This window comes from Rhipicephalus microplus, chromosome 9 (genome assembly GCF_043290135.1).
Source record: "Rhipicephalus microplus isolate Deutch F79 chromosome 9, USDA_Rmic, whole genome shotgun sequence".
Lineage (NCBI taxonomy): Eukaryota > Metazoa > Arthropoda > Arachnida > Ixodida > Ixodidae > Rhipicephalus > Rhipicephalus microplus.
The window spans coordinates 135,655,616-135,794,780 of record NC_134708.1 but is presented as its reverse complement, the minus strand read 5'-3'; the positions used below and the strand labels follow the sequence as shown (position 1 = coordinate 135,794,780).

The 139,165-nt window shown below is 53.3% G+C and overlaps 1 protein-coding gene across 1 annotated transcript; it reads left to right on the top strand.

Annotated features, from left to right (window-relative positions):
- The first annotated feature begins 41,725 nt into the window (after positions 1 to 41,725).
- LOC119183270 (uncharacterized) lies at positions 41,726 to 125,908 on the top strand. The gene is made up of 3 exons (XM_075874548.1): positions 41,726 to 41,780; positions 118,129 to 119,387; positions 125,894 to 125,908. Exons 1-3 carry the CDS (start codon positions 41,726 to 41,728, stop codon positions 125,906 to 125,908), a joined length of 1,329 nt encoding a protein of 442 aa, XP_075730663.1.
- The last annotated feature ends 13,257 nt before the right edge of the window (positions 125,909 to 139,165 follow it).

Below are 139,165 nucleotides of genomic sequence, written 5' to 3'. Positions count from 1 at the left end.
TGTTAACCGAAAAGTTGGAGGTTCGAGCCCTCCCGGGAGGGGTGTGTTGCTTTTTTCTTTGCGCTGATAGCTTTGAAGATATGTTCTGATGGTGGTGAGAGTGGAGCACGACTGTCTCTGTGGCGCAGTTGGCTAGTGCGATCAGCTGTTAACCGAACAGTTGGAGGTTCGAGCCCACCCGGTGGTGGTGCGGCGCTTTTTTTTCTTTGGGCTGATAGCTATGAAGATATGTTCTGATGGTGGTGAGAGTGGAGCAGGACTATCTCCGTGGCGCAATTGGCCAGCGCGATCGGCTTTTAACCGAAAACTTGGATGTTCGAGCCCACCCGGCGGTGGTGCGGCGCTTTTTTTTTCTTTGGGCTGATACCTTTGAAGATATGTTCTGATGGTGGTGAGAGTGGAGCAGAACTGTCTACGTGGCGCAATTGGCTAGCGCGATCGGCTGTTAACCGACAGGTTGCAATTTCGAGCCCTCCCGGGAGTGGTGTGTTGCTTTTTTCTTTGCGCTGATAGCTTTGAAGATATGTTCTGACGGTGGTGAGAGTGGAGCACGACTGTCTCCGTGGCGCAATTGGCTAGCGCGATCGGCTGTTAACCGAAAGGTTGGAGGTTCGAGCCCACCCGGTGGTGGTGCGGCGCTTTTTTTTCTTTGGGCTGATAGCTTTGAAGAAATGTTCTGACGGTGGTGACAGTGGAGCACGACTGTCACCGTGGGGCAATTGGCTAGCGCTATCGGCTGTTAACGGAAAGGTTGGAGGTTCGAGCCCACCCGGTGGTGGTGCGGCGCTTTTTTTTTTCTTTTGGGCTGATAGCTCTGAAGAAATGTTCTGACGGTGGTGAGAGTGGAGCAGGACTGTCTCCGTGGCGCAATTGGCTAGCGCGATCGGCTGTTAACCGAAAAGTTTGAGGTTCGAGCCCTCCCGGGCGGGGTGTGATGCTTTTTTCTTTGCGCTGATAGCTTTGAAGATATGTTCTGATGGTGGTGAGAGTGGAGCACGACTGTCTCCGTGGCACAATTGGCTAGTGCGATCGGCTGTTAACCGAACGGTTTGAGGTTCGAGCCCACCCGGTGGTGGTGCGGCGCTTTTTTTCTTTGGGCTGATAGCTTTGAAGATATGTTCTGATGGTGGTGAGAGTGGAGCAGGACTATCTCCGTGGCGCAATTGGCTAGCGCGATTGGCTTTTAACCGAAAACTTTGATGTTCGAGCCCACCCGGCGGTGGTGCGGCGCTTTTTTTTTCATTGGGCTGATAGCTTTGAAGATATGTTCTGATGGTTGTGAGAGCGGAACAGAACTGTCTCCGTGGCGCAATTGGCTAGCGCGATCGGCTGTTAACCGACAGCTTGGGGTTTCGAGCCCTTTCGGGAGTTGGGTGTTGCTTTTTTTTTGCGCTGATAGCTTTGAAGATATGTTCTGACGGTGGTGAGAGTGGAGCACGACTGTCTCCGTGGCGCAATTGGCTAGCGTGATCGGCTGTTAACCGAAAGGTTGGAGGTTCGAGCCCACCCGGTGGTGGTGCGGCGCTTTTTTTTCTTTGGGCTGATAGCTTTGAAGAAATGTTCTGACGGTGGTGAGAGTGGAGCACGAGTGTCTCCGTGGCGCAAATGGCTAGCGGCATCGGCTGTTAACCGAAAGGTTGGAGGTCCGAGCACACCCGGTGGTGGTGCGGCGCTTTTTTTTTCTTTGCGCTGATAGCTTTGAAGTTATGTTCTGACGGTGGTGAGAGTGGAGCACGACTGTCTGTGTGGCGCAATTGGCTAGCGCGATCGGCTGTTAACCGAAAGGTTGGAGGTTCGAGCACACCCGGTGGTGGTGCGGCGCTTTTTTTTTCTTTGGGCTGATAGCTTTGAAGAAATGTTCTGACGGTGGTGAGAGTGGAGCACGAGTGTCTCCGTGGCGCAAATGGCTAGCGGCATCAGCTGTTAACCGAAAGGTTAAAGGTTCGAGCACACCCGGTGGTGGAGCGGCGCTTTTTTTTTCTTTGCGCTGATAGCTTTGAAGATATGTTCTGAGGGTGGTGAGAGTGGAGCACGACTGTCTCCGTGGCGCAATTGGCTAGCGCGCTCGGCTGTTAACCGAAAGGTTGGAGGTTCGAGCCCACCCGGTGGTGGTGCGGCGCTTTTTGTTTCTTTGCGCTGATAGCTTTGAAGATATGTTCTCACGGTGGTGAGAGTGGAGCACGACTGTCTCCGTGGCGCAATTGGCTAGCGCGATCGGCTGTTAACCGAAAGGTTGGAGGTTCGAGCACACCCGGTGGTGGTGCGGCGCTTATTTTTCTTTGGGCTGATAGCTTTGAAGATATGTTCTGAGGGTGGTGAGAGTGGAGTACGACTGTCTCCCCGGCGCAATTGGCAAGCGCGATCAGCTGTTAACCGAAAGGTTGCAGTTTCGAGCCCACCCGGTGGTGGTGCGGCGCTTTTTTTCTTTGGGCTGATAGCTCTGAAGAAATGTTCTGACGGTGGTGAGAGTGGAGCACGACTGTCTCCGGGGCGCAATTGGCTAGCGCGATCGGCTGTTAGCCGAAAGGTTGGAGTTTTAAGCCCACCCGGTGGTGGTGCGGCGCTTGTTTTTCTTTGCGCTGATAGCTTTGAAGAAATGTTCTGAAGGTGGTGACAGTGGAGCACGACTGTCACTGTGGGGCAATTGGCTAGCGCTATCGGCTGTTAATGGAAAGGTTGGAGGTTCGAGCCCACCCGGTGGTGGTGAGGCGCTTTTTTTTTTCTTTGGGCTGATAGCTCTGAAGAAATGTTCTGATGGAGGTGAGAGTGGAGCAGGACTGTTTCCGTGGCGCAATTGGCTAGCGCGATCGGCTGTTAACCGAAAAGTTGGAGGTTCGAGCCCTCCCGGGAGGGGTGTGTTGCTTTTTTCTTTGCGCTGATAGCTTTGAAGATATGTTCTGATGGTGGTGAGAGTGGAGCACGACTGTCTCCGTGGCGCAATTGGCTAGTGCGATCGGCTGTTAACCGAACGGTTGGTGGTTCGAGCCCACCCGGTGGTGGTGCGGCGCTTTTTTTTTCTTTGGGCTGATAGCTATGAAGATATGTTCTGATGGTGGTGAGAGTGGAGCAGGACTATCTCCCTGGCGCAATTGGCTAGCGCGATCGACTTTTAACCGAAAACTTGGATGTTCGAGCCCACCCGGCGGTGGTGCGGCGCTTTTTTTTTTCTTTGGGCTGATAGCTTTGAAGATATGTTCTGATGGTGGTGAGAGTGGAGCAGAACTGTCTACGTGGCGCAATTGGCTGGCGCGATCGGCTGTTAACCGACAAGTTGGAATTTCGAGCCCTCCCGGGAGTGGTGTGTTGCTTTTTTCTTTGCGCTGATAGCTTTGAAGATATGTTCTGACGGTGGTGAGAGTGGAGCACGACTGTCTCCGTGGCGCAATTGGCTAGCGCGATTGGCTGTTAACCGAAAATTCGGAGGTTCGAGCCCACCCGGTGGTGGTGCGGTGCTTTTTTTTCTTTGGGCTGATAGCTTTGAAGATATGTTCTGATGGTGGCGAGAGTGGAGCAGGACTGTCTCCGTGGCGCAACTGGCTAGCGCGCTCGGCTGTTAACCGAAAGGTTGGAGTTTCGAGCCCACCCGGTGGTGGTGCGGCGCTTTTTTTCTTTGGGCTGATAGCTCTGAAGAAATGGTCTGACGGTGGTGAGAGTGGAGCAGTACTGTCTCTGTGGCGCCATTGGCTAGCGCGATTGGCTGTTAACCGAAAAGTTGGAGGTTCGAGCCCTCCCGGGAGGGGTGTGTTGCTTCTTTCTTTCCGCTGATAGCTTTGAAGATATGTTCTGATGGTGGTGAGAGTGGAGCAGAACTGTCTCCGTAGCGCAATTGGCTAGCGCGATCGGCTGTTAACCGAAAGGTTGGAGTTTCGAGCCCACCCGGTGGTGGTGCGGCGCTTTTTTTTCTTTGGGCTGATAGCTCTGAAGAAATGTTCTGACGGTGGTGAGAGTGGAGCACGACTGTCTCCGTGGCGCAAATGGCTAGCGGCATCGGCTCTTAACCGAAAGGTTGGAGGTTCGAGGCCACCCGATGGTGGTGCAGCGCTTTTTTTTCTGTGGGCTGATAGCTTTGAAGATATGTTCTGATGGTGGTGAGAGTGGAGCAGGACTGTCTCCGTGCCGCAATCGGCTAGCGCGATCGGCTGTTAACCGAAGAGTTGGAGGTTCGAGCCCACCCGGTGGTGGTGTGGCGCTTTTTTTTCTTAGCGCTGATAGCTTTGAAGATATGTTCTGATGGTGATGAGAGTGGAGCACGACTGTCTCCGTGGCGCAATTGGCAAGCGCAATCGGCTGATGACCGAAAGGTTGGAGGTTCGAGCCCTCCCGGGAGGGTTGTGTTGCTTTTTCTTTGCGCTGATAGCTTTGAAGATATGTTATGATGGCGGTGAGAGTGGAGCACGACTGTCTCCGTGGCGCAATTGGCTAGTGCGATCGGCTGTTAACCGAACGGTTGGAGGTTCGAGCCCACCCGGTGGTGGTGCGGCGCTTTTTTTTCTTTGGGCTGATAGCTATGAAGATATTTTCTGATGGTGGTGAGAGTGGAGCAGGACTATCTCCGTGGCGCAATTGGTTAGCGCGATCGGCTTTTAACCGAAAACTTGGATGTTCGAGCCCACCCAGCGGTGGTGCGGCGCTTTTTTTTTCTTTGGGCTGATAGCTTTGAAGATATGTTCTGATGGTGGTGAGAGTGGAGCAGAACTGTCTACGTGGCGCAATTGGCTAGCGCGATCGGCTGTTAACCGACAGGTTGGAATTTCGAGCCCTCCCGGGAGTGGTGTGTTGCTTTTTTCTTTGCGCTGATAGCTTTGAAGATATGTTCTGACGGTGGTGAGAGTGGAGCACGACTGTCTCCGTGGCGCAATTGGCTAGCGCGATCGGCTGTTAACCGAAAGGTTGGAGGTTCGAGCCCACCCGGTGGTGGTGCGGCGCTTTTTTTCCTTTGGGCTGATAGCTTTGAAGAAATGTTCTGACGGTGGTGACAGTGGAGCACGACTGTCACCGTGGGGCAATTGGCTAGCGCTATTGGCTGTTAACGGAAAGGTTGGAGGTTCGAGCCCACCCGGTGGTGGTGCGGCGCTTTTTTTTCTTTGGGCTGATAGCTCTGAAGAAATGTTCTGACGGTGGTGAGAGTGGAGCAGGACTGTCTCCGTGGCGCAATTGGCTAGCGCGATCGGCTGTTAACCGAAAACTTTGATGTTCGAGCCCACCCGGCGGTGGTGCGGCGCTTTTTTTTTCATTGGGCTGATAGCTTTGAAGATATGTTCTGATGGTTGTGAGAGCGGAACAGAACTGTCTCCGTGGCGCAATTGGCTAGCGCGATCGGCTGTTAACCGACAGCTTGGGGTTTCGAGCCCTCCCGGGAGTTGGGTGTTGCTTTTTTTTTGCGCTGATAGCTTTGAAGATATGTTCTGACGGTGGTGAGAGTGGAGCACGACTGTCTCCGTGGCGCAATTGGCTAGCGCGATCGGCTGTTAACCGAAAGGTTGGAGGTTCGAGCCCACCCGGTGGTGGTGCGGCGCTTTTTTTTCTTTGGGCTGATAGCTTTGAAGAAATGTTCTGACGGTGGTGAGAGTGGAGCACGAGTGTCTCCGTGGCGCAAATGGCTAGCGGCATCGGCTGTTAACCGAAAGGTTGGAGGTCCGAGCACACCCGGTGGTGGTGCGGCGCTTTTTTTTTCTTTGCGCTGATAGCTTTGAAGTTATGTTCTGACGGTGGTGAGAGTGGAGCACGACTGTCTGTGTGGCGCAATTGGCTAGCGCGATCGGCTGTTAACCGAAAGGTTGGAGGTTCGAGCACACCCGGTGGTGGTGCGGCGCTTTTTTTTTCTTTGGGCTGATAGCTTTGAAGAAATGTTCTGACGGTGGTGAGAGTGGAGCACGAGTGTCTCCGTGGCGCAAATGGCTAGCGGCATCGGCTGTTAACCGAAAGGTTAAAGGTTCGAGCACACCCGGTGGTGGAGCGGCGCTTTTTTTTTCTTTGCGCTGTTAGCTTTGAAGATATGTTCTGAGGGTGGTGAGAGTGGAGCACGACTGTCTCCGTGGCGCAATTGGCTAGCGCGCTCGGCTGTTAACCGAAAGGTTGGAGGTTCGAGCCCACCCGGTGGTGGTGCGGCGCTTTTTTTTTCTTTGCGCTGATAGCTTTGAAGATATGTTCTGACGGTGGTGAGAGTGGAGCACGACTGTCTCCGTGGCGCAATTGGCTAGCGCGATCGGCTGTTAACTGAAAGGTTGGAGGTTCGAGCACACCCGGTGGTGGTGCGGCGCTTTTTTTTCTTTGGGCTGATAGCTTTGAAGATATGTTCTGAGGGTGGTGAGAGTGGAGTACGACTGTCTCCGCGGCGCAATTGGCAAGCGCGATCAGCTGTTAACCGAAAGGTTGCAGTTTCGAGCCCACCCGGTGGTGGTGCGGCGCTTTTTTTCTTTGGGCTGATAGCTCTGAAGAAATGTTCTGACGGTGGTGAGAGTGGAGCACGACTGTCTCCGGGGCGCAATTGGCTAGCGCGATCGGCTGTTAACCGAAAGGTTGGAGTTTTAAGCCCACCCGGTGGTGGTGCGGCGCTTGTTTTTCTTTGCGCTGATAGCTTTGAAGAAATGTTCTGAAGGTGGTGACAGTGGAGCACGACTGTCACTGTGGGGCAATTGGCTAGCGCTATCGGCTGTTAATGGAAAGGTTGGAGGTTCGAGCCCACCCGGTGGTGGTGAGGCGCTTTTTTTTTCTTTGGGCTGATAGCTCTGAAGAAATGTTCTGATGGAGGTGAGAGTGGAGCAGGACTGTTTCCGTGGCGCAATTGGCTAGCGCGATCGGCTGTTAACCGAAAAGTTGGAGGTTCGAGCCCTCCCGGGAGGGGTGTGTTGCTTTTTTCTTTGCGCTGATAGCTTTGAAGATATGTTCTGATGGTGGTGTAAGTGAAGCACGACTGTCTCCGTGGCGCAATTGGCTAGTGCGATCGGCTGTTAACCGAACGGTTGGTGGTTCGAGCCCACCCGGTGGTGGTGCGGCGCTTTTTTTTTCTTTGGGCTGATAGCTATGAAGATATGTTGTGATGGTGGTGAGAGTGGAGCAGGACTATCTCCCTGGCGCAATTGGCTAGCGCGATCGGCTTTTAACCGAAAACTTGGATGTTCGAGCCCACCCGGTGGTGGTGCGGCGCTTTTTTTTTCTTTGGGCTGATAGCTTTGAAGATATGTTCTGATGGTGGTGAGAGTGGAGCAGAACTGTCTACGTGGCGCAATTGGATAGCGCGATCGGCTGTTAACCGACAAGTTGGAATTTCGAGCCCTCCCGGGAGTGGTGCGTTGCTTTTTTCTTTGCGCTGATAGCTTTGAAGATATGTTCTGACGGTGGTGAGAGTGGAGCACGACTGTCTCCGTGGCGCAATTGGCTAGCGCGATTGGCTGTTAACCGAAAATTCGGAGGTTCGAGCCCACCCGGTGGTGGTGCGGTGCTTTTTTTTCTTTGGGCTGATAGCTTTGAAGATATGTTCTGATGGTGGCGAGAGTGGAGCAGGACTGTCTCCGTGGCGCAACTGGCTAGCGCGCTCGGCTGTTAACCGAAAGGTTGGAGTTTCGAGCCCACCCGGTGGTGGTGCGGCGCTTTTTTTCTTTGGGCTGATAGCTCTGAAGAAATGGTCTGACGGTGGTGAGAGTGGAGCAGTACTGTCTCTGTGGCGCCATTGGCTAGCGCGATTGGCTGTTAACCGAAAAGTTGGAGGTTCGAGCCCTCCCGGGAGGGGTGTGTTGCTTCTTTCTTTCCGCTGATAGCTTTGAAGATATGTTCTGATGGTGGTGAGAGTGGAGCAGAACTGTCTCCGTAGCGCAATTCGCTAGCGCGATCGGCTGTTAACCGAAAGGTTGGAGTTTCGAGCCCACCCGGTGGTGGTGCGGCGCTTTTTTTTCTTTGGGCTGATAGCTTTGAAGATATGTTCTGATGGTGATCAAAGTGGGGCATGACTGTCTCCGTGGCGCCATTGGCTAGCGCGATCGCCTGTTAACCGCAAGGTTGGAGGTTCAAGCCCACCCGGTGGTGGCGCGGCGCTTTTTTTTCTTTGGGCTGATAGCTCTGAAGAAATGTTCTGACGGTGGTGAGAGTGGAGCACGACTGTCTCCGTGGCGCAAATGGCTAGCGGCATCGGCTCTTAACCGAAAGGTTGGAGGTTCGAGGCCACCCGATGGTGGTGCGGCGCTTTTTTTTTCTGTGGGCTGATAGCTTTGAAGATATGTTCTGATGGTGGTGAGAGTGGAGCAGGACTGTCTCCGTGCCGCAATCGGCTAGCGCGATCGGCTGTTAACCGAAAAGTTGGAGGTTCGAGCCCACCCGGTGGTGGTGTGGCGCTTTTTTTTCTTAGCGCTGATAGCTTTGAAGATATGTTCTGATGGTGATGAGAGTGGAGCACGACTGTCTCCGTGGCGCAATTGGCTAGCGCAATCGGCTGATAACCGAAAGGTTGGAGGTTCGAGCCCTCCCCGGAGGGTTGTGTTGCTTTTTCTTTGCGCTGATAGCTTTGAAGATATGTTATGATGGTGGTGAGAGTGGAGCACGACTGTCTCCGTGGCGCAATTGGCTAGTGCGATCGGCTGTTAACCGAACGGTTGGAGGTTCGAGCCCACCCGGTGGTGGTGCGGCGCTTTTTTTTCTTTGGGCTGATAGCTATGAAGATATTTTCTGATGGTGGTGAGAGTGGAGCAGGACTATCTCCGTGGCGCAATTGGCTAGCGCGATCGGCTTTTAACCGAAAACTTGGATGTTCGAGCCCACCCGGCGGTGGTGCGGCGCTTTTTTTTTCTTTGGGCTGATAGCTTTGAAGATATGTTCTGATGGTGGTGAGAGTGGAGCAGAACTGTCTACGTGGCGCAATTGGCTAGCGCGATCGGCTGTTAACCGACAAGTTGGAATTTCGAGCCCTCCCGGGAGTGGTGTGTTGAATTTTTCTTTGCGCTGATAGCTTTGAAGATATGTTCTGACGGTGGTGAGAGTGGAGCACGACTGTCTCCGTGGCGCAATTGGCTAGCGCGATCGGCTGTTAACCGAAAGGTTGGAGGTTCGAGCCCACCCGGTGGTGGTGCGGCGCTTTTTTTCCTTTGGGCTGATAGCTTTGAAGAAATGTTCTGACGGTGGTGACAGTGGAGCACGACTGTCACCGTGGGGCAATTGGCTAGCGCTATCGGCTGTTAACCGAACGGTTTGAGGTTCGAGCCCACCCGGTGGTGGTGCGGCGCTTTTTTTCTTTGGGCTGATAGCTTTGAAGATATGTTCTGATGGTGGTGAGAGTGGCGCAGGACTATCTCCGTGGCGCAATTGGCTAGCGCGATCGGCTTTTAACCGAAAACTTTGATGTTCGAGCCCACCCGGCGGTGGTGCGGCGCTTTTTTTTTCATTGGGCTGATAGCTTTGAAGATATGTTCTGATGGTTGTGAGAGTGGAGCACGACTGTCTCCGTGGCGCATTTGGCTAGCGCAATCGGCTGATAACCGAAAGGTTGGAGGTTCGAGCCCTCCCGGGAGGGTTGTGTTGCTTTTTCTTTGCGCTGATAGCTTTGAAGACATGTTATGATGGTGGTGAGAGTGGAGCACGACTGTCTCCGTGGCGCAATTGGCTAGTGCGATCGGCTGTTAACCGAACGGCTGGAGGTTCGAGCCCACCCGGTGGTGGTGCGGCGCTTTTTTTTCTTTGGGCTGATAGCTATGAAGATATTTTCTGATGGTGGTGAGAGTGGAGCAGGACTATCTCCGTGGCGCAATTGGCTAGCGCGATCGGCTTTTAACCGAAAACTTGGATGTTCGAGCCCACCCGGCGGTGGTGCGGCGCTTTTTTTTTCTTTGGGCTGATAGCTTTGAAGATATGTTCTGATGGTGGTGAGAGTGGAGCAGAACTGTCTACGTGGCGCAATTGGCTAGCGCGATCGGCTGTTAACCGACAGGTTGGAATTTCGAGCCCTCCCGGGAGTGGTGTGTTGCTTTTTTCTTTGCGCTGATAGCTTTGAAGATATGTTCTGACGGTGGTGAGAGTGGAGCACGACTGTCTCCGTGGCGCAATTGGCTAGCGCGATCGGCTGTTAACCGAAAGGTTGGAGGTTCGAGCCCACCCGGTGGTGGTGCGGCGCTTTTTTTCCTTTGGGCTGATAGCTTTGAAGAAATGTTCTGACGGTGATGACAGTGGAGCACGACTGTCACCGTGGGGCAATTGGCTAGCGCTATCGGCTGTTAACGGAAAGGTTGGAGGTTCGAGCCCACCCGGTGGTGGTGCGGCGCTTTTTTTTCTTTGGGCTGATAGCTCTGAAGAAATGTTCTGACGGTGGTGAGAGTCGAGCAGGACTGTCTCCGTGGCGCAATTGGCTAGCGCGATCGGCTGTTAACCGAAAAGTTGGAGGTTCGAGCCCTCCCGGGCGGGGTGTGATGCTTTTTTCTTTGCGCTGATAGCTTTGAAGATATGTTCTGATGGTGGTGAGAGTGGAGCACGACTGTCTCCGTGGCACAATTGGCTAGTGCGATCGGCTGTTAACCGAACGGTTTGAGGTTCGAGCCCACCCGGTGGTGGTGCGGCGCTTTTTTTCTTTGGGCTGATAGCTTTGAAGATATGTTCTGATGGTGGTGAGAGTGGAGCAGGACTATCTCCGTGGGGCAATTGGCTAGCGCGATCGGCTTTTAACCGAAAACTTTGATGTTCGAGCCCACCCGGCGGTGGTGCGGCGCTTTTTTTTTCATTGGGCTGATAGCTTTGAAGATATGTTCTGATGGTTGTGAGAGCGGAACAGAACTGTCTCCGTGGCGCAATTGGCTAGCGCGATCGGCTGTTAACCGACAGGTTGGGGTTTCGAGCCCTCCCGGGAGTTGGGTGTTGCTTTTTTTTTGCGCTGATAGATTTGAAGATATGTTCTGACGGTGGTGAGAGTGGAGCACGACTGTCTCCGTGGCGCAATTGGCTAGCGCGATCGGCTGTTAACCGAAAGGTTGGAGGTTCGAGCCCACCCGGTGGTGGTGCGGCGCTTTTTTTTCTTTGGGCTGATAGCTTTGAAGAAATGTTCTGACGGTGGTGAGAGTGGAGCACGAGTGTCTCCGTGGCGCAAATGGCTAGCGGCATCGGCTGTTAACCGAAAGGTTGGAGGTCCGAGCACACCCGGTGGTGGTGCGGCGCTTTTTTTTCTTTGCGCTGATAGCTTTGAAGTTATGTTCTGACGGTGGTGAGAGTGGAGCACGACTGTCTCTGTGGCGCAATTGGCTAGCGCGATCGGCTGTTAACCGAAAGGTTGGAGGTTCGAGCCCACCCGGTGGTGGTGCGGCGCTTTTTTTTCTTTGGGCTGATAGCTTTGAAGAAATGTTCTGACGGTGGTGAGAGTGGAGCACGAGTGTCTCCGTGGCGCAAATGGCTAGCGGCATCGGCTGTTAACCGAAAGGTTGGAGGTCCGAGCACACCCGGTGGTGGTGCGGCGCTTTTTTTTGTTTGCGCTTGTAGCTTTGAAGAAATGTTCTGACGGCGGTGAGAGTGGAGCACGAGTGTCTCCGTGGCGCAAATGGCTAGCGGCATCGGCTGTTAACCGAAAGGTTAAAGGTTCGAGCACACCCGGTGGTGGTGCGGCGCTTTTTTTTTCTTTGGGCTGATAGCTTTGAAGATATGTTCTGAGGGTGGTGAGAGTGGAGTACGACTGTCTCCGCAGCGCAATTGGCAAGCGCGATCAGCTGTTAACCGAAAGGTTGCAGTTTCGAGCCCACCCGGTGGTGGTGCGGCGCTTTTTTTCTTTGGGCTGATAGCTCTGAAGAAATGTTCTGACGGTGGTGAGAGTGGAGCACGACTGTCTCCGGGGCGCATTTGGCTAGCGCGATCGGCTGTTAACCGAAAGGTTGGAGTTTTAAGCCCACCCGGTGGTGGTGCGGCGCTTGTTTTTCTTTGCGCTGATAGCTTTGAAGAAATGTTCTGAAGGTGGTGACAGTGGAGCACGACTGTCACTGTGGGGCAATTGGCTAGCGCTATCGGCTGTTAATGGAAAGGTTGGAGGTTCGAGCCCACCCGGTGGTGGTGCGGCGCTTTTTTTTTCTTTGGGCTGATAGCTCTGAAGAAATGTTCTGACGGAGGTGAGAGTGGAGCAGGACTGTTTCCGTGGCGCAATTGGCTAGCGCGATCGGCTGTTAACCGAAAAGTTGGAGGTTCGAGCCCTCCCGGGAGGGGTGTGTTGCTTTTTTCTTTGCGCTGATAGCTTTGAAGATATGTTCTGATGGTGGTGAGAGTGGAGCACGACTGTCTCCGTGGCGCAATTGGCTAGTGCGATCGGCTGTTAACCGAACGGTTGGTGGTTCGAGCCCACCCGGTGGTGGTGCGGCGCTTTTTTTTCTTTAGGCTGATAGCTATGAAGATATGTTCTGATGGTGGTGAGAGTGGAGCAGGACTATCTCCGTGGCGCAATTGGCTAGCGCGATCGGCTTTTAACCGAAAACTTGGATGTTCGAGCCCACCCGGCGGTGGTGCGGCGCTTTTTTTTCTTTGGGCTGATAGCTTTGAAGATATGTTCTGATGGTGGTGAGAGTGGAGCAGAACTGTCTACGTGGCGCAATTGGCTAGCGCGATCGGCTGTTAACCGACAAGTTGGAATTTCGAGCCCTCCCGGGAGTGGTGTGTTGCTTTTTTCTTTGCGCTGATAGCTTTGAAGATATGTTCTGACGGTGGTGAGAGTGGAGCACGACTGTCTCCATGGCGCAATTGGCTAGCGCGATTGGCTGTTAACCGAAAAGTCGGAGGTTCGTGCCCACCCGGTGGTGGTGCGGTGCTTTTTTTTCTTTGGTCTGATAGCTTTGAAGATATGTTCTGATGGTGGCGAGAGTGGAGCAGGACTGTCTCCGTGGCGCAACTGGCTAGCGCGCTCGGCTGTTAACCGAAAGGTTGGAGTTTCGAGCCCACCCGGTGGTGGTGCGGCGCTTTTTTTCTTTGGGCTGATAGCTCTGAAGAAATGGTCTGACGGTGGTGAGAGTGGAGCAGGACTGTCTCTGTGGCGCCATTGGCTAGCGCGATTGGCTGTTAACCGAAAAGTTGGAGGTTCGAGCCCTCCCAGGAGGGGTGTGTTGCTTCTTTCTTTCCGCTGATAGCTTTGAAGATATGCTCTGATGGTGGTGAGAGTGGAGCAGAACTGTCTCCGTGGCGCAATTGGCTAGCGCGATCGGCTGTTAACCGAAAGGTTGGAGTTTCGAGCCCACCCGGTGGTGGTGCGGCGCTTTTTTTTTCTTTGGGCTGATAGCTTTGAAGATATGTTCTGATGGTGTTGAAAGTGGGGCACGACTGTCTCCGTGGCGCCATTGGCTAGCGCGATCGCCTGTTAACCGCAAGGTTGGAGGTTCAAGCCCACCCGGTGGAGGCGCGGCGCTTTTTTTTCTTTGGGCTGATAGCTCTGAAGAAATGTTCTGACGGTGGTGAGAGTGGAGCACGACTGTCTCCGTGGCGCAAATGGCTTGCGGCATCGGCTGTTAACCGAAAGGTTGGAGGTTCGAGGCCACCCGATGGTGGTGCGGCGCTTTTTTTTTCTGTGGGCTGATAACTTTGAAGATATGTTCTGATGGTGGTGAGAGTGGAGCAGGACACTCTCCGTGCCGCAATCGGCTAGCGCGATCGGCTGTTAACCGAAAAGTTGGAGGTTCGAGCCCACCCGGTGGTGGTGTGGCGCTTTTTTTTCTTTGGGCTGATAGCTTTGAAGATATGTTCTGATGGTGGTGAGAGTGGAGCAGAACTGTGTACGTGGCGCAATTGGCTAGCGCGATCGGCTGTTAACCGACAGGTTGGAATTTGGAGCCCTCCCGGGAGTGGTGTGTTGCTTTTTTCTTTGCGCTGATAGCTTTGAAGATATGTTCTGACGGTGGTGAGAGTGGAGCACGACTGTCTCCGTGGCGCAATTGGCTAGCGCGATCGGCTGTTAACCGAAAGGTTGGAGTTTCGAGCCCACCCGGTGGTGGTGCGGCGCTTTTTTTTCTTTGGGCTGATAGCTTTGAAGATATGTTCTGATGGTGGTGAAAGTGGGGCACGACTGTCTCCGTGGCGCCATTGGCTAGCGCGATCGGCTGTTAACCGCAAGGTTGGAGGTTCAAGCCCACCCGGTGGTGGCGCGGCGCTTTTTTTTCTTTGGGCTGATAGCTCTGAAGAAATGTTCTGACGGTGGGGAGAGTGGAGCACGACTGTCTCCGTGGCGCAAATGGCTAGCGGCATCGGCTCTTAACCGAAAGGTTGGAGGTTCGAGGCCACCCGATGGTGGTGCGGCGCTTTTTTTTTCTGTGGGCTGATAGCTTTGAAGATATGTTCTGATGGTGGTGAGAGTGGAGCAGGACTGTCTCCGTGCCGCAATCGGCTAGCGCGATCGGCTGTTAACCGAAAGGTTGGGGTTTCGAGCCCTCCCGGGAGTTGTGTGTTGCTTTTTTCTTTGCGCTGATAGCTTTGAAGATATGTTCTGACGGTGGTGAGAGTGGAGCACGACTGTCTCCGTGGCGCAATTGGCTAGCGCGATCGGCTGTTAACCGAAAGGTTGGAGGTTCGAGCCCACCCGGTGGTGGTGCGGCGCTTTTTTTTCTTTGGGCTGATAGCTTTCAAGAAATGTTCTGACGGTGGTGACAGTGGAGCACGACCCTCACCGTGGGGCTATTGGCTAGCGCTATCAGCTGTTAACGGAAAGGTTGGAGGTTCGAGCCCACCCGGTGGTGGTGCGGCGCTTTTTTTTCTTTGGGCTGATAGCTCTGAAGAAATGTTCTGACGGTGGTGAAAGTGGAGCAGGACTGTCTCCGGGGCGCAATTGGCTAGCGCGATCGGCTGTTAACCGAAAGGTTGGAGTTTCAAGCCCACCCGGTGGTGGTGCGGCGCTTTTTTTTCTTTGGGCTGATAGCTTTGAAGAAATGTTCTGACGGTGGTGACAGTGGAGCACGACTGTCACTGTGGGGCAATTGGCTAGCGCTATCGGCTGTTAATGGAAAGGTTGGAGGTTCGAGCCCACCCGGTGGTGGTGCGGCGCTTTTTTTTCTTTGGGCTGATAGCTCTGAAGAAATGTTCTGACGGTGGTAAGAGTGGAGCAGGACTGTCTCCGTGGCGCAATTGGCTAGCGCGATCAGCTGTTAACCGAAAAGCTGGAGGTTCGAGCCCTCCTGGGAGGGTTGTGTTGCTTTTTTCTTTGCGCTGATAGCTTTGAAGATATGTTCTGATGGTGGTGAGAGTAGAGCATGACTGTCTCCGTGGCGCAATTGGCTAGTGCGATCGGCTGTTAACCGAACGGTTGGAGGTTCGAGCCCACCCGGTGGTGGTGCGGCGCTTTTTTTTCTTTGGGCTGATAGCTTTAAAGATATGTTGTGATTGTGGTGAGAGTGGAGCAGGACTATCTCCGTGGCGCAATTGGCTAGCGCGATCGGCTTTTAACCGAAAACTTGGATGTTCAAGCCCACCCGGCGGTGGTGCGGCGCTTTTTTTTTCTTTGGGCTGATAGCTTTGAAGATATGTTCTGATGGTGGTGAGAGTGGAGCAGAACTGTCTACGTGGCGCAATTGGCTAGCGCGATCGGCTGTTAACCGACAGGTTGGAATTTTGAGCCCTCCCGGGAGTGGTGTGTTGCTTTTTTCTTTGCGCTAATAGCTTTGAAGATATGTTCTGACGGTGGTGAGAGTGGAGCACGACTGTCTCCGTGGCGCAATTGGCTAGCGCGATCGGCTGTTAACCGAAAGGTTGGAGGTTCGAGCCCACCCGGTGGTGGTGCGGCGCTTTTTTTTCTTTGGGCTGATAGCTTTCAAGAAATGTTCTGACGGTGGTGACAGTGGAGCACGACTCTCACCGTGGGGCAATTGGCTAGCGCTATCAGCTGTTAACGGAAAGGTTGGAGGTTCGAGCCCACCCAGTGGTGGTGCGGCGCTTTTTTTTCTTTGGGCTGATAGCTCTGAAGAAATGTTCTGACGGTGGTGAGAGTGGAGCAGGACTGTCTCCGTGGCGCATTTGGCTAGCACGATCGGCTGTTAACCGAAAAGTTGGAGGTTCGAGCCCTCCCGGGAGGGGTGTGATGCTTTTTTCTTTGCGCTGATAGCTTTGAAGATATTTTCTGACGGTGGCGAGAGCGTAGCAGGACAATCTCCGTGGCGCAATTGGCTAGCGCGATCGGCTTTTAACAGAAAACTTGGATGTTCGAGCCCACCCGGCGGTGGTGCGGCGCTTTTTTTTTCTTTGGGCTGATAGCTTTGAAGATATGTTCTGATGGTGGTGAGAGTGGAGCACGACTGTCTCCGGGGCGCAATTGGCTAGCGCGATCGGCTGTTAACCGAAAGGTTGGAGTTTCAAGCCCACCCGGTGGTGGTGCGGCGCTTTTTTTTCTTTGCGCTGATAGCTTTGAAGAAATGTTCTGAAGGTGGTGACAGTGGAGCACGACTGTCACTGTGGGGCAATTGGCTAGCGCTATCGGCTGTTAATGGAAAGGTTGGAGGTTCGAGCCCACCCGGTGGTGGTGCGGCGCTTTTTTTTTCTTTGGGCTGATAGCTCTGAAGAAATGTTCTGACGGAGGTGAGAGTGGAGCAGGACTGTTTCCGTGGCGCAATTGGCTAGCGCGATCGGCTGTTAACCGAAAAGTTGGAGGTTCGAGCCCTCCCGGGAGGGGTGTGTTGCTTTTTTCTTTGCGCTGATAGCTTTGAAGATATGTTCTGATGGTGGTGAGAGTGGAGCACGACTGTCTCCGTGGCGCAATTGGCTAGTGCGATCGGCTGTTAACCGAACGGTTGGTGGTTCGAGCCCACCCGGTGGTGGTGCGGCGCTTTTTTTTCTTTAACTGATAGCTATGAAGATATGTTCTGATGGTGGTGAGAGTGGAGCAGGACTATCTCCGTGGCGCAATTGGCTAGCGCGATCGGCTTTTAACCGAAAACTTGGATGTTCGAGCCCACCCGGCGGTGGTGCGGCGCTTTTTTTTCTTTGGGCTGATAGCTTTGAAGATATGTTCTGATGGTGGTGAGAGTGGAGCAGAACTGTCTACGTGGCGCAATTGGCTAGCGCGATCGGCTGTTAACCGACAAGTTGGAATTTCGAGCCCTCCCGGGAGTGGTGTGTTGCTTTTTTCTTTGCGCTGATAGCTTTGAAGATATGTTCTGACGGTGGTGAGAGTGGAGCACGACTGTCTCCATGGCGCAATTGGCTAGCGCGATTGGCTGTTAACCGAAAAGTCGGAGGTTCGTGCCCACCCGGTGGTGGTGCGGTGCTTTTTTTTCTTTGGTCTGATAGCTTTGAAGATATGTTCTGATGGTGGCGAGAGTGGAGCAGGACTGTCTCCGTGGCGCAACTGGCTAGCGCGCTCGGCTGTTAACCGAAAGGTTGGAGTTTCGAGCCCACCCGGTGGTGGTGCGGCGCTTTTTTTGTTTGGGCTGATAGCTCTGAAGAAATGGTTTGACGGTGGTGAGAGTGGAGCAAGACTGTCTCTGTGGCGCCATTGGCTAGCGCAATTGGCTGTTAACCGAAAAGTTGGAGGTTCGAGCCCTCCCAGGAGGGGTGTGTTGCTTCTTTCTTTCCGCTGATAGCTTTGAAGATATGCTCTGATGGTGGTGAGAGTGGAGCAGAACTGTCTCCGTGGCGCAATTGGCTAGCGCGATCGGCTGTTAACCGAAAGGTTGGAGTTTCGAGCCCACCCGGTGGTGGTGCGGCGCTTTTTTTTTCTTTGGGCTGATAGCTTTGAAGATATGTTCTGATGGTGTTGAAAGTGGGGCACGACTGTCTCCGTGGCGCCATTGGCTAGCGCGATCGCCTGTTAACCGCAAGGTTGGAGGTTCAAGCCCACCCGGTGGAGGCGCGGCGCTTTTTTTTCTTTGGGCTGATAGCTCTGAAGAAATGTTCTGACGGTGGTGAGAGTGGAGCACGACTGTCTCCGTGGCGCAAATGGCTTGCGGCATCGGCTGTTAACCGAAAGGTTGGAGGTTCGAGGCCACCCGATGGTGGTGCGGCGCTTTTTTTTTCTGTGGGCTGATAACTTTGAAGATATGTTCTGATGGTGGTCAGAGTGGAGCAGGACTGTCTCCGTGCCGCAATCGGCTAGCGCGATCGGCTGTTAACCGAAAAGTTGGAGGTTCGAGCCCACCCGGTGGTGGTGTGGCGCTTTTTTTTCTTTGGGCTGATAGCTTTGAAGATATGTTCTGATGGTGGTGAGAGTGGAGCAGAACTGTGTACGTGGCGCAATTGGCTAGCGCGATCGGCTGTTAACCGACAGGTTGGAATTTGGAGCCCTCCCGGGAGTGGTGTGTTGCTTTTTTCTTTGCGCTGATAGCTTTGAAGATATGTTCTGACGGTGGTGAGAGTGGAGCACGACTGTCTCCGTGGCGCAATTGGCTAGCGCGATCGGCTGTTAACCGAAAGGTTGGAGTTTCGAGCCCACCCGGTGGTGGTGCGGCGCTTTTTTTTCTTTGGGCTGATAGCTTTCAAGATATGTTCTGATGGTGGTGAAAGTGGGGCACGACTGTCTCCGTGGCGCCATTGGCTAGCGCGATCGGCTGTTAACCGCAAGGTTGGAGGTTCAAGCCCACCCGGTGGTGGCGCGGCGCTTTTTTTTCTTTGGGCTGATAGCTCTGAAGAAATGTTCTGACGGTGGGGAGAGTGGAGCACGACTGTCTCCGTGGCGCAAATGGCTAGCGGCATCGGCTCTTAACCGAAAGGTTGGAGGTTCGAGGCCACCCGATGGTGGTGCGGCGCTTTTTTTTTCTGTGGGCTGATAGCTTTGAAGATATGTTCTGATGGTGGTGAGAGTGGAGCAGGACTGTCTCCGTGCCGCAATCGGCTAGCGCGATCGGCTGTTAACCGAAAGGTTGGGGTTTCGAGCCCTCCCGGGAGTTGTGTGTTGCTTTTTTCTTTGCGCTGATAGCTTTGAAGATATGTTCTGACGGTGGTGAGAGTGGAGCACGACTGTCTCCGTGGCGCAATTGGCTAGCGCGATCGGCTGTTAACCGAAAGGTTGGAGGTTCGAGCCCACCCGGTGGTGGTGCGGCGCTTTTTTTTCTTTGGGCTGATAGCTTTCAAGAAATGTTCTGACGGTGGTGACAGTGGAGCACGACTCTCACCGTGGGGCTATTGGCTAGCGCTATCAGCTGTTAACGGAAAGGTTGGAGGTTCGAGCCCACCCGGTGGTGGTGCGGCGCTTTTTTTTCTTTGGGCTGATAGCTCTGAAGAAATGTTCTGACGGTGGTGAAAGTGGAGCAGGACTGTCTCCGGGGCGCAATTGGCTAGCGCGATCGGCTGTTAACCGAAAGGTTGGAGTTTCAAGCCCACCCGGTGGTGGTGCGGCGCTTTTTTTTCTTTGGGCTGATAGCTTTGAAGAAATGTTCTGACGGTGGTGACAGTGGAGCACGACTGTCACTGTGGGGCAATTGGCTAGCGCTATCGGCTGTTAATGGAAAGGTTGGAGGTTCGAGCCCACCCGGTGGTGGTGCGGCGCTTTTTTTTCTTTGGGCTGATACCTCTGAAGAAATGTTCTGACAGTGGTAAGAGTGGAGCAGGACTGTCTCCGTGGCGCAATTGGCTAGCGCGATCAGCTGTTAACCGAAAAGCTGGAGGTTCGAGCCCTCCTGGGAGGGTTGTGTTGCTTTTTTCTTTGCGCTGATAGCTTTGAAGATATGTTCTGATGGTGGTGAGAGTAGAGCATGACTGTCTCCGTGGCGCAATTGGCTAGTGCGATCGGCTGTTGACCGAACGGTTGGAGGTTCGAGCCCACCCGGTGGTGGTGCGGCGCTTTTTTTTCTTTGGGCTGATAGCTTTAAAGATATGTTGTGATTGTGGTGAGAGTGGAGCAGGACTATCTCCGTGGCGCAATTGGCTAGCGCGATCGGCTTTTAACCGAAAACTTGGATGTTCAAGCCCACCCGGCGGTGGTGCGGCGCTTTTTTTTTCTTTGGGCTGATAGCTTTGAAGATATGTTCTGATGGTGGTGAGAGTGGAGCAGAACTGTCTACGTGGCGCAATTGGCTAGCGCGATCGGCTGTTAACCGACAGGTTGGAATTTTGAGCCCTCCCGGGAGTGGTGTGTTGCTTTTTTCTTTGCGCTGATAGCTCTGAAGAAATGTTCTGACGGTGGTGAGAGTGGAGCACGAGTGTCTCCGTGGCGCAAATGGCTAGCGGCATCGGCTGTTAACCGAAAGGTTGGAGCTTCGAGCCCACCCGGTGGTGGTGTTGCGCTTTTTTTTCTTTGCGCTGATAGCTTTGAAGATATGTTCTGATGGTGGTGAGTGTGGAGCACGACTGTCTCCGTGGCGCAATCGGCTAGCGCAATCGGCTGTTAACCGAAAGGTTGGAGGTTCGAGCACACCCGGTGGTGGTGCGGTGCTTTATTTTCTTTGGGCTGATAGCTTTGAAGATATGTTCTGAGGGTGGTGAGAGTGGAGTACAACTGTCTCCGCGGCGCAATTGGCTAGCGCGATCAGCTGGAGTTTCGAGCCCACCCGGCGGTGGTGCGGCGCTTTTTTTTCTTTGGGCTGATAGCTTTGAAGATATGTTGTGATGGTGGTGAGAGTGGAGCAGAACTGTCTCCGGGGCGCAATTGGCTAGCGCGATCGGCTGTTAACCGAAAGGTTGGAGTTTCGAGCCCACCCGGTGGTGGTGCGGCGCTTTTTTTTCTTTGGGCTGATAGCTTTGAAGATATGTTCTGACGGTGGTGAGAGTGGAGCACGACTGTCTCCGTGGCGCAATCGGCTAGCGCAATCGGCTGTTAACCGAAAGGTTGGAGGTTCGAGCCCACCCGGTGGTGGTGTGTTGCTTTTTTCTTTGCGCTGATAGCTATGAAGATATGTTCTGATGGTGGTGAAAGTGGGGCACGACTGTCTCCGTGGCGCAATTGGCTAGCACGATCGGCTGTTAACCGAAAGGTTGGAGGTTCGAGCCCACCCGGTGGTGGTGCGGCGCTTTTTTTTCTTTGGGCTGATAGCTTTCAAGAAATGTTCTGACGGTGGTGACAGTGGAGCACGACTCTCACCGTGGGGCTATTGGCTAGCGCTATCAGCTGTTAACGGAAAGGTTGGAGGTTCGAGCCCACCCGGTGGTGGTGCGGCGCTTTTTTTTCTTTGGGCTGATAGCTCTGAAGAAATGTTCTGACGGTGGTGAAAGTGGAGCAGGACTGTCTCCGGGGCGCAATTGGCTAGCGCGATCGGCTGTTAACCGAAAGGTTGGAGTTTCAAGCCCACCCGGTGGTGGTGCGGCGCTTTTTTTTCTTTGGGCTGATAGCTTTGAAGAAATGTTCTGACGGTGGTGACAGTGGAGCACGACTGTCACTGTGGGGCAATTGGCTAGCGCTATCGGCTGTTAATGGAAAGGTTGGAGGTTCGAGCCCACCCGGTGGTGGTGCGGCGCTTTTTTTTCTTTGGGCTGATACCTCTGAAGAAATGTTCTGACAGTGGTAAGAGTGGAGCAGGACTGTCTCCGTGGCGCAATTGGCTAGCGCGATCAGCTGTTAACCGAAAAGCTGGAGGTTCGAGCCCTCCTGGGAGGGTTGTGTTGCTTTTTTCTTTGCGCTGATAGCTTTGAAGATATGTTCTGATGGTGGTGAGAGTAGAGCATGACTGTCTCCGTGGCGCAATTGGCTAGTGCGATCGGCTGTTGACCGAACGGTTGGAGGTTCGAGCCCACCCGGTGGTGGTGCGGCGCTTTTTTTTCTTTGGGCTGATAGCTTTAAAGATATGTTGTGATTGTGGTGAGAGTGGAGCAGGACTATCTCCGTGGCGCAATTGGCTAGCGCGATCGGCTTTTAACCGAAAACTTGGATGTTCAAGCCCACCCGGCGGTGGTGCGGCGCTTTTTTTTTCTTTGGGCTGATAGCTTTGAAGATATGTTCTGATGGTGGTGAGAGTGGAGCAGAACTGTCTACGTGGCGCAATTGGCTAGCGCGATCGGCTGTTAACCGACAGGTTGGAATTTTGAGCCCTCCCGGGAGTGGTGTGTTGCTTTTTTCTTTGCGCTGATAGCTCTGAAGAAATGTTCTGACGGTGGTGAGAGTGGAGCACGAGTGTCTCCGTGGCGCAAATGGCTAGCGGCATCGGCTGTTAACCGAAAGGTTGGAGCTTCGAGCCCACCCGGTGGTGGTGTTGCGCTTTTTTTTCTTTGCGCTGATAGCTTTGAAGATATGTTCTGATGGTGGTGAGTGTGGAGCACGACTGTCTCCGTGGCGCAATCGGCTAGCGCAATCGGCTGTTAACCGAAAGGTTGGAGGTTCGAGCACACCCGGTGGTGGTGCGGTGCTTTATTTTCTTTGGGCTGATAGCTTTGAAGATATGTTCTGAGGGTGGTGAGAGTGGAGTACAACTGTCTCCGCGGCGCAATTGGCTAGCGCGATCAGCTGGAGTTTCGAGCCCACCCGGCGGTGGTGCGGCGCTTTTTTTTCTTTGGGCTGATAGCTTTGAAGATATGTTGTGATGGTGGTGAGAGTGGAGCAGAACTGTCTCCGGGGCGCAATTGGCTAGCGCGATCGGCTGTTAACCGAAAGGTTGGAGTTTCGAGCCCACCCGGTGGTGGTGCGGCGCTTTTTTTTCTTTGGGCTGATAGCTTTGAAGATATGTTCTGACGGTGGTGAGAGTGGAGCACGACTGTCTCCGTGGCGCAATCGGCTAGCGCAATCGGCTGTTAACCGAAAGGTTGGAGGTTCGAGCCCACCCGGTGGTGGTGTGTTGCTTTTTTCTTTGCGCTGATAGCTATGAAGATATGTTCTGATGGTGGTGAAAGTGGGGCACGACTGTCTCCGTGGCGCAATTGGCTAGCACGATCGGCTGTTAACCGAAAGGTTGGAGGTTCGAGCCCACCCGGTGGTGGTGCGGCGCTTTTTTTTCTTTGGGCTGATAGCTTTGAAGAAATGTTCTGACGGTGGTGACAGTGAAGCACGACTCTCACCGTGGGGCAATTGGCTAGCGCTATCGGCTGTTGACGGAAAGGTTGGAGGTTCGAGCCCACCCGGTGGTGGTGCGGCGCTTTTTTTTCTTTGGGCTGATAGCTCTGAAGAAATATTCTGACGGTGGTGAGAGTGAAGCAGGACTGTCTCCGTGGCGCAATTGGCTAGCGCGATTGGCTGTTAACCGAAAAGTTGGAGGTTCGAGCCCCCCCCCCCCCGGGAGGGGTGTGATGCTTTTTTCTTTGCGCTGATAGCTTTGAAGATATGTTCTGATGGTGGTGAGAGTGGAGCGCGACTGTCTCCGTGGCGCAATTGGCTAGTGCGATCGGCTGTTAACCGAACGGTTGGAGGTTCGAGCCCACCCGGTGGTGGTGCGGCGCTTTTTTTTCTTTGGGCTGATAGCTTTGAAGATATGTTCTGATGGTGGTGAGAGTGGAGCAGGGCTATCTCCGTGGCGCAAATGGCTAGCGCGATCGGCTTTTAACCGAAAACTTGGATGTTCGAGCCCACCCGGCGGTGGTGCGGCGCTTTTTTTTTCTTTGGGCTGATAGCTTTGAAGACATGTTCTGATGGTGGTGAGGGTGGAGCAGAACTGTCTCCGTGGCGCAATTGGCTAGCGCGATCGGCTGTTAACCGAAAGGTTGGAGGTTCGAGCCCACTCGGTGGTGGTGCGGCGCATTTTTTTCTTTGGGCTGATAGCTCTGAAGAACTGTTCTGACGGTGGTGAGAGTGGAGCACGAGTGTCTCCGTGGCGCAAATGGCTAGCGGCATCGGCTCTTAACCGAAGGTTGGAGGTTCGAGCACACCCGGTGGTGGTGCGGCGCTTTTTTTTTCTTTGGGCTGATAGCTTTGAAGATATGTTCTGAGGGTGGTGAGAGTGGAGCACGACTGTCTCCTTGGCGCAAATGGCTAGCGGCATCGGCTCTTAACCGAAATGTTGGAGGTTCGAGCCCACCCGGTGGTGGTGCGGCGCTTTTTTTTCTTTGGGCTGATAGCTTTGAAAATATGTTCTGAGGGTGGTGAGAGTGGAGCACGACTGTCTCCGTGGCGCAATTGGCTAGCGCGATCAGCTGTTAGCCGAAAGGTTGGAGGTTCGAGCCCACCCGATGGTGGTGCGGCGCTTTTTTTTCTGTGGGCTGATAGCTTTGAAGATATGTTCTGATGGTGGTGAGAGTGGAGCAGGACTGTCTACGTGCCGAGATCGGCTAGCGCGATCGGCTTTTAACCGAAAAGTTGGAGGTTCGAGCCCAGCGGGTGGTGGTGTTGCGCTTTTTTTTCTATGCGCTGATAGCTTTGAAAATATGATCTGTTGGTGGTGAGAGTGGAGCACGACTGTCTCCGTGGCGCAATCGGCTAGCGCAATCGGCTGTTAACCGAAAGGTTGGAGGTTCGAGCCCAACAAGTGGTGGTGCGGCACTTTTTTTCTTTGGGCTGATAGCTTTGAAGATATGTTCTGACGGTGGTGAGAGTGGAGCACGACTGTCTCCGTGGCGCAATCGGCTAGCGCAATCGGCTGTTAACCGAAAGGTTGGAGGTTCGAGCCCACCCGGTGGTGGTGTGTTGCTTTTTTCTTTGCGCTGATAGCTATGAAGATATGTTCTGATGGTGGTGAAAGTGGGGCACGACTGTCTCCGTGGCGCAATTGGCTAGCACGATCGGCTGTTAACCGAAAGGTTGGAGGTTCGAGCCCACCCGGTGGTGGTGCGGCGCTTTTTTTTCTTTGGGCTGATAGCTTTGAAGAAATGTTCTGACGGTGGTGACAGTGGAGCACGACTCTCACCGTGGGGCAATTGGCTAGCGCTATCGGCTGTTGACGGAAAGGTTGGAGGTTCGAGCCCACCCGGTGGTGGTGCGGCGCTTTTTTTTCTTTGGGCTGATAGCTCTGAAGAAATATTCTGACGGTGGTGAGAGTGAAGCAGGACTGTCTCCGTGGCGCAATTGGCTAGCGCGATTGGCTGTTAACCGAAAAGTTGGAGGTTCGAGCCCCCCCCCGGGAGGGGTGTGACGCTTTTTTCTTTGCGCTGATAGCTTTGAAGATATGTTCTGATGGTGGTGAGAGTGGAGCGCGACTGTCTCCGTGGCGCAATTGGCTAGTGCGATCGGCTGTTAACCGAACGGTTGGAGGTTCGAGCCCACCCGGTGGTGGTGCGGCGCTTTTTTTTCTTTGGGCTGATAGCTTTGAAGATATGTTCTGATGGTGGTGAGAGTGGAGCAGGACTATCTCCGTGGCGCAAATGGCTAGCGCGATCGGCTTTTAACCGAAAACTTGGATGTTCGAGCCCACCCGGCGGTGGTGCGGCGCTTTTTTTTTCTTTGGGCTGATAGCTTTGAAGACATGTTCTGATGGTGGTGAGAGTGGAGCAGAACTGTCTCCGTGGCGCAATTGGCTAGCGCGATCGGCTGTTAACCGAAAGGTTGGAGGTTCGAGCCCCCCCCCCCCCCCGGGAGGGGTGTGATGCTTTTTTCTTTGCGCTGATAGCTTTGAAGATATGTTCTGACGGTGGTGAGAGTGGAGCACGACTGTCTCCGTGGCGCAATTGGCTAGCGCGATCGGCTGTTAACCGAAAGTTTGGAGGTTCGAGCCCACCCGGTGGTGGTGCGGCGCTTTTTTTTTCTTTGGGCTGATCGCTTTGAAGAAATGTTCTGACGGTGGTGACAGTGGAGCACGACTGTCACCGTGGGGCAATTGGCTAGCGCTAACGGCTGTTAACGGAAAGGTTGGAGGTTCGAGACCACCCGGTGGTGGTGCAGCGCTTTTTTTCTCTGGGCTGATAGCTCTGGAGAAATGTTCTGACGGTGGTGAGAGTGTAGCAGGACTGTCTCCGTGGCGCAATTGGCTAGCGCGATCGGCTGTTAACCGAAAAGTTGGAGGGTCGAGCCCTCCCGGGAGGGGTGTGTTGCTTTTTTCTTTGCGCTGATAGCTTTGAAGATATGTTCTGACGGTGATGAAAGTGGGGCACGACTGTCTCCGTGGCGCAATTGGCTAGCGCGATCGGCTGTTAACCGAAAGGTTGGAGGTTCGAGCCCACCCGTTGGTGGTGCGGCGCTTTTTTTTCTTTGGGCAGTGTTGCGACGCGGACCGATCCCGCCGATGCCACCGCTGTTGCGACGGCGGCCGATCCCACAGCTGCCAACACTGTTGCGACGCGCACCTCCGACGACGTTACGAAGGGCGCTACGAATCTCACCGCTGCAACCACTGTTTCGAAAGACGGCGACGCCAACACGGTCCCGAAGGCGCCACTGTTTCGAACTCCGCAGGGAAGGTCACCAGCCGTTTGGTAGCGTAGGTTTCTCAGCTCGCGACTGCTTCTGCGCAGAGCTGATAGACGAGCGGACGAGACGACGGTGAGTTAAACAAGGTTTATGTACAGCATATATACAGAGGAGTTACAAATTCGGCACTGGGGCCGACAGAGACTCGAAGAGCCGAGCTCTCCTCTCTAACACATAGGTCTGCTCTCAAACGGGTCCGCTCTGACACACATGTCAGCTTTCACCTAGGACCGCCCGATCGCGACGCGCCGCAGGGCTTCTTTTATATGCACCGGGTCCAACCAAAATGTCCAATTAGAAGCGCCGCTGGTCGTCAGGGCAGACTCCTCCAATGGGGTCGCCGCGCAATGCGTCAGACCCCCCGACATGAAGACGCCCGTTGTTTACTCGACGGGCTCGCTGGCAGGTGCGCTGACTCACTGCACGTGGGCGCCAGAGAGGCGCCGACAGAAAGGCGCCGTGGCGTGCTGACGCCGTTGAGTTGTTGATCGCGTCAGGCGGGCCCGCGGCTGGCCTTGACACAGATTGCCTTTTTCAGAGGCACGGCCGTTCGCTGTGGACTCGCAGGCATAACAGCACCCCCGCCGCCAGACAATGCGCCGAAAAGACGAGCTGCTTCCACGGGGCTCGGATGACAGGCGCGCTCGTTCGCCAGGTCCCTCCAGGTTCGCCTCCAGGGCCATGGGGAGAATGCAGCTCCAGACTCTGTTCCGGGAACACATCCCATTCTTGACGACGGATCCCAGCTCCACTGGCTTGTCGCCACAACTTGCTGACCAGCTTCGCTCGTCTCTGACGATCCTTGGTTTCAGCACTTGTCGATGGTTCTGCAACTTGCTAAGAACGGTTCGACAACAGACAACACACGACACAAGCAAGTGCCCTCGGTCACCCGACAGAACACCAGACAAACTATAGTACAACATATACCTAGCTAATTGTCTACATGAATTTCGTTCCCTCTACATCAAGAGGCACATGTGGGACACAAGACTCTTAAAATGGCAACTCAATTTCTTTTCCCACGTACAACAACGTAACGAATCAGAATACAACATAAAGTTGGCCCCTTGAGATCATCACTCTGAGCGAGAGCGCTCAGCCCAGGTCGTGATGAGGTCAAAATTTTGCCCCGAATCGCCAGCGAGAAACCGAAAGGTTGAGAAGGTAGTAGTTAGAACGCACTGCTCAATGCACCTGCATTAGCGTATAGAGTTCCCCTTTTTTTTAGCGCACATCGAAGTTGTGCTGCCGGAGTAACATGCTCCATCTCAGTAACCGGCCACTTTTAGGCGACGATACCTATGCGGTACCAAGAGCGGCTCACACTTGCGACGTTGCACAGGGGAACAACGATACGGCTTGCTACGGATTGACTCCTCACCGCTTAGCTCGATATCGTGTTCGATCACCCTCGTGTTTCCGGAGCGGTCCGAAAACACGTCTTCAAACACCAAAACAATCTTTCTCGGGTCCTCCTTTTGGACTTCACTTAACCTAGGCTCTAGGTTTATCTGCTCCCAGATTACCTCCGATTCCCTTTCGATTGCCTCACTAGAACTAAAAATTTCTGCTCCCTCTTCCTCTGAAGCATTCAACAGCTGATTTACGACTGCTTTCAAGTTGTAGATTTAGTCCGGCCGCCTTCCTAATTTCACTTGATAATTTGTATCGCAAGGCTTCGATAATACTTTGGCGGGCCCTTCCTAATCAACATCAAGCTTGTTCCTTTTGGACGGCTGCAGCAGCATTACCTGATCATCAACTTCAAAAGCGCGCTTCTTCACCGATTTCTCCTAGTGCTCCTTCGACAGAACTTGTGCCGCGTTTTTGTGGCTTTCCACTAGCGCTTCAATCGAGAGATCCTCACGCTGCTCTCGAATGAGCGTCTCTCGATCAACTCTCGGCAGCTCGCTCCAACTTTCCGCTACAGGCGAGAGCGTTGCAACCCTCTCGCTCCGACTCAATGGCACCATGTCGTCTCCCCCTACGCACACCTCGCCGGCCACTTCCGCGACGGGCCGCTCGCGTGACCGCTCACATGACTCATGCAGAAAATTTCCTTTCTGGGGTTCTGTCGACCCGCCGACAAGGTCACTTGAGAGTTCACTGCATTGAACCAGATCAAGCTTCTGCGAAAGCTTTCGCGCTTGCGATCGCGTGAGGGCCATGCACGCTAAGTTGGGGAAGAACGATTTGCCCTGCTCTTTGAGAAGCTGCTCTGAGTTGTTGGAGAAAAGATAAGGAAAACGATCGTTTAGCGCGGCAGGAACAGCCGCTTCGGTGCGAAGCTTACCAAACGGGCCTTCAATGACAACCGTAGCTGTTGGTAGGCAAGCACTCTGCTCCTCGGCGACTTGCCTGATCCACGCGCGTTCTCCTGTAAAGTCATCCGGAGACACCAATGAAGGATGGACAACGTCAATGGTTGCCGCTGAGTCTCTAAGTGCTCGGCACGTTTTCTCATTCCCCCTAATTTCTTGGAGATACGGCTCCAACAACCGCATGTTTTTTTCTGATTCTCGGATCGTTGCGAAGGCAAACGTTTCCTGGCAGTTTCTCGCGGTGTGTCCTTCCTTTTTGCAGTTGTAGCAGATTAGCGGCTTCCGTTTGTTTTCCGATTCAAATGCACGTGTGGTAGAAACCTGACTCGATTTCTCCGCTTCCGTTTGTCCTTCCCCTACAGTGTCCTTCGTAAGAGACGGGTCCTTCTTGAAATTACGGTGCGGAGCGGGTTTCCGTTGATCAGGTTTCCTTGAAAAGCCCTCTTTCCTTTCGTCCTTTTCCACGCGCACTGCCCTGCTATGCAACTTTCGGCGAGTATAATACTCCTGAGCTAACTCTGCTGCCTTGTTTAGCTGTACTTCACAAAGTCTGTCCTGCAGCCAAAGTTTGACATCCTCCTCGATGCAGCGGTAGAATTGCTCCATTGCAACGCATTCCACCACTTTATCGCGGTCGTCATAAACACCTTCGCCCTTGAGCCATTCAATAAATCGGCTTTAAGACGAAACGCGAAGTCAATGTGTGACTCATTCCCCTTTCTAGCATACCGGAACCTTTGCCTGAAAGCCTCGGGTGACAACTTATAACGTCTCAAGAGCACTTCCTTAACCTCGTCATAGCTCTCAAACGCTTCCCTCGACAAGCAAGTTACCGCGTCGGACACTTCGCCGGGAAGAAGAGCTAACAGGTTCCGCGCCCAAAGAGACCGCTCCAAAGCGTTTCGCTCACAGACGTGTTCAAACTTGACGAGATACTTCGCCATGTCCTCGCCTACTACGAACGGTGGCAGTTGGTCCCGCATTCTAAAACCGCTGACCTGAATCGTCGGAGAAGCTACGCTAGGCGCCTGCGAACACTGTAGGATTGCCAATTCTATTCGTTTCAACTCGAGGCGCTCCTGTCTCTCGGCCTCCTCGCGACGTTCGCGCCTTTCAGCTTCTTCACGTTCGCGAGCTTCGCGCCTTTCAGCTTCTTCGCGAGCTTCGCGCCTTTCAGCCTCCTCACGTTCGCGAGTTTCTCGCCCTTCAGCCTCCTCGCGGCGTGCTTTGATATCCACCCAGGCCTCATCGACTTCCTCAGCCGACACTCCCTCATGCTTCATGATCTCAAGGATCGCTTGCTTTCGTTTCGCACGGCCCAAAGTAATGCCGAGTTCCTCACAAATTTCGATGAGTTCCTTCACTTTAAGGTTCTCCATCGTTCACACTAGCCTCTTGCTGTTTGCCCCTGTTAAGAATCTACTTGCCGTACCCACTATAAGCCTACTAGCAAGACGCGCAAGCAATTTTTCACACTCCCGTGTTTACCCCCTCTGCATTAACTTTGGTTTCAAAGCGCTTCGACTTGGCTTGAAACGATCAAAGCTCACTTCAATGCTTCACACAGCCCTTCTCTAAACTGCTATAACCTGAGCTAGAGTAGTCTGGTGAACTGAGGGGAAAACATCAGGCACTCACCGCATCGATGTCGCTGACGCCGGCCGATCCCGCAGCTGCCAATCACTGTTGCGACGCGGACCGATCCCGCCGATGCCACCGCTGTTGCGACGGCGGCCGATCCCACAGCTGCCAACACTGTTGCGACGCGCACCTCCGACGACGTTACGAAGGGTGCTACGAATCTCACCGCTGCAACCACTGTTTCGAAAGACGGCGACGCCAACGCGGTCCCGAAGGCGCCACTGTTTCGAACTCCGCAGGGAAGGTCACCAGCCGTTTGGTAGCGTAGGTTTCTCAGCTCGCGACTGCTTCTGCGCAGAGCTGATAGACGAGCGGACGAGACGACGGTGAGTTAAAAAAGGTTTATGTACAGCATATATACAGAGGCGTTACGAATTCGGCACTGGGGCCGAAAGAGACTCGAAGAGCCGAGCTCTTCTCTCTAACACATAGGTCTGCTCTCAAACGGGTCCGCTCTGACACACATGTCAGCTTTCACCTAGGACCGCCCGATCGCGACGCGCCGCAGGGCTTCTTTTATATGCACCGGGTCCAACCAAAATGTCCAATTAGAAGCGCCGCTGGTCGTCAGGGCAGACTCCTCCAATGGGGTCGCCGCGCAATGCGTCAAACCCCCAGACATGAAGACGCCCGTTGTTTACTCGACGGTCTCGCTGGCACGTGCGCTGACTCACTGCACGTGGGCGCCAGAGAGGCGCCGACAAAAAGGCGCCGTGGCGTGCTGACGCCGTTGAGTTGTTGATCGCGTCAGGCGGGCTCGCGGCTGGCCTTGACACAGATTGCCTTTTTCAAAGGCACGGCCGTTCGCTGTGGACTCGCAGGCATAACAGCTGATAGCTTTGAAGATATGTTCTGATGGTGGTGAGAGTGGAGCAGGACTGTCTCCGTGGCGCAATTGGCTAGCGCGATCGGCTGTTAACCGAAAGCTTGGGGTTTCGAGCCCTCCCGGGAGTTATGTGTTGCGTTTTTCTTTGCGCTGATAGCTTTGAAGATATGTTCTGACGGTGATGAGAGTGGAGCACGACTGTCTCCGTGGCGCAATCGGCTAGCGCAATCGGCTGTTAACCGAAAGGTTGGAGGTTCGAGCCAACCCGGTGGTGGTGTGTTGCTTTTTTCTTTGCGCTGATAGCTTTGAAGATATGTTTTGATGGTGGTGAAACTGGGGCACGACTGTCTCCTTGGCGCAATTGGCTAGCGCGATCGGCTGTTAACCGAAAGGTTGGAGGTTCGAGCCCACTCGGTGGTGGTGCGGCGCATTTTTTTCTTTGGGCTGATAGCTCTGAAGAAATGTTCTGACGGTGGTGAGAGTGGAGCACGAGTGTCTCCTTGGCGCAAATGGCTAGCGGCATCGGCTGTTAACCGAAAAGTTGGAGCTTCGAGCCCACCCGGTGGTAGTGTTGCGCTTTTTTTTCTTTGCGCTGATAGCTTTGAAGATATGTTCTGATGGTGGTGAGAGTGGAGCACGACTGTCTCCGTGGCGCAATCGGCTGTTAACCGGAAGGTTGGAGGTTCGAGCACACCCGGTGGTGGTGCGGCGCTTTTTTTTCTTTGGGCTGATAGCTTTGAAGATATGTTCTGAGGGTGGTGAGGGTGGAGTACGACTGTCTCCACGGCGCAATTGGCTAGCGCGATCAGCTGGAGTTTCGAGCCCACCCGGCAGTGGTGCGGCGCTTTTTTTTCTTTGGGCTGATAGCTTTGAAGATATGTTCTGATGGTGGTGAGAGTGGAGCAGAACTGTCTCCGGGGCGCAATTGGCTAGCGCGATCGGCTGTTAACCGAAAGGTTGGAGTTTCGAGAACACCCGGTGGTGGTGCGGCGCTTTTTTTTTCTTTGGGCTGATAGCTTTGAAGTTATGTTCTGATGGTGGTGAGAGTGGAGCAGGATTGTCTCCGTGGCGCAATTAGCTAGCGCGATCGGCTGTTAACCGAAAGGATGGAGTTTCGAGCCTTCCCGGGAGTGGTGTGTTGCTTTTTTCTTTGCGCTGATAGCTTTGAAGATATGTTCTGATGGTGGTGAAAGTGGGGCACGACTGTCTCCGTGGCGCAATTGGCTAGCGCGATCGGCTGTTAACCGCAAGGTTGGAGGTTCAAGCCCACCCGGTGGTGGCGCGGCGCTTTTTTTTTCTTTGGGCTGATAGCTCTGAAGAAATGTTCTGACGGTGGTGAGAGTGGAGCACGACTGTCTCCGTGGCGCAATTGGCTAGCGCGATCGGCTGTTAACCGAAAGTTTGGAGGTTCGAGCCCACCCGGTGGTGGTGCGGCGCTTTTTTTTTCTTTGGGCTGATCGCTTTGAAGAAATGTTCTGACGGTGGTGACAGTAGAGCACGACTGTCACCGTGGGGCAATTGGCTAGCGCTAACGGCTGTTAACGGAAAGGTTGGAGGTTCGAGACCACCCGGTGGTGGTGCAGCGCTTTTTTTTCTCTGGGCTGATAGCTCTGGAGAAATGTTCTGACGGTGGTGAGAGTGTAGCAGGACTGTCTCCGTGGCGCAATTGGCTAGCGCGATCGGCTGTTAACCGAAATGTTGGAGGGTCGAGCCCTCCCGGGAGGGGTGTGTTGCTTTTTTCTTTGCGCTGATAGCTTTGAAGATATGTTCTGACGGTGATGAAAGTGGGGCACGACTGTCTCCGTGGCGCAATTGGCTAGCGCGATCGGCTGTTAACCGAAAGGTTGGAGGTTCGAGCCCACCCGTTGGTGGTGCGGCGCTTTTTTTTCTTTGGGCAGTGTTGCGACGCGGACCGATCCCGCCGATGCCACCGCTGTTGCGACGGCGGCCGATCCCACAGCTGCCAACACTGTTGCGACGCGCACCTCCGACGACGTTACGAAGGGCGCTACGAATCTCACCGCTGCAACCACTGTTTCGAAAGACGGCGACGCCAACACGGTCCCGAAGGCGCCACTGTTTCGAACTCCGCAGGGAAGGTCACCAGCCGTTTGGTAGCGTAGGTTTCTCAGCTCGCGACTGCTTCTGCGCAGAGCTGATAGACGAGCGGACGAGACGACGGTGAGTTAAACAAGGTTTATGTACAGCATATATACAGAGGAGTTACAAATTCGGCACTGGGGCCGACAGAGACTCGAAGAGCCGAGCTCTCCTCTCTAACACATAGGTCTGCTCTCAAACGGGTCCGCTCTGACACACATGTCAGCTTTCACCTAGGACCGCCCGATCGCGACGCGCCGCAGGGCTTCTTTTATATGCACCGGGTCCAACCAAAATGTCCAATTAGAAGCGCCGCTGGTCGTCAGGGCAGACTCCTCCAATGGGGTCGCCGCGCAATGCGTCAGACCCCCCGACATGAAGACGCCCGTTGTTTACTCGACGGGCTCGCTGGCAGGTGCGCTGACTCACTGCACGTGGGCGCCAGAGAGGCGCCGACAGAAAGGCGCCGTGGCGTGCTGACGCCGTTGAGTTGTTGATCGCGTCAGGCGGGCTCGCGGCTGGCCTTGACACAGATTGCCTTTTTCAGAGGCACGGCCGTTCGCTGTGGACTCGCAGGCATAACAGCACCCCCGCCGCCAGACAATGCGCCGAAAAGACGAGCTGCTTCCACGGGGCTCGGATGACAGGCGCGCTCGTTCGCCAGGTCCCTCCAGGTTCGCCTCCAGGGCCATGGGGAGAATGCAGCTCCAGACTCTGTTCCGGGAACACATCCCATTCTTGACGACGGATCCCAGCTCCACTGGCTTGTCGCCACAACTTGCTGACCAGCTTCGCTCGTCTCTGACGATCCTTGGTTTCAGCACTTGTCGATGGTTCTGCAACTTGCTAAGAACGGTTCGACAACAGACAACACACGACACAAGCAAGTGCCCTCGGTCACCCGACAGAACACCAGACAAAGTATAGTACAACATATACCTAGCTAATTGTCTACAGGAATTTCGTTCCCTCTACATCAAGAGGCACATGTGGGACACAAGACTCTTAAAATGGCAACTCAATTTCTTTTCCCACGTACAACAACGTAACGAATCAGAATACAACATAAAGTTGGCCCCTTGAGATCATCACTCTGAGCGAGAGCGCTCAGCCCAGGTCGTGATGAGGTCAAAATTTTGCCCCGAATCGCCAGCGAGAAACCGAAAGGTTGAGAAGGTAGTAGTTAGAACGCACTGCTCAATGCACCTGCATTAGCGTATAGAGTTCCCCTTTTTTTTAGCGCACGTCGAAGTTGTGCTGCCGGAGTAACATGCTCCATCTCAGTAACCGGCCACTTTTAGGCGACGATACCTATGCGGTACCAAGAGCGGCTCACACTTGCGACGTTGCACAGGGGAACAACGATACGGCTTGCTACGGATTGACTCCTCACCGCTTAGCTCGATATCGTGTTCGATCACCCTCGTGTTTCCGGGGCGGTCCGAAAACACGTCTTCAAACACCAAAACAATCTTTCTCGGGTCCTCCTTTTGGACTTCACTTAACCTAGGCTCTAGGTTTATCTGCTCCCAGATTACCTCCGATTCCCTTTCGATTGCCTCACTAGAACTAAAAATTTCTGCTCCCTCTTCCTCTGAAGCATTCAACAGCTGATTTACGACTGCTTTCAAGTTGTAGATTTAGTCCGGCCGCCTTCCTAATTTCACTTGATAATTTGTATCGCAAGGCTTCGATAATACTTTGGCGGGCCCTTCCTAATCAACATCAAGCTTGTTCCTTTTGGACGGCTGCAGCAGCATTACCTGATCATCAACTTCAAAAGCGCGCTTCTTCACCGATTTCTCCTAGTGCTCCTTCGACAGAACTTGTGCCGCGTTTTTGTGGCTTTCCACTAGCGCTTCAATCGAGAGATCCTCACGCTGCTCTCGAATGAGCGTCTCTCGATCAACTCTCGGCAGCTCGCTCCAACTTTCCGCTACAGGCGAGAGCGTTGCAACCCTCTCGCTCCGACTCAATGGCACCATGTCGTCTCCCCCTACGCACACCTCGCCGGCCACTTCCGCGACGGGCCGCTCGCGTGACCGCTCACATGACTCATGCAGAAAATTTCCTTTCTGGGGTTCTGTCGACCCGCCGACAAGGTCACTTGAGAGTTCACTGCATTGAACCAGATCAAGCTTCTGCGAAAGCTTTCGCGCTTGCGATCGCGTGAGGGCCATGCACGCTAAGTTGGGGAAGAACGATTTGCCCTGCTCTTTGAGAAGCTGCTCTGAGTTGTTGGAGAAAAGATAAGGAAAACGATCGTTTAGCGCGGCAGGAACAGCCGCTTCGGTGCGAAGCTTACCAAACGGGCCTTCAATGACAACCGTAGCTGTTGGTAGGCAAGCACTCTGCTCCTCGGCGACTTGCCTGATCCACGCGCGTTCTCCTGTAAAGTCATCCGGAGACACCAATGAAGGATGGACAACGTCAATGGTTGCCGCTGAGTCTCTAAGTGCTCGGCACGTTTTCTCATTCCCCCTAATTTCTTGGAGATACGGCTCCAACAACCGCATGTTTTTTTCTGATTCTCGGATCGTTGCGTAGGCAAACGTTTCCTGGCAGTTTCTCGCGGTGTGTCCTTCCTTTTTGCAGTTGTAGCAGATTAGCGGCTTCCGTTTGTTTTCCGATTCAAATGCCCGTGTGGTAGAAACCTGACTCGATTTCTCCGCTTCCGTTTGTCCTTCCCCTACAGTGTCCTTCGTAAGAGACGGGTCCTTCTTGAAATTACGGTGCGGAGCGGGTTTCCGTTGATCAGGTTTCCTTGAAAAGCCCTCTTTCCTTTCGTCCTTTTCCACGCGCACTGCCCTGCTATGCAACTTTCGGCGAGTATAATACTCCTGAGCTAACTCTGCTGCCTTGTTTAGCTGTACTTCACAAAGTCTGTCCTGCAGCCAAAGTTTGACATCCTCCTCGATGCAGCGGTAGAATTGCTCCATTGCAACGCATTCCACCACTTTATCGCGGTCGTCATAAACACCTTCGCCCTTGAGCCATTCAATAAATCGGCTTTAGGACGAAACGCGAAGTCAATGTGTGACTCATTCCCCTTTTTAGCATACCGGAACCTTTGCCTGAAAGCCTCGGGTGACAACTTATAACGTCTCAAGAGCACTTCCTTAACCTCGTCATAGCTCTCAAACGCTTCCCTCGACAAGCAAGTTACCGCGTCGGACACTTCGCCGGGAAGAAGAGCTAACAGGTTCCGCGCCCAAAGAGACCGCTCCAAAGCGTTTCGCTCACAGACGTGTTCAAACTTGACGAGATACTTCGCCATGTCCTCGCCTACTACGAACGGTGGCAGTTGGTCCCGCATTCTAAAACCGCTGACCTGAATCGTCGGAGAAGCTACGCTAGGCGCCTGCGAACACTGTAGGATTGCCAATTCTATTCGTTTCAACTCGAGGCGCTCCTGTCTCTCGGCCTCCTCGCGACGTTCGCGCCTTTCAGCTTCTTCACGTTCGCGAGCTTCGCGCCTTTCAGCTTCTTCGCGAGCTTCGCGCCTTTCAGCCTCCTCACGTTCGCGAGTTTCTCGCCCTTCAGCCTCCTCGCGGCGTGCTTTGATATCCACCCAGGCCTCATCGACTTCCTCAGCCGACACTCCCTCATGCTTCATGATCTCAAGGATCGCTTGCTTTTGTTTCGCACGGCCCAAAGTAATGCCGAGTTCCTCACAAATTTCGATGAGTTCCTTCACTTTAAGGTTCTCCATCGTTCACACTAGCCTCTTGCTGTTTGCCCCTGTTAAGAATCTACTTGCCGTACCCACTATAAGCCTACTAGCAAGACGCGCAAGCAATTTTTCACACTCCCGTGTCTACCCCCTCTGCATTAACTTTGGTTTCAAAGCGCTTCGACTTGGCTTGAAACGATCAAAGCTCACTTCAATGCTTCACACAGCCCTTCTCTAAACTGCTATAACCTCAGCTAGAGTAGTCTGTTGAACTGAGGGGAAAACATCAGGCACTCACCGCATCGATGTCGCTGACGCCGGCCGATCCCGCAGCTGCCAATCACTGTTGCGACGCGGACCGATCCCGCCGATGCCACCGCTGTTGCGACGGCGGCCGATCCCACAGCTGCCAACACTGTTGCGACGCGCACCTCCGACGACGTTACGAAGGGTGCTACGAATCTCACCGCTGCAACCACTGTTTCGAAAGACGGCGACGCCAACGCGGTCCCGAAGGCGCCACTGTTTCGAACTCCGCAGGGAAGGTCACCAGCCGTTTGGTAGCGTAGGTTTCTCAGCTCGCGACTGCTTCTGCGCAGAGCTGATAGACGAGCGGACGAGACGACGGTGAGTTAAAAAAGGTTTATGTACAGCATATATACAGAGGCGTTACGAATTCGGCACTGGGGCCGAAAGAGACTCGAAGAGCCGAGCTCTTCTCTCTAACACATAGGTCTGCTCTCAAACGGGTCCGCTCTGACACACATGTCAGCTTTCACCTAGGACCGCCCGATCGCGACGCGCCGCAGGGCTTCTTTTATATGCACCGGGTCCAACCAAAATGTCCAATTAGAAGCGCCGCTGGTCGTCAGGGCAGACTCCTCCAATGGGGTCGCCGCGCAATGCGTCAAACCCCCAGACATGAAGACGCCCGTTGTTTACTCGACGGTCTCGCTGGCACGTGCGCTGACTCACTGCACGTGGGCGCCAGAGAGGCGCCGACAAAAAGGCGCCGTGGCGTGCTGACGCCGTTAAGTTGTTGATCGCGTCAGGCGGGCTCGCGGCTGGCCTTGACACAGATTGCCTTTTTCAAAGGCACGGCCGTTCGCTGTGGACTCGCAGGCATAACAGCTGATAGCTTTGAAGATATGTTCTGATGGTGGTGAGAGTGGAGCAGGACTGTCTCCGTGGCGCAATTGGCTAGCGCGATCGGCTGTTAACCGAAAGCTTGGGGTTTCGAGCCCTCCCGGGAGTTATGTGTTGCGTTTTTCTTTGCGCTGATAGCTTTGAAGATATGTTCTGACGGTGATGAGAGTGGAGCACGACTGTCTCCGTGGCGCAATCGGCTAGCGCAATCGGCTGTTAACCGAAAGGTTGGAGGTTCGAGCCAACCCGGTGGTGGTGTGTTGCTTTTTTCTTTGCGCTGATAGCTTTGAAGATATGTTTTGATGGTGGTGAAACTGGGGCACGACTGTCTCCTTGGCGCAATTGGCTAGCGCGATCGGCTGTTAACCGAAAGGTTGGAGGTTCGAGCCCACTCGGTGGTGGTGCGGCGCATTTTTTTCTTTGGGCTGATAGCTCTGAAGAAATGTTCTGACGGTGGTGAGAGTGGAGCACGAGTGTCTCCTTGGCGCAAATGGCTAGCGGCATCGGCTGTTAACCGAAAAGTTGGAGCTTCGAGCCCACCCGGTGGTGGTGTTGCGCTTTTTTTTCTTTGCGCTGATAGCTTTGAAGATATGTTCTGATGGTGGTGAGAGTGGAGCACGACTGTCTCCGTGGCGCAATCGGCTGTTAACCGGAAGGTTGGAGGTTCGAGCACACCCGGTGGTGGTGCGGCGCTTTTTTTTCTTTGGGCTGATAGCTTTGAAGATATGTTCTGAGGGTGGTGAGAGTGGAGTACGACTGTCTCCACGGCGCAATTGGCTAGCGCGATCAGCTTGAGTTTCGAGCCCACCCGGCAGTGGTGCGGCGCTTTTTTTCTTTGGGCTGATAGCTTTGAAGATATGTTCTGATGGTGGTGAGAGTGGAGCAGAACTGTCTCCGGGGCGCAATTGGCTAGCGCGATCGGCTGTTAACCGAAAGGATGGAGTTTCGAGCCTTCCCGGGAGTGGTGTGTTGCTTTTTTCTTTGCGCTGATAGCTTTGAAGATATGTTCTGATGGTGGTGAAAGTGGGGCACGACTGTCTCCGTGGCGCAATTGGCTAGCGCGATCGGCTGTTAACCGCAAGGTTGGAGGTTCAAGCCCACCCGGTGGTGGCGCGGCGCTTTTTTTTTCTTTGGGCTGATAGCTCTGAAGAAATGTTCTGACGGTGGTGAGAGTGGAGCACGACTGTCTCCGTGGCGCAAATGGCTAGCGGCATCGGCTCTTAACCGAAAGGTTGGAGGTTCGAGCCCACCCGGTGGTGGTGCAGCGCTTTTTTTTCTCTGGTCTGATAGCTCTGGAGAAATGTTCTGACGGTGGTGAGAGTGTAGCAGGACTGTCTCCGTGGCGCAATTGGCTAGCGCGATCGGCTGTTAACCGAAAAGTTGGAGGGTCGAGCCCTCCCGGGAGGGGTGTGTTGCTTTTTTCTTTGCGCTGATAGCTTTGAAGATATGTTCTGACGGTGGTGAGAGTGGAGCAGGACTGTCTCCGTGGTGCAATTGGCTAGCGCGATCGGCTGTTAACCGAAAGGTTGCAGTTTCGAGCCCTCCCAGGAGTGGTGTGTTGCTTTTTTCTTTGCTCTGATAGCTTTGAAGATATGTTCTGATGGTGATGAAAGTGGGGCACGACTGTCTCCGTGGCGCAATTGGCTAGCGCGATCGGCTGTTAACCGAAAGGTTGGAGGTTCGAGCCCACCCGGTGGTGGTGCAGCGCTTTTTTTTCTTTGGGCAGTGTTGCGACGCGGACCGATCCCGCCGATGCCACCGCTGTTGCGACGGCGGCCGATCCCACAGCTGCCAACACTGTTGCGACGCGCACCTCCGACGACGTTACGAAGGGCGCTACGAATCTCACCGCTGCAACCACTGTTTCGAAAGACGGCGACGCCAACACGGTCCCGAAGGCGCCACTGTTTCAAACTCCGCAGGGAAGGTCACCAGCCGTTTGGTAGCGTAGGTTTCTCAGCTCGCGACTGCTTCTGCGCAGAGCTGATAGACGAGCGGACGAGACGACGGTGAGTTAAACAAGGTTTATGTACAGCATATATACAGAGGAGTTACAAATTCGGCACTGGGGCCGACAGAGACTCGAAGAGCCGAGCTCTCCTCTCTAACACATAGGTCTGCTCTCAAACGGGTCCGCTCTGACACACATGTCAGCTTTCACCTTGGACCGCCCGATCGCGACGCGACGCAGGGCTTCTTTTATATGCACCGGGTCCAACCAAAATGTCCAATTAGAAGCGCCGCTGGTCGTCAGGGCAGACTCCTCCAATGGGGTCGCCGCGCAATGCGTCAGACCCCCAGACATGAAGACGCCCGTTGTTTACTCGACGGGCTCGCGGGCAGGTGCGCTGACTCACTGCACGTGGGCGCCAGAGAGGTGCCGACAGAAAGGCGCCGTGGCGTACTGACGCCGTTGAGTTGTTGATCGCGTCAGGCGGGCTCGCGGCTGGCCTTGACACAGATTGCCTTTTTCAGAGGCACGGCCGTTCGCTGTGGACTCGCAGGCATAACAGCACCCCCGCCGCCAGACAATGCGCCGAAAAGACGAGCTGCTTCCACGGGGCTCGGATGACAGGCGCGCTCGTTCGCCAGGTCCCTCCAGGTTCGCCTCCAGGGCCATGGGGAGAATGCAGCTCCACACTCTGTTCCGGGAACTCATCCCATTCTTGACGACGGATCCCAGCTCCACTGGCTTGTCGCCACAACTTGCTGACCAGCTTCGCTCGTCTCTGACGATCCTTGGTTTCAGCACTTGTCGATGGTTCTGCAACTTGCTAAGAACGGTTCGACAACAGACAACACACGACACAAGCAAGTGCCCTCGGTCACCCGACAGAACACCAGACAAAGTATAGTACAACATATACCTAGCTAAGTGTCTACAGGAATTTCGTTCCCCCTACATCAAGAGGCACATGTGGGACACAAGACTCTTAAAATGGCAACTCAATTTCTTTTCCCACGTACAACAAAGTAACGAATCAGAATACAACATAAAGTTGGCCCCTTGAGATCATCACTCTGAGCGAGAGCGCTCAGCCCAGGTCGTGATGAGGTCAAAATTTTGCCCCGAATCGCCAGCGAGAAACCGAAAGGTTGAGAAGGTAGTAGTTAGAACGCACTGCTCAATGCACCTGCATTAGCGTATAGAGTTCCCCTTTTTTTTAGCGCACGTCGAAGTTGTGCTGCCGGAGTAACATGCTCCATCTCAGTAACCGGCCACTTTTAGGCGACGATACCTATGCGGTACCAAGAGCGGCTCACACTTGCGACGTTGCACAGGGGAACAACGATACGGCTTGCTACGGATTGACTCCTCACCGCTTAGCTCGATATCGTGTTCGATCACCCTCGTGTTTCCGGGGCGGTCCGAAAACACGTCTTCAAACACCAAAACAATCTTTCTCGGGTCCTCCTTTTGGACTTCACTTAACCTAGGCTCTAGGTTTATCTGCTCCCAGATTACCTCCGATTCCCTTTCGATTGCCTCACTAGAACTAAAAATTTCTGCTCCCTCTTCCTCTGAAGCATTCAACAGCTGATTTACGACTGCTTTCAAGTTGTAGATTTAGTCCGGCCGCCTTCCTAATTTCACTTGATAATTTGTATCGCAAGGCTTCGATAATACTTTGGCGGGCCCTTCCTAATCAACATCAAGCTTGTTCCTTTTGGACGGCTGCAGCAGCATTACCTGATCATCAACTTCAAAAGCGCGCTTCTTCACCGATTTCTCCTAGTGCTCCTTCGACAGAACTTGTGCCGCGTTTTTGTGGCTTTCCACTAGCGCTTCAATCGAGAGATCCTCACGCTGCTCTCGAATGAGCGTCTCTCGATCAACTCTCGGCAGCTCGCTCCAACTTTCCGCTACAGGCGAGAGCGTTGCAACCCTCTCGCTCCGACTCAATGGCACCATGTCGTCTCCCCCTACGCACACCTCGCCGGCCACTTCCGCGACGGGCCGCTCGCGTGACCGCTCACATGACTCATGCAGAAAATTTCCTTTCTGGGGTTCTGTCGACCCGCCGACAAGGTCACTTGAGAGTTCACTGCATTGAACCAGATCAAGCTTCTGCGAAAGCTTTCGCGCTTGCGATCGCGTGAGGGCCATGCACGCTAAGTTGGGGAAGAACGATTTGCCCTGCTCTTTGAGAAGCTGCTCTGAGTTGTTGGAGAAAAGATAAGGAAAACGATCGTTTAGCGCGGCAGGAACAGCCGCTTCGGTGCGAAGCTTACCAAACGGGCCTTCAATGACAACCGTAGCTGTTGGTAGGCAAGCACTCTGCTCCTCGGCGACTTGCCTGATCCACGCGCGTTCTCCTGTAAAGTCATCCGGAGACACCAATGAAGGATGGACAACGTCAATGGTTGCCGCTGAGTCTCTAAGTGCTCGGCACGTTTTCTCATTCCCCCTAATTTCTTGGAGATACGGCTCCAACAACCGCATGTTTTTTTCTGATTCTCGGATCGTTGCGAAGGCAAACGTTTCCTGGCAGTTTCTCGCGGTGTGTCCTTCCTTTTTGCAGTTGTAGCAGATTAGCGGCTTCCGTTTGTTTTCCGATTCAAATGCCCGTGTGGTAGAAACCTGACTCGATTTCTCCGCTTCCGTTTGTCCTTCCCCTACAGTGTCCTTCGTAAGAGACGGGTCCTTCTTGAAATTACGGTGCGGAGCGGGTTTCCGTTGATCAGGTTTCCTTGAAAAGCCCTCTTTCCTTTCGTCCTTTTCCACGCGCACTGCCCTGCTATGCAACTTTCGGCGAGTATAATACTCCTGAGCTAACTCTGCTGCCTTGTTTAGCTGTACTTCACAAAGTCTGTCCTGCAGCCAAAGTTTGACATCCTCCTCGATGCAGCGGTAGAATTGCTCCATTGCAACGCATTCCACCACTTTATCGCGGTCGTCATAAACACCTTCGCCCTTGAGCCATTCAATAAATCGGCTTTAGGACGAAACGCGAAGTCAATGTGTGACTCATTCCCCTTTTTAGCATACCGGAACCTTTGCCTGAAAGCCTCGGGTGACAACTTATAACGTCTCAAGAGCACTTCCTTAACCTCGTCATAGCTCTCAAACGCTTCCCTCGACAAGCAAGTTACCGCGTCGGACACTTCGCCGGGAAGAAGAGCTAACAGGTTCCGCGCCCAAAGAGACCGCTCCAAAGCGTTTCGCTCACAGACGTGTTCAAACTTGACGAGATACTTCGCCATGTCCTCGCCTACTACGAACGGTGGCAGTTGGTCCCGCATTCTAAAACCGCTGACCTGAATCGTCGGAGAAGCTACGCTAGGCGCCTGCGAACACTGTAGGATTGCCAATTCTATTCGTTTCAACTCGAGGCGCTCCTGTCTCTCGGCCTCCTCGCGACGTTCGCGCCTTTCAGCTTCTTCACGTTCGCGAGCTTCGCGCCTTTCAGCTTCTTCGCGAGCTTCGCGCCTTTCAGCCTCCTCACGTTCGCGAGTTTCTCGCCCTTCAGCCTCCTCGCGGCGTGCTTTGATATCCACCCAGGCCTCATCGACTTCCTCAGCCGACACTCCCTCATGCTTCATGATCTCAAGGATCGCTTGCTTTTGTTTCGCACGGCCCAAAGTAATGCCGAGTTCCTCACAAATTTCGATGAGTTCCTTCACTTTAAGGTTCTCCATCGTTCACACTAGCCTCTTGCTGTTTGCCCCTGTTAAGAATCTACTTGCCGTACCCACTATAAGCCTACTAGCAAGACGCGCAAGCAATTTTTCACACTCCCGTGTTTACCCCCTCTGCATTAACTTTGGTTTCAAAGCGCTTCGACTTGGCTTGAAACGATCAAAGCTCACTTCAATGCTTCACACAGCCCTTCTCTAAACTGCTATAACCTCAGCTAGAGTAGTCTGTTGAACTGAGGGGAAAACATCAGGCACTCACCGCATCGATGTCGCTGACGCCGGCCGATCCCGCAGCTGCCAATCACTGTTGCGACGCGGACCGATCCCGCCGATGCCACCGCTGTTGCGACGGCGGCCGATCCCACAGCTGCCAACACTGTTGCGACGCGCACCTCCGACGACGTTACGAAGGGTGCTACGAATCTCACCGCGGCAACCACTGTTTCGAAAGACGGCGACGCCAACGCGGTCCCGAAGGCGCCACTGTTTCGAACTCCGCAGGGAAGGTCACCAGCCGTTTGGTAGCGTAGGTTTCTCAGCTCGCGACTGCTTCTGCGCAGAGCTGATAGACGAGCGGACGAGACGACGGTGAGTTAAAAAAGGTTTATGTACAGCATATATACAGAGGCGTTACGAATTCGGCACTGGGGCCGAAAGAGACTCGAAGAGCCGAGCTCTTCTCTCTAACACATAGGTCTGCTCTCAAACGGGTCCGCTCTGACACACATGTCAGCTTTCACCTAGGACCGCCCGATCGCGACGCGCCGCAGGGCTTCTTTTATATGCACCGGGTCCAACCAAAATGTCCAATTAGAAGCGCCGCTGGTCGTCAGGGCAGACTCCTCCAATGGGGTCGCCGCGCAATGCGTCAAACCCCCAGACATGAAGACGCCCGTTGTTTACTCGACGGTCTCGCTGGCACGTGCGCTGACTCACTGCACGTGGGCGCCAGAGAGGCGCCGACAAAAAGGCGCCGTGGCGTGCTGACGCCGTTAAGTTGTTGATCGCGTCAGGCGGGCTCGCGGCTGGCCTTGACACAGATTGCCTTTTTCAAAGGCACGGCCGTTCGCTGTGGACTCGCAGGCATAACAGCTGATAGCTTTGAAGATATGTTCTGATGGTGGTGAGAGTGGAGCAGGACTGTCTCCGTGGCGCAATTGGCTAGCGCGATCGGCTGTTAACCGAAAGCTTGGGGTTTCGAGCCCTCCCGGGAGTTATGTGTTGCGTTTTTCTTTGCGCTGATAGCTTTGAAGATATGTTCTGACGGTGATGAGAGTGGAGCACGACTGTCTCCGTGGCGCAATCGGCTAGCGCAATCGGCTGTTAACCGAAAGGTTGGAGGTTCGAGCCAACCCGGTGGTGGTGTGTTGCTTTTTTCTTTGCGCTGATAGCTTTGAAGATATGTTTTGATGGTGGTGAAACTGGGGCACGACTGTCTCCTTGGCGCAATTGGCTAGCGCGATCGGCTGTTAACCGAAAGGTTGGAGGTTCGAGCCCACTCGGTGGTGGTGCGGCGCATTTTTTTCTTTGGGCTGATAGCTCTGAAGAAATGTTCTGACGGTGGTGAGAGTGGAGCACGAGTGTCTCCTTGGCGCAAATGGCTAGCGGCATCGGCTGTTAACCGAAAAGTTGGAGCTTCGAGCCCACCCGGTGGTGGTGTTGCGCTTTTTTTTCTTTGCGCTGATAGCTTTGAAGATATGTTCTGATGGTGGTGAGAGTGGAGCACGACTGTCTCCGTGGCGCAATCGGCTGTTAACCGGAAGGTTGGAGGTTCGAGCACACCCGGTGGTGGTGCGGCGCTTTTTTTTCTTTGGGCTGATAGCTTTGAAGATATGTTCTGAGGGTGGTGAGAGTGGAGTACGACTGTCTCCACGGCGCAATTGGCTAGCGCGATCAGCTGGAGTTTCGAGCCCACCCGGCAGTGGTGCGGCGCTTTTTTTTCTTTGGGCTGATAGCTTTGAAGATATGTTCTGATGGTGGTGAGAGTGGAGCAGAACTGTCTCCGGGGCGCAATTGGCTAGCGCGATCGGCTGTTAACCGAAAGGATGGAGTTTCGAGCCTTCCCGGGAGTGGTGTGTTGCTTTTTTCTTTGCGCTGATAGCTTTGAAGATATGTTCTGATGGTGGTGAAAGTGGGGCACGACTGTCTCCGTGGCGCAATTGGCTAGCGCGATCGGCTGTTAACCGCAAGGTTGGAGGTTCAAGCCCACCCGGTGGTGGCGCGGCGCTTTTTTTTTCTTTGGGCTGATAGCTCTGAAGAAATGTTCTGACGGTGGTGAGAGTGGAGCACGACTGTCTCCGTGGCGCAAATGGCTAGCGGCATCGGCTCTTAACCGAAAGGTTGGAGGTTCGAGCCCACCCGGTGGTGGTGCAGCGCTTTTTTTTCTCTGGTCTGATAGCTCTGGAGAAATGTTCTGACGGTGGTGAGAGTGTAGCAGGACTGTCTCCGTGGCGCAATTGGCTAGCGCGATCGGCTGTTAACCGAAAAGTTGGAGGGTCGAGCCCTCCCGGGAGGGGTGTGTTGCTTTTTTCTTTGCGCTGATAGCTTTGAAGATATGTTCTGACGGTGGTGAGAGTGGAGCAGGACTGTCTCCGTGGTGCAATTGGCTAGCGCGATCGGCTGTTAACCGAAAGGTTGCAGTTTCGAGCCCTCCCAGGAGTGGTGTGTTGCTTTTTTCTTTGCTCTGATAGCTTTGAAGATATGTTCTGATGGTGATGAAAGTGGGGCACGACTGTCTCCGTGGCGCAATTGGCTAGCGCGATCGGCTGTTAACCGAAAGGTTGGAGGTTCGAGCCCACCCGGTGGTGGTGCAGCGCTTTTTTTTCTTTGGGCAGTGTTGCGACGCGGACCGATCCCGCCGATGCCACCGCTGTTGCGACGGCGGCCGATCCCACAGCTGCCAACACTGTTGCGACGCGCACCTCCGACGACGTTACGAAGGGCGCTACGAATCTCACCGCTGCAACCACTGTTTCGAAAGACGGCGACGCCAACACGGTCCCGAAGGCGCCACTGTTTCAAACTCCGCAGGGAAGGTCACCAGCCGTTTGGTAGCGTAGGTTTCTCAGCTCGCGACTGCTTCTGCGCAGAGCTGATAGACGAGCGGACGAGACGACGGTGAGTTAAACAAGGTTTATGTACAGCATATATACAGAGGAGTTACAAATTCGGCACTGGGGCCGACAGAGACTCGAAGAGCCGAGCTCTCCTCTCTAACACATAGGTCTGCTCTCAAACGGGTCCGCTCTGACACACATGTCAGCTTTCACCTTGGACCGCCCGATCGCGACGCGACGCAGGGCTTCTTTTATATGCACCGGGTCCAACCAAAATGTCCAATTAGAAGCGCCGCTGGTCGTCAGGGCAGACTCCTCCAATGGGGTCGCCGCGCAATGCGTCAGACCCCCAGACATGAAGACGCCCGTTGTTTACTCGACGGGCTCGCGGGCAGGTGCGCTGACTCACTGCACGTGGGCGCCAGAGAGGTGCCGACAGAAAGGCGCCGTGGCGTACTGACGCCGTTGAGTTGTTGATCGCGTCAGGCGGGCTCGCGGCTGGCCTTGACACAGATTGCCTTTTTCAGAGGCACGGCCGTTCGCTGTGGACTCGCAGGCATAACAGCACCCCCGCCGCCAGACAATGCGCCGAAAAGACGAGCTGCTTCCACGGGGCTCGGATGACAGGCGCGCTCCTTCGCCAGGTCCCTCCAGGTTCGCCTCCAGGGCCATGGGGAGAATGCAGCTCCACACTCTGTTCCGGGAACTCATCCCATTCTTGACGACGGATCCCAGCTCCACTGGCTTGTCGCCACAACTTGCTGACCAGCTTCGCTCGTCTCTGACGATCCTTGGTTTCAGCACTTGTCGATGGTTCTGCAACTTGCTAAGAACGGTTCGACAACAGACAACACACGACACAAGCAAGTGCCCTCGGTCACCCGACAGAACACCAGACAAAGTATAGTACAACATATACCTAGCTAAGTGTCTACAGGAATTTCGTTCCCCCTACATCAAGAGGCACATGTGGGACACAAGACTCTTAAAATGGCAACTCAATTTCTTTTCCCACGTACAACAACGTAACGAATCAAAATACAACATAAAGTTGGCCCCTTGAGATCATCACTCTGAGCGAGCGCGCTCAGCCCAGGTCGTGATGAGGTCAAAATTTTGCCCCGAATCGCCAGCGAGAAACCGAAAGGTTGAGAAGGTAGTAGTTAGAACGCACTGCTCAATGCACCTGCATTAGCGTATAGCGTTCCCCCTTTTTTTTAGCGCACGTCGAAGTTGTGCTGCCGGAGTAACATGCTCCATCTCAGTAACCGGCCACTTTTAGGCGACGATACCTATGCGGTACCAAGAGCGGCTCACACTTGCGACGTTGCACAGGGGAACAACGATACGGCTTGCTACGGATTGACTCCTCACCGCTTAGCTCGATATCGTGTTCGATCACCCTCGTGTTTCCGGGGCGGTCCGAAAACACGTCTTCAAACACCAAAACAATCTTTCTCGGGTCCTCCTTTTGCACTTCACTTAACCTAGGCTCTAGGTTTATCTGCTCCCAGATTACCTCCGATTCCCTTTCGATTGCCTCACTAGAACTAAAAATTTCTGCTCCCTCTTCCTCTGAAGCATTCAACAGCTGATTTACGACTGCTTTCAAGTTGTAGATTTAGTCCGGCCGCCTTCCTAATTTCACTTGATAATTTGTATCGCAAGGCTTCGATAATACTTTGGCGGGCCCTTCCTAATCAACATCAAGCTTGTTCCTTTTGGACGGCTGCAGCAGCATTACCTGATCATCAACTTCAAAAGCGTGCTTCTTCACCGATTTCTCCTAGTGCTCCTTCGACAGAACTTGTGCCGCGTTTTTGTGGCTTTCCACTAGCGCTTCAATCGAGAGATCTTCACGCTGCTCTCGAATGAGCGTCTCTCGATCAACTCTCGGCAGCTCGCTCCAACTTTCCGCTACAGGCGAGAGCGTTGCAACCCTCTCGCTCCGACTCAATGGCGCCTTGTCGTCTCCCCCTACGCACACCTCGCCGGCCACTTCCGCGACGGGCCGCTCGCGTGACCGCTCACATGACTCATGCAGAAAATTTCCATTCTGGGGTTCTGTCGACCCGCCGACAAGGTCACTTGAGAGTTCACTGCATTGAACCAGATCAAGCTTCTGCGAAAGCTTTCGCGCTTGCGATCGCGTGAGGGCCATGCACGCTAAGTTGGGGAAGAACGATTTGCCCTGCTCTTTGAGAAGCTGCTCTGAGTTGTTGGAGAAAAGATAAGGAAAACGATCGTTTAGCGCGGCAGGAACAGCCGCTTCGGTGCGAAGCTTACCAAACGGGCCTTCAATGACAACCGTAGCTGTTGGTAGGCAAGCACTCTGCTCCTCGGCGACTTGCCTGATCCACGCGCGTTCTCCTGTAAAGTCATCCGGAGACACCAATGAAGGATGGACAACGTCAATGGTTGCCGCTTAGTCTCTAAGTGCTCGGCACGTTTTCTCATTCCCCCTAATTTCTTGGAGATACGGCTCCAACAACCGCATGTTTTTTTCTGATTCTCGGATCGTTGCGAAGGCAAACGTTTCCTGGCAGTTTCTCGCGGTGTGTCCTTCCTTTTTGCAGTTGTAGCAGATTAGCGGCTTCCGTTTGTTTTCCGATTGAAATGCCCGTGTGGTAGAAACCTGACTCGATTTCTCCGCTTCCGTTTGTCCTTCCCCTACAGTGTCCTTCGTAAGAGACGGGTCCTTCTTGAAATTACTGTGCGGAGCGGGTTTCCGTTGATCAGGTTTCCTTGAAAAGCCCTCTTTCCTTTCGTCCTTTTCCACGCGCACTGCCCTGCTATGCAACTTTCGGCGAGTATAATACTCCTGAGCTAACTCTGCTGCCTTGTTTAGCTGTACTTCACAAAGTCTGTCCTGCAGCCAAAGTTTGACATCCTCCTCGATGCAGCGGTAGAATTGCTCCATTGCAACGCATTCCACCACTTTATCGCGGTCGTCATAAACACCTTCGCCCTTGAGCCATTCAATAAATCGGCTTTAAGACGAAACGCGAAGTCAATGTGTGACTCATTCCCCTTTTTAGCATACCGGAACCTTTGCCTGAAAGCCTCGGGTGACAACTTATAACGTCTCAAGAGCACTTCCTTAACCTCGTCATAGCTCTCAAACGCTTCCCTCGACAAGCAAGTTACCGCGTCGGACACTTCGCCGGGAAGAAGAGCTAACAGGTTCCGCGCCCAAAGAGACCGCTCCAAAGCGTTTCGCTCACAGACGTGTTCAAACTTGACGAGATACTTCGCCATGTCCTCGCCTACTACGAACGGTGGCAGTTGGTCCCGCATTCTAAAACCGCTGACCTGAATCGTCGGTGAAGCTACGCTAGGCGCCTGCGAACACTGTAGGATTGCCAATTCTATTCGTTTCAACTCGAGGCGCTCCTGTCTCTCGGCCTCCTCGCGACGTTGGCGCCTTTCAGCTTCTTCACGTTCGCGAGCTTCGCGCCTTTCAGCTTCTTCGCGAGCTTCGCGCCTTTCAGCCTCCTCACGTTCGCGAGTTTCTCGCCCTTCAGCCTCCTCGCGGCGTGCTTTGATATCCACCCAGGCCTCATCGACTTCCTCAGCCGACACTCCCTCATGCTTCATGATCTCAAGGATCGCTTGCTTTCGTTTCGCACGGCCCAAAGTAATGCCGAGTTCCTCACAAATTTCGATGAGTTCCTTCACTTTAAGGTTCTCCATCGTTCACACTAGCCTCTTGCTGTTTGCCCCTGTTAAGAATCTACTTGCCGTACCCACTATAAGCCTACTAGCAAGACGCGCAAGCAATTTTTCACACTCCCGTGTTTACCCCCTCTGCATTAACTTTGGTTTCAAAGCGCTTCGACTTGGCTTGAAACGATCAAAGCTCACTTCAGTGCTTCACACAGCCCTTCTCTAAACTGCTATAACCTGAGCTAGAGTAGTCTGGTGAACTGAGGGGAAAACATCAGGCACTCACCGCATCGATGTCGCTGACGCCGGCCGATCCCGCAGCTGCCAATCACTGTTGCGACGCGGACCGATCCCGCCGATGTCACCGCTGTTGCAACGGCGGCCGATCCCACAGCTGCCAACACTGTTGCGACGCGCACCTCCGACGACGTTACGAAGGGTGCTACGAATCTCACCGCTGCAACCACTGTTTCGAAAGACGGCGACGCCAACACGGTCCCGAAGGCGCCACTGTTTCGAACTCCGCAGGGAAGGTCACCAGCCGTTTGGTAGCGTAGGTTTCTCAGCTCGCGACGGCTTCTGCGCAGAGCTGATAGACGAGCGGACGAAACGACGGTGAGTTAAAAAAAGTTTATGTACAGCATATATACAGAGGCGTTACGAATTCGGCACTGGGGCCGAAAGAGACCCGAAGAGCCGAACTCTTCTCTCTAACACATAGGTCTGCTCTCAAACGGGTCCGCTCTGACACACATGTCAGCTTTCACCTAGGACCGCCCGATCGCGACGCGCCGCAGGGCTTCTTTTATATGCACCGGGTCCAACCAAAATGTCCAATTAGAAGCGCCGCTGGTCGTCAGGGCAGACTCCTCCAATGGGGTCGCCGCGCAATGCGTCAAACCCCCAGACATGAAGACGCCCGTTGTTTACTCGACGGTCTCGCTGGCACGTGCGCTGACTCACTGCACGTGGGCGCCAGAGAGGCGCCGACAAAAAGGCGCCGTGGCGTGCTGACGCCGTTGAGTTGTTGATCGCGTCAGGCGGGCTCGCGGCTGGCCTTGACACAGATTGCCTTTTTCAAAGGCACGGCCGTTCGCTGTGGACTCGCAGGCATAACAGCTGATAGCTTTGAAGATATGTTCTGATGGTGGTGAGAGTGGAGCAGGACTGTCTCCGTGGCGCAATTGGCTAGCGCGATCGGCTGTTAACCGAAAGCTTGGGGTTTCGAGCCCTCCCGGGAGTTATGTGTTGCGTTTTTCTTCGCGCTGATAGCTTTGAAGATATGTTCTGACGGTGATGAGAGTGGAGCACGACTGTCTCCGTGGCGCAATCGGCTAGCGCAATCGGCTGTTAACCGAAAGGTTGGAGGTTCGAGCCAACCCGGTGGTGGTGTGTTGCTTTTTTCTTTGCGCTGATAGCTTTGAAGATATGTTTTGATGGTGGTGAAAGTGGGGCACGACTGTCTCCTTGGCGCAATTGGCTAGCGCGATCGGCTGTTAACCGAAAGGTTGGAGGTTCGAGCACACTCGGTGGTGGTGCGGCGCATTTTTTTCTTTGGGCTGATAGCTCTGAAGAAATGTTCTGACGGTGGTGAGAGTGGAGCACGAGTGTCTCCGTGGCGCAAATGGCTAGCGGCATCGGCTGTTAACCGAAAAAGTTGGAGCTTCGAGCTCACCCGGTGGTGGTGTTGCGCTTTTTTTTCTTTGCGCTGATAGCTTTGAAGATATGTTGTGATGGTGGTGAGAGTGGAGCACGACTGTCTCCGTGGCGCAATCGGCTGTTAACCGGAAGGTTGGAGGTTCGAGCACACCCGGTGGTGGTGCGGCGCTTTTTTTTCTTTGGGCTGATAGCTTTGAAGATATGTTCTGAGGGTGGTGAGAGTGGAGTACGACTGTCTCCACGGCGCAATTGGCTAGCGCGATCAGCTGGAGTTTCGAGCCCAACCGGCAGTGGTGCGGCGCTTTTTTTTCTTTGGGCTGATAGCTTTGAAGATATGTTCTGATGGTGGTGAGAGTGGAGCAGAACTGTCTCCGGGGCGCAATTGGCTAGCGCGATCGGCTGTTAACCGAAAGGTTGGAGTTTCGAGAACACCCGGTGGTGGTGCGGCGCTTTTTTTTTTTGGGCTGATAGCTTTGAAGTTATGTTCTGATGGTGGTGAGAGTGGAGCAGGATTGTCTCCGTGGCGCAATTAGCTAGCGCGATCGGCTGTTAACCGAAAGGATGGAGTTTCGAGCCTTCCCGGGAGTGGTGTGTTGCTTTTTTCTTTGCGCTGATAGCTTTGAAGATATGTTCTGATGGTGGTGAAAGTGGGCCACGACTGTCTCCGTGGCGCAATTGGCTAGCGCGATCGGCTGTTAACCGCAAGGTTGGAGGTTCAAGCCCACCCGGTGGTGGCGCGGCGCTTTTTTTTTCTTTGGGCTGATAGCTCTGAAGAAATGTTCTGACGGTGGTGAGAGTGGAGCACGACTGTCTCCGTGGCGCAAATGGCTAGCGGCATCGGCTCTTAACCGAAAGGTTGGAGGTTCGAGCCCACCCGGTGGTGGTGCGGCGCTTTTTTTTTCTTTGTGCTGATAGCTTTGAAGATATGTTCTGAGGGTGGTGAGAGTGGAGCAGGACTGTCTCCGTGGCGCAATCGGCTAGCGCGATCGGCTGTTAACCGAAAGGTTGGAGGTTCGAGCCCACTCGGTGGTGGTGCGGCGCATTTTTTTCTTTGGGCTGATAGCTCTGAAGAAATGTTCTGACGGTGGTGAGAGTGGAGCACGAGTGTCTCCGTGGCGCAAATGGCTAGCGGCATCGGCTGTTAACCGAAAAGTTGGAGCTTCGAGCCCACCCGGTGGTGGTGTAGCGCTTTTTTTTCTTTGCGCTGATAGCTTTGAAGATATGTTCTGATGGTGGTGAGACTGGAGCACGACTGTCTCCGTGGCGCAATCGGCTAGCGCAATCGGCTGTTAACCGAAAGGTTGGAGGTTCGAGCACACCCGGTGGTGGTGCGGCGCTTTTTTTTCTTTGGGCTGATAGCTTTGAAGATATGTTCTGAGGGTGGTGAGAGTGGAGTACGACTGTCTCCGCGGCGCAATTGGCTAGCGCGATCAGCTGGAGTTTCGAGCCCACCCGGCGTTGGTGCGGCGCTTTTTTTTCTTTGGGCTGATAGCTTTGAAGATATGTTGTGATGGTGGTGAGAGTGGAGCAGAACTGTCTCCGGGGCGCAATTGGCTTGCGCGATCGGCTGTTAACCGAAAGGTTGGAGTTTCGAGCCCACCCGGTGGTGGTGCGGCACTTTTTTTTCTTTGGGCTGATAGCTTTGAAGATATGTTCTGATGGTGGTGAAAGTGGGGCACGACTGTCTCCATGGCGCAATTGGCTAGCGCGATCGGCTGTTAACTGAAAGGTTGGAGGTTCGAGCCCACTCGGTGGTGGTGCGGCGCATTTTTTTCTTTGGGCTGATAGCTCTGAAGAAATGTTCTGACGGTGGGGAGGGTGGAGCACGAGTGTCTCCGTGGCGCAAATGGCTAGCGGCATCGGCTGTTAACCGAAAAGTTGGAGCTTCGAGCCCACCCGGTGGTGGTGTTGCGCTTTTTTTTCTTTGCGCTGATAGCTTTGAAGATATGTTCTGAGGGTGGTGAGAGTAGAGTACGACTGTCTCCTTGGCGCAATTGGCTAGCGCGATCGGCTGTTAACTGAAAGGTTGGAGGTTCGAGCCCACTCGGTGGTGGTGCGGCGCATTTTTTTCTTTGGGCTGATAGCTTTGAAGATATGTTCTGATGGTGGTGAAAGTGGGGCACGACTGTCTCCGTGGCGCAATTGGCTAGCGCGATCGGCTGTTAACCGCAAGGTTGGAGGTTCAAGCCCACCCGGTGGTGGCGCGGCGCTTTTTTTTTCTTTGGGCTGATAGCTCTGAAGAAATGTTCTGACGGTGGTGAGAGTGGAGCACGACTGTATCCGTGGCGCAAATGGCCAGCGGCATCGGCTCTTAACCGAAAGGTTGGAGGTTCGAGCCCACCCGGTGGTGGTGCGGCGCTTTTTTTTCTTTGGGCTGATATCTTTGAAGATATGTTCTGAGGGTGGTGAGAGTGGAGCAGGACTGTCTCTGTGCCGCAATCGGCTAGCGCGATCGGCTGTTAACCGAAAAGTTGGAGCTTCGAGCCCACCCGGTGGTGGTGTTGCGCTTTTTTTCTTTGCGCTGATAGCTTTGAAGATATGTTCTGATGGTGGTGAGAGTGAAGCACGACTGTCTCCGTGGCGCAAATGGCTAGCGGCATCGGCTCTTAACCGAAAGGTTGGAGGTTCGAGCCCACCCGGTGGTGGTGTGTTGCTTTTTTCTTTGCGCTGATAGCTTTGAAGATATGTTCTGATGGTGGTGAAAGTGGGGCACGACTGTCTCCTTGGCGCAATTGGCTAGCGCGATCGGCTGTTAACTGAAAGGTTGGAGGTTCGAGCCCACTCGATGGTGGTGCGGCGCATTTTTTTCTTTGGGCTGATAGCTCTGAAGAAATGTTCTGACGGTGGGGAGAGTGGAGCACGAGTGTCTCCGTGGCGCAAATGGCTAGCGGCATCGGCTGTTAACCGAAAAGTTGGAGCTTCGAGCCCACCCGGTGGTGGTGTTGCGCTTTTTTTTCTTTGCGCTGATAGCTTTGTAGATATGTTCTGAGGGTGGTGAGAGTGGAGTACGACTGTCTCCGCGGCGCAATTGGCTAGCGCGATCAGCTGGAGTTTCGAGCCCACCCGGCGGTGGTGCGGCGCTTTTTGTTCTTTGGGCTGATAGCTTTGAAGATATGTTCTGATGGTGGTGAGAATTGAGCAGAACTGTCTCCGGGGCGCAATTGGCTAGCGCGATCGGCTGTTAACCGAAAGGTTGGAGTTTCGAGCCCACCCGGTGGTGGTGCGGCGCTTTTTTTTCTTTGGGCTGATAGCTTTGAAGTTATGTTCTGATGGTGGTGAGAGTGGAGCAGGATTGTCTCCGTGGCGCAATTAGCTTGCGCGATCGGCTGTTAACCGAAAGGATGGAGTTTCGAGCCCTCCCGGGAGTGGTGTGTTGCTTTTTTCTTCGCGCTGATAGCTTTGAAGATATGTTCTGATGGTGGTGAAAGTGGGGCACGACTGTCTCCGTGGCGCAATTGGCTAGCGCGATCGGCTGTTAACCGCAACGTTGGAGGTTCAAGCCCACCCGGTGGTGGCGCGGCGCTTTTTTTTCTGTGGGCTGATAGCTCTGAAGAAATGTTCTGACGGTGGTGAGAGTGGAGCACGACTGTCTCCGTGGCGCAAATGGCTAGCGGCATCGGCTCTTAACCGAAAGGTTGGAGGTTCGAGCCCACCCGGTGATGGTGCGGCGCTTTTTTTTTCTTTGGGCTGATAGCTTTGAAGATATGTTCTGAGGGTGGTGAGAGTGGAGCAGGACTGTCTCCATGCCGCAATCGGCAAGCGCGATCGGCTGTTAACCGAAAAGTTGGAGCTTCGAGCCCACCCGGTGGTGGTGTTGCGCTTTTTTTCTTTGCGCTGATAGCTTTGAAGATATGTTCTGATGGTGGTGAGAGTGAAGCACGACTGTCTCCGTGGCGCAATCGGCTAGCGCAATCGGCTGTTAACCGAAAGGTTGGAGGTTCGAGCCCACCCGGTGGTGGTGCGGCGCTTTTTTTCTTTGGGCTGATAGCTTTGACGATATGTTCTACTGGTGGTGAGAGTGGAGCAGGACTGTCTCCGTGGCGCAATTGGCTAGTGCGATCGGCTGTTAACCGAAAGGTTGGGGTTTCGAGCCCTCCAGGGAGTTGTGTGTTGCTTTTTTCTTTGCGCTGATAGCTTTGAAGATGTGTTCTTACGGTGGTGAGTGTGGAGCACGACTGTCTCCGTGGCGCAATTGGCTAGCGCGATCGGCTGTTAACCGAAAGGTTGGAGGTTCGAGCCCACCCGGTGGTGGGGCGGCGCTTTTTTTTCTTTGGGCTGATAGCTTTGAAGAAATGTTCTGACGGTGGTGACAGTGGAGCACGACTGTCACCGTGGGGCAATTGGCTAGCGCTATCGGCTGTTAACGGAAAGGTTGGAGGTTCGAGCCCACCCGGTGGTGGTATAGCGCTTTTTTTTTCTTTCGGCTGATAGCTCTGGAGAAATGTTCTGACGGTGGTGAGAGTGTAGAAGGACTGTCTCCGTGGCGTAATTGGCTAGCGCGATCGGCTGTTAACCGAAAAGTTGGAGGTTCGAGCCCTCCCGGGAGGGGTGTGTTGCTTTTTTCTTTGCGCTGATAGCTTTGAAGATATGTTCTGACGGTGGTGAGAGTGGAGCAGGACTGTCTCCGTGGTGCAATTGGCTAGCGCGATCGGCTGTTAACCGAAAGGTTGGAGTTTCGAGCCCTCCCGGGAGTGGTGTGTTGCTTTTTTCTTTGCGCTGATAGCTTTGAAGATATGTTCTGATTGTAATGAAAGTGGGGCACGACTGTCTCCGTGGCGCAATTGGCTAGCGCGATCGGCTGTTAACCGAAAAGTTGGAGGTTCGAGCCCACCCGGTGGTGGTGCGGCGCTTTTTTTTCTTTGGGCTGATAGCTTTGAAGAAATGTTCTGACGGTGGTGAGAGTGGAGCACGACTGTCTCCGTGGCGCAAATGGCTAGCGGCATCGGCTCTTAACCGAAATGTTGGAGGTTCGAGCCCACCCGGTGGTGGTGCGGCGCTTTTTTTTTCTTTGGGCTGATAGCTTTGAAGATATGTTCTGAGGGTGGTGAGAGTGGAGCAGGACTGTCTCCGTGCCGCAATCGGCTAGCGCGATCGGCTGTTAACCGAAAAGTTGGAGCTTCGAGCCCACCCGGTGGTGGTGTTGCGCTTTTTTTCTTTGCGCTGATAGCTTTGAAGATATGTTCTGATGGTGGTGAGAGTGAAGCACGACTGTCTCCGTGGCGCAATCGGCTAGCGCGATCGGCTGTTAACCGAAAGGTTGGAGGTTCGAGCCCACTCGGTGGTGGTGCGGCGCATTTTTTTCTTTGGGCTGATAGCTCTGAAGAAATGTTCTGACGGTGGTGAGAGTGGAGCACGAGTGTCTCCGTGGCGCAAATGGCTAGCGGCATCGGCTGTTAACCGAAAAGTTGGAGCTTCGAGCCCACCCGGTGGTGGTGTTGCGCTTTTTTTTCTTTGCGCTGATAGCTTTGAAGATATGTTCTGATGGTGGTGAGAGTGGAGCACGACTGTCTCCGTGGCGCAATCGGCTAGCGCAATCGGCTGTTAACCGAAAGGTTGGAGGTTCGAGCACACCCGGTGGTGGTGCGGCGCTTTTTTTTTCTTTGGGCTGATAGCTTTGAAGATATGTTCTGAGGGTGGTGAGAGTGGAGTACGACTGTCTCCGCGGCGCAATTGGCTAGCGCGATCAGCTGGAGTTTTGAGCCCACCCGGCGGTGGTGCGGCGCTTTGTTTTCTTTGGGCTGATAGCTTTGAAGATATGTTGTGATGGTGGTGAGAGTGGAGCAGAACTGTCTCCGGGGCGCAATTGGCTAGCGCGATCGGCTGTTAACCGAAAGGTTGGAGTTTCGAGCCCACCCGGTGGTGGTGCGGCGCTTTTTTTTCTTTGGGCTGATAGCTTTGAAGATATGTTCTGATGGTGGTGAAAGTGGGGCACGACTGTCTCCTTGGCGCAATCGGCTAGCGCGATCGGCTGTTAACTGAAAGGTTGGAGGTTCGAGCCCACTCGGTGGTGGTGCGGCGCATTTTTTTCTTTGGCTGATAGCTCTGAAGAAATGTTCTGATGGTGGGGAGAGTGGAGCACGAGTGTCTCCGTGGCGCAAATGGCTAGCGGCATCGGCTGTTAACCGAAAAGTTGGAGCTTCGAGCCCACCCGGTGGTGGTGTTGCGCTTTTTTTTCTTTGCGCTGATAGCTTTGAAGATATGTTCTGAGGGTGGTGAGAGTGGAGTACGACTGTCTCCTTGGCGCAATTGGCTAGCGCGATCGGCTGTTAACTGAAAGGTTGGAGGTTCGAGCCCACTCGGTGGTGGTGCGGCACATTTTTTTCTTTGGGCTGATAGCTTTGAAGATATGTTCTGATGGTGGTGAAAGTGGGGCACGACTGTCTCCGTGGCGCAATTGGCTAGCGCGATCGGCTGTTAACCGCAAGGTTGGAGGTTCAAGCCCACCCGGTGGTGGCGCGGCGCTTTTTTTTTTCTTTGGGCTGATAGCTCTGAAGAAATGTTCTGACGGTGGTGAGAGTGGAGCACGACTGTCTCCGTGGCACAATCGGCTAGCGCGATCGGCTGTTAACCGAAAAGTTGGAGCTTCGAGCCCACCCGGTGGTGGTGTTGCGCTTTTTTTCTTTGCGCTGATAGCTTTGAAGATATGTTCTGATGGTGGTGAGAGTGAAGCACGACTGTCTCCGTGGCGCAAATGGCTAGCGGCATCGGCTCTTAACCGAAAGGTTGGAGGTTCGAGCCCACCCGGTGGTGGTGTGTTGCTTTTTTCTTTGCGCTGATAGCTTTGAAGATATGTTCTGATGGTGGTGAAAGTGGGGCACGACTGTCTCCTTGGCGCAATTGGCTAGCGCGATCGGCTGTTAACTGAAAGGTTGGAGGTTCGAGCCCACTCGGTGGTGGTGCGGCGCATTTTTTTCTTTGGGCTGATAGCTCTGAAGAAATGTTCTGACGGTGGGGAGAGTGGAGCACGAGTGTCTCCGTGGCGCAAATGGCTAGCGGCATCGGCTGTTAACCGAAAAGTTGGAGCTTCGAGCCCACCCGGTGGTGGTGTTGCGCTTTTTTTCTTTGCGCTGATAGCTTTGTAGATATGTTCTGAGGGTGGTGAGAGTGGAGTACGACTGTCTCCGCGGCGCAATTGGCTAGCGCGATCAGCTGGAGTTTCGAGCCCACCCGGCGGTGGTGCGGCGCTTTTTGTTCTTTGGGCTGATAGCTTTGAAGATATGTTCTGATGGTGGTGAGAATTGAGCAGAACTGTCTCCGGGGCGCAATTGGCTAGCGCGATCGGCTGTTAACCGAAAGGTTGGAGTTTCGAGCCCACCCGGTGGTGGTGCGGCGCTTTTTTTTCTTTGGGCTGATAGCTTTGAAGTTATGTTCTGATGGTGGTGAGAGTGGAGCAGGATTGTCTCCGTGGCGCAATTAGCTTGCGCAATCGGCTGTTAACCGAAAGGATGGAGTTTCGAGCCCTCCCGGGAGTGGTGTGTTGCTTTTTTCTTTGCGCTGATAGCTTTGAAGATATGTTCTGATGGTGGTGAAAGTGGGGCACGACTGTCTCCGTGGCGCAATTGGCTAGCGCGATCGGCTGTTAACCGCAACGTTGGAGGTTCAAGCCCACCCGGTGGTGGCGCGGCGCTTTTTTTTCTGTGGGCTGATAGCTCTGAAGAAATGTTCTGACGGTGGTGAGAGTGGAGCACGACTGTCTCCGTGGCGCAAATGGCTAGCGGCATCGGCTCTTAACCGAAAGGTTGGAGGTTCGAGCCCACCCGGTGATGGTGCGGCGCTTTTTTTTTCTTTGGGCTGATAGCTTTGAAGATATGTTCTGAGGGTGGTGAGAGTGGAGCAGGACTGTCTCCATGCCGCAATCGGCTAGCGCGATCGGCTGTTAACCGAAAAGTTGGAGCTTCGAGCCCACCCGGTGGTGGTGTTGCGCTTTTTTTCTTTGCGCTGATAGCTTTGAAGATATGTTCTGATGGTGGTGAGAGTGAAGCACGACTGTCTCCGTGGCGCAATCGGCTAGCGCGATCGGCTGTTAACCGAAAGGTTGGAGGTTCGACCCCACTCGGTGGTGGTGCGGCGCATTTTTTTCTTTGGGCTGATAGCTCTGAAGAAATGTTCTGACGGTGGTGAGAGTGGAGCACGAGTGTCTCCGTGGCGCAAATGGCTAGCGGCATCGGCTGTTAACCGAAAAGTTGGAGCTTCGAGCCCACCCGGTGGTGGTGTTGCGCTTTTTTTTCTTTGCGCTGATAGCTTTGAAGATATGTTCTGATGGTGGTGAGAGTGGAGCACGACTGTCTCCGTGGCGCAATCGGCTAGCGCAATCGGCTGTTAACCGAAAGGTTGGAGGTTCGAGCACACCCGGTGGTGGTGCGGCGCTTTTTTTTCTTTGGGCTGATAGCTTTGAAGATATGTTCTGAGGGTGGTGAGAGTGGAGTACGACTGTCTCCGCGGCGCAATTGGCTAGCGCGATCAGCTGGAGTTTCGAGCCCACCCGGCGGTGGTGCGGCGCTTTGTTTTCTTTGGGCTGATAGCTTTGAAGATATGTTGTGATGGTGGTGAGAGTGGAGCAGAACTGTCTCCGGGGCGCAATAGGCTAGCGCGATCGGCTGTTAACCGAAAGGTTGGAGTTTCGAGCCCACCCGGTGGTGGTGCGGCGCTTTTTTTTCTTTGGGCTGATAGCTTTGAAGATATGTTCTGATGGTGGTGAAAGTGGGGCACGACTGTCTCCTTGGCGCAATTGGCTAGCGCGATCGGCTGTTAACTGAAAGGTTGGAGGTTCGAGCCCACTCGGTGGTGGTGCGGCGCATTTTTTTCTTTGGGCTGATAGCTCTGAAGAAATGTTCTGATGGTGGGGAGAGTGGAGCACGAGTGTCTCCGTGGCGCAAATGGCTAGCGGCATCGGCTGTTAACCGAAAAGTTGGAGCTTCGAGCCCACCCGGTGGTGGTGTTGCGCTTTTTTTTCTTTGCGCTGATAGCTTTGAAGATATGTTCTGAGGGTGGTGAGAGTGGAGTACGACTGTCTCCTTGGCGCAATTGGCTAGCGCGATCGGCTGTTAACTGAAAGGTTGGAGGTTCGAGCCCACTCGGTGGTGGTGCGGCGCATTTTTTTCTTTGGGCTGATAGCTTTGAATATATGTTCTGATGGTGGTGAAAGTGGGGCACGACTGTCTCCGTGGCGCAATTGGCTAGCGCGATCGGCTGTTAACCGCAAGGTTGGAGGTTCAAGCCCACCCGGTGGTGGCGCGGCGCTTTTTTTTTCTTTGGGCTGATAGCTCTGAAGAAATGTTCTGACGGTGGTGAGAGTGGAGCACGACTGTCTCCGTGGCGCAAATGGCTAGCGGCATCGGCTGTTAACCGAAAAGTTGGAGCTTCGAGCCCACCCGGTGGTGGTGTTGCGCTTTTTTTCTTTGCGCTGATAGCTTTGTAGATATGTTCTGAGGGTGGTGAGAGTGGAGTACGACTGTCTCCGCGGCGCAATTGGCTAGCGCGATCAGCTGGAGTTTCGAGCCCACCGGCGGTGGTGCGGCGCTTTTTGTTCTTTGGGCTGATAGCTTTGAAGATATGTTCTGATGGTGGTGAGAATTGAGCAGAACTGTCTCCGGGGCGCAATTGGCTAGCGCGATCGGCTGTTAACCGAAAGGTTGGAGTTTCGAGCCCACCCGGTGGTGGTGCGGCGCTTTTTTTTCTTTGGGCTGATAGCTTTGAAGTTATGTTCTGATGGTGGTGAGAGTGAAGCACGACTGTCTCCGTGGCGCAATCGGCTAGCGCGATCGGCTGTTAACCGAAAGGTTGGAGGTTCGAGCCCACTCGGTGGTGGTGCGGCGCATTTTTTTCTTTGGGCTGATAGCTCTGAAGAAATGTTCTGACGGTGGTGAGAGTGGAGCACGAGTGTCTCCGTGGCGCAAATGGCTAGCGGCATCGGCTGTTAACCGAAAAGTTGGAGCTTCGAGCCCACCCGGTGGTGGTGTTGCGCTTTTTTTTCTTTGCGCTGATAGCTTTGAAGATATGTTCTGATGGTGGTGAGAGTGGAGCACGACTGTCTCCGTGGCGCAATCGGCTAGCGCAATCGGCTGTTAACCGAAAGGTTGGAGGTTCGAGCACACCCGGTGGTGGTGCGGCGCTTTTTTTTCTTTGGGCTGATAGCTTTGAAGATATGTTCTGAGGGTGGTGAGAGTGGAGTACGACTGTCTCCGCGGCGCAATTGGCTAGCGCGATCAGCTGGAGTTTCGAGCCCACCCGGCGGTGGTGCGGCGCTTTGTTTTCTTTGGGCTGATAGCTTTGAAGATATGTTGTGATGGTGGTGAGAGTGGAGCAGAACTGTCTCCGGGGCGCAATTGGCTAGCGCGATCGGCTGTTAACCGAAAGGTTGGAGTTTCGAGCCCACCCGGTGGTGGTGCGGCGCTTTTTTTTCTTTGGGCTGATAGCTTTGAAGATATGTTCTGATGGTGGTGAAAGTGGGGCACGACTGTCTCCTTGGCGCAATTGGCTAGCGCGATCGGCTGTTAACTGAAAGGTTGGAGGTTCGAGCCCACTCGGTGGTGGTGCGGCGCATTTTTTTCTTTGGGCTGATAGCTCTGAAGAAATGTTCTGATGGTGGGGAGAGTGGAGCACGAGTGTCTCCGTGGCGCAAATGGCTAGCGGCATCGGCTGTTAACCGAAAAGTTGGAGCTTCGAGCCCACCCGGTGGTGGTGTTGCGCTTTTTTTTCTTTGCGCTGATAGCTTTGAAGATATGTTCTGAGGGTGGTGAGAGTGGAGTACGACTGTCTCCTTGGCGCAATTGGCTAGCGCGATCGGCTGTTAACTGAAAGGTTGGAGGTTCGAGCCCACTCGGTGGTGGTGCGGCGCATTTTTTTCTTTGGGCTGATAGCTTTGAAGATATGTTCTGATGGTGGTGAAAGTGGGGCACGACTGTCTCCGTGGCGCAATTGGCTAGCGCGATCGGCTGTTAACCGCAAGGTTGGAGGTTCAAGCCCACCCGGTGGTGGCGCGGCGCTTTTTTTTTCTTTGGGCTGATAGCTCTGAAGAAATGTTCTGACGGTGGTGAGAGTGGAGCACGACTGTCTCCGTGGCACAATCGGCTAGCGCGATCGGCTGTTAATCGAAAAGTTGGAGCTTCGAGCCCACCCGGTGGTGGTGTTGCGCTTTTTTTCTTTGCGCTGATAGCTTTGAAGATATGTTCTGATGGTGGTGAGAGTGAAGCACGACTGTCTCCGTGGCGCAAATGGCTAGCGGCATCGGCTCTTAACCGAAAGGTTGGAGGTTCGAGCCCACCCGGTGGTGGTGTGTTGCTTTTTTCTTTGCGCTGATAGCTTTGAAGATATGTTCTGATGGTGGTGAAAGTGGGGCACGACTGTCTCCTTGGCGCAATTGGCTAGCGCGATCGGCTGTTAACTGAAAGGTTGGAGGTTCGAGCCCACTCGGTGGTGGTGCGGCGCATTTTTTTCTTTGGGCTGATAGCTCTGAAGAAATGTTCTGACGGTGGGGAGAGTGGAGCACGAGTGTCTCCGTGGCGCAAATGGCTAGCGGCATCGGCTGTTAACCGAAAAGTTGGAGCTTCGAGCCCACCCGGTGGTGGTGTTGCGCTTTTTTTTCTTTGCGCTGATAGCTTTGTAGATATGTTCTGAGGGTGGTGAGAGTGGAGTACGACTGTCTCCGCGGCGCAATTGGCTAGCGCGATCAGCTGGAGTTTCGAGCCCACCCGGCGGTGGTGCGGCGCTTTTTGTTCTTTGGGCTGATAGCTTTGAAGATATGTTCTGATGGTGGTGAGAATTGAGCAGAACTGTCTCCGGGGCGCAATTGGCTAGCGCGATCGGCTGTTAACCGAAAGGTTGGAGTTTCGAGCCCACCCGGTGGTGGTGCGGCGCTTTTTTTTCTTTGGGCTGATAGCTTTGAAGTTATGTTCTGATGGTGGTGAGAGTGGAGCAGGATTGTCTCCGTGGCGCAATTAGCTTGCGCGATCGGCTGTTAACCGAAAGGATGGAGTTTCGAGCCCTCCCGGGAGTGGTGTGTTGCTTTTTTCTTCGCGCTGATAGCTTTGAAGATATGTTCTGATGGTGGTGAAAGTGGGGCACGACTGTCTCCGTGGCGCAATTGGCTAGCGCGATCGGCTGTTAACCGCAACGTTGGAGGTTCAAGCCCACCCGGTGGTGGCGCGGCGCTTTTTTTTCTGTGGGCTGATAGCTCTGAAGAAATGTTCTGACGGTGGTGAGAGTGGAGCACGACTGTCTCCGTGGCGCAAATGGCTAGCGGCATCGGCTCTTAACCGAAAGGTTGGAGGTTCGAGCCCACCCGGTGATGGTGCGGCGCTTTTTTTTTCTTTGGGCTGATAGCTTTGAAGATATGTTCTGAGGGTGGTGAGAGTGGAGCAGGACTGTCTCCATGCCGCAATCGGCAAGCGCGATCGGCTGTTAACCGAAAAGTTGGAGCTTCGAGCCCACCCGGTGGTGGTGTTGCGCTTTTTTTCTTTGCGCTGATAGCTTTGAAGATATGTTCTGATGGTGGTGAGAGTGAAGCACGACTGTCTCCGTGGCGCAATCGGCTAGCGCAATCGGCTGTTAACCGAAAGGTTGGAGGTTCGAGCCCACCCGGTGGTGGTGCGGCGCTTTTTTTCTTTGGGCTGTTAGCTTTGACGATATGTTCTACTGGTGGTGAGAGTGGAGCAGGACTGTCTCCGTGGCGCAATTGGCTAGTGCGATCGGCTGTTAACCGAAAGGTTGGGGTTTCGAGCCCTCCAGGGAGTTGTGTGTTGCTTTTTTCTTTGCGCTGATAGCTTTGAAGATGTGTTCTTACGGTGGTGAGTGTGGAGCACGACTGTCTCCGTGGCGCAATTGGCTAGCGCGATCGGCTGTTAACCGAAAGGTTGGAGGTTCGAGCCCACCCGGTGGTGGGGCGGCGCTTTTTTTTCTTTGGGCTGATAGCTTTGAAGAAATGTTCTGACGGTGGTGACAGTGGAGCACGACTGTCACCGTGGGGCAATTGGCTAGCGCTATCGGCTGTTAACGGAAAGGTTGGAGGTTCGAGCCCACCCGGTGGTGGTATAGCGCTTTTTTTTTCTTTCGGCTGATAGCTCTGGAGAAATGTTCTGACGGTGGTGAGAGTGTAGAAGGACTGTCTCCGTGGCGTAATTGGCTAGCGCGATCGGCTGTTAACCGAAAAGTTGGAGGTTCGAGCCCTCCCGGGAGGGGTGTGTTGCTTTTTTCTTTGCGCTGATAGCTTTGAAGATATGTTCTGACGGTGGTGAGAGTGGAGCAGGACTGTCTCCGTGGTGCAATTGGCTAGCGCGATCGGCTGTTAACCGAAAGGTTGGAGTTTCGAGCCCTCCCGGGAGTGGTGTGTTGCTTTTTTCTTTGCGCTGATAGCTTTGAAGATATGTTCTGATTGTAATGAAAGTGGGGCACGACTGTCTCCGTGGCGCAATTGGCTAGCGCGATCGGCTGTTAACCGAAAAGTTGGAGGTTCGAGCCCACCCGGTGGTGGTGCGGCGCTTTTTTTTCTTTGGGCTGATAGCTTTGAAGAAATGTTCTGACGGTGGTGAGAGTGGAGCACGACTGTCTCCGTGGCGCAAATGGCTAGCGGCATCGGCTCTTAACCGAAATGTTGGAGGTTCGAGCCCACCCGGTGGTGGTGCGGCGCTTTTTTTTTCTTTGGGCTGATAGCTTTGAAGATATGTTCTGAGGGTGGTGAGAGTGGAGCAGGACTGTCTCCGTGCCGCAATCGGCTAGCGCGATCGGCTGTTAACCGAAAAGTTGGAGCTTCGAGCCCACCCGGTGGTGGTGTTGCGCTTTTTTTCTTTGCGCTGATAGCTTTGAAGATATGTTCTGATGGTGGTGAGAGTGAAGCACGACTGTCTCCGTGGCGCAATCGGCTAGCGCGATCGGCTGTTAACCGAAAGGTTGGAGGTTCGAGCCCACTCGGTGGTGGTGCGGCGCATTTTTTTCTTTGGGCTGATAGCTCTGAAGAAATGTTCTGACGGTGGTGAGAGTGGAGCACGAGTGTCTCCGTGGCGCAAATGGCTAGCGGCATCGGCTGTTAACCGAAAAGTTGGAGCTTCGAGCCCACCCGGTGGTGGTGTTGCGCTTTTTTTTCTTTGCGCTGATAGCTTTGAAGATATGTTCTGATGGTGGTGAGAGTGGAGCACGACTGTCTCCGTGGCGCAATCGGCTAGCGCAATCGGCTGTTAACCGAAAGGTTGGAGGTTCGAGCCCACCCGGTGATGGTGCGGCGCTTTTTTTTTCTTTGGGCTGATAGCTTTGAAGATATGTTCTGAGGGTGGTGAGAGTGGAGCAGGACTGTCTCCATGCCGCAATCGGCTAGCGCGATCGGCTGTTAACCGAAAAGTTGGAGCTTCGAGCCCACCCGGTGGTGGTGTTGCGCTTTTTTTCTTTGCGCTGATAGCTTTGAAGATATGTTCTGATGGTGGTGAGAGTGAAGCACGACTGTCTCCGTGGCGCAATCGGCTAGCGCAATCGGCTGTTAACCGAAAGGTTGGAGGTTCGAGCCCACCCGGTGGTGGTGCGGCGCTTTTTTTCTTTGGGCTGATAGCTTTGACGATATGTTCTACTGGTGGTGAGAGTGGAGCAGGACTGTCTCCGTGGCGCAATTGGCTAGTGCGATCGGCTGTTAACCGAAAGGTTGGGGTTTCGAGCCCTCCAGGGAGTTGTGTGTTGCTTTTTTCTTTGCGCTGATAGCTTTGAAGATGTGTTCTTACGGTGGTGAGTGTGGAGCACGACTGTCTCCGTGGCGCAATTGGCTAGCGCGATCGGCTGTTAACCGAAAGGTTGGAGGTTCGAGCCCACCCGGTGGTGGGGCGGCGCTTTTTTTTCTTTGGGCTGATAGCTTTGAAGAAATGTTCTGACGGTGGTGACAGTGGAGCACGACTGTCACCGTGGGGCAATTGGCTAGCGCTATCGGCTGTTAACGGAAAGGTTGGAGGTTCGAGCCCACCCGGTGGTGGTATAGCGCTTTTTTTTTCTTTCGGCTGATAGCTCTGGAGAAATGTTCTGACGGTGGTGAGAGTGTAGAAGGACTGTCTCCGTGGCGTAATTGGCTAGCGCGATCGGCTGTTAACCGAAAAGTTGGAGGTTCGAGCCCTCCCGGGAGGGGTGTGTTGCTTTTTTCTTTGCGCTGATAGCTTTGAAGATATGTTCTGACGGTGGTGAGAGTGGAGCAGGACTGTCTCCGTGGTGCAATTGGCTAGCGCGATCGGCTGTTAACCGAAAGGTTGGAGTTTCGAGCCCTCCCGGGAGTGGTGTGTTGCTTTTTTATTTGCGCTGATAGCTTTGAAGATATGTTCTGATTGTAATGAAAGTGGGGCACGACTGTCTCCGTGGCGCAATTGGCTAGCGCGATCGGCTGTTAACCGAAAAGTTGGAGGTTCGAGCCCACCCGGTGGTGGTGCGGCGCTTTTTTTTCTTTGGGCTGATAGCTTTGAAGAAATGTTCTGACGGTGGTGAGAGTGGAGCACGACTGTCTCCGTGGCGCAAATGGCTAGCGGCATCGGCTCTTAACCGAAATGTTGGAGGTTCGAGCCCACCCGGTGGTGGTGCGGCGCTTTTTTTTTCTTTGGGCTGATAGCTTTGAAGATATGTTCTGAGGGTGGTGAGAGTGGAGCAGGACTGTCTCCGTGCCGCAATCGGCTAGCGCGATCGGCTGTTAACCGAAAAGTTGGAGCTTCGAGCCCACCCGGTGGTGGTGTTGCGCTTTTTTTCTTTGCGCTGATAGCTTTGAAGATATGTTCTGATGGTGGTGAGAGTGAAGCACGACTGTCTCCGTGGCGCAATCGGCTAGCGCGATCGGCTGTTAACCGAAAGGTTGGAGGTTCGAGCCCACTCGGTGGTGGTGCGGCGCATTTTTTTCTTTGGGCTGATAGCTCTGAAGAAATGTTCTGACGGTGGTGAGAGTGGAGCACGAGTGTCTCCGTGGCGCAAATGGCTAGCGGCATCGGCTGTTAACCGAAAAGTTGGAGCTTCGAGCCCACCCGGTGGTGGTGTTGCGCTTTTTTTTCTTTGCGCTGATAGCTTTGAAGATATGTTCTGATGGTGGTGAGAGTGGAGCACGACTGTCTCCGTGGCGCAATCGGCTAGCGCAATCGGCTGTTAACCGAAAGGTTGGAGGTTCGAGCACACCCGGTGGTGGTGCGGCGCTTTTTTTTTCTTTGGGCTGATAGCTTTGAAGATATGTTCTGATGGTGGTGAGAGTGGAGCAGGATTGTCTCCGTGGCGCAATTAGCTTGCGCGATCGGCTGTTAACCGAAAGGATGGAGTTTCGAGCCCTCCCGGGAGTGGTGTGTTGCTTTTTTCTTTGCGCTGATAGCTTTGAAGATATGTTCTGATGGTGGTGAAAGTGGGGCACGACTGTCTCCGTGGCGCAATTGGCTAGCGCGATCGGCTGATAACCGCAACGTTGGAGGTTCAAGCCCACCCGGTGGTGGCGCGGCGCTTTTTTTTCTGTGGGCTGATAGCTCTGAAGAAATGTTCTGACGGTGGTGAGAGCGGAGCACGACTGTCTCCGTGGCGCAAATGGCTAGCGGCATCGGCTCTTAACCGAAAGGTTGGAGGTTCGAGCCCACCCGGTGATGGTGCGGCGCTTTTTTTTTTCTTTGGGCTGATAGCTTTGAAGATATGTTCTGAGGGTGGTGAGAGTGGAGCAGGACTGTCTCCATGCCGCAATCGGCTAGCGCGATCGGCTGTTAACCGAAAAGTTGGAGCTTCGAGCCCACCCGGTGGTGGTGTTGCGCTTTTTTTCTTTGCGCTGATAGCTTTGAAGATATGTTCTGATGGTGGTGAGAGTGAAGCACGACTGTCTCCGTGGCGCAATCGGCTAGCGCAATCGGCTGTTAACCGAAAGGTTGGAGGTTCGAGCCCACCCGGTGGTGGTGCGGCGCTTTTTTTCTTTGGGCTGATAGCTTTGACGATATGTTCTACTGGTGGTGAGAGTGGAGCAGGACTGTCTCCGTGGCGCAATTGGCTAGTGCGATCGGCTGTTAACCGAAAGGTTGGGGTTTCGAGCCCTCCAGGGAGTTGTGTGTTGCTTTTTTCTTTGCGCTGATAGCTTTGAAGATGTGTTCTTACGGTGGTGAGTGTGGAGCACGACTGTCTCCGTGGCGCAATTGGCTAGCGCGATCGGCTGTTAACCGAAAGGTTGGAGGTTCGAGCCCACCCGGTGGTGGGGCGGCGCTTTTTTTTCTTTGGGCTGATAGCTTTGAAGAAATGTTCTGACGGTGGTGACAGTGGAGCACGACTGTCACCGTGGGGCAATTGGCTAGCGCTATCGGCTGTTAACGGAAAGGTTGGAGGTTCGAGCCCACCCGGTGGTGGTATAGCGCTTTTTTTTTCTTTCGGCTGATAGCTCTGGAGAAATGTTCTGACGGTGGTGAGAGTGTAGAAGGACTGTCTCCGTGGCGTAATTGGCTAGGGCGATTGGCTGTTAACCGAAAAGTTGGAGGTTCGAGCCCTCCCGGGAGGGGTGTGTTGCTTTTTTCTTTGCGCTGATAGCTTTGAAGATATGTTCTGACGGTGGTGAGAGTGGAGCAGAACTGTCTCCGTGGTGCAATTGGCTAGCGCGATCGGCTGTTAACCGAAAGGTTGGAGTTTCGAGCCCTCCCGGGAGTGGTGTGTTGCTTTTTTCTTTGCGCTGATAGCTTTGAAGATATGTTCTGATTGTAATGAAAGTGGGGCACGACTGTCTCCGTGGCGCAATTGGCTAGCGCGATCGGCTGTTAACCGAAAAGTTGGAGGTTCGAGCCCACCCGGTGGTGGTGCGGCGCTTTTTTTTCTTTGGGCTGATAGCTTTGAAGAAATGTTCTGACGGTGGTGAGAGTGGAGCACGACTGTCTCCGTGGCGCAAATGGCTAGCGGCATCGGCTCTTAACCGAAATGTTGGAGGTTCGAGCCCACCCGGTGGTGGTGCGGCGCTTTTTTTTTTCTTTGGGCTGATAGCTTTGAAGATATGTTCTGAGGGTGGTGAGAGTGGAGCAGGACTGTCTCCGTGCCGCAATCGGCTAGCGCGATCGGCTGTTAACCGAAAAGTTGGAGCTTCGAGCCCACCCGGTGGTGGTGTTGCGCTTTTTTTCTTTGCGCTGATAGCTTTGAAGATATGTTCTGATGGTGGTGAGAGTGAAGCACGACTGTCTCCGTGGCGCAATCGGCTAGCGCGATCGGCTGTTAACCGAAAGGTTGGAGGTTCGAGCCCACTCGGTGGTGGTGCGGCGCATTTTTTTCTTTGGGCTGATAGCTCTGAAGAAATGTTCTGACGGTGGTGAGAGTGGAGCACGAGTGTCTCCGTGGCGCAAATGGCTAGCGGCATCGGCTGTTAACCGAAAAGTTGGAGCTTCGAGCCCACCCGGTGGTGGTGTTGCGCTTTTTTTTCTTTGCGCTGATAGCTTTGAAGATATGTTCTGATGGTGGTGAGAGTGGAGCACGACTGTCTCCGTGGCGCAATCGGCTAGCGCAATCGGCTGTTAACCGAAAGGTTGGAGGTTCGAGCACACCCGGTGGTGGTGCGGCGCTTTTTTTTCTTTGGGCTGATAGCTTTGAAGATATGTTCTGAGGGTGGTGAGAGTGGAGTACGACTGTCTCCGCGGCGCAATTGGCTAGCGCGATCAGCTGGAGTTTCGAGCCCACCCGGCGGTGGTGCGGCGCTTTGTTTTCTTTGGGCTGATAGCTTTGAAGATATGTTGTGATGGTGGTGAGAGTGGAGCAGAACTGTCTCCGGGGCGCAATTGGCTAGCGCGATCGGCTGTTAACCGAAAGGTTGGAGTTTCGAGCCCACCCGGTGGTGGTGCGGCGCTTTTTTTTCTTTGGGCTGATAGCTTTGAAGATATGTTCTGATGGTGGTGAAAGTGGGGCACGACTGTCTCCTTGGCGCAATTGGCTAGCGCGAACGGCTGTTAACTGAAAGGTTGGAGGTTCGAGCCCACTCGGTGGTGGTGCGGCGCATTTTTTTCTTTGGGCTGATAGCTCTGAAGAAATGTTCTGATGGTGGGGAGAGTGGAGCACGAGTGTCTCCGTGGCGCAAATGGCTAGCGGCATCGGCTGTTAACCGAAAAGTTGGAGCTTCGAGCCCACCCGGTGGTGGTGTTGCGCTTTTTTTTCTTTGCGCTGATAGCTTTGAAGATATGTTCTGAGGGTGGTGAGAGTGGAGTACGACTGTCTCCTTGGCGCAATTGGCTAGCGCGATCGGCTGTTAACTGAAAGGTTGGAGGTTCGAGCCCACTCGGTGGTGGTGCGGCGCATTTTTTTCTTTGGGCTGATAGCTTTGAAGATATGTTCTGATGGCGGTGAAAGTGGGGCACGACTGTCTCCGTGGAGCAATTGGCTAGCGCGATCGGCTGTTAACCGCAAGGTTGGAGGTTCAAGCCCACCCGGTGGTGGCGCGGCGCTTTTTTTTTCTTTGGGCTGATAGCTCTGAAGAAATGTTCTGACGGTGGTGAGAGTGGAACACGACTGTCTCCGTGGCGCAAATGGCCAGCGGCATCGGCTCTTAACCGAAAGGTTGGAGGTTCGAGCCCACCCGGTGGTGGTGCGGCGCTTTTTTTTTCTTTGGGCTGATAGCTTTGAAGATATCTTCTGAGGGTGGTGAGAGTGGAGCAGGACTGTCTCCGTGCCGCAATCGGCTAGCGCGATCGGCTGTTAACCGAAAAGTTGGAGCTTCGAGCCCACCCGGTGGTGGTGTTGCGCTTTTTTTCTTTGCGCTGATAGCTTTGAAGATATTTTCTGATGGTGGTGAGAGTGAAGCACGACTGTCTCCGTGGCGCAAATGGCTAGCGGCATCGGCTCTTAACCGAAAGGTTGGAGGTTCGAGCCCACCCGGTGGTGGTGTGTTGCTTTTTTCTTTGCGCTGATAGCTTTGAAGATATGTTCTGATGGTGGTGAAAGTGGGGCACGACTGTCTCCTTGGCGCAATTGGCTAGCGCGATCGGCTGTTAACTGAAAGGTTGGAGGTTCGAGCCCACTCGGTGGTGGTGCGGCGCATTTTTTTCTTTGGGCTGATAGCTCTGAAGAAATGTTCTGACGGTGGGGAGAGTGGAGCACGAGTGTCTCCGTGGCGCAAATGGCTAGCGGCATCGGCTGTTAACCGAAAAGTTGGAGCTTCGAGCCCACCCGGTGGTGGTGTTGCGCTTTTTTTTCTTTGCGCTGATAGCTTTGTAGATATGTTCTGAGGGTGGCGAGAGTGGAGTACGACTGTCTCCGCGGCGCAATTGGCTAGCGCGATCAGCTGGAGTTTCGAGCCCACCCGGCGGTGGTGCGGCGCTTTTTGTTCTTTGGGCTGATAGCTTTGAAGATATGTTCTGAGGGTGGTGAGAGTGGAGCAGGACTGTCTCCATGCCGCAATCGGCTAGCGCGATCGGCTGTTAACCGAAAAGTTGGAGCTTCGAGCCCACCCGGTGGTGGTGTTGCGCTTTTTTTCTTTGCGCTGATAGCTTTGAAGATATGTTCTGACGGTGGTGAGAGTGGAGCAGGACTGTCTCCGTGGTGCAATTGGCTAGCGCGATCGGCTGTTAACCGAAAGGTTGGAGTTTCGAGCCCTCCCGGGAGTGGTGTGTTGCTTTTTTCTTTGCGCTGATAGCTTTGAAGATATGTTCTGATTGTAATGAAAGTGGGGCACGACTGTCTCCGTGGCGCAATTGGCTAGCGCGATCGGCTGTTAACCGAAAAGTTGGAGGTTCGAGCCCACCCGGTGGTGGTGCGGCGCTTTTTTTTCTTTGGGCTGATAGCTTTGAAGAAATCTTCTGACGGTGGTGAGAGTGGAGCACGACTGTCTCCGTGGCGCAAATGGCTAGCGGCATCGGCTCTTAACCGAAATGTTGGAGGTTCGAGCCCACCCGGTGGTGGTGCGGCGCTTTTTTTTTTCTTTGGGCTGATAGCTTTGAAGATATGTTCTGAGGGTGGTGAGAGTGGAGCAGGACTGTCTCCGTGCCGCAATCGGCTAGCGCGATCGGCTGTTAACCGAAAAGTTGGAGCTTCGAGCCCACCCGGTGGTGGTGTTGCGCTTTTTTTCTTTGCGCTGATAGCTTTGAAGATATGTTCTGATGGTGGTGAGAGTGAAGCACGACTGTCTCCGTGGCGCAATCGGCTAGCGCGATCGGCTGTTAACCGAAAGGTTGGAGGTTCGAGCCCACTCGGTGGTGGTGCGGCGCATTTTTTTCTTTGGGCTGATAGCTCTGAAGAAATGTTCTGACGGTGGTGAGAGTGGAGCACGAGTGTCTCCGTGGCGCAAATGGCTAGCGGCATCGGCTGTTAACCGAAATGTTGGAGCTTCGAGCCCACCCGGTGGTGGTGTTGCGCTTTTTTTTCTTTGCGCTGATAGCTTTGAAGATATGTTCTGATGGTGGTGAGAGTGGAGCACGACTGTCTCCGTGGCGCAATCGGCTAGCGCAATCGGCTGTTAACCGAAAGGTTGGAGGTTCGAGCACACCCGGTGGTGGTGCGGCGCTTTTTTTTCTTTGGGCTGATAGCTTTGAAGATATGTTCTGAGGGTGGTGAGAGTGGAGTACGACTGTCTCCGCGGCGCAATTGGCTAGCGCGATCAGCTGGAGTTTCGAGCCCACCCGGCGGTGGTGCGGCGCTTTGTTTTCTTTGGGCTGATAGCTTTGAAGATATGTTGTGATGGTGGTGAGAGTGGAGCAGAACTGTCTCCGGGGCGCAATTGGCTAGCGCGATCGGCTGTTAACCGAAAGGTTGGAGTTTCGAGCCCACCCGGTGGTGGTGCGGCGCTTTTTTTTCTTTGGGCTGATAGCTTTGAAGATATGTTCTGATGGTGGTGAAAGTGGGGCACGACTGTCTCCTTGGCGCAATTGGCTAGCGCGATCGGCTGTTAACTGAAAGGTTGGAGGTTCGAGCCCACTCGGTGGTGGTGCGGCGCATTTTTTTCTTTGGGCTGATAGCTCTGAAGAAATGTTCTGATGGTGGGGAGAGTGGAGCACGAGTGTCTCCGTGGCGCAAATGGCTAGCGGCATCGGCTGTTAACCGAAAAGTTGGAGCTTCGAGCCCACCCGGTGGTGGTGTTGCGCTTTTTTTTCTTTGCGCTGATAGCTTTGAAGATATGTTCTGAGGGTTGTGAGAGTGGAGTACGACTGTCTCCTTGGCGCAATTGGCTAGCGCGATCGGCTGTTAACTGAAAGGTTGGAGGTTCGAGCCCACTCGGTGGTGGTGCGGCGCATTTTTTTCTTTGGGCTGATAGCTTTGAAGATATGTTCTGATGGTGGTGAAAGTGGGGCACGACTGTCTCCGTGGAGCAATTGGCTAGCGCGATCGGCTGTTAACCGCAAGGTTGGAGGTTCAAGCCCACCCGGTGGTGGCGCGGCGCTTTTTTTTTCTTTGGGCTGATAGCTCTGAAGAAATGTTCTGACGGTGGTGAAAGTGGAGCACGACTGTCTCCGTGGCGCAAATGGCCAGCGGCATCGGCTCTTAACCGAAAGGTTGGAGGTTCGAGCCCACCCGGTGGTGGTGCGGCGCTTTTTTTTTCTTTGGGCTGATAGCTTTGAAGATATCTTCTGAGGGTGGTGAGAGTGGAGCAGGACTGTCTCCGTGCCGCAATCGGCTAGCGCGATCGGCTGTTAACCGAAAAGTTGGAGCTTCGAGCCCACCCGGTGGTGGTGTTGCGCTTTTTTTCTTTGCGCTGATAGCTTTGAAGATATGTTCTGATGGTGGTGAGAGTGAAGCACGACTGTCTCCGTGGCGCAAATGGCTAGCGGCATCGGCTCTTAACCGAAAGGTTGGAGGTTCGAGCCCACCCGGTGGTGGTGTGTTGCTTTTTTCTTTGCGCTGATAGCTTTGAAGATATGTTCTGATGGTGGTGAAAGTGGGGCACGACTGTCTCCTTGGCGCAATTGGCTAGCGCGATCGGCTGTTAACTGAAAGTTTGGAGGTTCGAGCCCACTCGGTGGTGGTGCGGCGCATTTTTTTCTTTGGGCTGATAGCTCTGAAGAAATGTTCTGACGGTGGGGAGAGTGGAGCACGAGTGTCTCCGTGGCGCAAATGGCTAGCGGCATCGGCTGTTAACCGAAAAGTTGGAGCTTCGAGCCCACCCGGTGGTGGTGTTGCGCTTTTTTTTCTTTGCGCTGATAGCTTTGTAGATATGTTCTGAGGGTGGCGAGAGTGGAGTACGACTGTCTCCGCGGCGCAATTGGCTAGCGCGATCAGCTGGAGTTTCGAGCCCACCCGGCGGTGGTGCGGCGCTTTTTGTTCTTTGGGCTGATAGCTTTGAAGATATGTTCTGAGGGTGGTGAGAGTGGAGCAGGACTGTCTCCATGCCGCAATCGGCTAGCGCGATCGGCTGTTAACCGAAAAGTTGGAGCTTCGAGCCCACCCGGTGGTGGTGTTGCGCTTTTTTTCTTTGCGCTGATAGCTTTGAAGATATGTTCTGATGGTGGTGAGAGTGAAGCACGACTGTCTCCGTGGCGCAATCGGCTAGCGCAATCGGCTGTTAACCGAAAGGTTGGAGGTTCGAGCCCACCCGGTGGTGGTGCGGCGCTTTTTTTCTTTGGGCTGATAGCTTTGACGATATGTTCTACTGGTGGTGAGAGTGGAGCAGGACTGTCTCCGTGGCGCAATTGGCTAGTGCGATCGGCTGTTAACCGAAAGGTTGGGGTTTCGAGCCCTCCAGGGAGTTGTGTGTTGCTTTTTTCTTTGCGCTGATAGCTTTGAAGATATGTTCTTACGGTGGTGAGTGTGGAGCACGACTGTCTCCGTGGCGCAATTGGCTAGCGCGATCGGCTGTTAACCGAAAGGTTGGAGGTTCGAGCCCACCCGGTGGTGGTGCGGCGCTTTTTTTTCTTTGGGCTGATAGCTTTGAAGAAATGTTCTGACGGTGGTGACAGTGGAGCACGACTGTCACCGTGGGGCAATTGGCTAGCGCTATCGGCTGTTAACGGAAAGGTTGGAGGTTCGAGCCCACCCGGTGGTGGTATAGCGCTTTTTTTTTCTTTCGGCTGATAGCTCTGGAGAAATGTTCTGACGGTGGTGAGAGTGTAGAAGGACTGTCTCCGTGGCGTAATTGGCTAGCGCGATCGGTTGTTAACCGAAAAGTTGGAGGTTCGAGCCCTCCCGGGAGGGGTGTGTTGCTTTTTTCTTTGCGCTGATAGCTATGAAGATATGTTCTGACGGTGGTGAGAGTGGAGCAGGACTGTCTCCGTGGTGCAATTGGCTAGCGCGATCGGCTGTTAACCGAAAGGTTGGAGTTTCGAGCCCTCCCGGGAGTGGTGTGTTGCTTTTTTCTTTGCGCTGATAGCTTTGAAGATATGTTCTGATTGTAATGAAAGTGGGGCACGACTGTCTCCGTGGCGCAATTGGCTAGCGCGATCGGCTGTTAACCGAAAAGTTGGAGGTTCGAGCCCACCCGGTGGTGGTGCGGCGCTTTTTTTTCTTTGGGCTGATAGCTTTGAAGAAATGTTCTGACGGTGGTGAGAGTGGAGCACGACTGTCTCCGTGGCGCAAATGGCTAGCGGCATCGGCTCTTAACCGAAATGTTGGAGGTTCGAGCCCACCCGGTGGTGGTGCGGCGCTTTTTTTTTCTTTGCGCTGATAGCTTTGAAGATATGTTCTGATGGTGGTGAGAGTGAAGCACGACTGTCTCCGTGGCGCAATCGGCTAGCGCGATCGGCTGTTAACCGAAAGGTTGGAGGTTCGAGCCCACTCGGTGGTGGTGCGGCGCATTTTTTTCTTTGGGCTGATAGCTCTGAAGAAATGTTCTGACGGTGGTGAGAGTGGAGCACGAGTGTCTCCGTGGCGCAAATGGCTAGCGGCATCGGCTGTTAACCGAAAAGTTGGAGCTTCGAGCCCACCCGGTGGTGGTGTTGCGCTTTTTTTTCTTTGCGCTGATAGCTTTGAAGATATGTTCTGATGGTGGTGAGAGTGGAGCACGACTGTCTCCGTGGCGCAATCGGCTAGCGCAATCAGCTGTTAACCGAAAGGTTGGAGGTTCGAGCACACCCGGTGGTGGTGCGGCGCTTTTTTTTCTTTGGGCTGATAGCTTTGAAGATATGTTCTGAGGGTGGTGAGAGTGGAGTACGACTGTCTCCGCGGCGCAATTGGCTAGCGCGATCAGCTGGAGTTTCGAGCCCACCCGGCGGTGGTGCGGCGCTTTGTTTTCTTTGGGCTGATAGCTTTGAAGATATGTTGTGATGGTGGTGAGAGTGGAGCAGAACTGTCTCCAGGGCGCAATTGGCTAGCGCGATCGGCTGTTAACCGAAAGGTTGGAGTTTCGAGCCCACCCGGTGGTGGTGCGGCGCTTTTTTTTCTTTGGGCTGATAGCTTTGAAGATATGTTCTGATGGTGGTGAAAGTGGGGCACGACTGTCTCCTTGGCGCAATTGGCTAGCGCAATCGGCTGTTAACTGAAAGGTTGGAGGTTCGAGCCCACTCGGTGGTGGTGCGGCGCATTTTTTTCTTTGGGCTGATAGCTCTGAAGAAATGTTCTGATGGTGGGGAGAGTGGAGCACGAGTGTCTCCGTGGCGCAAATGGCTAGCGGCATCGGCTCTTAACCGAAAAGTTGGAGCTTCGAGCCCACCCGGTGGTGGTGTTGCGCTTTTTTTTCTTTGGGCTGATAGCTCTGAAGAAATGTTCTGACGGTGGTGAGAGTGGAGCACGACTGTCTCCGTGGCGCAAATGGCCAGCGGCATCGGCTCTTAACCGAAAGGTTGGAGGTTCGAGCCCACCCGGTGGTGGTGCGGCGCTTTTTTTTTTCTTTGGGCTGATAGCTTTGAAGATATCTTCTGAGGGTGGTGAGAGTGGAGCAGGACTGTCTCCGTGCCGCAATCGGCTAGCGCGATCGGCTGTTAACCGAAAAGTTGGAGCTTCGAGCCCACCCGGTGGTGGTGTTGCGCTTTTTTTCTTTGCGCTGATAGCTTTGAAGATATGTTCTGATGGTGGTGAGAGTGAAGCACGACTGTCTCCGTGGCGCAAATGGCTAGCGGCATCGGCTCTTAACCGAAAGGTTGGAGGTTCGAGCCCACCCGGTGGTGGTGTGTTGCTTTTTTTTTTGCGCTGATAACTTTGAAGATATGTTCTGATGGTGGTGAAAGTGGGGCACGACTGTCTGCTTGGCGCAATTGGCTAGCGCGATCGGCTGTTAACTGAAAGGTTGGAGGTTCGAGCCCACTCGGTGGTGGTGCGGCGCATTTTTTTCTTTGGGCTGATAGCTCTGAAGAAATGTTCTGACGGTGGGGAGAGTGGAGCACGAGTGTCTCCGTGGCGCAAATGGCTAGCGGCATCGGCTGTTAACCGAAAAGTTGGAGCTTCGAGCCCACCCGATGGTGGTGTTGCGCTTTTTTTTCTTTGCGCTGATAGCTTTGTAGATATGTTCTGAGGGTGGTGAGAGTGGAGTACGACTGTCTCCGTGGCGCAATTGGCTAGCGCGATCGGCTGTTAACCGAAAGGTTGGAGGTTCGAGCCCACCCGGTGGTGGTGCGGCGCTTTTTTTTCTTTGGGCTGATAGCTTTGAAGATATGTTCTGAGGGTGGTGAGAGTGGAGCAGGACTGTCTCCATGCCGCAATCGGCTAGCGCGATCGGCTGTTAACCGAAAAGTTGGAGCTTCGAGCCCACCCGGTGGTGGTGTTGCGCTTTTTTTCTTTGCGCTGATAGCTTTGAAGATATGTTCTGATGGTGGTGAGAGTGAAGCACGACTGTCTCCGTGGCGCAATCGGCTAGCGCAATCGGCTGTTAACGGAAAGGTTGGAGGTTCGAGCCCACCCGGTGGTGGTATAGCGCTTTTTTTTTCTTTCGGCTGATAGCTCTGGAGAAATGTTCTGACGGTGGTGAGAGTGTAGAAGGACTGTCTCCGTGGCGTAATTGGCTAGCGCGATCGGCTGTTAACCGAAAAGTTGGAGGTTCGAGCCCTCCCGGGAGGGGTGTGTTGCTTTTTTCTTTGCGCTGATAGCTTTGAAGATATGTTCTGACGGTGGTGAGAGTGGAGCAGGACTGTCTCCGTGGTGCAATTGGCTAGCGCGATCGGCTGTTAACCGAAAGGTTGGAGTTTCGAGCCCTCCCGGGAGTGGTGTGTTGCTTTTTTCTTTGCGCTGATAGCTTTGAAGATATGTTCTGATTGTAATGAAAGTGGGGCACGACTGTCTCCGTGGCGCAATTGGCTAGCGCGATCGGCTGTTAACCGAAAAGTTGGAGGTTCGAGCCCACCCGGTGGTGGTGCGGCGCTTTTTTTTCTTTGGGCTGATAGCTTTGAAGAAATGTTCTGACGGTGGTGAGAGTGGAGCACGACTGTCTCCGTGGCGCAAATGGCTAGCGGCATCGGCTCTTAACCGAAATGTTGGAGGTTCGAGCCCACCCGGTGGTGGTGCGGCAGTTTTTTTTTCTTTGCGCTGATAGCTTTGAAGATATGTTCTGATGGTGGTGAGAGTGAAGCACGACTGTCTCCGTGGCGCAATCGGCTAGCGCGATCGGCTGTTAACCGAAAGGTTGGAGGTTCGAGCCCACTCGGTGGTGGTGCGGCGCATTTTTTTCTTTGGGCTGATAGCTCTGAAGAAATGTTCTGACGGTGGTGAGAGTGGAGCACGAGTGTCTCCGTGGCGCAAATGGCTAGCGGCATCGGCGCGTTAACCGAAAAGTTGGAGCTTCGAGCCCACCCGGTGGTGGTGTTGCGCTTTTTTTTCTTTGCGCTGATAGCTTTGAAGATATGTTCTGATGGTGGTGAGAGTGGAGCACGACTGTCTCCGTGGCGCAATCGGCTAGCGCAATCGGCTGTTAACCGAAAGGTTGGAGGTTCGAGCACACCCGGTGGTGGTGCGGCGCTTTTTTTTCTTTGGGCTGATAGCTTTGAAGATATGTTCTGAGGGTGGTGAGAGTGGAGTACGACTGTCTCCGCGGCGCAATTGGCTAGCGCGATCAGCTGGAGTTTCGAGCCCACCCGGCGGTGGTGCGGCGCTTTTTTTTCTTTGGGCTGATAGCTTTGAAGATATGTTGTGATGGTGGTGAGAGTGGAGCAGAACTGTCTCCGGGGCGCAATTGGCTAGTGCGATCGGCTGTTAACCGAAAGGTTGGAGTTTCGAGCCCACCCGGTGGTGGTGCGGCGCTTTTTTTTCTTTGGGCTGATAGCTTTGAAGATATGTTCTGATGGTGGTGAAAGTGGGGCACGATTGTCTCCTTGGCGCAATTGGCTAGCGCGATCGGCTGTTAACTGAAAGGTTGGAGGTTCGAGCCCACTCGGTGGTGGTGCGGCGCATTTTTTTCTTTGGGCTGATAGCTCTGAAGAAATGTTCTGATGGTGGGGAGAGTGGAGCACGAGTGTCTCCGTGGCGCAAATGGCTAGCGGCATCGGCTGTTAACCGAAAAGTTGGAGCTTCGAGCCCACCCGGTGGTGGTGTTGCGCTTTTTTTTCTTTGCGCTGATAGCTTTGTAGATATGTTCTGAGGGTGGCGAGAGTGGAGTACGACTGTCTCCGCGGCGCAATTGGCTAGCGCGATCAGCTGGAGTTTCGAGCCCACCCGGCGGTGGTGCGGCGCTTTTTGTTCTTTGGGCTGATAGCTTTGAAGATATGTTCTGAGGGTGGTGAGAGTGGAGCAGGACTGTCTCCATGCCGCAATCGGCTAGCGCGATCGGCTGTTAACCGAAAAGTTGGAGCTTCGAGCCCACCCGGTGGTGGTGTTGCGCTTTTTTTCTTTGCGCTGATAGCTTTGAAGATATGTTCTGACGGTGGTGAGAGTGGAGCAGGACTGTCTCCGTGGTGCAATTGGCTAGCGCGATCGGCTGTTAACCGAAAGGTTGGAGTTTCGAGCCCTCCCGGGAGTGGTGTGTTGCTTTTTTCTTTGCGCTGATAGCTTTGAAGATATGTTCTGATTGTAATGAAAGTGGGGCACGACTGTCTCCGTGGCGCAATTGGCTAGCGCGATCGGCTGTTAACCGAAAAGTTGGAGGTTCGAGCCCACCCGGTGGTGGTGCGGCGCTTTTTTTTCTTTGGGCTGATAGCTTTGAAGAAATCTTCTGACGGTGGTGAGAGTGGAGCACGACTGTCTCCGTGGCGCAAATGGCTAGCGGCATCGGCTCTTAACCGAAATGTTGGAGGTTCGAGCCCACCCGGTGGTGGTGCGGCGCTTTTTTTTTTCTTTGGGCTGATAGCTTTGAAGATATGTTCTGAGGGTGGTGAGAGTGGAGCAGGACTGTCTCCGTGCCGCAATCGGCTAGCGCGATCGGCTGTTAACCGAAAAGTTGGAGCTTCGAGCCCACCCGGTGGTGGTGTTGCGCTTTTTTTCTTTGCGCTGATAGCTTTGAAGATATGTTCTGATGGTGGTGAGAGTGAAGCACGACTGTCTCCGTGGCGCAATCGGCTAGCGCGATCGGCTGTTAACCGAAAGGTTGGAGGTTCGAGCCCACTCGGTGGTGGTGCGGCGCATTTTTTTCTTTGGGCTGATAGCTCTGAAGAAATGTTCTGACGGTGGTGAGAGTGGAGCACGAGTGTCTCCGTGGCGCAAATGGCTAGCGGCATCGGCTGTTAACCGAAATGTTGGAGCTTCGAGCCCACCCGGTGGTGGTGTTGCGCTTTTTTTTCTTTGCGCTGATAGCTTTGAAGATATGTTCTGATGGTGGTGAGAGTGGAGCACGACTGTCTCCGTGGCGCAATCGGCTAGCGCAATCGGCTGTTAACCGAAAGGTTGGAGGTTCGAGCACACCCGGTGGTGGTGCGGCGCTTTTTTTTCTTTGGGCTGATAGCTTTGAAGATATGTTCTGAGGGTGGTGAGAGTGGAGTACGACTGTCTCCGCGGCGCAATTGGCTAGCGCGATCAGCTGGAGTTTCGAGCCCACCCGGCGGTGGTGCGGCGCTTTGTTTTCTTTGGGCTGATAGCTTTGAAGATATGTTGTGATGGTGGTGAGAGTGGAGCAGAACTGTCTCCGGGGCGCAATTGGCTAGCGCGATCGGCTGTTAACCGAAAGGTTGGAGTTTCGAGCCCACCCGGTGGTGGTGCGGCGCTTTTTTTTCTTTGGGCTGATAGCTTTGAAGATATGTTCTGATGGTGGTGAAAGTGGGGCACGACTGTCTCCTTGGCGCAATTGGCTAGCGCGATCGGCTGTTAACTGAAAGGTTGGAGGTTCGAGCCCACTCGGTGGTGGTGCGGCGCATTTTTTTCTTTGGGCTGATAGCTTTGAAGATATGTTCTGATGGTGGTGAAAGTGGGGCACGACTGTCTCCGTGGAGCAATTGGCTAGCGCGATCGGCTGTTAACCGCAAGGTTGGAGGTTCAAGCCCACCCGGTGGTGGCGCGGCGCTTTTTTTTTCTTTGGGCTGATAGCTCTGAAGAAATGTTCTGACGGTGGTGAAAGTGGAGCACGACTGTCTCCGTGGCGCAAATGGCCAGCGGCATCGGCTCTTAACCGAAAGGTTGGAGGTTCGAGCCCACCCGGTGGTGGTGCGGCGCTTTTTTTTTCTTTGGGCTGATAGCTTTGAAGATATCTTCTGAGGGTGGTGAGAGTGGAGCAGGACTGTCTCCGTGCCGCAATCGGCTAGCGCGATCGGCTGTTAACCGAAAAGTTGGAGCTTCGAGCCCACCCGGTGGTGGTGTTGCGCTTTTTTTCTTTGCGCTGATAGCTTTGAAGATATGTTCTGATGGTGGTGAGAGTGAAGCACGACTGTCTCCGTGGCGCAAATGGCTAGCGGCATCGGCTCTTAACCGAAAGGTTGGAGGTTCGAGCCCACCCGGTGGTGGTGTGTTGCTTTTTTCTTTGCGCTGATAGCTTTGAAGATATGTTCTGATGGTGGTGAAAGTGGGGCACGACTGTCTCCTTGGCGCAATTGGCTAGCGCGATCGGCTGTTAACTGAAAGTTTGGAGGTTCGAGCCCACTCGGTGGTGGTGCGGCGCATTTTTTTCTTTGGGCTGATAGCTCTGAAGAAATGTTCTGACGGTGGGGAGAGTGGAGCACGAGTGTCTCCGTGGCGCAAATGGCTAGCGGCATCGGCTGTTAACCGAAAAGTTGGAGCTTCGAGCCCACCCGGTGGTGGTGTTGCGCTTTTTTTTCTTTGCGCTGATAGCTTTGTAGATATGTTCTGAGGGTGGCGAGAGTGGAGTACGACTGTCTCCGCGGCGCAATTGGCTAGCGCGATCAGCTGGAGTTTCGAGCCCACCCGGCGGTGGTGCGGCGCTTTTTGTTCTTTGGGCTGATAGCTTTGAAGATATGTTCTGAGGGTGGTGAGAGTGGAGCAGGACTGTCTCCATGCCGCAATCGGCTAGCGCGATCGGCTGTTAACCGAAAAGTTGGAGCTTCGAGCCCACCCGGTGGTGGTGTTGCGCTTTTTTTCTTTGCGCTGATAGCTTTGAAGATATGTTCTGATGGTGGTGAGAGTGAAGCACGACTGTCTCCGTGGCGCAATCGGCTAGCGCAATCGGCTGTTAACCGAAAGGTTGGAGGTTCGAGCCCACCCGGTGGTGGTGCGGCGCTTTTTTTCTTTGGGCTGATAGCTTTGACGATATGTTCTACTGGTGGTGAGAGTGGAGCAGGACTGTCTCCGTGGCGCAATTGGCTAGTGCGATCGGCTGTTAACCGAAAGGTTGGGGTTTCGAGCCCTCCAGGGAGTTGTGTGTTGCTTTTTTCTTTGCGCTGATAGCTTTGAAGATATGTTCTTACGGTGGTGAGTGTGGAGCACGACTGTCTCCGTGGCGCAATTGGCTAGCGCGATCGGCTGTTAACCGAAAGGTTGGAGGTTCGAGCCCACCCGGTGGTGGTGCGGCGCTTTTTTTTCTTTGGGCTGATAGCTTTGAAGAAATGTTCTGACGGTGGTGACAGTGGAGCACGACTGTCACCGTGGGGCAATTGGCTAGCGCTATCGGCTGTTAACGGAAAGGTTGGAGGTTCGAGCCCACCCGGTGGTGGTATAGCGCTTTTTTTTTCTTTCGGCTGATAGCTCTGGAGAAATGTTCTGACGGTGGTGAGAGTGTAGAAGGACTGTCTCCGTGGCGTAATTGGCTAGCGCGATCGGTTGTTAACCGAAAAGTTGGAGGTTCGAGCCCTCCCGGGAGGGGTGTGTTGCTTTTTTCTTTGCGCTGATAGCTATGAAGATATGTTCTGACGGTGGTGAGAGTGGAGCAGGACTGTCTCCGTGGTGCAATTGGCTAGCGCGATCGGCTGTTAACCGAAAGGTTGGAGTTTCGAGCCCTCCCGGGAGTGGTGTGTTGCTTTTTTCTTTGCGCTGATAGCTTTGAAGATATGTTCTGATTGTAATGAAAGTGGGGCACGACTGTCTCCGTGGCGCAATTGGCTAGCGCGATCGGCTGTTAACCGAAAAGTTGGAGGTTCGAGCCCACCCGGTGGTGGTGCGGCGCTTTTTTTTCTTTGGGCTGATAGCTTTGAAGAAATGTTCTGACGGTGGTGAGAGTGGAGCACGACTGTCTCCGTGGCGCAAATGGCTAGCGGCATCGGCTCTTAACCGAAATGTTGGAGGTTCGAGCCCACCCGGTGGTGGTGCGGCGCTTTTTTTTTCTTTGCGCTGATAGCTTTGAAGATATGTTCTGATGGTGGTGAGAGTGAAGCACGACTGTCTCCGTGGCGCAATCGGCTAGCGCGATCGGCTGTTAACCGAAAGGTTGGAGGTTCGAGCCCACTCGGTGGTGGTGCGGCGCATTTTTTTCTTTGGGCTGATAGCTCTGAAGAAATGTTCTGACGGTGGTGAGAGTGGAGCACGAGTGTCTCCGTGGCGCAAATGGCTAGCGGCATCGGCTGTTAACCGAAAAGTTGGAGCTTCGAGCCCACCCGGTGGTGGTGTTGCGCTTTTTTTTCTTTGCGCTGATAGCTTTGAAGATATGTTCTGATGGTGGTGAGAGTGGAGCACGACTGTCTCCGTGGCGCAATCGGCTAGCGCAATCAGCTGTTAACCGAAAGGTTGGAGGTTCGAGCACACCCGGTGGTGGTGCGGCGCTTTTTTTTCTTTGGGCTGATAGCTTTGAAGATATGTTCTGAGGGTGGTGAGAGTGGAGTACGACTGTCTCCGCGGCGCAATTGGCTAGCGCGATCAGCTGGAGTTTCGAGCCCACCCGGCGGTGGTGCGGCGCTTTGTTTTCTTTGGGCTGATAGCTTTGAAGATATGTTGTGATGGTGGTGAGAGTGGAGCAGAACTGTCTCCGGGGCGCAATTGGCTAGCGCGATCGGCTGTTAACCGAAAGGTTGGAGTTTCGAGCCCACCCGGTGGTGGTGCGGCGCTTTTTTTTCTTTGGGCTGATAGCTTTGAAGATATGTTCTGATGGTGGTGAAAGTGGGGCACGACTGTCTCCTTGGCGCAATTGGCTAGCGCAATCGGCTGTTAACTGAAAGGTTGGAGGTTCGAGCCCACTCGGTGGTGGTGCGGCGCATTTTTTTCTTTGGGCTGATAGCTCTGAAGAAATGTTCTGATGGTGGGGAGAGTGGAGCACGAGTGTCTCCGTGGCGCAAATGGCTAGCGGCATCGGCTGTTAACCGAAAAGTTGGAGCTTCGAGCCCACCCGGTGGTGGTGTTGCGCTTTTTTTTCTTTGGGCTGATAGCTCTGAAGAAATGTTCTGACGGTGGTGAGAGTGGAGCACGACTGTCTCCGTGGCGCAAATGGCCAGCGGCATCGGCTCTTAACCGAAAGGTTGGAGGTTCGAGCCCACCCGGTGGTGGTGCGGCGCTTTTTTTTTTCTTTGGGCTGATAGCTTTGAAGATATCTTCTGAGGGTGGTGAGAGTGGAGCAGGACTGTCTCCGTGCCGCAATCGGCTAGCGCGATCGGCTGTTAACCGAAAAGTTGGAGCTTCGAGCCCACCCGGTGGTGGTGTTGCGCTTTTTTCTTTGCGCTGATAGCTTTGAAGATATGTTCTGATGGTGGTGAGAGTGAAGCACGACTGTCTCCGTGGCGCAAATGGCTAGCGGCATCGGCTCTTAACCGAAAGGTTGGAGGTTCGAGCCCACCCGGTGGTGGTGTGTTGCTTTTTTCTTTGCGCTGATAGCTTTGAAGATATGTTCTGATGGTGGTGAAAGTGGGGCACGACTGTCTGCTTGGCGCAATTGGCTAGCGCGATCGGCTGTTAACTGAAAGGTTGGAGGTTCGAGCCCACTCGGTGGTGGTGCGGCGCATTTTTTTCTTTGGGCTGATAGCTCTGAAGAAATGTTCTGACGGTGGGGAGAGTGGAGCACGAGTGTCTCCGTGGCGCAAATGGCTAGCGGCATCGGCTGTTAACCGAAAAGTTGGAGCTTCGAGCCCACCCGATGGTGGTGTTGCGCTTTTTTTTCTTTGCGCTGATAGCTTTGTAGATATGTTCTGAGGGTGGTGAGAGTGGAGTACGACTGTCTCCGTGGCGCAATTGGCTAGCGCGATCGGCTGTTAACCGAAAGGTTGGAGGTTCGAGCCCACCCGGTGGTGGTGCGGCGCTTTTTTTTCTTTGGGCTGATAGCTTTGAAGATATGTTCTGAGGGTGGTGAGAGTGGAGCAGGACTGTCTCCATGCCGCAATCGGCTAGCGCGATCGGCTGTTAACCGAAAAGTTGGAGCTTCGAGCCCACCCGGTGGTGGTGTTGCGCTTTTTTTCTTTGCGCTGATAGCTTTGAAGATATGTTCTGATGGTGGTGAGAGTGAAGCACGACTGTCTCCGTGGCGCAATCGGCTAGCGCAATCGGCTGTTAACGGAAAGGTTGGAGGTTCGAGCCCACCCGGTGGTGGTATAGCGCTTTTTTTTCTTTCGGCTGATAGCTCTGGAGAAATGTTCTGACGGTGGTGAGAGTGTAGAAGGACTGTCTCCGTGGCGTAATTGGCTAGCGCGATCGGCTGTTAACCGAAAAGTTGGAGGTTCGAGCCCTCCCGGGAGGGGTGTGTTGCTTTTTTCTTTGCGCTGATAGCTTTGAAGATATGTTCTGACGGTGGTGAGAGTGGAGCAGGACTGTCTCCGTGGTGCAATTGGCTAGCGCGATCGGCTGTTAACCGAAAGGTTGGAGTTTCGAGCCCTCCCGGGAGTGGTGTGTTGCTTTTTTCTTTGCGCTGATAGCTTTGAAGATATGTTCTGATTGTAATGAAAGTGGGGCACGACTGTCTCCGTGGCGCAATTGGCTAGCGCGATCGGCTGTTAACCGAAAAGTTGGAGGTTCGAGCCCACCCGGTGGTGGTGCGGCGCTTTTTTTTCTTTGGGCTGATAGCTTTGAAGAAATGTTCTGACGGTGGTGAGAGTGGAGCACGACTGTCTCCGTGGCGCAAATGGCTAGCGGCATCGGCTCTTAACCGAAATGTTGGAGGTTCGAGCCCACCCGGTGGTGGTGCGGCAGTTTTTTTTTCTTTGCGCTGATAGCTTTGAAGATATGTTCTGATGGTGGTGAGAGTGAAGCACGACTGTCTCCGTGGCGCAATCGGCTAGCGCGATCGGCTGTTAACCGAAAGGTTGGAGGTTCGAGCCCACTCGGTGGTGGTGCGGCGCATTTTTTTCTTTGGGCTGATAGCTCTGAAGAAATGTTCTGACGGTGGTGAGAGTGGAGCACGAGTGTCTCCGTGGCGCAAATGGCTAGCGGCATCGGCTGTTAACCGAAAAGTTGGAGCTTCGAGCCCACCCGGTGGTGGTGTTGCGCTTTTTTTTCTTTGCGCTGATAGCTTTGAAGATATGTTCTGATGGTGGTGAGAGTGGAGCACGACTGTCTCCGTGGCGCAATCGGCTAGCGCAATCGGCTGTTAACCGAAAGGTTGGAGGTTCGAGCACACCCGGTGGTGGTGCGGCGCTTTTTTTTCTTTGGGCTGATAGCTTTGAAGATATGTTCTGAGGGTGGTGAGAGTGGAGTACGACTGTCTCCGCGGCGCAATTGGCTAGCGCGATCAGCTGGAGTTTCGAGCCCACCCGGCGGTGGTGCGGCGCTTTTTTTTCTTTGGGCTGATAGCTTTGAAGATATGTTGTGATGGTGGTGAGAGTGGAGCAGAACTGTCTCCGGGGCGCAATTGGCTAGTGCGATCGGCTGTTAACCGAAAGGTTGGAGTTTCGAGCCCACCCGGTGGTGGTGCGGCGCTTTTTTTTCTTTGGGCTGATAGCTTTGAAGATATGTTCTGATGGTGGTGAAAGTGGGGCACGACTGTCTCCTTGGCGCAATTGGCTAGCGCGATCGGCTGTTAACTGAAAGGTTGGAGGTTCGAGCCCACTCGGTGGTGGTGCGGCGCATTTTTTTCTTTGGGCTGATAGCTCTGAAGAAATGTTCTGATGGTGGGGAGAGTGGAGCACGAGTGTCTCCGTGGCGCAAATGGCTAGCGGCATCGGCTGTTAACCGAAAAGTTGGAGCTTCGAGCCCACCCGGTGGTGGTGTTGCGCTTTTTTTCTTTGCGCTGATAGCTTTGAAGATATGTTCTGAGGGTGGTGAGAGTGGAGTACGACTGTCTCCTTGGCGCAATTGGCTAGCGCGATCGGCTGTTAACTGAAAGGTTGGAGGTTCGAGCCCACTCGGTGGTGGTGCGGCGCATTTTTTTCTTTGGGCTGATAGCTTTGAAGATATGTTCTGATGGTGGTGAAAGTGGGGCACGACTGTCTCCGTGGCGCAATTGGTTAGCGCGATCGGCTGTTAACCGCAAGGTTGGAGGTTCAAGCCCACCCGGTGGTGGCGCGGCGCTTTTTTTTTCTTTGGGCTGATAGCTCTGAAGAAATGTTCTGACGGTGGTGAGTGTGGAGCACGACTGTCTCCGTGACGCAAATGGCCAGCGGCATCGGCTCTTAACCGAAAGGTTGGAGGTTCGAGCCCACCCGGTGGTGGTGCGGCGCTTTTTTTTTCTTTGGGCTGATAGCTTTGAAGATATGTTCTGAGGGTGGTGAGAGTGGAGCAGGACTGTCTCCATGCCGCAATCGGCTAGCGCGATCGGCTGTTAACCGAAAAGTTGGAGCTTCGAGCCCACCCGGTGGTGGTGTTGCGCTTTTTTTCTTTGCGCTGATAGCTTTGAAGATATGTTCTGATGGTGGTGAGAGTGAAGCACGACTGTCTCCGTGGCGCAAATGGCTAGCGGCATCGGCTCTTAACCGAAAGGTTGGAGGTTCGAGCCCACCCGATGGTGGTGTGTTGCTTTTTTCTTTGCGCTGATAGCTTTGAAGATATGTTCTGATGGTGGTGAAAGTGGGGCACGACTGTCTCCTTGGCGCAATTGGCTAGCGCGATCGGCTGTTAACTGAAAGGTTGGAGGTTCGAGCCCACTCGGTGGTGGTGCGGCGCATTTTTTTCTTTGGGCTGATAGCTCTGAAGAAATGTTCTGACGGTGGGGAGAGTGGAGCACGAGTGTCTCCGTGGCGCAAATGGCTAGCGGCATCGGCTGTTAACCGAAAAGTTGGAGCTTCGAGCCCACCCGGTGGTGGTGTTGCGCTTTTTTTTCTTTGCGCTGATAGCTTTGTAGATATGTTCTGAGGGTGGTGAGAGTGGAGTACGACTGTCTCCGCGGCGCAATTGGCTAGCGCGATCAGCTGGAGTTTCGAGCCCACCCGGCGGTGGTGCGGCGCTTTTTGTTCTTTGGGCTGATAGCTTTGAAGATATGTTCTGATGGTGGTGAGAATTGAGCAGAACTGTCTCCGGGGCGCAATTGGCTAGCGCGATCGGCTGTTAACCGAAAGGTTGGAGTTTCGAGCCCACCCGGTGGTGGTGCGGCGCTTTTTTTTCTTTGGGCTGATAGCTTTGAAGTTATGTTCTGATGGTGGTGAGAGTGGAGCAGGATTGTCTCCGTGGCGCAATTAGCTTGCGCGATCGGCTGTTAACCGAAAGGATGGAGTTTCGAGCCCTCCCGGGAGTGGTGTGTTGCTTTTTTCTTTGCGCTGATAGCTTTGAAGATATGTTCTGATGGTGGTGAAAGTGGGGCACGACTGTCTCCGTGGCGCAATTGGCTAGCGCGATCTGCTGTTAACCGCAAGGTTGGAGGTTCAAGCCCACCCGGTGGTGGCGCGGCGCTTTTTTTTCTGTGGGCTGATAGCTCTGAAGAAATGTTCTGACGGTGGTGAGAGTGGAGCACGACTGTCTCCGTGGCGCAAATGGCTAGCGGCATCGGCTCTTAACCGAAAGGTTGGAGGTTCGAGCCCACCCGGTGATGGTGCGGCGCTTTTTTTTCTTTGGGCTGATAGCTTTGAAGATATGTTCTGAGGGTGGTGAGAGTGGAGCAGGACTGTCTCCGTGCCGCAATCGGCTTGCGCGATCGTCTGTTAACCGAAAAGTTGGAGCTTCGAGCCCACCCGGTGGTGGTGTTGCGCTTTTTTTCTTTGCGCTGATAGCTTTGAAGATATGTTCTTACGGTGGTGAGTGTGGAGCACGACTGTCTCCGTGGTGCAATTGGCTAGCGCGATCGGCTGTTAACCGAAAGGTTGGAGGTTCGAGCCCACCCGGTGGTGGTGCGGCGCTTTTTTTTCTTTGGGCTGATAGCTTTGAAGAAATGTTCTGACGGTGGTGACAGTGGAGCACGACTGTCACCGTGGGGCAATTGGCTAGCGCTATCGGCTGTTAACGGAAAGGTTGGAGGTTCGAGCCCACCCGGTGGTGGTATAGCGCTTTTTTTTCTTTCGGCTGATAGCTCTGGAGAAATGTTCTGACGGTGGTGAGAGTGTAGAAGGACTGTCTCCGTGGCGTGATTGGCTAGCGCGATCGGCTGTTAACCGGAAAGTTGGAGGTTCGAGCCCTCCTGGGAGGGGTGTGTTGCTTTTTTCTTTGCGCTGATAGCTTTGAAGATATGTTCTGACGGTGGTGAGAGTGGAGCAGGACTCTCTCCGTGGTGCAATTGGCTAGCGCGATCGGCTGTTAACCGAAAGGTTGGAGTTTCGAGCCCTCCCGGGAGTGGTGTGTTGCTTTTTTCTTTGCGCTGATAGCTTTGAAGATATGTTCTGATTGTAATGAAAGTGGGGCACGACTGTCTTCGTGGCGCAATTGGCTAGCGCGATCGGCTGTTAACCGAAAAGTTGGAGGTTCGAGCCCACCCGGTGGTGGTGCGGCGCTTTTTTTTCTTTGGGCTGATAGCTTTGAAGATATGTTCTGATGGTGGTGAGAGTGGAGCAGGACTATCTCCGTGGCGCAATCGGCTAGCGCGATCGGCTTTTAACCGAAAACTTGGATGTTCGAGCCCACCCGGCGGTGGTGCGGCGCTTTTTTTTCTTTGGGCTGATAGCTTTGAAGATATGTTCTGATGGTGGTGAGAGTGGAGCACGACTGTCTCCGTGGCGCAAATGGCTAGCGGCATCGGCTCTTAGCCGAAAGGTTGGAGGTTCGAGCCCACCCGGTGGTGCTGCAGCACTTTTTTTCTTTGGGCTGATAGCTTTGAAGATATGTTCTGAGGGTGGTGAGAGTGGAGCACGACTGTCTCCCTGGCGCAATCGGCTAGCGCAATCGGCTGTTAACCGAAAGGTTGGAGGTTCGAGCCCACCCGGTGGTGGTGCGGCGCTTTTTTTCTTTGGGCTGATAGCTTTGACGATATGTTCTACTGGTGGTGAGAGTGGAGCAGGACTGTCTCCGTGGCGCAATTGGCTAGCGCGTTCGGCTGTTAACCGAACGGTTGGGGTTTCGAGCCCTCACGGGAGTTGTGTGTTGCTTTTTTCTTTGCGCTGATAGCTTTGAAGATATGTTCTGACGGTGGTGAGAGTGGAGCACGACTGTCTCCGTGGCACAATTGGCTAGCGCGATCGGCTGTTAACCGAAAGGTTGGAGGTTCGAGCCCACCCGGTGGTGGTGCGGCGCTTTTTTTTCTTTGGGCTGATAGCTTTGAAGAAATGTTCTGACGGTGGTGACAGTGGAGCACGACTGTCACCGTGGGGCAATGAGCTAGCGCTATCGGCTGTTAACGGAAAGGTTGGAGGTTCGAGCCCTCCCGGGAGGGGTGTGTTGCTTTTTTCTTTGCGCTGATAGCTTTGAAGATATGTTCTGACGGTGGTGAGAGAGGAGCAAGACTGTCTCCGTGGCGTAATTGGCTAGCGCGATCGGCTGTTAACCGAAAGGTTGGAGTTTCGAGCCCTCCCGAGAGTGGTGTGTTGCTTTTTTCTTTGCGCTGATAGCTTTGAAGATATGTTCTGATGGTGGTGAAAGTGGGGCACGACTGTCTCCGTGGCGCAATCGGCTAGCGCGATCGGCTGTTAACCGAAAGGTTGGAGGTTCGAGCCCACCCTGTGGTGGTGCGGCGCTTTTTTTTCTTTGGGCTGATAGCTTTAAAGATATGTTCTGATGGTGGTGAGAGTGGAGCAGGACTATCTCCGTGGCGCAATTGGCTAGCGCGATCGGCTTTTAACCGAAAACTTGGATGTTCGAGCCCACCCGGCGGTGGTGCGGCGCTTTTTTTTTCTTTGGGCTGATAGCTTTGAAGATATGTTCCGACGGTGGTGAGAGTGGAGCAGAACTGTCTCCGTGGCACAATTGGCTAGCGCGATCGGCTGTTAACCGAAAGGTTGGAGTTTCGAGCCCACCCGGTGGTGGTGCGGTGCTTTTTTTTCTTTGGGCTAATAGCTTTGAAGTTATGTTCTGATGGTGGTGAGAGTGGAGCAGGACTGTCTCCGTGGCGCTATTGGCTAGTGAGATTGGCTGTTAACCGAAAGGTTGGAGTTTCGAGCCCTCCCGGGAGTGGTGTGTTGCTTTTTTCTTTGCGCTGATAGCTTTGAAGATATGTTCTGATGGTGGTGAAAGTGGGGCACGACTGTCTCCGTGGCGCAATTTGCTAGCGCGATCGGCTGTTAACCGGAAGGTTGGAGGTTCGAGCCCACTCAGTGGTGGTGCGGCGCTTTTTTTTCTTTGGGCTGATAGCTCTGAAGAAATGTTCTGACGGTGGTGAGATTGGAGCACGAGTGTCTCCGTGGCGCAAATGGCTAGTGGCATCGGCTCTTAACCGAAAGGTTGGAGGTTCGAGCCCACCCGGTGGTGGTGCTGCGCTTTTTTTTCTTTGGGCTGATAGCTTTGAAGATATGTTCTGAGGGGGTCAGAGTGGAGTACGACTGTCTCCGCGGCGCAATCGGCTAGCGCGATCAGCTGTTAACCGAAAGGTTGGAGGTTCGAGCCCACCCGATGGTGGTGCGGCGCTTTTTTTGTGGGCTGATAGCTTTGAAGATATGTTCTGATGGTGGTGAAAGTGGAGCAGGACTGTCTCCGTGCCGAAATCGGCTAGCGCGATCGGCTGTTAACCGAAAAGTTGGAGGTTCGAGCCCACCCGGTGGTGGTGCGGCGCTTTTTTTCTTTGCGCTGATAGCTTTGAAGATATGTTCTGATGGTGGTGAGAGTGGAGCACGACTGTCTCCGTGGCGCAATTGGCTAGCGCGATCGGCTTTTAACCGAAAGGTTGGAGGTTCGAGCCCACCCTGTGGTGGTGCGGCGCTTTTTTTTCTTTGGGCTGATAGCTTTGACGATATGTTCTACTGGTGGTGAGAGTGGAGCAGGACTGTCTCCGTGGCACAATTGGCTAGCGCGATCGGCTGTTAACCGAAAGCTTAGAGTTTCGAGCCCTCCCGGGAGTGGTGTGTTGCTTTTTTCTTTGCGCTGATAGCTTTGAAGATATGTTCTGACGGTGGTGAGAGTGGAGCACGACTGTCTCCGTGGCACAATTGGCTAGCGCGATCGGCTGTTAACCGAAAGGTTGGAGGTTCGAGCCCACCCTGTGGTGGTGCGGCGCTTTTTTTTCTGTGGGCTGATAGCTTTGAAGATATGTTCTGATGGTGGTGAGAGTGGAGCAGGACTGTCTCCGTGGCGCAATCGGCTAGCACCATCGGCTGTTAACCGAAAGGTTGGAGGTTCGAGCCCACCCGGTGGTGGTGCGGCGCTTTTTTTTCTTTGCGCTGATAGCTTTGAAGATATGTTTGATGGTGGTGAGAGTGGAGCAGGACTGTCTCCGTGGCGCAATTGGCTAGCGCGATCGGCTGTTAACCGAAAGGTTGGAGGTTCGAGCCCACTCAGTGGTGGTGCGGCGCTTTTTTTTCTTTGGGCTGATAGCTCTGAAGAAATGTTCTGACGGTGGTGAGATTGGAGCACGAGTGTCTCCGTGGCGCAAATGGCTAGTGGCATCGGCTCTTAACCGAAAGGTTGGAGGTTCGAGCCCACCCGGTGGTGGTGCTGCGCTTTTTTTTCTTTGGGCTGATAGCTCTGGAGAAATGTTCTGACGGTGGTGAGAGTGTAGAAGGACTGTCTCCGTGGCGTGATTGGCTAGCGCGATCGGCTGTTAACCGAAAATTTGGAGGTTCGAGCCCTCCCGGGAGGGGTGTGTTGCTTTTTTCTTTGCGCTGATAGCTTTGAAGATATGTTCTGACGGTGGTGAGAGTGGAGCAGGACTCTCTCCGTGGTGCAATTGGCTAGCGCGATCGGCTGTTAACCGAAAGGTTGGAGTTTCGAGAGCTCCCGGGAGTGGTGTGTTGCTTTTTTCTTTGCGCTGATAGCTTTGAAGATATGTTCTGATTGTAATGAAAGTGGGGCACGACTGTCTCCGTGGCGCAAATGGCTAGCGGCATCGGCTCTTAGCCGAAAGGTTGGAGGTTCGAGCCCACCCGGTGGTGCTGCAGCACTTTTTTTCTTTGGGCTGATAGCTTTGAAGATATGTTCTGAGGGTGGTAAGAGTGGAGCACGACTGTCTCCGTGGCGCAATCGGCTAGCGCAATCGGCTGTTAACCGAAAGGTTGGAGGTTCGAGCCCACCCGGTGGTGGTGCGGCGCTTTTTTTCTTTGGGCTGATAGCTTTGACGATATGTTCTACTGGTGGTGAGAGTGGAGCAGGACTGTCTCCGTGGCGCAATTGGCTAGCGCGTTCGGCTGGTAACCGAACGGTTGGGGTTTCGAGCCCTCACGGGAGTTGTGTGTTGCTTTTTTCTTTGTGCTGATAGCTTTGAAGATATGTTCTGACGGTGGTGAGAGTGGAGCACGACTGTCTCCGTGGCACAATTGGCTAGCGCGATCGGCTGTTAACCGAAAGGTTGGAGGTTCGAGCCCACCCGGTGGTGGTGCGGCGCTTTTTTTTCTTTGGGCTGATAGCTTTGAAGAAATGTTCTGACGGTGGTGACAGTGGAGCACGACTGTCACCGTGGGGCAATGAGCTAGCGCTATCGGCTGTTAACGGAAAGGTTGGAGGTTCGAGCCCACCCTGTGGTGGTGCGGCGCTTTTTTTTCTGTGGGCTGATAGCTTTGAAGATATGTTCTGATGGTGGTGAGAGTGGAGCAGGACTGTCTCCGTGGCGCAATCGGCTAGCACCATCGGCTGTTAACCGAAAGGTTGGAGGTTCGAGCCCACCCGGTGGTGGTGCGGCGCTTTTTTTTCTTTGCGCTGATAGCTTTGAAGATATGTTTTGATGGTGGTGAGAGTGGAGCAGGACTGTCTCCGTGGCGCAATTGGCTAGCGCGATCGGCTGTTAACCGAAATGTTGGAGGTTCGAGCCCACTCAGTGGTGGTGCGGCGCTTTTTTTTTCTTTGGGCTGATAGCTCTGAAGAAATGTTCTGACGGTGTCGAGATTGGAGCACGAGTGTCTCCGTGGCGCAAATGGCTAGTGGCATCGGCTCTTAACCGAAAGGTTGGAGGTTCGAGCCCACCCGGTGGTGGTGCTGCGCTTTTTTTTCTTTGGGCTGATAGCTTTGAAGATATGTTCCGACGGTGGTGAGAGGGGAGCAGAACTGTCTCCGTGGCACAATTGGCTAGCGCGATCGGCTGTTAACCGAAAGGTTGGAGTTTCGAGCCCACCCGGTGGTGGTGCGGTGCTTTTTTTTTCTTTGGGCTAATAGCTTTGAAGTTATGTTCTGATGGTGGTGAGAGTGGAGCAGGACTGTCTCCGTGGCGCTATTGGCTAGTGAGATTGGCTGTTAACCGAAAGGTTGGAGTTTCGAGCCCTCCCGGGAGTGGTGTGTTGCTTTTTTCTTTGCGCTGATAGCTTTGAAGATATGTTCTGATGGTGGTGAAAGTGGGGCACGACTGTCTCCGTGGCGCAATTTGCTAGCGCGATCGGCTGTTAACCGGAAGGTTGGAGGTTCGAGCCCACTCAGTGGTGGTGCGGCGCTTTTTTTCTTTGGGCTGATAGCTCTGAAGAAATGTTCTGACGGTGGTGAGATTGGAGCACGAGTGTCTCCGTGGCGCAAATGGCTAGTGGCATCGGCTCTTAACCGAAAGGTTGGAGGTTCGAGCCCACCCGGTGGTGGTGCTGCGCTTTTTTTTCTTTGGGCTGATAGCTTTGAAGATATGTTCTGAGGGGGTGAGAGTGGAGTACGACTGTCTCCGCGGCGCAATCGGCTAGCGCGTTCAGCTGTTAACCGAAAGGTTGGGGGTTCGAGCCCACCCGATGGTGGTGCGGCGCTTTTTTTGTGGGCTGATAGCTTTGAAGATATGTTCTGATGGTGGTGAAAGTGGAGCAGGACTGTCTCCGTGCCGAAATCGGCTAGCGCGATCGGCTGTTAACCGAAAAGTTGGAGGTTCGAGCCCACCCGGTGGTGGTGCGGCGCTTTTTTCTTTGCGCTGATAGCTTTGAAGATATGTTCTGATGGTGGTGAGAGTGGAGCACGACTCTCTCCGTGGCGCAATTGGCTAGCGCGATCGGCTTTTAACCGAAAGGTTGGAGGTTCGAGCCCACCCGGTGGTGGTGCGGCGCTTTTTTTTCTTTGGGCTGATAGCTTTGACGATATGTACTACTGGTGGTGAGAGTGGAGCAGGACTGTCTCCGTGGCACAATTGGCTAGCGCGATCGGCTGTTAACCGAAAGCTTAGAGTTTCGAGCCCTCCCGGGAGTGGTGTGTTGCTTTTTTCTTTGCGCTGATAGCTTTGAAGATATGTTCTGACGGTGGTGAGAGTGGAGCACGACTGTCTCCGTGGCGCAATTGGCTAGCGCGATCGGCTGTTAACCGAAAGGTTGGAGGTTCGAGCCCACTCAGTGGTGGTGCGGCGCTTTTTTTCTTTGCGCTGATAGCTTTGAAGATATGTTCTGATGGTGGTGAGAGTGGAGCACGACTCTCTCCGTGGCGCAATTGGCTAGCGCGATCGGCTTTTAACCGAAAGGTTGGAGGTTCGAGCCCACCCGGTGGTGGTGCGGCGCTTTTTTTTCTTTGGGCTGATAGCTTTGAAGATATGTTTGATGGTGGTGAGAGTGGAGCAGGACTGTCTCCGTGGCGCAATTGGCTAGCGCGATCGGCTGTTAACCGAAAGGTTGGAGGTTCGAGCCCACTCAGTGGTGGTGCGGCGCTTTTTTTTCTTTGCGCTGATAGCTTTGAAGATATGTTTGATGGTGGTGAGAGTGGAGCAGGACTGTCTCCGTGGCGCAATTGGCTAGCGCGATCGGCTGTTAACCGAAAGGTTGGAGGTTCGAGCCCACTCAGTGGTGGTGCGGCGCTTTTTTTTCTTTGGGCTGATAGCTCTGAAGAAATGTTCTGACGGTGGTGAGATTGGAGCACGAGTGTCTCCGTGGCGCAAATGGCTAGTGGCATCGGCTCTTAACCGAAAGTTTGGAGGTTCGAGCCCACCCGGTGGTGGTGCTGCGCTTTTTTTTCTTTGGGCTGATAGCTCTGGAGAAATGTTCTGACGGTGGTGAGAGTGTAGAAGGACTGTCTCCGTGGCGTGATTGGCTAGCGCGATCGGCTGTTAACCGAAAATTTGGAGGTTCGAGCCCTCCCGGGAGGGGTGTGTTGCTTTTTTCTTTGCGCTGATAGCTTTGAAGATATGTTCTGACGGTGGTGAGAGTGGAGCAGGACTCTCTCCGTGGTGCAATTGGCTAGCGCGATCGGCTGTTAACCGAAAGGTTGGAGTTTCGAGAGCTCCCGGGAGTGGTGTGTTGCTTTTTTCTTTGCGCTGATAGCTTTGAAGATATGTTCTGATTGTAATGAAAGTGGGGCACGACTGTCTCCGTGGCGCAAATGGCTAGCGGCATCGGCTCTTAGCCGAAAGGTTGGAGGTTCGAGCCCACCCGGTGGTGCTGCAGCACTTTTTTTCTTTGGGCTGATAGCTTTGAAGATATGTTCTGAGGGTGGTGAGAGTGGAGCACGACTGTCTCCGTGGCGCAATCGGCTAGCGCAATCGGCTGTTAACCGAAAGGTTGGAGGTTCGAGCCCACCCGGTGGTGGTGCGGCGCTTTTTTTCTTTGGGCTGATAGCTTTGACGATATGTTCTACTGGTGGTGAGAGTGGAGCAGGACTGTCTCCGTGGCGCAATTGGCTAGCGCGTTCGGCTGTTAACCGAACGGTTGGGGTTTCGAGCCCTCACGGGAGTTGTGTGTTGCTTTTTTCTTTGTGCTGATAGCTTTGAAGATATGTTCTGACGGTGGTGAGAGTGGAGCACGACTGTCTCCGTGGCACAATTGGCTAGCGCGATCGGCTGTTAACCGAAAGGTTGGAGGTTCGAGCCCACCCGGTGGTGGTGCGGCGCTTTTTTTTCTTTGGGCTGATAGCTTTGAAGAAATGTTCTGACGGTGGTGACAGTGGAGCACGACTGTCACCGTGGGGCAATGAGCTAGCGCTATCGGCTGTTAACGGAAAGGTTGGAGGTTCGAGCCCACCCTGTGGTGGTGCGGCGCTTTTTTTTCTGTGGGCTGATAGCTTTGAAGATATGTTCTGATGGTGGTGAGAGTGGAGCAGGACTGTCTCCGTGGCGCAATCGGCTAGCACCATCGGCTGTTAACCGAAAGGTTGGAGGTTCGAGCCCACCCGGTGGTGGTGCGGCGCTTTTTTTTCTTTGCGCTGATAGCTTTGAAGATATGTTTTGATGGTGGTGAGAGTGGAGCAGGACTGTCTCCGTGGCGCAATTGGCTAGCGCGATCGGCTGTTAACCGAAAGGTTGGAGGTTCGAGCCCACTCAGTGGTGGTGCGGCGCTTTTTTTTCTTTGGGCTGATAGCTCTGAAGAAATGTTCTGACGGTGTCGAGATTGGAGCACGAGTGTCTCCGTGGCGCAAATGGCTAGTGGCATCGGCTCTTAACCGAAAGGTTGGAGGTTCGAGCCCACCCGGTGGTGGTGCTGCGCTTTTTTTTCTTTGGGCTGATAGCTTTGAAGATATGTTCCGACGGTGGTGAGAGGGGAGCAGAACTGTCTCCGTGGCACAATTGGCTAGTGCGATCGGCTGTTAACCGAAAGGTTGGAGTTTCGAGCCCACCCGGTGGTGGTGCGGTGCTTTTTTTTTTCTTTGGGCTAATAGCTTTGAAGTTATGTTCTGATGGTGGTGAGAGTGGAGCAGGACTGTCTCCGTGGCGCTATTGGCTAGTGAGATTGGCTGTTAACCGAAAGGTTGGAGTTTCGAGCCCTCCCGGGAGTGGTGTGTTGCTTTTTTCTTTGCGCTGATAGCTTTGAAGATATGTTCTGATGGTGGTGAAAGTGGGGCACGACTGTCTCCGTGGCGCAATTTGCTAGCGCGATCGGCTGTTAACCGGAAGGTTGGAGGTTCGAGCCCACTCAGTGGTGGTGCGGCGCTTTTTTTTCTTTGGGCTGATAGCTCTGAAGAAATGTTCTGACGGTGGTGAGATTGGAGCACGAGTGTCTCCGTGGCGCAAATGGCTAGTGGCATCGGCTCTTAACCGAAAGGTTGGAGGTTCGAGCCCACCCGGTGGTGGTGCTGCGCTTTTTTTTCTTTGGGCTGATAGCTTTGAAGATATGTTCTGAGGGGGTGAGAGTGGAGTACGACTGTCTCCGCGGCGCAATCGGCTAGCGCGTTCAGCTGTTAACCGAAAGGTTGGAGGTTCGAGCCCACCCGATGGTGGTGCGGCGCTTTTTTTGTGGGCTGATAGCTTTGAAGATATGTTCTGATGGTGGTGAAAGTGGAGCAGGACTGTCTCCGTGCCGAAATCGGCTAGCGCGATCGGCTGTTAACCGAAAAGTTGGAGGTTCGAGCCCACCCGGTGGTGGTGCGGCGCTTTTTTTCTTTGGGCTGATAGCTTTGACGATATGTTCTACTGGTGGTGAGAGTGGAGCAGGACTGTCTCCGTGGCACAATTGGCTAGCGCGATCGGCTGTTAACCGAAAGCTTAGAGTTTCGAGCCCTCCCGGGAGTGGTGTGTTGCTTTTTTCTTTGCGCTGATAGCTTTGAAGATATGTTCTGACGGTGGTGAGAGTGGAGCACGACTGTCTCCGTGGCACAATTGGCTAGCGCGATCGGCTGTTAACCGAAAGGTTGGAGGTTCGAGCCCACCCTGTGGTGGTGCGGCGCTTTTTTTTCTGTGGGCTGATAGCTTTGAAGATATGTTCTGATGGTGGTGAGAGTGTAGCAGGACTGTCTCCGTGGCGCAATCGGCTAGCACCATCGGCTGTTAACCGAAAGGTTGGAGGTTCGAGCCCACCCGGTGGTGGTGCGGCGCTTTTTTTTCTTTGCGCTGATAGCTTTGAAGATATGTTTTGATGGTGGTGAGAGTTGAGCAGGACTGTCTCCGTGGCGCAATTGGCTAGCGCGATCGGCTCTAAACCGAAATGTTAGAGGTTCGAGCCCACCCGGTGGTGGTGCGGCGCTTTTTTTTCTTTGCGCTGATAGCTTTGAAGATATGTTCTGATGGTGGTGAGAGTGGAGCACGACTGTCTCCGTGGCGCAATTGGCTAGCGCGATCGGCTGTTAACCGAAAGGTTGGAGGTTCGAGCCCACCCGGTGGTGGTGCGGCGCTTTTTTTTCTTTGGGCTGATAGCTTTGACGACATGTTCTAGTGGTGGTGAGAGTGGAGCAGGACTGTGTCCGTGGCACAATTGGCTAGCGCGATCGGCTGTTAACCGAAAGATTGGAGTTTCGAGCCCTCCCGGGAGTGGTGTGTTGCTTTTTTCTTTGCGCTGATAGCTTTGAAGATATGTTCTGACGGTGGTGAGAGTGGAGTACGACTGTCTCCGTGGCGCAATTGGCTAGCGCGATCGGCTGTTAACCTAAAGGTAGGAGGTTCGAGCCCACCTGGTGGTGGTGCGGCGCTTTTTTTTCTGTTGGCTGATAGCTTTGAAGATATGTTCTGATGGTGGTGACAGTGGAGCAGGACTGTCTCCGTGGCGCAATTGGCTAGCACAATCGGCTGTTAACCGGAAGGTCGGAGGTTCGAGCCCACCCGGTGGTGGTGCGGCGCTTTTTTTTCTTTGCGCTGATAGCTTTGAAGATATGTTCTGATGGTGGTGAGAGTGGAGCACGACATTCTCCGTGGCGCCATTGGCTAGCGCGATCGGCTCTAAACCGAAAGGTTGGAGGTTCGAGCCCACCCGGTGGTGGTGCGGCGCTTTTTTTTCTTTGGGCTGATAGCTTTGACGATATGTTCTACTGGTGGTGAGAGTGGAGCAGGACTGTCTCCGTGGCACAATTGGCTAGCGCGATCGGCTGTTAAGCGAAAGCTTGGAGTTTCGAGCCCTCCCAGGAGTGGTGTGTTGCTTTTTTCTTTGCGCTGATAGCTTTGAGGATATGTTCTGACGGTGGTGAGAGTGGAGCACGACTGTCTCCGTGGTGCAATTGGCTAGCGCGATCAGCTGTTAACCGGAAGGTTGGAGGTTCGAGCCCTCCCGGTGGTGGTCGGGCGCTTTTTTTTCTTTGCGCTGATAGCTCTGAAGATATGTTCTGATGGTGGTGAGAGTGGAGCACGACTGTCTCTGTGGCGCAATTGGCTAGCGCGATCGGCTCTAAACCGAAAAGTTAGAGCTTCGAGCCCACCCGGTGGTGGTGCGGCGCTTTTTTTTCTTTGTGCTGATAGCTTTGAAGATATGTTCTGATGGTGGTGAGAGTGGAGCACGACTGTCTCCGTGGCGAAATTGGCTAGCGCGATCGGCTGTTAACCGCAAGCTGGTAGTTTAAGCCCACCCGGTGGTGGCGCGGCGCTTTTTTTTCTTTGGGCTGATAGCTCTGAAGAAATGTTCTGACGGTGGTGAGAGTGGAGCACGACTGTCTCCGTCGCGCAAATGGCTAGCGGCATCGGCTCTTAGCCGAAAGGTTGGAGGTTCGAGCCCACCCGGTGGTGCTGCAGCACTTTTTTTTCTTTGGGCTGATAGCTTTGAAGATATGTTCTGAGGGTGGTGAGAGTGGAGCACGACTGTCTCCGTGGCGCAATCGGCTAGCGCAATCGGCTGTTAACCGAAAGGTTGGAGGTTCGAGCCCACCCGGTGGTGGTGCGGCGCTTTTTTTCTTTGGGCTGATAGCTTTGACGATATGTTCTACTGGTGGTGAGAGTGGAGCAGGACTGTCTCCGTGGCGCAATTGGCTAGCGCGTTCGGCTGTTAACCGAACGGTTGGGGTTTCGAGCCCTCCCGGGAGTTGTGTGTTGCTTTTTTCTTTGCGCTGATAGCTTTGAAGATATGTTCTGACAGTGGTGAGAGTGGAGCACGACTGTCTCCGTGGCACAATTGGCTAGCGCGATCGGCTATTAACCGAAAGGTTGGAGGTTCGAGCCCACCCGGTGGTGGTGCGGCGCTTTTTTTTCTTTGGGCTGATAGCTTTGAAGAAATGTTCTGACGGTGGTGACAGTGGAGCACGACTGTCACCGTGGGGCAATGGGCTAGCGCTATCGGCTGTTAACGGAAAGGTTGGAGGTTCGAGCCCTCCCGGGAGGGGTGTGTTGCTTTTTTCTTTGCGCTGATAGCTTTGAAGATATGTTCTGACGGTGGTGAGAGTGGAGCAAGACTGTCTCCGTGGCGCAATGGGCTAGCGCGATCGGCTGTTAACCGAAAGGTTGGAGTTTCGAGCCCTCCCGGGAGTGGTGTGTTGCTTTTTTCTTTGCGCTGATAGCTTTGAAGATATGTTCTGATGGTGGTGAAAGTGGGGCACGACTGTCTCCGTGGCGCAATCGGCTAGCGCGATCGGCTGTTAACCGAAAGGTTGGAGGTTCGAGCCCACCCTGTGGTGGTGCGGCGCTTTTTTTTCTTTGGGCTGATTGCTTTGAAGATATGTTCTGATGGTGGTGAGAGTGGAGCAGGACTATCTCCGTGGCGCAATTGCCTAGCGCGATCGGCTTTTAACCGAAAACTTGGATGTTCGAGCCCACCCGGCGGTGGTGCGGCGCTCTTTTTTTCTTTGGGCTGATAGCTATGAAGATATGTTCCGACGGTGGTGAGAGTGGAGCAGAACTGTCTCCGTGGCACAATTGGCTAGCGCGATCGGCTGTTAACCGAAAGGTTGGAGTTTCGAGCCCACCCGGTGGTGGTGCGGTGCTTTTTTTTCTTTGGGCTAATAGCTTTGAAGTTATGTTCTGATGGTGGTGAGAGTGGAGCAGGACTGTCTCCGTGGCGCTATTGGCTAGTGAGATTGGCTGTTAACCGAAAGGTTGGAGTTTCGAGCCCTCCCGGGAGTGGTGTGTTGCTTTTTTCTTTGCGCTGATAGCTTTGAAGATATGTTCTGATGGTGGTGAAAGTGGGGCACGACTGTCTCCGTGGCGCAATTTGCTAGCGCGATCGGCTGTTAACCGAAAGGTTGGAGGTTCGAGCCCACTCGGTGGTGGTGCGGCGCTTTTTTTTCTTTGGGCTGATAGCTCTGAAGAAATGTTCTGACGGTGGTGAGATTGGAGCACGAGTGTCTCCGTGGCGCAAATGGCTAGTGGCATCGGCTCTTAACCGAAAGGTTGGAGGTTCGAGCCCACCCGGTGGTGGTGCGGCGCTTTTTTTTCTTTGGGCTGATAGCTTTGAAGATATGTTCTGAGGGGGTGAGAGTGGAGTACAACTGTCTCCGCGGCGCAATCGGCTAGCGCGATCAGCTGTTAACCGAAAGGTTGGAGGTTCGAGCCCACCCGATGGTGGTGCGGCGCTTTTTTTGTGGGCTGATAGCTTTGAAGATATGTTCTGATGGTGGTGAAAGTGGAGCAGGACAGTCTCCGTGCCGAAATCGGCTAGCGCGATCGGCTGTTAACCGAAAGGTTGGAGGTTCGAGCCCACCCGGTGGTGGTGCGGCGCTTTTTTTCTTTGCGCTGATAGCTTTGAAGATATGGTCTGATGGTGGTGAGAGTGGAGCACGACTGTCTCCGTGGCGCAATTGGCTAGCGCGATCGGCTTTAGCCGAAAGGTTGGAGGTTCGAGCCCACCCGGTGATGGTGCGGCGCTTTTTTTTCTTTGGGCTGATAGCTTTGACGATATGTTCTACTGGTGGTGAGAGTGGAGCAGGACTGTCTCCGTGGCACAATTGGCTAGCGCGATCGGCTGTTAACCGAAAGCTTAGAGTTTCGAGCCCTCCCGGGAGTGGTGTGTTGCTTTTTTCTTTGCGCTGATAGCTTTGAAGATATGTTCTGATGGTGGTGAGAGTGGAGCACGACTGTCTCCGTGGCGCAATCGGCTAGCACCATCGGCTGTTAACCGAAAGGTCGGAGGTTCGAGCCCACCCGGTGGTGGTGCGGCGCGTTTTTTTCTTTGCGCTGATAGCTTTGAAGTTATGTTTTGATGGTGGTGAGAGTTGAGCAGGACTGTCTCCGTGGCGCAATTGGCTAGCGCGATCGGCTCTAAACCGAAATGTTAGAGGTTCGAGCCCACCCGGTGGTGGTGCGGCGCTTTTTTTTCTTTGCGCTGATAGCTTTGAAGATATGTTCTGATGGTGGTGAGAGTGGAGCACGACTGTCTCCGTGGCGCAATTGGCTAGCGCGATCGGCTGTTAACAGAAAGGTTGGAGGTTCGAGCCCACCCGGTGGTGGTGCGGCGCTTTTTTTTCTTTGGGCTGATAGCTTTGACGACATGTTCTAGTGGTGGTGAGAGTGGAGCAGGACTGTGTCCGTGGCACAATTGGCTAGCGCGATCGGCTGTTAACCGAAAGATTGGAGTTTCGAGCCCTCCCGGGAGTGGTGTGTTGCTTTTTTCTTTGCGCTGATAGCTTTGAAGATATGTTCTGACGGTGGTGAGAGTGGAGTACGACTGTCTCCGTGGCGCAATTGGCTAGCGCGATCGGCTGTTAACCTAAAGGTTGGAGGTTCGAGCCCACCCGGTGGTGGTGCGGCGCTTTTTTTTCTGTTGGCTGATAGCTTTGAAGATATGTTCTGATGGTGGTGACAGTGGAGCAGGACTGTCTCCGTGGCGCAATTGGCTAGCACGATCGGCTGTTAACCGGAAGGTCGGAGGTTCGAGCCCACCCGGTGGTGGTGCGGCGCTTTTTTTTCTTTGCGCTGATAGCTTTGAAGATATGTTCTGATGGTGGTGAGAGTGGAGCACGACTGTCTCCGTGGCGCAATTGGCTAGCGCGATCGGCTCTAAACCGAAAGGTTGGAGGTTCGAGCCCACCCAGTGGTGGTGCGGCGCTTTTTTTTCTTTGGGCTGATAGCTTTGACGATATGTTCTACTGGTGGTGAGAGTGGAGCAGGACTGTCTCCGTGGCACAATTGGCTAGCGCGATCGGCTGTTAAGCGAAAGCTTGGAGTTTCGAGCCCTCCCAGGAGTGGTGTGTTGCTTTTTTCTTTGCGCTGATAGCTTTGAAGATATCTTCTGACGGTGGTGAGAGTGGAGCACGACTGTCTCCGTGGCGCAATTGGATAGCGCGATCGGCTGTTAACCGATAGGTTGGAGGTTCGAGCCCACCTGGTGGTGTTGCGGCGCTTTTTTTTCTGTGGGCTGATAGCTTTGAAGATATGTTCTGATGGTGGTGAGAGTGGAGCAGGACTGTCTCCGTGGCGCAATTGGCTTGCACGATCGGCTGTTAACCGAAAGGTCGGAGGTTCGAGCCCACGCGGTGGTGGTGCGGCGCTTTTTTTTCTTTGCGCTGATAGCTTTGAAGATATGTTCCGATGGTGAGGAGAGTGGAGCAGGACTGTCTCCGTGGCGCAAATGGCTAGCGGCATCGGCTCTTAACCGAAAGATTGGAGGTTCGAGCCCACCCGGTGGTGGTGCGGCGCTTTTTTTTCTTTGGGCTGATAGCTTTGAAGATATGTTCTGAGGATGGTGAGAGTGGAGTACGACTGTCTCCGTGGCGCAAATGGCTAGCGGCATCGGCTGTTAACCGAAAAGTTGTAGCTTCGAGCCCACCCGGTGGTGGTGTTGCGCTTTTTTTTCTTTGCGCTGATAGCTTTGAAGATATGTTCTGATGGTTGTGAGAGTAGAGCACGACTGTCTTCGTGGCGCAATCGGCTAGCGCAATCGGCTGTTAACCGAAAGGTTGGAGGTTCGAGCACACCCGGTGGTGGTGCGGCGCTTTTTTTTCTTTGGGCGGATAGCTTTGAAGATATGTTCTGAGGGTGGTGAGAGTGGAGTACGACTGTCTCCGCGGCGCAATTGGCTAGCGCGATCAGCTGGAGTTTCGAGCCCACCCGGCGGTGGTGCGGCGCTTTTTTTTCTTTGGGCTGATAGCTTTGAAGATATGTTCTGATGGTGGTGAGAGTGGAGCAGAACTGTCTCCGGGGCGCAATTGGCTAGCGCGATCGGCTTTTAACCGAAAGGTTGGAGTTTCGAGCCCACCCGGAGGTGGTGCGGCGCTTTTTTTTCTTTGGGCTAATAGCTTTGAAGATATGTTCTGACAGTGGTGAGAGTGGAGCACGACTGTCTCCGTGGCGCAATCGGCTAGCGCAATCGGCTGTTAACCGAAAGGTTGGAGGTTCGAGCCCACCCGGTGGTGTTGTGTTGCTTTTTTCTTTGCGCTGATAGCTTCGAAGATATGTTCTGATGGTGGTGAAAGTGGGGCACGACTGTCTCCGTGGCGCAATTGGCTAGCGCGATCGGCTGTTAACCGAAAGGTTGGAGGTTCGAGCCCACACGGTGGTGGTGCGGCGCTTTTTTTTCTTTGGGCTGATAGCTTTGAAGATATGTTCTGATGGTGGTGAGAGTAGAGCAGGACTATCTCCGTGGCGCAATCGGCTAGCGCGATCGGCTTTTAACCGAAAACTTGGATGTTCGAGCCCACCCGGCGGTGGTGCGGCGCTTTTTTTTCTTTGGGCTGATAGCTTTGAAGATATGTTCTGATGGTGGTGAGAGTGGAGCAGAACTGTCTCCGTGGCGCAATTGGCTAGCGCGATCGGCTGTTAACCGAAAGGTTGGAGTTTCGAGCCCACCCGGTGGTGGTGCGGCGCTTTTTTTCTTTGGGCTGATAGCTTTGAAGATATGTTCCGATGGTGAGGAGAGGGGAGCAGGACTGTCTCCGTGGCGCAAATGGCTAGCGGCATCGGCTCTTAACCGAAAGATTGGAGGTTCGAGCCCACCCGGTGGTGGTGCGGCGCTTTTTTTCTTTGGGCTGATAGCTTTGAAGATATGTTCCGATGGTGAGGAGAGGGGAGCAGGACTGTCTCCGTGGCGCCGTGGCGCAAATGGCTAGCGGCATCGGCTCTTAACCGAAAGATTGGAGGTTCGAGCCCACCCGGTGGTGGTGCGGCGCTTTTTTTTCTTTGGGCTGATAGCTTTGAAGATATGTTCTGAGGATGGTGAGAGTGGAGTACGACTGTCTCCGCGGCGCAATTGGCTAGCGCGATCAGCTGTTAACCGAAAGGTTGGAGGTTCGAGCCCACCCGATGGTGGTGCGGCGCTATTTTTTGTGGGCTGATAGCTTTCAAGATATGTTCTGATGGTGGTGAGAGTGGAGCCGGACTGTCTTTGTGGCGCACTTGGCTAGCGCGATCGGCTGTTAACCGAAAGGTTGGAGTTTCGAGCCCTCCCGGGAGTGGTGTGTTGCTTTTTTCTTTGCGCTGATAGCTTTGAAGATATGTTCTGACGGTGGTGAGAGTGGAGCACGACTGTCTCCGTGGCGCAATTGGCTAGTGCGATCGGCTGTTAACCGAAAGGTTGGAGGTTTGAGCCCACCCTGTGGTGGTGCGGCGCTTTTTTTTCTGTGGGCTGATAGCTTTGAAGATATGTTCTGATGGTGGTGAGAGTGGAGCAGGACTGTCTCCGTGGCGCAATTGGCTAGCACGATCGGCTGTTAACCGAAAGGTCGGAGGTTCGAGCCCACCCGGTGGTGGTGCGGCACTTTTTTTTCTTTGCGCTGATAGCTTTGAAGATATGTTTTGATGGTGGTGAGAGTGGAGGAGGACTGTCTCCGTGGCGCAATTGGCTAGCGCAATCGGCTCTAAACCGAAATGTTAGAGGTTCGAGCACACCCGGTGGTGGTGCGGCGCTTTTTTTTCTTTGCGCTGATAGCTTTGAAGATATGTTCTGATGGTGGTGAGAGTGGAGCACGACTGTCTCCGTGGCGCAATTGGCTAGCGCGATCGGCTGTTAACCGAAAGGTTGGAGGTTCGAGCCCACCCGGTGGTGGTGCGGCACTTTTTCTTCTTTGGGCTGATAGCTTTGACGACATGTTCTAGTGGTGGTGAGAGTGGAGCAGGACTGTCTCCGTGGCACAATTGGCTAGCGCGATCGGCTGTTAACCGAAAGATTGGAGTTTCGAGCCCTCCCGGGAGTGGTGTGTTGCTTTTTTCGTTGCGCTGATAGCTTTGAAGAAATGTTCTGACGGTGGTGAGAGTGGAGCAGGACTGTCTCCGTGGCGCAGTTGGCTAGCGCGATCGGCTGCTAACCGAAAGGTTGGAGTTTCGAGCCCTCCCGGGAGTGGTGTGTTGCTTTTTTCTTTGCGCTGATAGCTTTGAAGATATGTTCTGATGGTGGTGAAAGTGGGGCACGACTGTCTCCATGGCGCAATCGGCTAGCGCGATCGGCTGTTAACCGAAAGTTTGGAGGTTCGAGCCCACCCGGTGGTGGTGCGGCGCTTTTTTTTCTTTGGGCTGATAGCTTTGAAGATATGTTCTGATGGTGGTGAGAGTGGAGCAGGACTGTCTCCGTGGCGCAATTGGCTAGCACGATCGGCTGTTAACCGAAAGGTCGGAGGTTCGAGCCCACCCGGTGGTGGTGCGGCACTTTTTTTTCTTTGCGCTGATAGCTTTGAAGATATGTTTTGATGGTGGTGAGAGTGGAGAAGGACTGTCTCCGTGGCGCAATTGGCTAGCGCAATCGGCTCTAAACCGAAATGTTAGAGGTTCGAGCACACCCGGTGGTGGTGCGGCGCTTTTTTTTCTTTGCGCTGATAGCTTTGAAGATATGTTCTGATGGTGGTGAGAGTGGAGCACGACTGTCTCCGTGGCGCAATTGGCTAGCGCGATCGGCTGTTAACCGAAAGGTTGGAGGTTCGAGCCCACCCGGTGGTGGTGCGGCACTTTTTCTTCTTTGGGCTGATAGCTTTGACGACATGTTCTAGTGGTGGTGAGAGTGGAGCAGGACTGTCTCCGTGGCACAATTGGCTAGCGCGATCGGCTGTTAACCGAAAGATTGGAGTTTCGAGCCCTCCCGGGAGTGGTGTGTTGCTTTTTTCGTTGCGCTGATAGCTTTGAAGAAATGTTCTGACGGTGGTGAGAGTGGAGCAGGACTGTCTCCGTGGCGCAATTGGCTAGCGCGATCGGCTGTTAACCGAAAGGTTGGAGTTTCGAGCCCTCCCGGGAGTGGTGTGTTGCTTTTTTCTTTGCGCTGATAGCTTTGAAGATATGTTCTGATGGTGGTGAAAGTGGGGCACGACTGTCTCCGTGGCGCAAGCGGCTAGCGCGATCGGCTGTTAACCGAAAGGTTGGAGGTTCGAGCCCACCCGGTGGTGGTGCGGCGCTTTTTTTTCTTTGGGCTGATAGCTTTGAAGATATGTTTTGATGGTGGTGAGAGTGGAGCAGGACTATCTCCGTGGCGCAATTGGCTAGCGCGATCGGCTTTTAACCGAAAATTTGGATGTTCGAGCCCACCCGGCGGTGGTGCGGTGCTTTTTTTTCTTTGGGCTGATAGCTTTGAAGATATGTTGTGACGGTGGTGAGAGTGGAGCAGAACTGTCTCCGTGGCACAATTGGCTAGCGCGATCGGCTGTTAACCGAAAGGTTGGAGGTTCGAGCCCACCCGGTGGTGGTGCGGCGCTTTTTTCTCTTTGGGCTGATAGCTTTGAAGATATGTTCTGAGGGTGGTGAGAGTGGAGTACGACTGTCTCCGCGGCGCAATCGGCTAGCGCGATCAGCTGTTAACCGAAAGGTTGGAGGTTCGAGCCCACCCGATGGTGGTGCGGCGCTTTTTTTGTGGGCTGATAGCTTTGAAGATATGTTCTGATGGTGGTGAGAGTGGAGCACGACTGTCTCCGTGGCGCAATTGGCTAGCGCGATCGGCTTTTAACCGAAAGGTTGGAGGTTCGAGCCCACCCGGTGGTGGTGCGGCGCTTTTTTTTCTTTGGGCTGATAGCTTTGACGATATGTTCTACTGGTGGTGAGAGTGGAGCAGGACTGTCTCGGTCGCACAATTGGCTAGCGCGATCGGCTGTTAACCGAAAGCTTAGAGTTTCGAGCTCTCCCGGGAGTGGTGTGTTGCTTTTTTCTTTGCGCTGATAGCTTTGAAGATATGTTCTGAGGTTGGTGAGAGTGGAGTACGACTGTCTCCGCGGCGCAATTGGCTAGCGCGATCAGCTGTTAACCGAAAGGTTGGAGGTTCGAGCCCACCCGATGGTGGTGCGGCGCTATTTTTTGTGGGCTGATAGCTTTCAAGATATGTTCTGATGGTGGTGAGAGTGGAGCCGGACTGTCTTTGTGGCGCACTTGGCTAGCGCGATCGGCTGTTAACCGAAAGGTTGGAGTTTCGAGCCCTCCCGGGAGTGGTGTGTTGCTTTTTTCTTTGCGCTGATAGCTTTGAAGATATGTTCTGACGGTGGTGAGAGTGGAGCACGACTGTCTCCGTGGCGCAATTGGCTAGTGCGATCGGCTGTTAACCGAAAGGTTGGAGGTTTGAGCCCACCCTGTGGTGGTGCGGCGCTTTTTTTTCTGTGGGCTGATAGCTTTGAAGATATGTTCTGATGGTGGTGAGAGTGGAGCAGGACTGTCTCCGTGGCGCAATTGGCTAGCACGATCGGCTGTTAACCGAAAGGTCGGAGGTTCGAGCCCACCCGGTGGTGGTGCGGCACTTTTTTTTCTTTGCGCTGATAGCTTTGAAGATATGTTTTGATGGTGGTGAGAGTGGAGGAGGACTGTCTCCGTGGCGCAATTGGCTAGCGCAATCGGCTCTAAACCGAAATGTTAGAGGTTCGAGCACACCCGGTGGTGGTGCGGCACTTTTTTTTCTTTGCGCTGATAGCTTTGAAGATATGTTCTGATGGTGGTGAGAGTGGAGCACGACTGTCTCCGTGGCGCAATTGGCTAGCGCGATCGGCTGTTAACCGAAAGGTTGGAGGTTCGAGCCCACCCGGTGGTGGTGCGGCACTTTTTCTTCTTTGGGCTGATAGCTTTGACGACATGTTCTAGTGGTGGTGAGAGTGGAGCAGGACTGTCTCCGTGGCACAATTGGCTAGCGCGATCGGCTGTTAACCGAAAGATTGGAGTTTCGAGCCCTCCCGGGAGTGGTGTGTTGCTTTTTTCGTTGCGCTGATATCTTTGAAGAAATGTTCTGACGGTGGTGAGAGTGGAGCAGGACTGTCTCCGTGGCGCAGTTGGCTAGCGCGATCGGCTGCTAACCGAAAGGTTGGAGTTTCGAGCCCTCCCGGGAGTGGTGTGTTGCTTTTTTCTTTGCGCTGATAGCTTTGAAGATATGTTCTGATGGTGGTGAAAGTGGGGCACGACTGTCTCCGTGGCGCAATCGGCTAGCGCGATCGGCTGTTAACCGAAAGTTTGGAGGTTCGAGCCCACCCGGTGGTGGTGCGGCGCTTTTTTTTCTTTGGGCTGATAGCTTTGAAGATATGTTCTGATGGTGGTGAGAGTGGAGCAGGACTATCTCCGTGGCGCAATTGGCTAGCGCGATCGGCTTTTAATCGAAAACTTGGATGTTCGAGCCCACCCGGCGGTGGTGCGGCGCTTTTTTTTCTTTGGGCTGATAGCTTTGACTATATGTTCTACTGGTGGTGAGAGTGCAGCAGGACTGTCTCCGTGGCACAATTGGCTAGCGCGATCGGCTGTTAACCGAAAGCTTGGAGTTTCGAGCCCTCCCGGGAGTGGTGTGTTGCTTTTTTCTTTGCGCTGATAGCTTTGAAGATATGTTCTGACGGTGGTGAGAGTGGAGCACGACTGTCTCCGTGGCGCAATTGGCTAGTGCGATCGGCTGTTAACCGAAAGGTTGGAGGTTTGAGCCCACCCTGTGGTGGTGCGGCGCTTTTTTTTCTGTGGGCTGATAGCTTTGAAGATATGTTCTGATGGTGGTGAGAGTGGAGCAGGACTGTCTCCGTGGCGCAATTGGCTAGCACGATCGGCTGTTAACCGAAAGGTCGGAGGTTCGAGCCCACCCGGTGGTGGTGCGGCACTTTTTTTTCTTTGCGCTGATAGCTTTGAAGATATGTTTTGATGGTGGTGAGAGTGGAGAAGGACTGTCTCCGTGGCGCAATTGGCTAGCGCAATCGGCTCTAAACCGAAATGTTAGAGGTTCGAGCACACCCGGTGGTGGTGCGGCGCTTTTTTTTCTTTGCGCTGATAGCTTTGAAGATATGTTCTGATGGTGGTGAGAGTGGAGCACGACTGTCTCCGTGGCGCAATTGGCTAGCGCGATCGGCTGTTAACCGAAAGGTTGGAGGTTCGAGCCCACCCGGTGGTGGTGCGGCACTTTTTCTTCTTTGGGCTGATAGCTTTGACGACATGTTCTAGTGGTGGTGAGAGTGGAGCAGGACTGTCTCCGTGGCACAATTGGCTAGCGCGATCGGCTGTTAACCGAAAGATTGGAGTTTCGAGCCCTCCCGGGAGTGGTGTGTTGCTTTTTTCGTTGCGCTGATAGCTTTGAAGAAATGTTCTGACGGTGGTGAGAGTGGAGCAGGACTGTCTCCGTGGCGCAATTGGCTAGCGCGATCGGCTGTTAACCGAAAGGTTGGAGTTTCGAGCCCTCCCGGGAGTGGTGTGTTGCTTTTTTCTTTGCGCTGATAGCTTTGAAGATATGTTCTGATGGTGGTGAATGTGGGGCACGACTGTCTCCGTGGCGCAAGCGGCTAGCGCGATCGGCTGTTAACCGAAAGGTTGGAGGTTCGAGCCCACCCGGTGGTGGTGCGGCGCTTTTTTTTCTTTGGGCTGATAGCTTTGAAGATATGTTCTGATGGTGGTGAGAGTGGAGCAGGACTATCTCCGTGGCGCAATTGGCTAGCGCGATCGGCTTTTAACCGAAAATTTGGATGTTCGAGCCCACCCGGCGGTGGTGCGGTGCTTTTTTTTCTTTGGGCTGATAGCTTTGAAGATATGTTGTGACGGTGGTGAGAGTGGAGCAGAACTGTCTCCGTGGAACAATTGGCTAGCGCGATCGGCTGTTAACCGAAAGGTTGGAGGTTCGAGCCCACCCGGTGGTGGTGCGGCGCTTTTTTCTCTTTGGGCTGATAGCTTTGAAGATATGTTCTGAGGGTGGTGAGAGTGGAGTACGACTGTCTCCGCGGCGCAATCGGCTAGCGCGATCAGCTGTTAACCGAAAGGTTGGAGGTTCGAGCCCACCCGATGGTGGTGCGGCGCTTTTTTTGTGGGCTGATAGCTTTGAAGATATGTTCTGATGGTGGTGAGAGTGGAGCACGACTGTCTCCGTGGCGCAATTGGCTAGCGCGATCGGCTTTTAACCGAAAGGTTGGAGGTTCGAGCCCACCCGGTGGTGGTGCGGCGCTTTTTTTTCTTTGGGCTGATAGCTTTGACGATATGTTCTACTGGTGGTGAGAGTGGAGCAGGACTGTCTCGGTCGCACAATTGGCTAGCGCGATCGGCTGTTAACCGAAAGCTTAGAGTTTCGAGCTCTCCCGGGAATGGTGTGTTGCTTTTTTCTTTGCGCTGATAGCTTTGAAGATATGTTCTGACGGTGGTGAGAGCGGAGCACGACTGTCTCCGTGGCGCAATTGGCTAGCGCGATCGGCTGTTAACCGAAAGGTTGGAGGTTCGAGCCCACCCTGTGGTGGTGCGGCGCTTTTTTTTCTGTGGGCTGATAGCTTTGAAGATATGTTCTGACGGTGGTGAGAGCGGAGCACGACTGTCTCCGTGGCGCAATTGGCTAGCGCGATCGGCTGTTAACCGAAAGGTCGGAGGTTCGAGCCCACCCGGTGGTGGTGCGGCGCTTTTTTTTCTTTGCGCTGATAGCTTTGAAGATATGTTTTGATGGTGGTGAGAGTGGAGCACGACTGTCTCCGTGGCGCAATTGGCTAGCGCGATCGGCTGTTAACCGAAAGGTTGGAGGTTCGAGCCCACCCGGTGGTGGTGCGGCGCTTTTTTTTCTTTGGGCTGATAGCTTTGACGACATGTTCTAGTGGTGGTGAGAGTGGAGCACGACTGTCTCCGCGGCGCAATTGGCTAGCGCGATCAGCTGTTAACCGAAAGGTTGGAGGTTCGAGCCCACCCGATGGTGGTGCGGCGCTTTTTTTGTAGGCTGATAGCTTTGAAGATATGTTCTGATGGTGGTGAGAGTGGAGCCGGACTCTCTTTGTGGCGCACTTGGCTAGCGCGATCGGCTGTTAACCGAAAGTTTGGAGTTTCGAGCCCTCCCGGGAGTGGTGTGTTGCTTTTTTCTTTGCGCTGATAGCTTTGAAGAAATGTTCTGATGGTGGTGAAAGTGGGGCACGACTGTCTCCGTGGCGCAATTGGCTAGCGCGATCGGCTGTTAACCGAAAGGTTGGAGGTTCGAGCTCACCCTGTGGTGGTGCGGTGCTTTTTTTTCTGTGGGCTGATAGCTTTGAAGATATGTTCTGATGGTGGTGAGAGTGGAGCAGGACTGTCTCCGTGGCGCAAATGGCTAGCACGATCGGCTGTTAACCGAAAGGTCGGAGGTTCGAGCCCGCCCGGTGGTGGTGCGGCGCTTTTTTTTCTTTGCGCTGATAGCTTTGAAGATATGTTTTGATGGTGGTGAGAGTGGAGCAGGACTGTCTCAGTGGCGCAATTGGCTAGCGCGATCGGCTCTAAACCGAAATGTTAGAGGTTCGAGCCCACCCGGTGGTGGTGCGGCGCATTTTTTTCTTTGGGCTGATAGCTTTGACTATATGTTCTACTGGTGGTGAGAGTGGAGCAGGACTGTCTCCGTGGCACAATTGGCTAGCGCGATCGGCTGTTGACCAAAAGCTTGGAGTTTCGAGCCCTCCCGGGAGTGGTGTGTTGCTTTTTTCTTTGCGCTGATAGCTTTGAAGATATGTTCTGAAGGTGGTGAGAGTGGAGCACGACTGTCTCCGTGGCGCAATGGGCTAGCGCGATCGGCTGTTAACCGAAAGGTTGGAGGTTTGAGCCCACCCTGTGGTGGTGCGGCGCTTTTTTTTCTGTGGGCTGATAGCTTTGAAGATATGTTCTGATGGTGGTGAGAGTGAAGCAGGACTGTCTCCGTGGCGCAATTGGCTAGCACGATCGGCTGTTAACCGAAAGGTCGGAGGTTCGAGCCCACCCGGTGGTGGTGCGGCACTTTTTTTTCTTTGCGCTGATAGCTTTGAAGATATGTTTTGATGGTGGTGAGAGTGGAGGAGGACTGTCTCCGTGGCGCAATTGGCTAGCGCAATCGGCTATAAACCGAAATGTTAGAGGTTCGAGCACACCCGGTGGTGGTGCGGCGCTTTTTTTTCTTTGCGCTGATAGCTTTGAAGATATGTTCTGATGGTGGTGAGAGTGGAGCACGACTGTCTCCGTGGCGCAATTGGCTAGCGCGATCGGCTGTTAACCGAAAGGTTGGAGGTTCGAGCCCACCCGGTGGTGGTGCGGCACTTTTTCTTCTTTGGGCTGATAGCTTTGACGACATGTTCTAGTGGTGGTGAGAGTGGAGCAGGACTGTCTCCGTGGCACAATTGGCTAGCGCGATCGGCTGTTAACCGAAAGATTGGAGTTTCGAGCCCTCCCGGGAGTGGTGTGTTGCTTTTTTCGTTGCGCTGATAGCTTTGAAGAAATGTTCTGACGGTGGTGAGAGTGGAGCAGGACTGTCTCCGTGGCGCAGTTGGCTAGCGCGATCGGCTGCTAACCGAAAGGTTGGAGTTTCGAGCCCTCCCGGGAGTGGTGTGTTGCTTTTTTCTTTGCGCTGATAGCTTTGAAGATATGTTCTGATGGTGGTGAAAGTGGGGCACGACTGTCTCCGTGGCGCAATCGGCTAGCGCGATCGGCTGTTAACCGAAAGTTTGGAGGTTCGAGCCCACCCGGTGGTGGTGCGGCGCTTTTTTTTCTTTGGGCTGATAGCTTTGAAGATATGTTCTGATGGTGGTGAGAGTGGAGCAGGACTATCTCCGTGGCGCAATTGGCTAGCGCGATCGGCTTTTAACCGAAAACTTGGATGTTCGAGCCCACCCGGCGGTGGTGCGGCGCTTTTTTTTCTTTGGGCTGATAGCTTTGACTATATGTTCTACTGGTGGTGAGAGTGCAGCAGGACTGTCTCCGTGGCACAATTGGCTAGCGCGATCGGCTGTTAACCGAAAGCTTGGAGTTTCGAGCCCTCCCGGGAGTGGTGTGTTGCTTTTTTCTTTGCGCTGATAGCTTTGAAGATATGTTCTGACGGTGGTGAGAGTGGAGCACGACTGTCTCCGTGGCGCAATTGGCTAGTGCGATCGGCTGTTAACCGAAAGGTTGGAGGTTTGAGCCCACCCTGTGGTGGTGCGGCGCTTTTTTTTCTGTGGGCTGATAGCTTTGAAGATATGTTTTGATGGTGGTGAGAGTGGAGAAGGACTGTCTCCGTGGCGCAATTGGCTAGCGCAATCGGCTCTAAACCGAAATGTTAGAGGTTCGAGCACACCCGGTGGTGGTGCGGCGCTTTTTTTTCTTTGCGCTGATAGCTTTGAAGATATGTTCTGATGGTGGTGAGAGTGGAGCACGACTGTCTCCGTGGCGCAATTGGCTAGCGCGATCGGCTGTTAACCGAAAGGTTGGAGGTTCGAGCCCACCCGGTGGTGGTGCGGCACTTTTTCTTCTTTGGGCTGATAGCTTTGACGACATGTTCTAGTGGTGGTGAGAGTGGAGCAGGACTGTCTCCGTGGCACAATTGGCTAGCGCGATCGGCTGTTAACCGAAAGATTGGAGTTTCGAGCCCTCCCGGGAGTGGTGTGTTGCTTTTTTCGTTGCGCTGATAGCTTTGAAGAAATGTTCTGACGGTGGTGAGAGTGGAGCAGGACTGTCTCCGTGGCGCAATTGGCTAGCGCGATCGGCTGTTAACCGAAAGGTTGGAGTTTCGAGCCCTCCCGGGAGTGGTGTGTTGCTTTTTTCTTTGCGCTGATAGCTTTGAAGATATGTTCTGATGGTGGTGAGAGTGGAGCAGGACTGTCTCCGTGGCGCAAATGGCTAGCACGATCGGCTGTTAACCGAAAGGTCGGAGGTTCGAGCCCGCCCGGTGGTGGTGCGGCGCTTTTTTTTCTTTGCGCTGATAGCTTTGAAGATATGTTTTGATGGTGGTGAGAGTGGAGCAGGACTGTCTCAGTGGCGCAATTGGCTAGCGCGATCGGCTCTAAACCGAAATGTTAGAGGTTCGAGCCCACCCGGTGGTGGTGCGGCGCATTTTTTTCTTTGGGCTGATAGCTTTGACTATATGTTCTACTGGTGGTGAGAGTGGAGCAGGACTGTCTCCGTGGCACAATTGGCTAGCGCGATCGGCTGTTGACCAAAAGCTTGGAGTTTCGAGCCCTCCCGGGAGTGGTGTGTTGCTTTTTTCTTTGCGCTGATAGCTTTGAAGATATGTTCTGACGGTGGTGAGAGTGGAGCACGACTGTCTCCGTGGCGCAATGGGCTAGCGCGATCGGCTGTTAACCGAAAGGTTGGAGGTTTGAGCCCACCCTGTGGTGGTGCGGCGCTTTTTTTTCTGTGGGCTGATAGCTTTGAAGATATGTTCTGATGGTGGTGAGAGTGAAGCAGGACTGTCTCCGTGGCGCAATTGGCTAGCACGATCGGCTGTTAACCGAATGGTCGGAGGTTCGAGCCCACCCGGTGGTGGTGCGGCACTTTTTTTTCTTTGCGCTGATAGCTTTGAAGATATGTTTTGATGGTGGTTAGAGTGGAGCAGGACTGTCTCCGTGGCGCAATTGGCTGGCGCGATCGGCTCTAAACCGAAATGTTAGAGGTTCGAGCCCACCCGGTGGTGGTGCGGCGCATTTTTTTCTTTGGGCTGATAGCTTTGACTATATGTTCTACTGGTGGTGAGAGTGGAGCAGGACTGTCTCCGTGGCACAATTGGCTAGCGCGATCGGCTGTTGACCAAAAGCTTGGAGTTTCGAGCCCTCCCGGGAGTGGTGTGTTGCTTTTTTCTTTGCGCTGATAGCTTTGAAGATATGTTCTGACGACGGTGAGAGTGGAGCAGGACTATCTCCGTGGCGCAATTGGCTAGCGCGATTGGCTTTTAACCGACAACTTGGATGTTCGAGCCCACCCGGCGGTGGTGCGGCGCTTTTTTTTTCTTTTGGCTGATAGCTTTGAAGATATGTTCTGACGGTGGTTAGAGTGGAGCAGAACTGTCTCCGTGGCACAATTGGCTAGCGCGATCGGCTGTTAACCGAAAGGTTGGAGTTTCGAGCCCACCCGGTGGTGGTGCGGCGCTTTTTTTTGGGCTGATAGCTTTGAAGATATATTCTGATGGTGGTGAGAGTGGAGCACGACTGTCTCCGTGGCACACTTGGCTAGCGCGATCGGCTGTTAACCGAAAGTTTGAAGGTTCGAGCCCACCCGGTGGTGGTGCGGCGCTTTTTTTTCTTCGGGCTGATAGCTTTGAAGATATGTTCTGATGGTGGTGAGAGTGGAGCAGGACTGTCTCCGTGGCGCATTCTGCTTCTGGTCACCGACGCGTGCGGACGCAGGATGGAAAGCTCATCCCGAGCAGCGACAGTGGCCGACGCCGGCCGCGGTACAGCGTCTCCCCTCGTTCCAAAGGACTACAGGATTATTCTGCCTTCGTTGCCATCAGGTGAAGCGATGCGTCGAGCAGTAGCTCTACACTGCGACGTCAGCGGCCGACCGTACCGCATCGACGACTTCAGGAAACCTCTCAAAGATTTAGGCGTCATACAGCAAGTAAGTGGCATCGGAGCATATCAGATGTCGCATGTGTGGCTATTGAACATGAAGACCGTGGAAGCAAAGAAAGCGCTGACAGACGCAGGCGTTATCAAAGTTAAAGACCGGGTATGTCTCGTCATTGACCCGACGCGGCAAGAAGTTAAAATGAAATTGCACTGGCTAGCGTTCGATGTTACAAAAGACGCTATTCCACGTGCCTTCTATGAATACGGCGACGTCAAGGAGGTGACCGACGACCGATGGAGAGTCGAGGATTTTGAAGGAGTTGAATCGACCACTCGTGTAATACGCATGCAACTACGAGATGGCGTTTCTGTGGATCAACTGCCCCATCAGGTGCGTATTGGCAGCAGTACGGCACTGGTCGTGGTGCCGGGAAGACCGCCTTTGTGCTTGCGGTGCCGAAGCACGGGGCATATGCGACGCGATTGTAAGGTCCCAAGGTGCAGCGAATGCCACTCTTTCGGTCATGAGCAGGATGAGTGTAACCGTTCATACGCACGAGCTGCAGGGCGGCGACCAGAGACTCAACAGAGTGAACTTCTCATGGATGAGGAGGAATCTGAACAAGCGTCTATGCCTGCGATACCACAGAAGCAGACGACATCGGACGACACGCCGGTGCTGGGGAAAAGCAAGCAAGTTTCTTCAGCCCCGGACACGAACGCCGAACGGAAGATGGGAAGTCAAGCGGCCCCAACGACTAGCGAAGAGACGCGTCCTGCGCCTGCGATGCACGCCGCGTCGCAGCTGCAAGCAACGCGCCCTGAAACGCCGGCGTCCCAGGCCAACGCTGCTTCGACTCCTCTAAACTCGGCTTCACAGCACTCTTTGGCGAACAAAACACACGAAAATGAGGATTTGCCTAGTGATCTGGATACCTTAAACATGGAATTAGAATCGGCGTCTGCAAAACGCCGTCGGGATTCAGACGACGGTGCTCAAGTAGACGAAACGCAAGTAAAGTCGGAAATGCAGTGGAAGGTGGTCAGTGGAGGCAAGAAACGAAACGCTGCCCGCCAACGGTCGTCGTCGCTCAAACGCGACGATGGCCGCTCAAACTAAAGGTGAACAACATGGATCCGCCCTGGACGACGAGAGCCCAATAAGTGAACGTGCAGGGCTCTCAGCTTGGACCCGCTCACCGATCACGTCGCTGAGCGGGTTCGTGAAAGCAGCGACGCTCAATGTACGAGGACTGGCTTCCAGGAAGAAACAGACTCAGCTCTACAGACTAGCCATGGACCAAGACCTGCACATTATTGCAGTTCAGGAAACCAAAGTGGAGAGCGTGGACGCCACCGAGAGCCTACTGCAACGTTTCACCGGACGCTACACCGCCAGCGTCAGTCATGCAGTTGGTAGGTCGGCAGGGTGTGTGATCTTTGTGCGGAATAGTTTAGGTGCCAGTGTTCAAAACGTCACGTCTGACTCATCCGGAAGGTTTGTTGTATGTGATTTGACCTTCTTTTCTCTTAATTGGCGAGTGATTTGTTTATATGCACCTCTCAAAGTTGATGAACGGTGTGTAACATTCGACGAAATTCGTACTTATTGTGAATGCGATCGCATAGTCATCCTTATGGGAGATTTTAATTGTGTGATCAGTGCCGATGATAAAACAAGTACATCCAATTTCAACGACTCAAGCACAGTCGTGTTAACGAATCTAATTTCTGACAGACCTTGAGGATGTTGCAGAGTGTATTGGTAAAGGACCAACACTGTATACGCATTTCCAAGGCTCCAGTCATGCGCGCCTAGATAGGGCCTACGTATCACTGGATTTAATTCCGATTATCAGTGAGTACAATGTCCTCCCTATTTCATTTAGTGATCATTGCTTAGTATCATTTGTAATAGGTAAAAGGAATAGACGTAAACCAGTATTTAACTGGGACACGTGGAAGCTGAATTCTAATCTCTTGGAAGATGAAAAATTTATGGACAGTGTTCGAGAGGCGTTGGTAAACCTAGATAGTGGAGACCAAAAATACGGAGTGAAGTGGGAACAATTTAAACAGAATATAAAGTTGATAGCTATAGAACGCTCATGTGTAATAAAACACGGAAAGAGTGAAGAAGAAAGAACCCTACGTTTAAATCTCAAAGAACTGCTAGCAGAGGACAGCAAAATGCCAGGCTTATTCACAAATGATATAAGGTCAGTAGAGTCCAAATTGGAACAAATTGATGAGGAGAAGTATCGTGGCGCACAAATAAGGGCAAGGGCAGAGAAAATGACCGTAGGAGAGAAACCGACCAAAAGAATGCTTGGTCTCGAAAAACGAAACGCTCAGCGGAATGTTATACATCAGATCGAATACATGGGTAACGTTACAAGTGAACAAAGATATATAGATGATGCTTTCAACGAGTACTACACCACTTTATTTGATAAGTGTAAAGTAAATGTAGATGAATTCAAGAATGAATTTTTAAAATTAATGCCAAAGGTTGAGGACTGCAGGAAAGACAGCCTAGAATGTCCTATTTCTGAACCGGAAGTGACAAAAGCAATCATTGCCCTCCATTTGGGAAAGTCCCCAGGACCTGATGGCTTAACAGCCGCATTTTATAAGGAATTCAAACACGAACTAGCACCGATCCTGGCAGCGGTTTTTAACGAAGCCTTAGACATAAAGACTTTGCCACCTTCTTTTCTGCTATCTCATACTATTTTAATACCAAAAACTGAGGACGCAGTTAAATTGCGTGAAGTGAAATCGTACAGGCCAATTAGTCTCTCAAATATCGACTACAAGATTTTGATGAAAGTGCTAGCAAGGAGACTGCAGACAGTTATTAATAACATTGTAGGCGACCACCAGACATGTGGGATCAAACGGCGCACTATATTCACAAACATTCACAAGGCACGAAGTGTATTGGAGTGCTGCGATGCCACAAATGATCACATCGCGATGATCCAGATAGATTTAGAAAAAGCATTTGACCGAGTACCGCACGAAATTCTTTTTCTTTTGTTAGACTATGTCAATGTTGGCAAAGTAATTCGAGATACAGTTCGAATGGCATATACTGGATGTAAAACTCGGCTAATCATCAACAAAGTTCTTGGGAAACGAATTAAAGTCAGACGTTCTGTACGACAAGGCTGCCCTTTGTCTTCCCTCCTATTTTCAATTTATATAGAGTCATTTTGCCAAAAAGTCATGAAAAGCAATAACATAGTGGGGTACAAACTACAAGAAGCTGAAGTACGGGTGCTGGCATACGCAGATGATATAGCTGTGTTTTGTAAAGATTATGATAGTATCGCTGAAACCATAAAAATTGTGAACCTTTATTGTAATGCAAGTGGTAGTTTGGTAAACTGGAGCAAGTGCCTGGGTTACTGGCACGGCGAATGGCCTGTGACTCCACAATTTGTGGCTGGTATTTCATGGACTACTACTCCGGTACGATACCTAGGTGTGCCATTAGAATACTATTGTGACAGTGAGCCGTACTGGCGGCGTCAGGCCGTGGAGCTACGAGAAAAAGCTGAAAAACTCAATGGTTTCCAGCTATCAATTTTCGCCAGAGCGACATTTTGTAACGTATTTTTAGTCAGTAAGCTCTGGTATGTCCTTCAGGTAATGCATTGTTCACGTGTGAATCTACAGAAGCTTCATCGAATATTTGCTGTTTTCTTGTGGGGTTTTTTCTTGGGAGCGAACAAGTAGAACTAACTTATTCAGACGGGTTCGCTCTGGAGGACTTGGTCTGTGTCATTTGTACCTTCGTCAGTTAGTTAATCGGTTTATGTTTTTCCGAAATAATCGAGACCCATTCATACGTACTGTTATACAGCTTAGGCTGGAAAGACGGTTGCCAGAATTTGTGGTAGCCTCTGTTCACATGAAAGCAAGTGTTAGAGGTTTCTTAAAAGAAGTTCTTGATTCATGTCTCTTTCTAAAAACGCGTTTTTCATTGGAATACCTCAGTACGGTTTCGCGTAAAAAGTTATACAAAGATTTAGTAGAAACAGTTCTTCCTGTTCCCCTATATAGAGCATTATACCGTGTAGGCCCAGGCCAAAATGTCTTAAGCCGTGTTAAAAAAATGGAGGTAACACCTGGAGCGAAATCCTTTTTCTTTAAGTTGCACACTGGGACCTTGCCCGTGAAAACATGGATGCAAGAAAAAGGCTTATTCGTTCCTTGGGGTGTTGATTGCCTTCTCTGCAAAAAGCCGGAAACAATTGAACATGTTTTCCTGGACTGCTGGGATGCAGTCTTTTTCTGGGATGTTCTCCAAAGGACTTTGAAAAAGGATCTGCCTCTAGATGCCTATGGCATCAGATTTCTATCAGTATCAAATGAAGAAGGAATACCTTTCGACCTAGTTATGTTACTGGGCCTGCACGGTATATGGCAATCTAGAATAGCGGTGCGCCATGCTGATGTTAATGCACGTCCGGTCAGGCAATATTTCTTTCAATCTGTCTGTTCGTTCGTGGAAGCACAAAAGGTTCAACAAGAGGTGCCCGAATGGCTTCATCAAGTAGAAAGCCTTCTACAGATGAAGGAATTTTAAAAAGCCTGTTAAATATGATGCTTTTTACCTCTTTTTTTGTTTCATGTTTCTACTTTGTTTGATGTATATATGTTTGTGAATGTTGTATGTAAACAGGCAATAAAGAAAAAAAAAGTCTCCGTGGCGCAATTGGCTAGCGCGATCGGCTGTTAACCGAAAGGTCGGAGGTTCGAGCCCACCCGGTGGTGGTGCGGCGCTTTTTTTTCTTTGGGCTGATAGCTTTGAAGATATGTTGCGATGGTGAGGAGAGTGGAGCAGGACTGTCTCCGTGGCGCAAATGGCTAGCGGCATCGGCTCTTACCTGAAAGATTGGAGGTTCGAGCCCACCCGGTGGTGGTGCGGCGCTTTTTTTTCTTTGGGCCGATAGCTTTGAAGATAAGTTCTGAGGATGGTGAGAGTGGAGTACGACTGTCTCCGCGGCGCAATTGGCTAGCGCGATCAGCTGTTAACCGAAAGGTTGGAGGTTCGAGCCCACCCGATGGTGGTGCGGCGCTTTTTTTTGTGGGCTGATAGCTTTGAAGATATGTTCTGATGATGGTGAGAGTGGAGCAGGACTGTCTCCGTGGCGCAATTGGCTAGCACGATCGGCTGTTACCCGAAAGGTCGGAGGTTCGAGCCCACCCGGTGGTGGTGTGGCGCTTTTTTTTCTTTGCGCTGATAGCTTTGAAGATATGTTTTGATGGTGGTGAGAGTGGAGCAGGACTGTCTCCGTGGCGCAATTGGCTAGCGCGATCCGCTCTAAACCGAAATATTAGAGGTTCGAGCCCACCCGGTGGTGGTGCGGCGCTTTTTTTCTTTGCGCTGATAGCTTTGAAGATATGTTCTGATGGTGGTGAGAGTGAAGCACGACTGTCTCCGTGGCGCATTCTTTCGCCGGCACTCGCACGCGTCGGACGCAGGAATCATGGGCTCCCACGGAGCGGCAAAGGCGGTCCTTGGTGGCCGCGGAAACAGGATTACAGACGAAAGTGACAAGGATTATGAGATCACCTTGCCGAATCTGCCAACAGGACGTATTGTTGTGAACACGGTGTTTTTGCACGGTGATATTCGAGTGAGGCCTTTCAAGGTCGAAGATTTCCGAGACGCTCTGGACAAGGAACGACTGCTTCCCGACGTAATTGCATTGGGCGCCTACCAGATCAACCATGTGTGGGCCGTCACCTTTAACAGCCAGGAGGCGACGAAGCGGATGACTGATCTGAAAGAACTCTAGGTCAAAGGACGCCGCTGCCTCGTTATCGACCCTCAGGAGCAGAAGGTGAGACTGCGGCTTCACTGGCTGTTACACGGCGTTTCGGACGAAGATGTCCGCACGGCGTTGGCAGCGTTCGGAAAAGTTACAGAAGTGACCCGGGAACGCTGGCGTGTGGAAGGAGTCAATGAGAAGAATTCGACGACCCGCACTGTTTTCATTAAGCTGAAAAGCGGTATGAAAGTCGAGGACCTGCCTCATCAGATACGAGTCGCCGGTGAATTAGCCTTAGTGGTAGCCCCAGGTCGGCCTATGCAATGCCTGCGTTGCAGCGGAACAGGACATGTGCGTCGCGAGTGTAAGGTGCCTCGGTGCTCGCGCTGCCGGCGTTTCGGGCATGGGGACGCGGAAGGCGTCCGTTCGTACGCCGCAGTGACCGCGTCAGCGGAGGCCGAAGAGGCGTCAGAACACATTATGGACGTGACAGAAGCAGAGGACGCGGCTGAAGGTTGCGGAGATCAAGTCGCAGAAAATTTGAACTGCACATCTGCAACATCAGTAGACGAATCTACACCGGCACCTGTTAATACTCAACCAGGTTCTGCAGCTGTATCGACCGTTACAGCTGACAATGCGGTGACAGACGCAGGCTGTGAAGTAGACGGAGCGTCTGCCCATGCGTCGGAGCAAGGCCAAGTTGTCGATGGTGCCTCCTGTAGCGTTGGTTTCGACACGAAGACAGAACGAAACACGTGCAACGCCAGCCGCGTCTCTTGGCCCAGCGGTGTCGTTTCAGCCATTAAAAGACCATTGGAAGACCCTGTGAAGACGGCAGACAAGAACAGTGCAAGTAGCGTGGAAGAACCACCGGCAAAGACGCCGACTGGCAGACGCACCAGCATGAGAGCAAGAGCTGGTGGCACCACGGACAAAAAAGCTGTAAACAATTCTCTTCTACTGTGCAGTGAAACCGGGCGGTCGGACGGTCCTGGAGGCGTCTAGCGTAGCGCTAGACGTGCAAGGTAAGCGCCATGCTCCGGGCCTAACTCCTCCACATGGTTGTAATGGCGCCTCAAGTATCATTTAGCTTCGCCACGCTGAATGTTAGAGGCTTGGCTTCAAAGAAGAAGCAAAGCCAAGTCTACCGGTTGTTATTGGAAGAAAATCTGGATGTTCTTGCAGTGCAGGAGACGAAAGTTGAATGCGAGGAGGAGACTGGGAGCATGGTGCTTAAGTTTACATCACGGTATTTTGCCACTGTGAGCCAGGCCATAGGCACATCAGGGGGATGTGTTCTTTTTGTTAGAAAACTGCCAGGATTAGTCATAGAAAATGTCTTTTCTTGCTCTTCAGGCCGAGTAGTATGGTGTGATATTGTTTATTGTGACACTGAATGGCGCATTATATGTGTTTATGCTCCAACTATTGGCCAGGAAAGATCGGTTTTTTTTTTCCAATTTACGACAACATTTGTGTACTGGTAGGAAACTCTTATTGGTGGGTGATTTCAACTGTGTCTTGAATGAAAGTGATAGATCAAGCAGGCGCAACGTTAAAGATAGAAGCAGTGATGTCCTGGCACAGGTGATTATTGAACACGAATTAGTAGATGTTGCGGAGTGTTTGCATAGCTCCCGAGATGTGAAGTATACCCACTTTCAAGGCACAAGTAATGCACGTTTGGATCGACTTTACCTTACTGCAGATGCGATAACCCAGTGTAGCAGTTATAATGTTGTCCCTGTTTCCTTTTCAGATCACTGTCTGGTAAAATGCAATATCGGGTCAAAAAAAGAAAGGAACGCCTTTTCTTGGGAACAGTGGAAAATGAACTCTAACCTCTTAAAGGATGAGTCGTTTAGCGCATCAGTTATTAAAGAAATAAGTAATATTAAGAAAGAGTGTATGGACAAAATAGGAGAAGAATGGGAGCTATTCAAGCAGCGAATCAAAATAAAAGCAATAGAGAGATCTAGCGTTTTATCTTTTGAATCTAAGAAGAATGAGAAAGAGCTTAGACAAACACTTGAGAGACTAACAGCTCTTGAATGTGAAAAACCTGGAGTATATGGTGATGATTTGCGGAGTATTAAACAGAGGATAGAGGTATATGAGGAGGAACGCTATCGCGGAGCGCTAGTTCGAGCCAGAGCAGCATCAATGACTGTGTATGATCGCCCGACGAAGCGAACGCTTGGATTAGAGAAGAGTCATGCCAGACGAAATCACATAGATGCCATTGAAGTCAACGGTATTGAAGTTTCGGACAATGAGAGCATAGGACGAGCGTTTGGCAAACACTACGAAGGACTCTTCGCTGCCACGCCCATTGATTCAGAGGAATTTAAGCAGGAGTTGCTTAGCAGAATGCCGAAGTTGTCAGATAACACCAAATCAGCTTTAGAGCTATCTATAACGCCGACGGAAGTAGAAAGGGCTATAGATAAAATGAATCCTGGTAAATCTCCAGGGCCGGACGGGCTTAGTGCTTCGTTTTATAAGGAGTTCAAAAATGAATTATCCCAAGTACTTGCAGATGTCTTCAATCAAGCTTATAAACTTAATGTCCTCCCTAGGTCCTTTAGTGAAGCACATACAGTTTTGATACCTAAGACAGAACACTCGGAGAAGTTAAAATTAGTTTCTTCGTATAGACCGATATCACTAACTAATTGTGATTACAAAATTTTAATGAAAGTACTAGCACGGCGACTTCAAGGGGTAATCAAAGAATTAGTAGGGCCTCACCAAACTTGTGGGATTATGGGACGCTCCATTGTGACTAATATACACAAGATGCGCTGTGTGCTCGAGTGTAGCGATGCCAATCAAGTAGGGGTAGCCATTCTACAGATTGATCTCGAGAAAGCTTTTGATTGTGTTTCACACAACCTTTTGCTTGTCATTCTTGACCATGTCAACGTTGGTTTTGTAATCAGAGATGGAGTATCTATGGCATACCGGAACTGCACAACCCGACTGGTAATCAATAAGACGCTAGGAGATACAATTAACATAAAGCGTTCTGTTCGTCAGGGCTGCCCGCTTAGCCCCCTACTTTTCAGTTTATATATAGAATCGTTGTGCTTAGCAATAGCTCAAAACAGTTGCATTCGTGGCTATAGATTACAAGAATCCGAAGTTAAAATTTTGGCATATGCCGACGATGTGGCTGTTTGTTGTATCGATCAAGATAGTGTTACCACTACCATCAGTGTGGTTAAAAGGTTCGGCAAGGCAACTGGCAGTCTAGTAAACTGGGGAAAGTGTCTGGGTTTCTGGCATGGAGAGTGGTCATCAAAACCAGACTATTTTGCCAATGTTAAATGGGTGACCACACCTGTCAAGTACTTAGGGGTGCCACTGGAATTTTATAAAGATAATGAGAACTACTGGCAAGAACAAGCGAAAGAAATCCGGACGAAAGCTAATAGATGCAACGGTAATCATCTGTCAGTGTTTGCTAGGGCGACTGTCTGTAATCTTTTCTTTGCCTCGAAACTTTGGTATGTGATGCAAGTATTGCATTGTTCAAGGGCAAACATACAGAAGTTCCATCGTATCTTCGCAGTGTTCGTGTGGGCTTCGAACTGGGAGAGATGCAGTCGAACTAATCTGTTTCGAAAAGTGAAACACGGAGGGCTTGGTTTAACACATCTTTTCATACGCCAAGTCGTAAATAGGTTCTTTTTTTTTCGCTACACAAGGGACCCTTTCTTACGTACAGTGTGCCAAATGAGACTGACGCGGGCTTTACGTGGATATGTGGTTAGCTCGCATGACATGACCGGTGCTGTGTGCGGGTATCTTAAAGAGGTTATTCTAAGTGTACGGTTTTTATCTGTTAGATTTTCCAATGAATATTTGTTTTCAGTGACTCGAAAGAAGTTGTACAAAGATGTATGCGATGTTGTTTTACCTGAACCGCTGTACCGTGCCATGTACGCTGGAGGTGAAGGGAAAGATGTGCTTAAAAGAGTGAAGAGAATGCAAGTGGCTCCTGGCGCGAAGTCTTTCTTTTTCAAGCTGCACACAGGTACACTATCAGTCAGGACATTTCAAGCAGACCGTGTTTTTTACTTACCTTGGGGGACAAATTGCCTTATCTGTAAAAAACCGGAAAATATTGACCATGTTTTCTTACATTGTTGGGAAGGAGTATATTTTTGGGATGTACTTCAAAGGACGTTACAGAAAGAATTACCTTTAAATTCATATGGTATAAGATTTCTGCCAATAGTGGACGAAGAGGGAATGCCTTTTGATTTGATTATGCTATGTGGACTTCACTGTTTATGGCGGGCCCGTATGGCGGGTTTCTATCGCGATCAGGATGCACGGCCTGCACGATTGTATTTCCGTGAATGTATGGCCTAGTATGTTGAACTGCAGAAAACTCAGGAGATTTTACCTGAGTGGTTGTCGAGGGTGGAGCCCTTGGCAGCACTTAGGGAATTTTAAGTTTCTGTCGGACTGTTACTGCTTGTTTTTGTTCTGCTTGTGGTTTGATGTATGCGCCTGTAAAAAAGCAATAAAGCAAAAAAAAGGGGAAAAAAACTGTCTCCGTGGCGCAATTGGCTAGCGCGATCGGCTGTTAACCGAAAGGTTGGAGGTTCGAGCCCACCCGGTGGTGGTGCGGCGCTTTTTTTTCTTTGGGCTGATAGCTTTGACGACATGTTCTAGTGGTGGTGAGAGTGGAGCAGGACTGTCTCCGTGGCACAATTGGCTAGCGCGATCGGCTGTTAACCGAAAAATTGGAGTTTCGAGCCCTCCCGGGAGTGGTGTGTTGCTTTTTTCGTTGCGCTGATAGCTTCGAAGATATGTTCTGACGGTGGTGAGAGTGGAGCACGACTGTCTCCGTGGCGCAATTGGCTAGCGCGATCGGCTGTTAACCTAAAGGTTGGAGGTTCGAGCCCACCCGGTGGTGGTGCGGCGCTTTTTTTTCTGTGGGCTGATAGCTTTGAAGATATGTTCTGATGGTGGTGAAAGTGGAGCACGACTGTCTCCGTGGCGCAATTGGCTAGCGCGATCGGTTCTAAACCGAAAGGTTGGATGTTCGAGCCCACCCGGTGGTGGTGCGGCGCTTTTTTTTCTTTGGGCTGATAGCTTTGACGATATGTTCTACTGGTGGTGAGAGTGGAGCAGGACTGTCTCCGTGGCACAATTGGCTTGCGCGATCGGCTGTTAAGCGAAAGCTTGGAGTTTCGAGCCCTTCCAGGAGTGGTGTGTTGCTTTGTTCTTTGCGCTGGTAGCTTTGAAGGTATGTTCTGACGGTGGTGAGAGTGGAGCACGACTGTCTCCGTGGCGCAATTGGCTAGCGCGATCGGCTGTTAACCGGAAGGTTGGAGGTTCGAGCCCACCCGGTGGTGGTCCGGCGCTTTTTTTTCTGTGGGCTGATAGCTTTGAAGATATGTTCTGATGGTGGTGAGAGTGGAGCAGGACTGTCTCCGTGGCGCAATTGGCTAGCACGATCGGCTGTTAACCGAAAGGTCGGAGGTTCGAGCCCACCCGGTGGTGGTGCGGCGCTTTTTTTTCTTTGCGCTGATAGCTTTGAAGATATGTTCTGATGGTGGTGAGAGTGGAGCACGACTGTCTCTGTGGCGCAATTGGCTAGCGCGATCGGCTGTTAACCGAAAGGTTGGAGGTTCGAGCCCACCCGGTGGTGGTGCGGCGCTTTTTTTTCTTTGGGCTGATAGCTTTGACGATGTGTTCTCCTGGTGGTGAGAGTGGAGCAGGACTGTCTCCGTGGCACAATTGGCTAGCGCGATCGGCTGTTAACAAAAAGCTTGGAGTTTCGAGCCCTCCCGGGAGTAGTGTGTTGCTTTTTTCTTTGCGCTGATAGCTTTGAAGATATGTTCTGACGGTGGTGAGAGTGGAGCACGACTGTCTCCGTGGCGCAATTGGATAGCGCGATCGGCTGTTAACAGAAAGTTTGGAGGTTCGAGCCCACCTGGTGGTGGTGCGGCGCTTTTTTTTCTGTGGGCTGATAGCTTTGAAGATATGTTCTGATGGTGGTGAGAGTGGAGCAGGACTGTCTCTGTGGCGCAATTGGCTAGCACGATCGGCTGTTAACCGAAAGGTCGGAGGTTCGAGCCCACCTGGTGGTGGTGCGGCGCTTTTTTTTCTTTGCGCTGATAGCTTTGAAGATATGTTCTGATGGTGGTGAGAGTGGAGCACGACTGTCTCCGTGGCGCAATTGGCTAGCGCGATCGGCTCTAAACCGAAAGGTTGGAGGTTCGAGCCCACCCGGCGGTAGTGCGGCGCTTTTTTTTCTTTGGGCTGATAGCTTTGAAGATATGTTCTGATGGTGGTGAGAGTGGAGCACGACTGTCTCCGTGGCGCAATTGGCTAGCGCGATCGGCTCTAAACCGAAAGGTTGGAGGTTCGAGCCCGCCCGGTGGTGGTGCGGCGCTTTTTTTTCTTTGGGCTGATAGCTTTGAAGATATGTTCTGATGGTGGTGAGAGTGGAGCAGGACCGTCTCCGTGGCGCAATTGGCTAGCGCGATCGGCTGTTAACCGAAAGGTTGGAGGTTCGAGCCCACCCGATGGTGGTGCGGCGCTTTTTTTTTGTGGGCTGATAGCTTTGAAGATATGTTCTGATGGTGGTGAGAGTGGAGCACGACTGTCTTTGTGGCGCACTTGGCTAGCGCGATCGGCTGTTAACCGAAAGGTTGGAGTTTCGAGCCCTCCCGGGAGTGGTGTGTTGCTTTTTTCTTTGCGCTGATAGCATTGAAGAAATGTTCTGATGGTGGTGAAAGTGGGGCACGACTTTCTCCGTGGCGCAATTGGCTAGCGCAATCGGCTGTTAACCGAAAGGTTGGAGGTTCGAGCCCACCCGGTGGTGGTGCGGCGCTTTTTTTTCTTTGCGGTGATAGCTTTGAAGATATGTTCTGATGGTGGTGAGGGTGGAGCACGACTGTCTCCGTGGCGCAATTGGCTACCGCGATCGGCTGTTAACCGAAAGGTTGGAGGTTCGAACCCACCCGGTGGTGCTGCGGCGCTTTTTTTTCTTTGGGCTGATAGCTTTGACGACATGTTCTAGTGGTGGTGAGAGTGGAGCAGGACTGTCTCCGTGGCACAATTGGCTAGCGCGATCGGCTGTTAACCGAAAGATTGGAGTTTCGAGCCCTCCCGGGAGTGGTGTGTTGCTTTTTTCGTTGCGCTGATAGCTTTGAAGAAATGTTCTGACGGTGGTGAGAGTGGAGCACGACTGTCTCCGTGGCGCAATTGGCTAGCGCGATCGGCTGTTAACCTAAAGGTTGGAGGCTCGAGCCCACCCGGTGGTGATGCGGCGCTTTTATTTCTGTGGGCTGATAGCTTTGAAGATATGTTCTGATGGTGGTGAGAGTGGAGCAGGACTGTCTCCGTGGCACAATTGGCTAGCGTGATCGGCTGTTAACAAAAAGCTTGGAGTTTCGAGCCCTCCCGGGAGAAGTGTGTTGTTTTTTCTTTGCGCTGGTAGCTTTGAAGATATGTTCTGACGGTGGTGAGAGTGGTGCACGACTGTCTCCGTGGCGCAATTGGCTAGCGCGATCGGCTGTTAACCGGAAGGTTGGAGGTTCGAGCCCACCCGGAGGTGGTCCGGCGCTTTTTTTTCTCTGGGCTGATAGCTTTGAAGATATGTTCTGATGGTGGTGAGAGTGGAGCAGGACTGTCTCCGTGGCGCAATTGGCTAGCACGATCGGCTGTTAACCGAAAGGTCGGAGGTTCGAGCCCACCCGGTGGTGGTGCGGCGCTTTTTATTCTGTGCGCTGATAGCTTTGAAGATATGTTCTGATGGTGGTGAGAGTGGAGCACGACTGTCTCTGTGGCGCAATTGGCTAGCGCGATCGGCTCTAAACCGAAACGTTAGAGGTTCGAGCCCACCCGGTGGTTGTGCGGCGCTTTTTTTTCTTTGCGCTGATAGCTTTGAAGATATGTTCTGATGGTGGTGAGAGTTGAGCACGACTGTCTCCGTGGCGCAATTGGCTAGCGCGATCGGCTGTTAACCGAAAGGTTGGAGGTTCGAGCCCACCCGGTGGTGGTGCGGCGCTTTTTTTTCTTTGAGCTGATAGCTTTGACGATATGTTCTCCTGGTGGTGAGAGTGAAGCAGGACAGTCTCCGTGGCACAATTGGCAAGCGCGATCGGCTGTTAACACAAAGCTTGGAGTTTCGAGCCCTCCCGGGAGTAGTGTGTTGCTTTTTTCTTTGCGCTGATAGCTTTGAAGATATGTTCTGACGGTGGTGAGAGTGGAGCACGACTGTCTCCGTGGCGAAATTGGATAGCGCGATCGGCTGTTAACCGAAAGTTTGGAGGTTCGAGCCCACCTGGTGGTGGTGCGGCGCTTTTTTTCTGTGGGCTGATAGCCTTGAAGATATGTTCTGATGGTGGTGAGAGTGGAGCAGGACTGTCTCCGTGGCGCAATTGGCTAGCACGATCGGCTGTTAACCGAAAGGTCGGAGGTTCGAGCCCACCTGGTGGTGGTAAGCGCTTTTTTTTCTTTGCGCTGATAGCTTTGAAGATATCTTCTGATGGTGGTGAGAGTGGAGCACGACTGTCTCCGTGGCGCAATTGGCTAGCGCGATCGGCTCTAAACCGAAAGGTTGGAGGTTCGAGCCCACCCGGTGGTGGTGCGGCGCTTTTTTTTCTTTGGGCTGATAGCTTTGAAGATATGTTCTGATGGTGGTGAGAGTGGAGCACGACTGTCTCCGTGGCGCAATTGGCTAGCGCGATCGGCTCTAAACCGAAAGGTTGGAGGTTCGAGCCCGCCCGGTGGTGGTGCGGCGCTTTATTTTCTTTGGGCTGATAGCTTTGAAGATATGTTCTGATGGTGGTGAGAGTGGAGCACGACTGTCTCCGTGGCGCACTTGGCTAGCGTAATCGGCTGTTAACCGAAAGTTTGGAGGTTCGAGCCCACCCGGTGGTGGTGTGGCGCTTTTTTTTCTTTGGGCTGATAGCTTTGAAGATATGTTCTGATGGTGGTGAGAGTGGAGCAGGACTGTCTCTGTGGCGCAATTGGCTAGCGCGATCGGCTGTTAACCGAAAGGTCGGAGGTTCGAGCCCACCCGATGGTGGTGCGGCGCTTTTTTGTGGGCTGATAGCTTTGAAGATATGTTCTGATGGTGGTGAGAGTGGAGCAGGACTGTCTTTGTGGCGCACTTGGCTAGCGCGATCGGCTGTTAACCGAAAGGTTGGAGTTTCGAGCCCTCCCGGGAGTGGTGTGTTGCTTTTTTCTTTGCGCTGATAGCATTGAAGAAATGTTCTGATGGTGGTGAAAGTGGGGCACGACTTTCTCCGTGGCGCAATTGGCTAGCGCAATCGGCTGTTAACCGAAAGGTTGGAGGTTCGAGCCCACCCGGTGGTGGTGCGGCGCTTTTTTTTCTTTGTGGTGATAGCTTTGAAGATATGTTCTGATGGTGGTGAGGGTGGAGCACGACTGTCTTCGTGGCGCAATTGGCTACCGCGATCGGCTGTTAACCGAAAGGTTGGAGGTTCGAACCCACCCGGTGGTGCTGCGGCGCTTTTTTTTCTTTGGGCTGATAGCTTTGACGACATGTTCTAGTGGTGGTGAGAGTGGAGCAGGACTGTCTCCGTGGCACAATTGGCTAGCGCGATCGGCTGTTAACCGAAAGATTGGAGTTTCGAGCCCTCCCGGGAGTGGTGTGTTGCTTTTTTGTTGCGCTGATAGCTTTGAAGAAATGTTCTGACGGTGGTGAGAGTGGAGCACGACTGTCTCCGTGGCGCAATTGGCTAGCGCGATCGGCTGTTAACCTAAAGGTTGGAGGTTCGAGCCCACCCGGTGGTGGTGCGGCGCTTTTATTTCTGTGGGCTGATAGCTTTGAAGATATGTTCTGATGGTGGTGAGAGTGGAGCAGGACTGTCTCCGTGGCGCAATTGGCTAGCACGATCGGCTGTTAACCGAAAGGTCGGAGGTTCGAGCCCACCCGGTGGTGGTGCGGCGCTATTTTTTCTTTGCGGTGATAGCTTTGAAGATATGTTCTGATGGTGGTGAGAGTGGAGCACGACTGTCTCCGTGGCACAATTGGCTAGCGCGGTCGGCTCTAAACCGAAAGGTTGGAGGTTCGAGCCCGCTCGGTGGTGGTGCGGCGCTTTTTTTGGGCTGATAGCTTTGAAGATATGTTCTGATGGTGGTGAGAGTGGAGCACGACTGTCTCCGTGGCGCACTTGGCTAGCGCGATCGGCTGTTAACCGAAAGTTTGAAGGTTCGAGCCCACCCGGTGTTGGTGCGGCGCTTTTTTTTCTTCGGGCTGATAGCTTTGAAGATATGTTCTGATGGTGGTGAGAGTGGAGCAGGACTGTCTCCGTGGCGCAATTGGCTAGCGCGATCGGCTGTTAACCGAAAGGTCGGAGGTTCGAGCCCACCCGGTGGTGGTGCGGCGCTTTTTTTTCTTTGCGGTTATAGCTTTGAAGATATGTTCTGATGGTGGTGAGGGTGGAGCACGACTGTCTTCGTGGCGCAATTGGCTACCGCGATCGGCTGTTAACCGAAAGGTCGGAGGTTCGAGCCCACCCGGTGGTGGTGCGGCGCTTTTTTTTCTTTGGGCTGATAGCTTTGAAGATATGTTCTGATGGTGGTGAGAGTGGAGCACGACTGTCTCCGTGGCGCAATTGGCTAGCGCGATCGGCTCTAAACCGAAAGGTTGGAGGTTCGAGCCCACCCGATGGTGGTGCGGCGCTTTTTTTTCTTTGGGCTGATAGCTTTGAAGATATGTTCTGATGGTGGTGAGAGTGGAGCACGACTGTCTCCGTGGCGCACTTGGCTAGCGGGATCGGCTGTTAACCGAAAGTTTGGAGGTTCGAGCCCACCCGGTGGTGGTGCGGCGCTTTTTTTTCTTTGGGCTGATAGCTTTGAAGATATGTTCTGATGGTGGTGAGAGTGGAGCAGGACTGTCTCCGTGGCGCAATTGGCTAGCGCGATCGGCTGTTTACCGAAAGGTTGGAGGTTCGAGCCCACCCGATGGTGGTGCGGCGCTTTTTTTTGTGGGCTGATAGCTTTGAAGATATGTTCTGATGGTGGTGAGAGTGGAGCAGAACTGTCTTTGTGGCGCACTTGGCTAGCGCGATCGGCTGTTAACCGAAAGGTTGGAGTTTCGAGCCCTCCCGGGAGTGGTGTGTTGCTGTTTTCTTTGCGCTGATAGCTTTGAAGAAATGTTCTGATGGTGGTGAAAGTGGGCCACGACTGTCTCCGTGGCGCAATTGGCTAGCGCGATCGGCTGTTAACCGAAAGGTTGGAGGTTCGAGCCCACTCGGTGGTGGTGCGGCGCTTTTTTTTCTTTGGGCTGATAGCTCTGAAGAAATGTTCTGACGGTGGTGAAAGTGGAGCACGAGTGTCTCCGTGGCGCAAATGGCTAGCTGCATCGGCTCTTAACCGAAAGGGTGGAGGTTCGGGCCCACCCGGTGGTGCTGCGGCGCTTTTTTTTCTTTGGGCTGATAGCTTTGGAGATATGTTCTGAGGGTGGTGAGAGTGGAGCACGACTGTCTCCTTGACGCAATTGGCTAGCGCGATCAGCTGTTAACCGAAAGGTTGGAGGTTCGAGCCCACCTGGTGGTGGTGCGGCGCTTTTTTTTGTGGGCTGATAGCTTTGAAGATATGTTCTGATGGTGGTGAGAGTGGAGCAGGACTGTCTCCGTGCCGAAATCGGCTAGCGCGATCGGCTGTTAACCGAAAAGTTGGAGGTTCGAGCCCACCCGGTGGAGGTGCGCCCCTTTTTTTCTTTGCGCTGATAGCTTTGAAGATATATACTGATGGTGGTGAGAGTGGAGCACGACTGTCTCCGTGGCGCAATTGGATAGCGCGATCGGCTGTTAACCGAAAGTTTGGAGGTTCGAGCCCACCTGGTGGTGGTGCGGCGCTTTTTTTTCTGTGGGCTGATAGCTTTGAAGATATGTTCTGATGGTGGTGAGAGTGGAGCAGGACTGTCTCCGTGGCGCAATTGGCTAGCACGATCGGCTGTTAACCGAAAGGTCGGAGGTTCGAGCCCACCTGGTGGTGGTGCGGCGCTTTTTTTTTCTTTGCGCTGATAGCTTTGAAGATATGTTCTGATGGTGGTGAGAGTGGAGCACGACTGTCTCCGTGGCGCAATTGGCTAGCGCGATCGGCTCTAAACCGAAAGGTTGGAGGTTCGAGCCCACCCGGTGGTGGTGCGGCGCTTTTTTTTCTTTGGGCTGATAGCTTTGAAGATATGTTCTGATGGTGGTGAGATTGGAGCACGACTGTCTCCGTGGCGCAATTGGCTAGCGCGATCGGCTCTAAACCGAAAGGATGGAGGTTCGAGCCCGCCCGGTGGTGGTGCGGCGCTTTTTTTTTCTGTGGGCTGATAGCTTTGAAGATATGTTCTGATAGTGGTGAGAGTGGAGCACGACTGTCTCCGTGGTGCACTTGGCTAGCGTGATCGGCTGTTAACCGAAAGTTTGGAGGTTCGAGCCCACCCGGTGGTGGTGCGGCGCTTTTTTTTCTTTGGGCTGATAGCTTTGAAGATATGTTCTGATGGTGGTGAGAGTGGAGCAGGACTGTCTCTGTGGCGCAATTGGCTAGCGCGATCGGCTGTTAACCGAAAGGTTGGAGGTTCGAGCCCACCCGATGGTGGTGCGGCGCTTTTTTTTGTGGGCTGATAGCTTTGAAGATATGTTCTGATGGTGGTGAGAGTGGAGCAGGACTGTCTTTGTGGCGCACTTGGCTAGCGCGATCGGCTGTTAACCGAAAGGTTGGAGTTTCGAGCCCTCCCGGGAGTGGTGTGTTGCTTTTTTCTTTGCGCTGATAGCATTGAAGAAATGTTCTGATGGTGGTGAAAGTGGGGCACGACTTTCTCCGTGGCGCAATTGGCTAGCGCAATCGGCTGTTAACCGAAAGGTTGGAGGTTCGAGCCCACCCGGTGGTGGTGCGGCGCTTTTTTTTCTTTGCGGTGATAGCTTTGAAGATATGTTCTGATGGTGGTGAGGGTGGAGCACGACTGTCTCCGTTGCGCAATTGGCTACCGCGATCGGCTGTTAACCGAAAGGTTGGAGGTTCGAACCCACCCGGTGGTGCTGCGGCGCTTTTTTTTCTTTGGGCTGATAGCTTTGACGACATGTTCTAGTGGTGGTGAGAGTGGAGCAGGACTGTCTCCGTGGCACAATTGGCTAGCGCGATCGGCTGTTAACCGAAAGATTGGAGTTTCGAGCCCTCCCGGGAGTGGTGTGTTGCTTTTTTCGTTGCGCTGATAGCTTTGAAGAAATGTTCTGACGGTGGTGAGAGTGGAGCACGACTGTCTCCGTGGCGCAATTGGCTAGCGCGATCGGCTGTTAACCTAAAGGTTGGAGGTTCGAGCCCACCCGGTGGTGGTGCGGCGCTTTTATTTCTGTGGGCTGATAGCTTTGAAGATATGTTCTGATGGTGGTGAGAGTGGAGCAGGGCTGTATCCGTGGCGCAATTGGCTAGCACGATCGGCTGTTAACCGAAAGGTCGGAGGTTCGAGCCCACCCGGTGGTGGTGCGGCGCTTTTTTTTCTTTGCGGTGATAGCTTTGAAGATATGTTCTGATGGTGGTGAGAGCGGAGCACGACTGTCTCCGTGGTACAATTGGCTAGCGCGGTCGGCTCTAAACCGAAAGGTTGGAGGTTCGAGCCCACTCGGTGGTGGTGCGGCGCTTTTATTTGGGCTGATAGCTTTGAAGATATGTTCTGATGGTGGTGAGAGTGGAGCACGACTGTCTCCGTGGCGCACTTGGCTAGCGCGATCGGCTGTTAACCGAAAGTTTGAAGGTTCGAGCCCACCCGGTGGTGGTGCGGCGCTTTTTTTTCTTAGGGCTGATAGCTTTGAAGATATGTTCTGATGGTGGTGAGAGTGGAGCAGGACTGTCTCCGTGGCGCAATTGGCTAGCGCGATCGGCTGTTAACCGAAAGGTCGGAGGTTCGAGCCCACCCGGTGGTGGTGCGGCGCTTTTTTTTCTTTGGGCTGATAGCTTTGAAGATATGTTCCGATGGTGAGGAGAGTGGAGCAGGACTGTCTCCGTAGCGCAAATGGCTAGCGGCATCGGCTCTTAACCGAAGGATTGGAGGTTCGAGGCCACCCGGTGGTGGTGCGGCGCTTTTTTTTCTTTGGGCTGATAGCTTTGAAGATAAGTTCTGAGGATGGTGAGAGTGGAGTACGACTGTCTCCGCGGCGCAATTGGCTAGCGCGATCAGCTGTTAACCGAAAGGTTGGAGGTTCGAGCCCACCCGATGGTGGTGCGGCGCTTTTTTTGTGGGCTGATAGCTTTGAAGATATGTTCTGATGGTGGTGAGAGTGGAACAGGACTGTCTTTGTGGCGCACTTGGCTAGCGCGATCGGCTGTTAACCGAGAGGTTGGAGTTTCGAGCCCTCCCGGAGTGGTGTGTTGCTTTTTTCTTGGCGCTGATAGCTTTGAAGAAATGTTCTGATGGTGGTGAAAGTGGGGCACGACTGTCTCCGTGGCGCAATTGGCTAGCGCGATCGGCTGTTAACCGAAAGGTTGGAGGATCGAGCCCACCCTGTGGTGGTGCGGCGCTTTTTTTTCTGTGGGCTGATAGCTTTGAAGATAAGTTCTGATGGTGGTGAGAGTGGAGCAGGACTGTCTCCGTGGCGCAATTGGCTAGCACGATCGGCTGTTAACCGAAAGGTCGGAGGTTCGAGCCCACCCGGTGGTGGTGCGGCGCTTTTTTTTCTTTGCGCTGATAGCTTTGAAGATATGTTTTGATGGTGGTGAGAGTGGAGCAGGACTGTCTCCGTGGCGCAATTGGCTAGCGCGATCGGCTCTAAACCGAAATGTTAGAGGTTCGAGCCCACCCGGTGGTGGTGCGGCGCTTTTTTTTTCTTTGGGCTGATAGCTTTGACTATATGTTCTACTGGTGTTGAGAGTGGAGCAGGACTGTCTCCGTGGCACAATTGGCTAGCGCGATCGGCTGTTATCCGAAAGGTTGGAGGTTCGAGCCAACCCGTTGGTGGTTCGGCGCTTTTTTTCTTTGGGCTGATAGCTTTGACGACATGTTCTAGTGGTGGTGAGAGTGGAGCAGGACTGTCTCCGTGGCACA

Coding starts and splice junctions, on each gene's coding strand:
- LOC119183270 (XM_075874548.1), top strand. CDS start 41,726: ATGTCGTCTCCCCCTACGCACACCTCGCCGGCCACTTCCGCGACGGGC. Junction 41,781..118,128: donor TTCCGCGACGGGCCGCTCGC/GTGACCGCTCAC, acceptor AGAGTGGAGCAG/GACTGTCTCCGTGGCGCATT.